Source organism: Astatotilapia calliptera, chromosome 22 (genome assembly GCF_900246225.1).
Source record: "Astatotilapia calliptera chromosome 22, fAstCal1.2, whole genome shotgun sequence".
NCBI lineage: Eukaryota > Metazoa > Chordata > Actinopteri > Cichliformes > Cichlidae > Astatotilapia > Astatotilapia calliptera.
Genome location: NC_039322.1, coordinates 4,968,612 through 5,070,828, shown reverse-complemented (window position 1 = coordinate 5,070,828; position 102,217 = coordinate 4,968,612). Strand labels below are relative to the sequence as shown.

General features: G+C 41.6%; 3 protein-coding genes and 1 long non-coding RNA gene across 17 annotated transcripts; 1 reads left to right on the top strand and 3 right to left on the bottom strand.

Annotated features, from left to right (window-relative positions):
* Positions 1-700: 700 nt before the first annotated feature.
* Positions 701-4,771, top strand: hsd17b8 (hydroxysteroid (17-beta) dehydrogenase 8). 2 transcript variants are annotated; one of them, XM_026157159.1, is made up of 9 exons: positions 701-785; positions 1,696-1,898; positions 1,975-2,091; positions 2,311-2,406; positions 3,179-3,264; positions 3,339-3,423; positions 3,691-3,733; positions 4,401-4,475; positions 4,569-4,771. In XM_026157159.1, the coding sequence occupies exons 1-9, from the start codon at positions 740-742 to the stop codon at positions 4,586-4,588; spliced, it is 771 nt and encodes a 256-aa protein (XP_026012944.1). In that variant the 5' UTR covers positions 701-739; the 3' UTR covers positions 4,589-4,771. The 2 variants fall into 2 exon arrangements, with proteins under 2 accessions (XP_026012944.1, XP_026012945.1); XM_026157160.1 differs by lacking the exon at positions 701-785 and adding an exon at positions 1,151-1,302.
* A 1,749-nt stretch (positions 4,772-6,520) lies between these two features.
* On the bottom strand, positions 6,521-60,008 carry col11a2 (collagen, type XI, alpha 2). Of its 9 annotated transcripts, none has more exons than XM_026157093.1 (66): positions 59,811-60,008; positions 47,485-47,633; positions 36,497-36,658; positions 34,278-34,488; positions 33,919-34,081; positions 33,660-33,782; positions 29,318-30,184; positions 27,966-28,085; positions 26,452-26,667; positions 25,531-25,584; positions 24,567-24,608; positions 24,402-24,464; positions 24,181-24,255; positions 23,744-23,830; positions 23,338-23,394; positions 23,181-23,234; positions 22,982-23,035; positions 22,689-22,742; positions 22,338-22,391; positions 22,180-22,233; positions 22,031-22,075; positions 21,480-21,533; positions 20,756-20,800; positions 20,519-20,572; positions 20,307-20,351; positions 19,464-19,517; positions 19,322-19,366; positions 19,110-19,163; positions 18,955-18,999; positions 18,736-18,789; positions 18,437-18,544; positions 17,987-18,040; positions 17,845-17,898; positions 17,674-17,718; positions 17,417-17,470; positions 17,087-17,131; positions 16,930-16,983; positions 16,734-16,787; positions 16,260-16,313; positions 15,898-16,095; positions 15,725-15,778; positions 15,330-15,437; positions 15,135-15,242; positions 14,940-14,993; positions 14,760-14,813; positions 14,429-14,536; positions 14,242-14,295; positions 14,087-14,140; positions 13,851-13,904; positions 13,714-13,767; positions 13,492-13,599; positions 13,333-13,386; positions 13,114-13,167; positions 12,844-12,897; positions 12,389-12,442; positions 12,041-12,148; positions 11,860-11,913; positions 11,551-11,712; positions 11,398-11,451; positions 11,254-11,289; positions 11,103-11,156; positions 10,736-11,021; positions 10,476-10,585; positions 10,100-10,168; positions 9,710-9,946; positions 6,521-8,218 (listed from the first exon to the last, which is right to left on the bottom strand). In XM_026157093.1, the coding sequence occupies exons 2-66, from the start codon at positions 47,600-47,602 to the stop codon at positions 8,072-8,074; spliced, it is 6,186 nt and encodes a 2,061-aa protein (XP_026012878.1). In that variant the 5' UTR covers positions 47,603-47,633; positions 59,811-60,008; the 3' UTR covers positions 6,521-8,071. The 9 variants fall into 9 exon arrangements, with proteins under 9 accessions (XP_026012878.1, XP_026012877.1, XP_026012882.1 ...); XM_026157092.1 differs by lacking the exon at positions 59,811-60,008 and adding an exon at positions 47,754-48,029; XM_026157097.1 differs by lacking the exons at positions 29,318-30,184; positions 59,811-60,008 and adding an exon at positions 31,852-31,965 and having other exon boundaries at positions 47,485-48,029.
* Positions 60,009-65,595: 5,587 nt separating this feature from the next.
* rxrba (retinoid x receptor, beta a) lies at positions 65,596-88,109 on the bottom strand. 5 transcript variants are annotated; one of them, XM_026157116.1, is made up of 13 exons: positions 87,842-88,109; positions 86,904-87,052; positions 84,317-84,552; positions 83,643-83,796; positions 83,370-83,549; positions 80,588-80,608; positions 78,625-78,785; positions 78,254-78,383; positions 77,135-77,267; positions 74,489-74,524; positions 72,605-72,696; positions 72,364-72,469; positions 65,596-71,553 (listed from the first exon to the last, which is right to left on the bottom strand). In XM_026157116.1, exons 2-13 carry the CDS (start codon positions 86,917-86,919, stop codon positions 71,406-71,408), a joined length of 1,413 nt encoding a protein of 470 aa, XP_026012901.1. In that variant the 5' UTR covers positions 86,920-87,052; positions 87,842-88,109; the 3' UTR covers positions 65,596-71,405. The 5 variants fall into 5 exon arrangements, with proteins under 5 accessions (XP_026012901.1, XP_026012902.1, XP_026012904.1 ...); XM_026157117.1 differs by lacking the exon at positions 80,588-80,608 and having other exon boundaries at positions 87,842-88,108; XM_026157119.1 differs by lacking the exon at positions 74,489-74,524 and having other exon boundaries at positions 87,842-88,107.
* Positions 88,110-90,119: 2,010 nt separating this feature from the next.
* Positions 90,120-93,899, bottom strand: LOC113015225 (uncharacterized). The gene is made up of 3 exons (XR_003271072.1): positions 93,676-93,899; positions 91,550-91,616; positions 90,120-90,502 (listed from the first exon to the last, which is right to left on the bottom strand). It is a non-coding gene; the product is annotated as an uncharacterized LOC113015225 (long non-coding RNA).
* Positions 93,900-102,217: the final 8,318 nt, after the last annotated feature.

The window sequence follows — 102,217 nt, the reverse complement described above, 5'->3', positions numbered from 1 at the left end:
AAGTACAGTAACAAAGTATTTGTACTTCGTTACTTTCCACCTCTGATGCCAACAATAAATCATATCCTAATGCAAAATGTGGTTTAAAGACTCCAGCTCTCTTACTTAAATATTCCCATGTTGTAACGCATGATCAGTGTAAGCGGACTTGTTGATTCCTACTAACGGTGAATGACTCTGTTCCAACCTTTACGATCCACTTGCGCGGTTTGCAAGTCACGTGTTTCTGCCTACTATGGTGGTGACGTGTTTCCGCTTACTGTGGCGCTCCACAGTGGCTGCGCTGGTATTTAAACAGCTGTAAATGACATGTTAGACTATAATCTGTGAAACATGTTATGAAGGAAATTTCTTTGTTAAGAGTGAAATAACAACAAATATAACATAAAAGTGGCCAAAAGTTTGGATTGATTATAATGTAGAAACAATAATCATACAGTCATAAAGTTGCCTAAAAACAGGGCATTTATTTGTTTTGTGTAAATCCTGTTCACTACAGTCTATTTGACATTGTAGGTAAAGACGTTACACATAAAAACATACACAACATTTTTGGTAGACGGTCACTTTTTGGCCCAACACCGGTATCGATTTCAAAATAAAATGCCTGTATTGGCTTTTATTCTTTTACTGATGATGTTGGGTTTTGGTCATTACATTAAACACTGTTTACCTTTTTTCACCGTTTTTTATCGCCGCCTGATGGACAAACCTGAAACTACAACAACAGCAAACTGTCATGGCGGCTGCCACAAGGCTCATCTCAAGGTTGACGCTGGTCACCGGTTAGTTTATGTTTTATTACGGATCCTTCACAGAGAAATAAACCCGACCGTTTCTTTTTGTCTCAGATGTTTTTGCTCCGTTAAACCGGGAGAGGTTTTCTCCGTTATCTCCGCAGCTGAAGGAAACTCGCGCTTCATTAAACTTCTCTGCGAGTTCAGAGGAGCTGTGAAGTTTCAGACTGACGTTCAGACTAAGGAGATTTATTTTGTATCATGTGAAGCTGTTCAAAGTATTCAGCAGCAGCTGATTCATATATAATTAGACGCATCTGTGCAGCTCGGTTATTGTTGCCGTGGAATAAACTGACGACAGGAAAGGTGAAAGGATCGTTCATATAGCCCACTCCTTCTTCCGGTCAGTTTCTCTAGCAAATATTCCCAAAGATAACAATACATTATTTTTAATGCACACTAATTAATTATTCAGAGTTTAGGCTGCTTTCAGGTTATAAAGAGATTAAAATTTAGGCTCCAGCTCAACATCTGATGCATAATAAATTTCACCTGTGGAGAAAATGTGAGTTCATATTGTGTTTTAGTGGAGATAATGTTTCTTATTGTAGCTCAGGTTAGTTTCCTGTCATTTGCTCCTCGTGTTTAAGTCATTTGTAGTAAATCGCAACCTTTCATTTTAAAACAGGAAACGCAAACATCAGAAACGTTCATTTCCAGGCAGGCAGCACATCAGCAGCTCCTAAACTATTAAATGTGGATGTTTAATCAGAGCAGGAAGCTTTGAGCGGACCTGAGAGCCCTGCAGTCGGGTTTTCACGACTAACTCTAGTCCAGATGTTTTTGTGGGGACTTTTGTTTTCATTTCAGAAACATCCTGAGCTCCTGACGCCTCAGACGCTGCTGTTTCCTCCTCTCTGCTCCTGCTCTGACTTCACGCTCCTCTCTTCCCACCCAGGTGGAGGCAGTGGGATCGGGCGGGCGGTGTGCCAGCGTTTGGCCTCTGAGGGCGCCTCCGTGGTGGTCGCTGACATCAGCGAGGAGTCGGCCAATGAGACGCTGGGGAGTCTGCAGAGCAACCTCAGGGGGCAGGTCCACACGGCGGCTGTAGTGGACGTGTCGTCTAAAGAGAGCATCAAGAAGCTGGTAACGAGCGTGCAGGTGAGAACAACGCTCCTGCTGTGCGTTCGTCTTTTCCTCCTCCTCATTCTTTAACGTAAGCTCGTTCCTCCTGCAGACTCGGTACTTCCAGCCTCCCTCGGTGTGCGTGAACGCAGCCGGCATCACTCAGGACGACTTCCTGCTCAACATGGAGGAGGAGCAGTTTGATAAAGTCATCCAGATCAACCTGAAGGTAGGCGGCGCTGACACCTGGCAGCTTCTCCTCCATCTCACACTGCAGGCCGAGAGACGACTGAACACAGTTTAAAATGATGCGAACAGCAGAACAGTGACGGGCTGTTTATTTGTTTCCTGTTAGTGATTAAATCCACTCGAGCTCACAGGTAAAAATATATTTGAATCTTGTGTTAGATCAGAGTGAAAGGATTCATTTTTCATTGTTCTCTCCCAGGGTTCATTCTTGATCACTCAGGCGGTCGCTCAGGCTCTGGTGGCCTGTGGAGCGCCCAAAGGATCCATCATTACTGTGGGCAGCATCGTGGGAAAGGTGAGATATGAGCAGGCGCGGTTTGGGTCACAGTTTTGTACAGAAACATAAAAAAATGAGTCAAAGTTGGAGATTTTTGTTCTTTAGTTTAATTTAAAGGGAGAAAATAAAATAACAAAAAGAATTAAAGACAGAAAAAAAATCTCATTGGTCATTATTCTGTTTACACACACAGAAGTAAAAAAACACCCGAACATAAACCTGTAGGCAGGCTTTGAGTTTACAGTCTGTATAAACTGCCCTGTTTATGTCTCTGGTTCCAAACCTGCACATTATTAATAAAACTCTGATTTTTTTACTCTGAGAATGAAGCTGAGCTGACAGCAGACTGAAGTCTCAGCAGTGACTCGTCCTGCAGCTCCACTCTAGTCGAGATGCAGTCAGTGTCCTGTGAGACGATCGAGTCACGACAGTTTCAGCGTCAGTTTATTTTCCTGCTTGACTTTTCTTTGAGTTTCTTCGCATCTGTTTAAAATTAATTGTATTTACATTTTATTTTTACATCTTAATTGATATATTTGTGTAAATAAAAGCTCCAACTCAGAATTGGATCTTGTGTTTGTGCTGGCTTCAGGTAAAAGTGCAGTGCATGATCCTGCAGATGATGTCTACTGAAGTTTTTGTTGCCTTGAAGTTTTCAAAGTAAAAGATGCATGAAAGATATTGTATTCCTGAAGCAGCTTTAAAAACCACTGCAGGTGTTCCTCTCTCTGCGGGTCCTTTATGGTTTATGTGGCCTTTATCTCATGTCTGTTGTGGTTGTTGTTTGCAGGTAGGAAACATCGGTCAGGCTAACTACGCTGCCTCTAAAGCTGGAGTCGAGGGTTTAACAAGGACCGCTGCCAAAGAGCTCAGCAGGTAAAACAAAGTGATGCAGCGACGCGCATGAGCTGACCGGAAACTCACCTGTGTCTCCGCCTCTGTCTCTCCAGGTTTGGGATTCGCTGTAACTGCGTGCTGCCAGGGTTCATTACGACTCCAATGACAGATAAAGTGCCAGAGAAGGTTATTAGCAAGGTACAACACGCACGCACGCACGCACGCACACACAGGTGCACACACGCACACAGACATCCACACAGACACACACAAACAGGTACCTGCTGAATGTGACGTGAATTTAGTTTTTTCCTTTTTTTAAAACTATTTCCTGGAGTCTGATCACTGCAGCGAGCTGTTAAACATCATAAAAACTCGTAAAAATATTGTGACTGAAACAAAGCTGCCAACATATTCATTTACTTCCTGCTCCTCAGTGAAGCTGCAGCCATGTTTGTGTTTCAGATCGAGTCCTTGGTGCCTCTGGGAAGGATGGGCGAGCCGGCGGGTCAGTTTCATATCACTGATGCTTTTCACTGTCACTCTTCATCCAGGACATCAGATTCATACATGTGTCGTTCTGCTCCGGCCACACCGACACCAGCTGCGTTTAAATGAACACAAAGCTGTTGGATGAGTGGGATTTGTCCAAACATATATGTGGAACATGAGAACATCAGTGTTTCTGCATTTAAGAGTCATCAGCCACTTTAACGAGTGTTAAAATAGGACTGTGCTAGAAAACAGGAGTCACACTGAAACTGTGTCACACGCGGTGAAACAACCGTTCAAAATACAGACAAAATGCACTTTTTTGCGTTTTTCTCAGAGAATCACGAGAAACAGATCAAACATCTGTTTCTGTTACACTGCTTCATTAGGATGATGCAGTTTCAGAGTTGACACTGTGACACTCACAGCCGGGAAACAATGATTGACGAGTTGAACTTTTTCAAACAAATGTGTTTTTCAATTCTGAAACAAAAGTTTAGAGGGCTCAAAAATGCTGAAACAAATAATGCATATTAAAAAATGCATAATTTCAGCCCAGCTCTCTGACAGCTGTAACTCAGAAAATGTTGGTGGCATGAAGGTGAACGTTTGCATGGCCTCATAAAACAAACTAAAGTTAATTCATTAAAGAGATCAGCTGATCGGCTCTTTGTGTCCTCCAGAGGTCGCTGATGTCTGCGCCTTCCTCGCCTCGGACGACTCTCAGTACATCACCGGAGCCAGCATCGAAGTGACAGGTGCAGTTTCTCTATAAACTTTTCATTTCACATGACAAATGTTTTCAGTTTAACGAGAATACCAACACATCAGGACTCGTCTTTCTTTGTCAGGCGGACTTTTCATGGGTTAAATCAGCCGTCCGGCGAGCGCGCGACTGAAGACTGTGAGACTAGTTTCTACGTAATTATTATTTTTTGACTTGATTTTGATTGCGGGAATGTTTTTGTAATTTTGATGTGAACCTGTCACACGTTGTCTTAATAAACACTAGAATGTAATGTTGAATCTGAATGAAGCTTTAAAAAAGTTTTAACATGTTTGTGTGTTTTTGGGGCACAGCTGGGATTTGAACCAGCTGCTTTTGAGTTACAGGCACGTTTTATATTTTAGTGTCTCCACACCATCATCACCACCAGAGCCTCCTCAGGCTTCCTGTCTTCTCTGAGAAGGTTTACATAATAACTCTGGCTTTAAAAACATTGTTGGAGGTCAAAGGTCAGCACACACAGTTTGAACCTGAAGGCTGAGCTTCCTCAGATGTTGCAGGTGTTTAACTCTGAGCTGTGAGCTGAGGTGCTGGCAGGCCTTTCAGGGCTGTTTGTTTCATAATCGGAAGAATCTTTGCTCCATCTGTGCTGCAGTTTTTCTGTCTTTTATTGTTGAAACCACAGCAGTTTCCACTTTGAGTCGTCTTCAGCAGATGCTGTTTCTCAGCTAAACATGTGAGTTTGGAAACAGGACCCATAATCTCAAAGACGACGTACCAGCACATTACGTCCCCCTCTGAGTGACACAGCTGGGCTTGACTTGGTTTTAGAAGTTTAAATACAGCTGCTGAGAGGAGGAGAAAACAATAACGATGCCAAAATCTGTCTGCAAAACACTCGAGCAAAGAAAAACTGAGGTTTCCGTTTTTGTCTTTATAAAAAGTGAAGCTAGCAGCTCTCCAACAACCTGTCTTTTACTCACAAACGCATAAAATGTCTGAAAGCATTTTGAAATAATTACTTGCAGAGAACAAAGTTACGCTAACGAGGTTAACGAGTTAATCCCAGTTCTTTAAAAGTCTGTGACTAGTGATGAAACCGAACTGATGCTGATCTAGAGGAAAACAGGGGCATAATTTCAGAATGGCCACAAGATGTCGCTGTTTCACCTTCTAGTAACAAATAGAAACAGCAATCACTAAAGTAGACCATAATAAATATTTAATGGAGAGCACATAAATAATTTGAAGTTAAGGATATTTTGTTATATTACCAAGAAATAAATTAATATTGTCACCAATGCAGATTATGCTACTAAGGATTTGGGGAAAATACATTAAAATAAGTCAAAAAACAAAACATGAAGCTGATCCAGAAGATAAATTAATTAAAAAACGCACAGAAATAAAAACATAATTACCAAGAAAACCTGTAGAGCTCTTTAAACTGCTAAATAATAAAGCATTTAAAATACATTATTAATAGACATCGTTCCCTATGTTGTTGCCTATGAACAAGTACTTTGACAAATAGCGACACCTTGTGGCCCTGTGTAGTAAAATCACGACAGCAGTTTGGAAGAAAAACAAGAGTCAAGCAGCTCTTTTTAAAAAGATTATATATTACAGAAACAAGAATTTAAAAAAATTACTTACAGACATTATAAAATACTTTTTTCTTTTTTCAGCACCATATTTTTATGTTGAAACGGCTTCAACACAATAAAAACAAACAAATAGTTGAGGTCATTCTCTCTGGAGGAGGGCAGATTTTTTTGGTTTTGGCTTTTTCGGTCATCCATCCTCCGGTTTCCTGCTATATATATTTAAAAAAGCACAAACAAATAAAACCAGAACCCCAGAATTAAATCGCCACATCATTTTTCACTTTCCATCCCACAGTGGCGGACGACCTTCGCCCCCCTGCCTCTCTCACAGCCTCTCTCTCCCCCGTGGTGGTTCAGTATCTTTACCATCACAGCTCAGATCGATGCAGACTTTAAGTAAAAAGTTGTTCCGCGATTGCAAACCTGCAAAAGCCAACAAGTGAAACAGCAGCAAGGACAGGGACGTGACAGAGGTGGAGAGTCACCGTTTAATCATTACAGTGGAAGCAGGATGTAACAGCACAGTACAGTCGATGCAAACACTAAGACGGGATCTTACAGTAACGTGTGGCCACAGATTCTTATTTTTATTCCGTACAAAAGGAGTTTGAACAGGGCGGAGCACCGCGGTGAGTTTGACCTTCAAGTGTCAGCTGCAGGAAATAAATACAAACCACATGTGACTGAAATATTGGTTGGTTCTTGTTTTTTTAATCTCAAAGCACCCTGTTAGTTTTAAATAAATACAATAGAATATCACTATTTCTGTACAAATGGTATGTAATGCACATCTTCCCCAGGTACAAGCTTCATGAATTAGAAGAGACTACAGGAAGGAGTCGGAGTGGACACTACACCTTTGACACGTTTGTGTAATTAGCACCTTACCACACAGGTCAGTAAAAGCGTGCATTTTTATTTGCTGCTGCAGGAAAAACAGGAGGAATCTCTGAAGCTCAGACATGTTTAAACACTGATGGAAAACAACAAAGAGTCCAGACTCAGCAAACACCGGAGCGGCGTGGTGTTAGCGGCCTCGGTGAGGAGTGATTTAAAGAATCGGGTCTTTAAAAAACAGGCACCAGCAGCATGCAAATACAACAGCACTGCATTTAGCACAGTTTACAAAATGAATGGCTTTGATTTCACTGGTCACACGTCTCTCCTGCCTCGTGCATGCATCACATCGGCTCAGCGCGGTCTCGCTCCTCTCGGGTGGAGGAGGGATTGTCCTGCACCTCGCCACACGTTAACCTCGGTGCTCAGTTCCCTGTGTTTCTGCCGGTGTCGTTAATTCTTTGGTTCCTTAAAGTGTAAAAAGATCTGAATGTTACTCTGTAAACAGCATGGCTGAAGAGTCGCCCCTGATGACCTCACAAAGAGCCTCATCTACAGCTCAGGGGAACGTTTCTGACCTCTGGCTGTTCTTTTATGGTCACGTTTGTCTCCTGTTTTGCTTTCATGTGATTTTAACTGCATCACAGATAAAGGCGGCTGCACGGGAGCCTCTCACAGCCTGAACGACCGTCAGTCATGCTGCCTGCAGAGTGAATGTAGATTAGAGAAGTGGGAATGAGTGTGACCCGTTTCTGGGAGGAGATGTTGGATGGGGAGGTAGAGGGGCATCAGACCTCAGGTTGCCGGCTCGCTCTCAGGTCGGTGACGTTAAAGAAAACACTGTTTTATGTTGAAGAACGCTCCCTCCTGGCTTTATCTTCGTCTCGCGCGGCGGGTCGAAGGTCTCCTCTCCGCGAGTTTTTCAGATTTCTCTCCTCTTTTTTTTTTGTTTTTGTGACGTCCATTAACTGTTGGGAGGATGTTGGTTTCCCCGGGCACGCACTTTACTGTGAGCGCGTGTTTGTCTCACAACAACTGCATGTATATGTAAGTGTGTGTGTGTGTGTGTGTTTTATATCATTTACAAATTAATTTACAAATTACTGGGCATGAATGTTTTTTTCATATATAAGTGTGTCTCTAAGTGTGTGTGTGTTTGCATGTATTGTGTGTGTTTGTGTTCTTAGGCTTGGAAACAAACAGGTCCCACTTCAAAACCAAACTGCTGGTTTTTCTCCCCAAAGTCTGACACCTTGATATCCCGCAGAGGAAGATGCTCCAGCTGTGGCGTGCTGATCTCCAGGACCGTCCTGTCGAAGCCCTTACGATACTGAGGAGAGACACAGAGACACGCACGTCAGGAAACCACAAAATGAAAAAGGTTTATAAAGTCTGTGTAAGTTGGCACATTAGGCTGAAGTTAGAGCAGACGTGGTTCTTCTCCTTATATAAAACAAACTCTCCCGTTGCACCCGCTCAAAAACAAACAGCTAAACACTTCATAAAATCCTCTAAATGTTCCTCTTGTGTTTTGCAGCTACATGTGAAACCGTTTGTCATCATAGTGTAATTAGTGATCGTTCTCAAATTTAAATCAACCCCAAAGATCCCATAAAATGAAAAACTGTCTGTTATTGATGAGGAACGTGACACAGTGTGCGGCTAAACTCTCGTGCTTTCTCCAACAGCTCAGTCACACGACATAAAACTCCAACCTCTTTGTGACAATAAGTAAAAAAGCGGCTGCTCTCAACTTATGAGTGAATGTTTTTGATCTCAAGGCGACCGCCTGGTGTAAGGCGAACTGTCTCCAACCAATCACAGTCCAACTTAGACTGACTGCAGTCACTCTCAGACAGATTGGTGAAGGTTTGCCAATAATTTCTGCTTCATCTACAAACACAATTTGCTCAGATGCTGCAATTAACCTGAGTCAGTCTGCATCGATGAGCACAGCTCGTCTGTTTTGTGTTTCTTTGCAAACAGCAGACTCGACTTATCTGGTTGCATTTCTGGTTTAAACTATGCAAAAGTCTCGAGTCTGCTCTTATTTCTTCATGTTTGTCTCGTTGGAGTCAGACTATCTTTACATTTTTTTAAGTGGTCAAAGTTTTTCTTTGCACATCGTCTACTTTTTCATTTACTTTCAGTTCATCCTTGTACCTGAGCATTTTCAGAGGGAACAGGTCAGAGTTCATAGATCGGTGTTAAACCAGTTAAACATTCAATCATTCAATCGAGAATAAAAAAGGCACCTGACTCAGCATGAATCAGTGTTCTGTCTACAGAAAACAGACAACTCTAAGCAGTTTGTTCCATTTCTTTGGCTGAATCTATGAAAAATTAAAAAAAATGACACACTTTAACAGACAGAAAATCGTATTTTGTGATTCCCAAAAAGCGACTAGTTGAAAACATATCTCAGCATGCTGTGCAGTGTGTCCTTAAAAAATCTGAGGAAACTGGACAAGATCAAAGTAGTGGTGCTAAAAAGTCCTAAAAAAACTATAGCAGCACCAAAGTTGCACAGAAGTTTTCAACTGACTGTGAGTTGTTGTAGACCTGCTCTCTGTCTGCAAAGCAACCATTTCCAAGGTAATGAGATCGCAATCATCTAAAAACACTGTTTTGTCTAATGTGACTGCAACATCACAGAAAAAGAGGCAGCTTAATTTACTAGGACTGGATGAGGGTCAGACTAACTCTGGTCCATCATACATGGTTACGATGGTCCAGAGGAAAGATGTGACAGCTCCCCGTCACCTTCAGTGACACGGAGCCTTTAACAGGTCTGGATGTAGTTTTATGTGTGTGAACTCACAGAGCAGCCATCGATCACGGCTTTGATGTACGGGTTGGTCTCATAGCTCAGCTCCTCGTCGTTGGCACCCAGGAAGTGCAGCGCCCTTTGGTAGTTGTTCTCGGCACTTTGGTCGGCCCAGGCCACGGAGCGGTGGCAGTGGTAGGTGAGGTTCTGACGGGCCTGGACGCTCAAGAGGCGCAGGAAGCCCAGCTGGACCACGCCCACGGGATCACCGTTGGAGTCGACGTAGGAGAACTGGGAGGAGGATGAGAAAGGAGAGGAGAGGATTTAATGATAAGACAACAAGCAGCAAAGAGGAAAAGTGTAAGATGAGTGTAAGGATGCAAACAAACGAGGGAAAGAAGGTTAAACAGGTCAAGAACTAAACTATTAAACTTAATTACTAACCTTACTACCAGTGGAAAACTGACTGTACCACGATCCTGGAGTCTCTTTGTCCCAGGAGCTCATCTCCACCTGTGACCACAATGATCCACGTCACACATTGTAGTTAAAGTTTCATTTAAACTCTGTTTTCACACAGACAGATAAAAACACCTTTTTTTAAACCTGGGTGGCAAATTTCCTCAACATTACTGCTCTGACATCTTAGTTTTGTTATAAATGTTAAATAAATTTTTTTTCTTACATAAAATGAGAAAATAGAAACCACCACAAACGCTTCGGGAACCCAAACATGTTGATTTAACCAAATTATTATGAGTTTAGTTAATAATAATGTTTTTTGACACAGTTGTTGTTTTTTCCAGATTGCTGGACTGACCGTGTTGACGTCCTTGCTCGGGTACAAACACGTCTCTCCAGCACTAAAGTTACAGAAGACCTTGAAGGAGTCTCTGGAGCAGCCCTGATTGGGGTCGATCCAGTACTCTCCTGCAGGGGGCGACAGAGAAAAGAGGTGGGAAAATGTAAAAGTCTGACTTTGACTCTTAAAGATGTTCATTCATCATCGTCCTGGTACTGATATAAGTGCCAGGATCAGCTGCCAGGTTTGTTTTGGGTTTTGTGGTTTGTTTCCGTTACCGTCTTTGAGGTCGGGCTGGCTGAGGTTCAGGTCCTGGCAGGTGCGCGCGGGGCTGTCCTGAGTGCCCATAGGGAAACGCATCGTCTCGATCTCTTGACGGAGGGAGTTGAGAGAGCCAAAGATCTCCTCCATGCCTTCGCTGCCCATCAGGAACTCTGTGCCGGCGGTGTCAGATGCCGGCATGTCAGGGTCAAACTCCGGCGCCAGCTGGCTGGCATCGATGGAGCGTTTGGACTTGGGACTCCTCTGGATGGGCAGCGGCTGAATGACCTCACCAGGTGGGCCCTGGGAAGCAAGTTTACATCATTAACTGCAGTTCAGAGAGCACATGGAGAAGATTTAAATGAAGAAAGGTGGAGTACTAACAGGAGGTCCAGGAGGTCCTTGTACTCCTTTTTCTCCCTTTGGTCCAGCTCCTCCCTAAATCCAGCAGGAAAAGGAAAGAAGCATTACATCATCACATCGATTCATCTTTGAATTTTACTGACACTGCACTCATGTTAGCGTGGTTACTCACAGATGAACCCTTAGCTCCTTTGATACCTTGAGGACCCTGGAAAAGATGTCAGACTTTAATAAAACGGCTTCAATGACAGGTTTCAGGAGCAGGAGGAGGAAGAATGACGTCATGTTCCTGAAATAAAACAGCACAAATACTTACAGGAAGACCAGGAGGACCAGCAGGGCCGAGGGGTCCGGTGCCTCCAGGAAGTCCCTGTGTTACAAGACATGAGAATCATTTCCATAAAAAAGAGTCAAATAAAATAAAGGTTTCACTGCCTGCTCTTCATCGTGTGACAGAGGTCAAACTTACGGTCTCTCCTTTGGGTCCAGAGGATCCCTGAGGCCCAGGAAGGCCTCGGTCTCCCTTCTCTCCCTGCTCTCCCGGAGGTCCGATGAGACCGATAAGACCTTGGTGACCCTTCTCTCCCTTGGCTCCGGGGTCTCCACGCAGGCCGGGCAAACCAGGCGGTCCCTGCAGGAGGAGAAGCAGAGAAAAGAAAAGAAGAGGACGAAAGCAGGAGGACAGACGAGAAGAGGAAAGATGGAGGATTAAAGAAGGCAGCAGGAGCAAAGTGCAGCGTGACGGAGCATCAAGTGCAAACTTTGTGTTTGCTCTTACCAAAGGTCCAGGCGGTCCTTTCTCTCCAGCAGCTCCTGGTAATCCTTGTCCACCCTGAAACACAATTATTAACACACTTAGTGAGTGAACAGCAACACATCAAACAACAAGTGTCACACACAGTGAATTTGTTTAGTTGCTGTTTGAATAAACCCAAAAATGACTGATACACTGAACTGACCACTGATCCTGGGAGTCCTCGAAGACCTTCGGTTCCTGGTTTTCCTGGTTGACCCTGAGGGCCGACAGGACCCGTCTTTCCTGGGGGACCGACTGCACCTGGATCTCCCTGTGAAGGGTGACGCCAAAGAAACGCGATTCAAAGATTCCTTCTTTGCATCAGTAAAAGTTATGCATCACAAAAATAAGATTGATAAGAATCTGAGAAAAACAGAGTTAATCATTTATTGTAGAATCATTATTAGAAATAAAGGGTCAGTAATCAGATGTAAACATAGTTTTGTCTTATCATCTGAGAGCTTATACTTACTGTGATCTGTGTAGATCATTTAGTAACTGAAGGACTCACCTTGGTTCCCTTCTCTCCCTGACGTCCCTCTGCTCCTCTTGCACCAGCAGGACCCTGACATGTAAATGAGGTAACAGTGCATCAGTGAACATAAGTGATAAAACACTGTATTCCTTCAAAGTTAATAAGCTTTCACTAAATCGTATAAATGAATTGTATTTTAAATAGAAGCCATTTAAATACGACTGCAGGAAAGAAACAGAATAAATGTTTGATGGTGTCCAGGATGCTGCGCTCAGGTTGGGTGTTTGGGTGATGATACTCTAAACATGACTGGTCAGTAAACACAACCTTATATGCTCAGGTAAATAAAAGGTCAAACTGCAAAACTCTGTGATTGTTTTCACCCTTTTTCAAAAGCTGGAAGCATTAAAAAAAATATTGGCTGCATGAAAAACTTGTTACTTAAGTGATCTTTCACAGCAGCAGGTTGCCATCAGACTGAGTGATCTTACCCTCTTTCCTGGGGGTCCAGGAGGTCCGTTCTCACCAGGAGGTCCGGGCGTGCCCTGCGATAGGAGGCAGAATGAAAAGATTGATCCCTTGAAAAATTATATAAATGAAACTTGTCTGTTTTGGATATTTACTAAAACAATATATGAAAGTAATGAGAAAGTGGCCACTTTCATGAGTATTTTATAAGTTTTTACTATTTCTTTTCCATATGGGTGAGGAGCTGGATCATTTCTAATCCTTCATTTCTGCATCTCTGCTTTTTTACTCACAGGTTCTCCTGCTTCTCCGTCCTCTCCTCTCTCTCCCTTGGCACCATCCTGGCCCTAAAAACAAAGACGATGATGTCAGAGGTTTTCTTTGGGTTGTTCGGTTCAGCACGAAGCTCAAACGTGCAGTGAAGAGGCTGAACTGAACTGTCGGCAGCTGTGGAGCCACATTTAACATCTCTGCAAATAAATAAACGTGAATCATTCAAAAACGACACTTACTCTGGGTCCAACCTCACCAGGGGGGCCGGGATCACCAGGGAAACCAACAGGACCCTGAAATTAATACAAAAAGATCAATGATTAAACACAGTAAAGAGATCGGTGCTCACTGATCTGTGCGGCAGTCTGTGTATGTTCTGGTGTGTCCGGTTCTCATACTGGGTTTCCTTTGGGCCCGTCGTCTCCTGGTCCTCCTCGTCCTCCGGCAGGTCCAGCAGTTCCAGGTTGGCCCGCCTCTCCCTTCTCTCCGCGCTCTCCACGAGGACCCTGTCCACAGAAGTACAGACCTCTTTGTTTGCTCATGGATGATATTTAGATATCAGCGACAGCATGACCTCCTGATGCATCGGCTCAAAAAAGCATTAAGATCACATCGCTCACCTTCTTTCCAGCCTCTCCTACGATTCCAGGTGGTCCGGCCTCACCGGGCTCTCCCTGTGGAACAAATATCACATATTTTAATCCAGTTTTTCTGTTTTTGGACACAAAGCTGTAAAAATATTCCTTCAGTACTGCACCTTCTCTCCAACAGCCCCAGGATTACCAATACCACCAGGAGGACCTTGAGGACCCTGAAAACAGACAAAAACTGATCAAATAATTTCCATCAACAGTTACTCGGAGGAAAAAGTATCAGATAATCTACTTTAATTAATGCTGAACATGAGTTTCATGAGAATTTAATCTGCTAAAATTAACTTGATAGAAAAGGAGCGAGTTTCACAGAGGTTCAGTAAAAGCTCCAAAAACTCACGTCAGCTCCGCTGGGTCCAGCAGGGCCACGGGGTCCTGGAGGGCCTGGAGGACCCTGGAAACATAAAGAGGATTTGGTTATTATCATCATGTTATTTATTTTGTTGCATACGTCATTACCAGTTATTACAATATTCATGTGTTTGTGAAACTCACCATAGGTCCAACATCTCCCGTCTCTCCTTTCTCCCCAGATGGTCCTGGCAGTCCCTGCAGAGCAAAGGTCAAAGTTCTGGATTAGGAGCTTTGCACAAGAGCGATGCTCGAACTGCACGAGTATTTACATCAAATCCAACGTAAAGAAAGGAAGTGTTGCTGTTTTTTGACATTTTCATGTTTTTACCTGGAGTCCGATGGGACCTGGGGCTCCTGGGAAGCCTCGGGTTCCCTCATCACCTTTAGCTCCGAAAGGACCCTGCTGCCCCCTCGGTCCAAGATCTCCATCAGCACCCTGCACCACAGAAGAAGAAGAACAAGGACAAAAGCAGGACATAAGGACAGTTAATGTGCTGTTCTCCTGACTGGATGGATCTAAACTAAAATCTGGAATAATCTTGTATATTCATCACATAACTACATTTTCATTTTAACAAGACCTTTATCAAATCTGTAAAGTAAAAACTGCAGCTATCATCAAATGCATGCACTTGAAATAAAAAAGAGTTTCTACTCACAGCTGGACCAGGCTGACCTACAGGACCGAGCGGCCCGGGTGGACCAGGAGGACCCTGCAAATAACCAGAAACAAGCACATGAACACAGAGAAACAACAATCATTAGGGGAGAAACAGCATTATTAGATCCTGATCGTTACCATCAGAGGTAAATATTAATCTCTGATTTAAGTCACTCACATGCTCTCCTTTGGCTCCTTTGGCACCCTTCTGCCCAGGCTCTCCAACCTCACCCTGAAACAATAAATAAAATTCATTTTATTTTACGCTCTGAGCTATTTTGACTCTTGACACCTTCTGAGGTGAAACATTCACCCTGCAGCTTTCCAAGAATCTTAAGCTAAGGTGTGATCTCTGTTACTTAGAGTTACTGGCCTTGTCTCCGTCCTCGCCAGGAACTCCAGCTGTTCCAGCAGGGCCGGGCAGACCCACAGGACCCTGCACTCCGTCCCGACCTGCTGGGCCAATGGGCCCTTTCTCACCCTGAGCAGGAGAAAGAGAGAAATCAATAATTGATTTTCATCATTAGCTGGACAGACTAAATTTGATTAACACATCCGGAAGACTCACAGGGACTCCCTTCTCTCCAGCTGGTCCAGGTGGGCCCTGAGGGCCTGGTCTGCCAGGAGGTCCGATGGGTCCAGCAGTACCAGCTGGTCCCCGCTCACCAGGAGACCCCTAAGAAATACATGAGGTCAGCACCAACCACAGCAGGTTTTCATTAAGTGAATAATTCATTCTTAAGTTGGAAGAATAAGTAACAGATTTTAAAAGTTTTTAAAAGATTTCTATCTCCTAGTGAGAGACTTGAAAAATTAAACAAATACAATGATGGTTAACATCCAAACTCAGAGTACGTTCTGTTCTCTCCTCACTTAACTGAAAGATCCAGACTTGCATCCATTATTTCTGAACTATGAACATTTCTTTAAATGAGTTGTTTTTTAATATGAACAGAAACCTACAGCAGGTCCAGGAGGTCCAGCAGGTCCTTCGCCTCCCTTCAGTCCTCCACCACCCTGGAAGAAATGACCATGCAGGAATAATCAGGACTCTTATTCTAATGACTGAGATAAGAAATGTTTCTTAAACACCTGGATCCTGGCTTGATGACATATGCTGGATCATTTATACTCACAGGGGTTCCAGGAAGTCCTCTCTCTCCTGGGAAGCCTCTCAGTCCTGGAGGACCATCTTTTCCAGGCCGTCCTGTGGGTCCAGGGTCCCCCTTGGTGCCCTCTTTCCCTGAGGGACCAGGAAGCCCCTGCTCACCAGGTGGACCTAGAGGTCCGGGATGGCCACGCTCGCCCATGGGGCCGGTCTCTCCTGATGGGCCCTGGAAGATGGACATGGAGAGGGTTGAGAGAAGAAGAAAGCAATGATGGAAGGAAGAATGCAAAGCAGCAGGGTGTGAATATGGAGAAGTGAAGTGTGTAAGTTGGCTCGTGATGTGATTTACTGTAGCAGTAACAGTATGTGCACCACGATGAATGAACTCACCTGAGGTCCAACAACTCCAGGAGGCCCAGGTGGACCCATTTTACCTTGGAAACCCTGCAAAACACAAACTCAGTTAACAGTTTATCTAGAAAACACAGACGCTCAGATCTGAAAGGCAAAGACGTGTCCACTCACAACCATCATCACAGTCTGTGACTGAGATGAAGAAAAATCTGCTGTGATGACTTTTTTTGTTTATTTGACACAAAACACAAATAATTCTTCTCCATAAATACAGATTCAAGCATCTCTGTGCATTAAATTTCACAGATCACTACTTAAATACTTCAGACAGACAGAAGACAGCAAAGCTGGGAGGAAGACATGCAGTCAGTGGTCTGGATTAAAACCCACATCTATGGATTAGCCTTAAGGCATATGGGCCACCTGCTCCACTCAGTGAGCTCAGGTGGAGGCACCTCTAAGAAAGAAAAATAAATTAATAAATTAATAAAAAATACAAATTTAACTTACAACTTCTCCTCTCTGTCCGGGATGTCCTGGCAGGCCATCCTTTCCTGGTGGTCCCTGTAATAAAACAATAAAGCAATTTTATCAAACTGTACAAAGTACCTCAGTTTTTTTATTAATAGCTCAGTGATATCACCCTGAATTTGTATCATTACTAAAATCAGTCTGTGAGGAACCGTAAATGAAAACGTTTACTTACAGGAGGTCCCTTTGGTCCGGGGAAACCATTGGCTCCCTGAGGTCCTGGCAAACCCTGAGAAATCACATGTGGTAAAGTAAGAACATTAAATATTTGACTCAAATTTAAAAGTAAGTTTTTCCAAGCAGGACACACTTCTGTGAACTTCAACACTCACCCTCTCTCCAAGAGGACCATGAGGTCCATCACTTCCTGAGGTTCCCTGACAAGAGCAATAAAAGAAGAATGAATTAAATACAAACTCTTCTTTTCTTTATTTAAATTATTTACAGGCAAAAATCAAAAGCAATAAATGTAAATGGCATCGAGGGTTTTTAGGCAAGTCTTGTTTAAAAAAAAAATCCAGCTCTGACTTTTTTGTTCAAATATTTATATAAAGATGAGATACGAGTAATTTCTTTCACACATTCATGTAAAATATGAAGTGAAAACAGGATTCATCAGTAAATCACAGTGTGGACAGTTTGTTTCAGGTGTGCAGACGAACCTTTGCTCCTGGTTTCCCCGTGGCCCCCCTCGGCCCTCTCTGCCCTCGGGGGCCCTGATGGTCAAAAACAGCACGTATAGTTAAGTTACTACGATGCACTCAAATCATATGAAGCAACAATTAAACAACTCTGAAAACTGTGTTTCTGCTGATCACCAGAGGTTACACTGATGATGGGTGATGTACTGATAGGTTATTCTTTAAGGCTGTGAGCAGAGCAGCTTCTAAACCCTGAGCATAATAAACAGAAAAAGTACCGTCGGGCCTCTCTGTCCTCTCGGACCTGGTTTGCCGGAAGTACCCTGAAGAGAATCAGACAGACAGTTAACAGTAAACATTAGTTAACATTAGAACTTTTGTTATAACCTGAGAAACTTTATCCTTGTTAGGTTTAAATGTCTGAGTCTTCCACAGAGACGTCGTCTTACCCTTGTTCCCTTCTCGCCGTTTGAACCAGGGAATCCTGGGAATCCAAGAGATCCCTAAAAATAAACCAACATGTCAGGATCAGCTGTTCCATCAGGATCAACCACTGATTCAGTGCTAATGAAAGGCTTGTGCTTCTCTTACCTTTGGTCCTTGTCTTCCAGGATATCCAGGAACTCCAGGTACACCGAGTTTACCCTGGAAACAAACGATGACGTCATCAATCACAGCAGGTGTGACTGCGTTTTCTAACCTGCTCCACTACAAACCAGCTGGTTATGACTGATTAATGCTGGCATGTAGGTGAGAAACCTGAGAAGCACTCAACATGATGCACAGGTGTAACAGTCACATTATCTTGTAATAAAGTTCATGTTATAAAGTTAAATGTCAGGTTTAATGGAGAAATTCACATCAATAAAACATAAAAAACTCCTCAAATATTTAGAAAAATTCAAATAAATACTTGTTTCAGATCCCAGGTACAGGTGAAATATAATTCTTACACAAGACTGCATAAAAGTATTAAATGATGGTCTGAATGATAAAAATAATTACTTTTATGCAGTCTTGCTGTAATGAAACAGTTCATACCTTCTCACCAATCAGTCCAATAGCTCCAACCTCACCGGGGGGTCCAACACGACCCTTGGGCCCCTCCGGGCCGTCCTCTCCTCTGGGCCCTGATACTCCAATCTCTCCCTGTAAGAGATCAGAGTGGAAACACAGCTGTGAGATTAAATCTGTGCTGTATACAAAGCAATAACTCAGAGCAAATATTAACATGGGTTAGATTAAAAATCTGGACCATCCAGTCCTTCATTCAGCCATCTAGTGTTACATTAAAGAACCCGCCAACTGACCAATCAGCTGCTTCATTATTCACACTTTACCCTCTCTCCCTTGACACCGAAATCTCCTTTAATTCCCGGGAAGCCGTCTTCTCCCTGGCAACAAAAACAAATAAAAACACAATGAATAGATGTACATGACACCAACCTTGTTTTTAATTATAAAATGCAGTCACATGATATCTCCGTTTTCCTTTTTTAATCACCAGATGTTCACATTAACACGATTTTATTGTGTAAACGTGATATTTATTCATTTACCTTCTCTCCTTTGTGGCCTTTCAGGCCGCGGATGCCTTGTTCTCCCTGTGATCACAACAATTTCATAATCAATACATTTGCATTCTAATAAATCACATTTAAAAAATGTCTTTGCTAATTTGTTTTACGACACATTAAAAATTAAGTGCAGTGACCTTGACGCCCCGAGGACCAGGATAGCCGATAGCTCCCTGAGGACCGTTAGGACCCTGCAGACCAAAGAAAGCAGGTTTACAGCACAACACACACACTGTGGTAACTACGACCACAAGGACAAACCTAACAGAGGTTACAGGTCTCCTGTTAGGATGGATAATAATAGTAATATGAATGAAGTAATATAAAGTGATGGAGTTATGGCACCCACATGGTTTCCCTTGGTGCCAGGAGGCCCCTCCTTTCCTGGGTGACCCTGTGACATGAAAACAGAGAGTTTAAGGCTTAGAAACGACATCACCCAGCTTTAGGTGGTTCAACTTAATAAACGATATAAAGAAAGACAAACATACAGGAGGCCCATCAGCTCCAGGCATTCCTGGGAGACCTGGTTTTCCTGTGGGACCCTGGAGAAGGAGACAAAGTGTATATAAGGTCAATAAATGCTCCTTATTTGAAACGTCTCATATCTGAATGAAGCGCGCTTTTCTGCTTCGTCGCTGACGAGCACGACAGACTCACATGGTTCAAGTGTGAGTGAGAGAAAAGTGCACTGATACAGAGAACGAGTGTTATTTTATAAGACTCAGAGTGCTGATTCCACTGCTCGGTGGGGAAAGTGTTGATGTGAATGAGGTAAGGCTGCATAATTTCACTTTGGTTTCAGAGATATTCATGCTGTCACTGTCACAGCTGCAGTGTCTGTGGGTCACAGCTGTATGTGGTTGTCGGGTTATATGAGAGTGACTGCAGTCTTCATGCAGGCAGCTGTGTGCTGTACTGTGTGTGCAAGAGGTAAACCCTGCACTTCATATCAAACTTAATTTAGAAGATTCATTTTTAAGTGGAATAGCATAAGATCATCATCTCTGACAATAACCATCATATTTTCACCTTTGTGAGATGTGTGAATTTGATTGGTTACTATAATTCTTAAACATCCCACAGACTCCTGCTGTAACAGGTGTTTAAAGATCTCTTCCTGACAACAGCACATCCGACTCCCTTTGTTTACTTTCTCAGTGTCTTCACTGCAGTATTTAAATGTCAGAGTTGGAGAATAGAGTTGAATAATGCAATGAATTAATAATATTCCAACTATTATATGACTGTTTATTGTTGAATACTTGTTTAGAGCCAACATTCATTATGTAAATGTACTTTAAATAGAGTATGATGAATATCTAAGGTCTTACTTTCTCTCCTGGGGGTCCGATGGCCCCCTGAGGTCCCGGCATTCCCTGCAAAAAACCCCAAAACACCGCGTGACCTTTAATCAGTTTATGTAATTATTACAATTTGAGCATTAATCTTTCCTTTTATCTTTGTGTGCATGTTCCTGCATAGCTATTCCCATACATTATCACGTATCAGGTACGTGATAATGACCAGGTGTTCTCTGTCTCACCTGAGTTCCTGGGGTTCCCTGCTGACCTGGAGGTCCTGGCTCACCTTGGGGACCCTGAGAGACAGAAACAGAAGAGGAGAGAATAACGATCAGCGCAGGGCAAAGTGAAGGAAAGAGGAGGAAGAGAGAATCTGTCAGAAACTAGCTAAAAGAAAAGTTTTGTGTTAACATTCTGAGTTCTGATCTTAAATGTTCAAATACACACGATAACAGGATAACATGGAAACTATTACTGACCAAGCTTCCTTTGGAACCGTGGGGTCCATCGTTTCCTCGAACACCCTGAGAGAAGATCGAGAGGAAGAAATTAAAAACGATTCCCCATAAATGTCTAAATGTCAGCTTCTAGTCAAAGCATCCAGGGAACAGGAACTGAAAACATCATCTCTGGTGCTTTGCTCAGCATCACTCATAGAAAACGAAACATCTTGATGTTGATGCAGGTTTGTCTTTGTGGGCATTTTCCTATTTAAAGTGCAGTCGGCTAATTTTACACAAGTCTTTGGAAAAAAGTGCACAAAGTATTTGTCTGAAAGCGCTGGTTTGTACTTAAACATGTTATAAAATTTCAAAACAAATGTGAGAGTGTAAGGTAATAAAAAGTGTTTACTGTGTTTAACATTACATATTTAAAATCTGTAAGAAAAATACATGGAACAAGAACACTGATGTTCCTGCTTCTGTCATATTAAACTGATGGAGTAAACTTCCCTTAAAGCTAAAACTTTACTTTAGCAGAACAAGCAGAAAGTTTAAATATATCATGCATTCATTTTTTTACATGTTGGTATGTTTTGAGGAGGCTGTGGGAACATCACATGTTCATTTTTAGATTTGGGATGAAACCAGGTTACTGGCTGTTGGTTCAGGTGGTGCTGTGGGTGCTCAGTGGTCAGAGTGGGGTAAAACAATGCAGCCAAAATAACAGCAGAAGGCTGGGCGTGAAATCGCTTCTACTCACAGGAGGTCCGGGGATTCCTGGAGGACCTTTGGGTCCAAGCAAACCACGAGGTCCCTGCAAACACACAAGGACACACAGGCGTCATGCAAACCAGGATCATTCACTCACACATACTATTGTTTTTAATGGAAATGAAAGGAAAAACATAAAGAAAGAGAACTTATAAATATATAAAGTATAAATACAGAATGAGCTATTTAAAGAGGTAATCTGCATTCTCCTTCTTTATCAAATCTAAAAGACTGACCCACAACTAGCTGCATAAAAAACACAACTCCCTATTTCAGTGATTCTAAAAGCACGTTGGCTCCTCCTCCGTCTTTGTGTTACTGCACTACATTATTAATTACAGTAAAGATCCCTAAAATATCATAAAGGTGTGATGATTATGAAACAACAGGTGCAAAGGTGACCTTGTTATGTGAGATATAAAAACAGAGGCATGTATTTTGGGAGACCATTTAAAACACAGACAATAAAAGCACGAGTAGAATATAAATAGAAAATAGTGGGAGGTGTAGAAACAGCTGGGCTGTGACTGAAACACTCACTGGTTCACCTGGGAGACCCCGAGGTCCAACGTCTCCATCATCTCCCTGCAAACACAGAAGAAGCACGTTATGGATGAAAAGATGCTGATCAGCAGTGACACAATATCTGGATGTAATATTAATATTATAATATTCGCAGATCTACGTACCCGCTCTCCGTCCTCTCCTGGGCCCCCTGGTGGTCCCAGTGGTCCAGAGTCACCCTAATAAAATATAAGGATGAAGCAGATGTAAATAAATGATTCTCCAGCGGTAATAAAGATTATAACTGAAAAACAATCATTGTTTTTGAGTTTGTTGGACGTACCCTGTGTCCTTTATCACCAGGCAGACCAGGAAGACCATCGAAACCACGGTCGCCCTGTGATAGACACAGACATGAACATTACTATTATCTCACTGTAGAAAGTAGAAATGCATCAGAAACGATCTCAATACAATAACAATGAGCACACAGCTGAGGCCTCAGGATCCATGAGAAAGACTTTGATACAGCTGAATAATCAGGGAGAACAAACTGACTGTGTCGAGGTTTTGGCACCAAAATGACACCAGTATTTAAATTTTAATATCAATTCTTATTGGACCAATAAAAAAGCTACAGAGACAGGGTGGAGGCTTCAGGCTGGTGGTGTTTAAATAAAGGCAGTGAGGGTACCTTAGTTCCAGGCTCTCCTGGCATTCCTCTGGCACCATCAGCTCCAGCACGGCCCTGCGAGGAGCAGAGGAAGAACATGTTTAAGTGAACCTACGTTTAAAGACAGCTTAAACAGGAGCTCAGGTGAGCGTCTGGATGGACAAAAACTGGCTTTTAGAGGTTTTAAAACTTTCTGGTGACAGCCTGAACTGCAGGCCTGAAACGACACCTACTCTCATAAAACTTAAAAAATAAAATTTACAACGACAAGTGATACACACATCTTGATAAAAATGTCAGCTGTTCATACTCACTCTTCTTCCTGCTTTGCCTGGAGGGCCCATCATACCGTGGGGTCCCCTTGGACCCTGAAAATAAACCAGCGGCCCGTCAGAAGTGTCAGTTATAACTGTGATCTCACAGACATGAGCTGAAAAGGTTCACTTAGAACACAATACAGGAGTAATAATAATAAAGTCATTAATAATTTTACACACAGCTGTTGTTATTTACCTGAGGACCGGGGTCTCCAAGCTCTCCCTTCAAACCAGTACTTCCTGGATTTCCCTGAAAGAGACTCAATCGTCTCAGTCTCATTTTACTAATGACGATGTCATATACACTTAAGAGAACAGACCGATTATTATGATCCAAATGAAAGGTAGCATACCAGGGGTCCAGGGCGTCCGGTGAATCCCATTGGTCCAGGAGGCCCCTTCAGAGCCATCTACAGAAAACACGACAGCTGCTTATAGCAGTGATTCAGGAAGAAACTCTGTTTGCATATTGATTTATGTTCCCTGGATAAGATCATCGTCTTAACGTTCACAGAATACCTGCTGTCCTGTTCACAGTGTTTTTATAACACATCATCTCTGTTCTGTGTTCTCTTACTGACCACATTAAAGTCTTATTTTGATTCTGAGTTTTCATAACATAAATAGAAAAACGAAATAATTAACAAAGTGCAGTTTTAATAAAATATTGGAGACAGTGTCATTTCACAAAAGGTGACAATACCAGGGCGAAACAAAGCATCATAGATAGAAAAGCTGAAATAAAAACTCATATCTGACCCTGGCTTGGGATAAGATGGCTGCAGCCTGAGCCTCCTGTGCAGAAACGACCGGCCCCTTGTCTCCTCCACTCTGCCCGAAGCGGAACTGCAAACACAGAACAAACATTCAGACTCAGACTTGATCTGTGACAGTGACGCAGGAATTACTCTAACATATATATAAAAAACAAGGAATAAACATTTGAATAAACAAACAACTCAACATCTGAGAGCATTCCTATAGACTGTAGCTGTGTTCAATGAGGAAAACCCGAAATAATCCAACTTTGAAAGACCCAAATCTCAATGCTTATAAAAAACCAACACCGACAATAAAGAGTTAAAACACATTCAGATCTGGTTTAAACAAAACATTTGCCCAAATATGACTCATATTTATAGCTATTCTGATAGTTTCCATAATCAGTAAAGGCTGAAAGGTTAAAGGTGACTTACAGGCAGCATGAGTGAAGTTCCAGGAGGTCCAGGAACCCCATCAGCTCCAGGAAGACCAGGCCTACCAGGAGTGCCCTGCAGGATATCAGAGGGGCAGCGGTGAGTCGGCCAGTATAAGAATTTAAAAACATAAACAATTCAGCTCCTTTTGTATAGCACATGTGTAACACACAGATTCAGATGCATGCCTACAAACCTTCAGATAAAGGAAAAATACTCACCCTCTCTCCGGGGTCACCGACAGAACCAGGAGGTCCAGAAGATCCAGGGGGTCCAGTGGGACCCTGCCAGACAAAAATTAAGAGTTTAAATATTTGTCGACAGAAAGTGAGGATTTATTTTTTAAGATGGAGAAAAAAACAGATTTGGAAATAATATTAACTTACAGCAGGTCCCTCAGGTCCTGGAGGTCCTTCAATCAGCATCCCCTGCAAAATCCAAAATAAAGTAAAAAGACAGACAGACAAACCCTCCACCATCAGGTGTCCTCTTAATGTCTACTCCATTAATCCTCTAATGAGCAACACTTCAGAACGTTTCTTAACTGGCCTCACAAGCTACAGCGCCACAAATATCTTTGTAAAGGTAAATGTGTATAACTACAAGGTTAACTGGCCACTTTGTTAGGTACACAGGTCCAGCTGCTTGTTAACACAAACATCAAATCAGTGGTCTGAAAAAGAGAAAATATCCAGCGAGCGCAGTTCTCTGGGAGAAGATGCCTCAATGATGTCAGAAGTCAGAGGATAAGGACTGCTTCAAACTGACAGCAGGCACAGAAAACCTAATTAATCACCAGTTACAACCAAAGCATCACTGAATGCAAACTGTGCTGAACCCTGAACAGATGAGCAGACCAGGCTGTGCTCCTGTGAGCTCAGAACAGGAAACTACAATCAAAACTGGACAAATGGAAAAATGTTGCCTGGTCTGATGACAATGCAGGAAGATGAAGCACAGAGCTCAGATTTCCTCAAACTGTTTTTTTTTTGGATAAGACAGTGAGTTTACTGTATTCACATGATCTCCACAGCCACCAGACCTCAGTCCAACAGAGCACAGAGGATGTGCATTACAGATGTGCAAATCTGCAGCAGCTGTGTGATGCTATCATCACCAGAGTCTCTGAGGAATGTTTCCAGCACCTTGCTGAATCTAAAGAATTAAGGAAGTCCAAACTGTCTGTAACAAGCAGCTCCTAACAAAATAATTGGTGAGTGTATTTCTTGGATTACTGTGAAGAACAGGATAGTAATGAGAAGGTTGCCAGTGCAATTCCCTGTAGCTTCTGGTAAAACACCCCCCCCCTCCCAAAACACCCGGTCAGGTAAAACTGTTGAATTGACTCACAGGCTCCAAGACAGCAGGCTCGCCCTTTTCTCCTTTCTGGCCTCTAACAGCAGCCTGAGGAAAACACACATGCAGTCAATACCAAGTACACACACACACACGACACAGAAAAAGTATGCACAAAGTCACTGAAAGCAGATTTCAGTGTTTTGACTGCATGCACATACACATGTATCAAAAATTATCGTACTAGAGTTGATAAAAGAGTAAAATAAAATGAAAACCTGCTCTGCTTGAATTAAAGTGTACGTTTGTATCCAAATACCATTGATTCAGCAGCTCTCCAAACTGTTGGTCCATGACTTACAGACGTATTTATGCACAGATACAGAATCCTCTGAGCTGGGCACCAAAATACAAAGACATATACTCAAAACGACATTCAGGGCAAAAGATCACCTCTGAATGCCTCTTTATGGAGCATATGTGACAGTATAAGTTACTGTAAGGCTCAATACACACACTGTAAATTAAAACCCATTTCAACCACTGCTGTGATAACTTTGCCTTGAAACGCATTCGCTGTCCGTTTCTCTGTGACTGACTGAGTTTGCAAGCTATAAACGGAGACTGTGAACAAATTTTACATGAATGTCGTCCACTCTGAATTCACGGTTTGGTGAATGATGGTTGATGCATCCAGTCTGGATAGCTGAGATTTCTAAACTCCTTAACTCCATGTTTGAGGATCATCTCTGTGCCAGTTCTCAAAGCAATGTTCAGTGTTTGAATTCAAATTAGCAAATTAGCTACCAAAACATCAGTAGCTGAATTAATGTAAGGCTTAATGTAAGATAATCTCTCTCTGCAGTGCAAACTCAAACAAGTCACGTGACGGGACACTGAATGCAATTTCACGATACTTTGTAGAGCTGGTTGAAATGTTTTTTGTGTTTTTGCCTCTGAAGCAAAGCGACTTACGCCTCCCTCGTCTGTCACAGCGGACAGGGCGGGGCCAATGTTGCCATCAACCTCTGCAGTCTCTGGTGATGGTTCATTGTAGTCTCTGTAGTTATAGTCGTACTCCTTAAGGCCCACGTCCCCAGTCTCATACTCCTCAGTGAAGAGCTCTTCTCCAGTACCGCCCGCCTTGGCGGCGTCTACCTCTTCTCCCACCAGTGCTGGCTCCACCTGAGGCTGCGACGAGTTTATCGTAGCCACAGCGGGATGGATGGAGGGGCACGAGAGAATGATTCAAGCAAAGGAAAAGAAAAGGTGCAGAAAGGACGAGGAGAATAGTCAAAGAGAGGGGGAGAGGTGTGCAGGACGGGGAAATGTTCAGGGTGGAATTGAAATAAAGAATGAGAGGAAAGCAGCGGTGGAAGAGGAGCATACAGAAAAAAGTGAGTCTTACCTTTTATAAATAAACAGTCACAGAGGGAGAGAACACAAACAGACATCTGGCAGACCGTACAGGCTACAGGCGATCGGGTTTATCCTGGAAACCCTAACTCTTCCATTAATCATCTGAAGTTTAGTTTATTCTGGAATAATTTCACCAAAGCTTTTTAACATCAGCCCTCGTGATGACCGGTGATCAAATACGCTCTCACAATTGTAAAAGTTTGAGAAGTAAAAACACTTTTAATGGTGATGTTTGCATCGTACGTGCACACACAGAACTGATGTTAAACACTTTGTGAAGACGAGCTGCTACGCAAAGCAAAAACTATGTTATTTCTTTTTTTTTTTTTTACTTACCATGTAAGTTTAATAACAAACAAGAATCCAGTGAATTTACTGCACAGTTTTCTAATATAAAAAAATCCACATTGCATTAATATATCTGACACACCCTCCCTGATAATTATGAATAATGTCGGTATTTGGTTTCTAAATCATATCCTGGTAAAAAACGCAGCAAAAATCGAAACTGGAAAACAAAACAAAATCAAAAATGTGATGAATTTGCAAATCATCTAGATCTTTAGTACAGTTAGATTTTCTCTCAAACAAGAATGCATTTAATTCATCTTTTTTTGCTGAGGTTCAAAGCACACATCAAATATTCTCATGTGGATCCTGTTTTCACAAGATTCTTGTTCTTATGTCGAGATAATGACAATGATGGATCTCGAGATGAGAACAAAACGGGACTCTTGCTGTTAGGAAAAACGGGAACCGCGTAAAAATATCTGACGGTACACTCGGATGATTGCGGTGCATTCTGTTTTGAAAGAGGTTTTTCTTATGGCTTGTCACGTGACATCGATGCCAACAAAACAGTGATGAGTGGTTAGAAAAGTAAACGGAGAAACAAAGAGCTTAAACTACTTTGTTACACTACAAAGACTGGGCTCACCACCACACAGGAATCACATCCTCCTCTCCCTCAGAGGTTTTATTAAAACACTCATATGTGAAGTTTAAGCTGTTCTGTGGACTCTAGCTTGACCTGATGTGTGTTTCTGATAAGTGTGTCATCTTCTTTTTACCTGTACAGCGTTTTCTTCTTGTCCAACCACCTCACCCTCTGGCTGTGTGAAGGTCTCCTCATAGTAATAATCGGTCTCTGTAGGGGTGTGGCCAGCCTCAGAATATTCAGTGTCTACATCCTAATTGGTCAAGTGGACAGGAAGTGGGGGAGCAGGGAGGAAGTAAGCAAATTCGATTGAGAGAGTGTGGTTAGTTCAAAGTCTGCTTCTGGTTCATGATGAGTTAAAAGAAGAAATGAGACATGAAACTGTGGTTGGCAAAGGCAAAGAGCTTTTTAGCTGCAACTCACATCTTTAAAGTTTAAAGAACCATTTTTGAAAAGAAATTTCAGGTCGTTTCAGAATCTCAGTGACTATAAATGTTGCCTTACGCAAGATTTAGAGAGTCATTGAGATAACTGTAGTGAGATTTCTTTTCGTTTCTTCGCTGAACCATTTTTGCTTTTTAAAGCTCACAAGCCAAGACTTAAGAAAGGGTGAAATATGATCGTATTGGTGGTAGAACTGAGAGCTTCTAGCCATCCCATCAGGTGAAAACATCATAACATGATGCTCTGGGATGAACTAGTTTCACCTCAGGATGAGACAACAGTGAAACAACCCCATTTAACAGCCTCACAGAACACAATTCAGTGAAGTCAATCACTGCTTTCCACAGCATGGAACATTTACTGAAATTCTGATTTTAAGCAAAGCATAATGGAAAGTTCTGTGAAGCTGCTTTACTCATATGAGATACAAAATATGACAGCAGACAGGGAGACAGAGATCAGGGAGAAAACACAGGTAAGCAAAAAACAACCAAAACATAGAGAGGACAGAGTGACAGGGAGGTCTGATGTGTTGCAAGTGTGTAAAATATGATAGTATGTGTTGCATTTATGTGCCATAGCAATCCATGCTCATTCATTAGACCCGTATGTTAAAGGTTTCCCCGGAAAGAAAGAAACAGAGGGCTGGAGTGCGTTTATGTTCTGACATCCAGTTTCAGCAGCTTGAAGGTAGGAGTGAAGTAAAGAACAGTGAAACCGTTCGATTAGCCATGCTTCCCTTTGCACCGCTGTACCATATCATATGTGGAAGCTGGTGTGATCATGGAGATCATATGATATATGAACAGACAGCTTGGTATGAACCAGCTTCCATTCTGAAGGCCAGATTTTGCATCATCGAGGATTTGCATCAAAATTACTGAAAGTTCAAAGAATTCACAAAAGAAAGCAGGAAAAAAAAGAGGTTTCATAAAACTTTTGCTGCAGATCCTGGATGATGGAAAGATCTGGAAAAGAGATTGGAAAGATGGGACATACGACCCGGGCTGTTCCAACCCAAACATCGGCCTCCTGCTGTACCTGCTGATAACGGTTGGTAACTTTCTTCGGTGGGACTCCAGTTCCGCTCAGCGCTGTGTTGCCAAACGGTGGGAAAGGTTTGTGCGATTTTATATCCGGCACTTTGTTGACTCTTGTGGGTCTGGCTGGAGTCAGTCGGACTGGGGCAGATGTTGCCACTGACTTCGTCGGGGGGGAATCCCTGACGAAGTTATTCCCCCGTTTGCTCACCGGGGGGACTTTGGTCACAGCTTTAACGTCTTTGACGTCTGCCTTGCTTTGGGTTTTTACTTTTGGAGCTTTGGTGGCTGCAGATTTTGTAGGTCCTGGTTTTGATGCTTTGGTGGGTTTAGGTGCCTTGGTGGCTTTGACCACAGTTGTTTGAATTTTTGTTGTAGTTTTGTGGTTGCCATTAGCCTTAGCCCCACCATTGCTGTTACCTTTTGCTTTAACATCGGTGGCCGTTTTGCCGTTTCCATTGGCTTTCTTCTCTGTTGTGACTTTTCCATTGCTGCTAGCCTTCGAGGTAACAGGAGCTTTCTTCTCAGCTACAACCTTACCATTGCCATTTCCATTTACTTTGACCTGAGGTGTTGGTTTGGCTCCAGTTGTAGCTTTTGCATTACCATTTGCTTTCTTCACAGCGCCAGTTTTGCCATTGCCATTCTTCGCTGGGGCAGCTGTGGGCTTAGATTTGGTTGGTTTGATTTTAGACAGGAGGACGTCTGCTGCAGTGGGCTTTGCTTTGGAGGACTTGGAAGCTTTGGTGGGCATAGGTGGCTTGATGACGAGTTTATATGATCCAGACTTGACGGGCTTAGCTGGAGTGGGCTTGGATTTTACAAGTGTGGGTTTAGCAGGTGCTGTTTTTTCAGTGACTGCCTTCTTCTAATAGCCGTGATTATTGTTTGGTTGAGATGTTATTTTGTATGTAAACGTGAATATGGACAAAGACAATGAAAGAGAGTAGAAGATGACAAAGATACACGGAGATGGGGAGGGGGATGAAAAGCACAAACAAGGGATGACAGAAGGAGAGAGAAAGACAAGAACGCATGTTTTGAGAAACAATGACATAAAGATGGCTAAGGCTCGGATGATTTACTGAGACTGTACAGGCATTACTGGATACAGCACAGAAGTACACTGACACCACTTAAGCATTAAAAATGGAATTTACACCAAGATGGCCAAACAATATGAAATATTTCATGTCTATGAACCAATTTATTTGAGTTTGTTTTTGCTGATCTCTCCAATAATGCCATTCCCAATACTAAATAACAAAGCAGCATCTTCGTGCTAATAAGAACTGAGGCTGTGGTTTGGCAGAGGCACTGAGAGCGTGATGGGGCAGGTAAAGCTGGCTGCAAAACACTCACACATACACACACAGGTACACGCAAACATACATAACGCTGATACCAAACCTGCTGTGTTGTGATTAATGCACCAAGCAAACTGTGAGAGAAGGCTGCTGCAGTTTAGTCATGCAAAAGAAGTTGCAGGGACGGCGGTCTGGCATGCAAATGCGTGTTAGTCACATAAAACCACAATGTGTAAAGTTGTGTAGATCAATGACTCTAACCACCATGCTGCTACAATAAAATACATGCAAATCAAAACTGTATTCACAAACAATCGCCTACAAAAATACGTTATGAAGAGAAAACAGAGGAATATACCCTCCTCACAAAGGTCAGGGGAACAACCATGAATGCATTTACTAACACAATCACGTGCACTGACATTCTTGTATTTACACAGACGTTGATGTAGAAACTTTTGGTGCAGAAGCACAGTAGGTGCATGCGGTAACATCCTCCCAGACAATGAAGTAATCATGCAAAACAGTAACAGGACATCAAAGACTGTGTGTGTCATTAAACCCCATGTAGTGAGCGATCACAGGAAAGCTTCTGTAAGTGAAATAAGCTGATTACCCAATGTATGACAAACCACACCTAGTATCTGGTAACATGACAAACATGAAATCCACTGCATCTGTAATCTAACATGTAATCACTGTAATCCAAGAATTTTAAATATCTTAACGCTCTCTTAAAGTCCAGTTTATATGATTATGAAATCATATAAATATCAACTTTATCTCACAGCAATTCATTCAAAAATCTCCCTTTGAAGGTGTTTGACATCATTTGTAACCTAAATAAAACAACACAGCTGCACCCTCACTGCCCCAGTGCCCCCACCTGGCCACATGTGAACACACAACATATATGACAACATGTAAATGACAAAAATAATCCTGTGTGATGGGGATGGAGGTAATCACATGTCTGCATTAACGAGAGAAGCTGATGTAATAAAACAAAAAGGGGGTGTGGAGTAATGAGCGCAGAGCGAGAGAGGCAAAAATAAAACAAATAATTTATCGTGTAAGAAAATTTCGATTACATCCCAGCACTTGTAAACCTAATAATACAGGATGGATTATGAGCCAGTTATGGTTTAAATGCCTCTCTCTCCCTCTCATTCTCCCTCCCTTCCACAAACCCTGCTCGTGTTTTCCTTCACTCTCGCTCCCTCTTTACCTGTTGGTTGGGGGCCCCAGGTTGGGGAGAGGGGGTCGCGGAGGAGGAGGCAATGCCTGTTGTTTCCTCATAATAATAAGGGTATTCATGGTCATCCTGCTCCTCATCAAAGTACTGAGACAGATGGAAGGAACGCGAAAGCGAGAGGAAGAACGCATGAAGAGGAGTTTAGATTTCCACAGGGAGGTTGAGAGAGGTTTTAGAGGCCATGTAGGGATAAATGAAGGTTAAGATGAAGAGTATGTGATGCAGCATTGGGGACGGGGGGAATAAACAACAGTAGGAGACAGAAACAGGATGATGAGAAAACACAAATCTTTGACTTTTTTCCCACTCATCAGAATCTGTGTCAAAAAGTGTTTACATATGTCGGTACACAAGAATCTGGATGAATGAGAAAATAGCAAAAACAAAGCAATAGTGGAAGCCAATGAATAAAATCACAGAGATTTCTATTCATCCAAAAAAGAAAAAGTCATCTCAACAGCATCAACATGACAGGGTTTGGGAGTGTCGGAGCTCTGAAGTGACCGATAATTTATCCTGATTTAACATCAGACAAACTTCTAAAACAAAGTCTGTGTACTTTGGATGGATGCAGACGATGCAGTCACTGCCAGCTCACAAATATCAGTTTGTTTTACAGTGAAATTAATGAATGTAAGCTTGCAAAGCCTATAGTACTTAATGTAACGTGCACAACCAGTCTCAGTAAGTAAAGAGGCTCCACCTTAAGCCATCGTGATGCCAAATTCTTATACTTGAAAACCAATCAGAATTTAACACAATTCTATGTTCTAACAGGTCCTTTTCTTTCAACTCATTATATATAAAAAAATGTCAAAAGACACTGATGTTTGCTTGTATCATCCTCATTCCCCTACCTTTCTGTGTTCCACTGCTCTAAAAAGTCAACAGCATAAAATCATAAAAGTGTAAAAAATGTAAAATCACAGCTCTGGGATGGGACGATGACAACGCCTCTGCTTTACGTCACCGAATGGGAGACACAGACTGTGGCGGTGAGGAGGAAAGCGGATGGATACAAACTGTTGCTGATGACGAGGATGCGAGAGAAAGACAGAAAGGGGGAGCAGCACTTTGATGACATCATCAGATGACCCAAACTGAACCCGAGGACTTCATTTTCAGACGAACTTTAGTAGATTTAGTTTGACAGCTAGACTTTTTAGAATCTTAAAAACTTTTTCCAGAAGGTTTAAAATATATTGTTTACTTTTTTTCTGATCTCAAGATGTTTTCAATATGTTGTGTTGTAACATAAATAAAAACAATAAAGAGTTAATAATCCTAATGATAGAACTTTAACAATGGCATAGGCAGTGGAACTGATGGATATAACAGAGATATATTTGCACTACTTTGCACTTAAGGTGGATGTTGCACAAGGATCAGCGATATTCACTGACTGCTTAAAGTTTATTGTAAGCATTCAGCAGGCCGGTCAGTTTTCGCTCCTGTTCCTGCTTTTTATCTTTCAATAGCTACAAAATACATTTTTATTTAAATTATTGGGATTCGGTGAAAAGTTTTCTTTCTACAGGAAGTGTCACAGAAATCCAAAACAAAGTCCGAGATTCTGTTTGGGCATCTTTTACCGGAGCTACAGACGAGCCCTCAGTTTTGTGAATGAGCTGTAACCTCCTCAGGACTTTATATTTACTTTGTGTTAACAAAGCACCACGAATGCGACTCTAACAAAGGTTACTGTGGGAAGATTTTTTGATATTAAATGACTAATGAATTGATGTCTGTTTCTGGACTTGTTCTGTTGTGGTGTTACTCACGTATGTGTTGGGGTCCTGAGCTTGGGTTTTGGGCAGAGGGGAGTCACAGTCAGGGCTGTAGTGTTCACAGAAGTCATAGGCAGCTTGAGGGTTGGAGGCAATCATCAGCTGCTGGATGTCTCCCTGTGGAGGAAAAAACAAACACACAATTAGAACTTGTTCCTGTGACCAAAACACGAACAAACGTGTGATTTTCCTGCTGAAACTTTGTTGCCACCCAGTCAGTAACATCACAGTTTATCTTGATCGAGCTCCTCACCTGGAACACCTCCTCGTCCAACAGGCGGGCTCCAAACACTGTGATGCCATTGGTGTCAACCACTGCCTTGTTGCCCCTGGGCAGAGGGCGGGTCATCTTCTTCTTGCAGTCCAGCAGCAGTGTCACATTCTTCTTGGAAACAGAGAAAGCAATGCGATGCCACCTACAGACGAGGAGGAGGAACCACAGGCAATTCAATGAGCAACGTGAGAACAGCCCTAAATAAACAGCCATCAGCAACCCCACAAAAAATAATATTGAGTTTCCACACAGCAAACACTGGTCCCATTCACACCTACACCACCACAATCATGTCATTTCAACTGGTCACAAACTGGTTGTTGTTGCTGGTTACTGACTTGCCATCAGCCAGGTTGACGCCTTTGAAGAGTGGGTAGTCCTCGGGAGCTGGCTTGCCGCTCTGGTCCTCATACAGGAAAACAGGTGAACGTCCCAGTTCGATACCCAGCTGCTGGACGCCCTGCTCGCTGTAGATGGAGAGGAGGAAGGCCTGGAGGCCAGCCTGGGCTTTAACCAGAGCCATGACGGAGAAATTCTCCGGGAAACGACCTGAGGATGAGAGCGAGGGAAGCATTAACCATATTTGTAGATGAGGAAAGATGACAAGAACGAAGCAGATGTGCAGACTGGAAAGAAACATAGAGGCAGAAAGTGGTAGAAATGTGAAAATAACACTAATGAAGAGCTTTAATTTATTAAATACACATGTCAGCATGAAGTGGTTACATAATGTCACGCTCTGATCCCATGTGGAGCTGGCATAGATGGTGTATCACATAATGACAGCTGGAGAAAGAAGGCTGAACATCAGCTTTGACTTTTGAGGATTTATTCACAGCCACATAAGTGCTACCGTCTCCTTTCTGCCCTCACTCCGGGGTGTCAGGCAGCTTCTAAAGTTAATTTGTTGTGGGTTTTCCACATACTTTAACTCTGCTCCTGCACTGAAAACACATAATTATACTTAATATCCACGAGCATCACGCAGAGGGCTCAGCTGCTCCACGCAGCTCAGTGCAAACAGATACCAACCAGTAAGGATAATTACAGGTTTCCTGTCTGGAATTCATGGTAAATATTAAATGCAAAGCTGTTTTTACACTGTGAGGTGGGACAGGTTTAAATAATACTACCTTAAATGTTAAATTCCTTTCCCCCAAACAATCTGAAATATTAAAATAAGATAAGATCTGCTATATGGCGGTAATACTGTGCAATATTGATACAGCTAGCAAAGATAATTATTACAACAGAAGCTGTTCTGACCTAACATTGGGTATAAGATGCAAAACTTCACGACATGGATGAATTACTTTCTACACGATCAGATTTATGGCACATTTATGAACGAAAGAAAAATACTTTTTTCTGTCTGCATGCAGACTGGGTTTGTTTCTTTGGATGGCACCTATGAGGAATTACAAAAAACAAACAGTCTCTTCACAACATTTAACTCTCGGCCTAAAATGTTTTTACACATATAATTATAATGTTCATACTTTAAAAGATTCCTTAAATGCTTTACAATAAAAGCTGTTGTTCTGCAGGACTGTGCAAAAATCTCCCTTCACTTCTTTAGATGTTGCCAAAGAGACATATTTGTTCAGTTTCTAGTCTCGAGTAAAAGTTCTGCACGATTTCAGGAAGGAAGTCATGCTTTTTATCTCCTTTTCTGTCCTTGTATCCGAACATTTTCACAGGAATGTTTTTGTTTGTTAAACCACTTTAAATTGACCTGTGAATCATTCAAGCGTATAAAAGGCACCAAACTCGTGGGATAAACTAGAATTGTGTTTAAAAATAACTCAGGCACTTTGTTACCACCAGACTGTCATCAAAACTCAATTTGTTCCCATTTGAAATAGTTGAAAAACATAACAGAGTTTGACTTAAAATTTTTGTACCTACAAGAGCTGCTTTCTAAAAATATATCACTGCATGATGTGAACCTTGATGTGAAAAAATAGGAAAGTAACCGGTCAAAAGAAAACTATCTGGAGCAGTGAAGCATTCCTGGGCAGAATAAACCCAGAACTCAACATTATCGAAGCAGCGTGGATGCACTTTAACGGAGAACAGCATCCGAAGGAGAGCTCTGAATGTCCTAAAGACTTCTTAAATTAAGAGTTCAGACTGTGTTGAAGAATAATGATAGTCATATCAAATATTCAAGCTGTTTTTGTGTCATATATTCATACATACTGTGCATGTAGGTTTGCACATTTAATAAATTGTTGCACCCATTTTGCATTTTTTAAGAAAAATACCGTGTAAACCGAATCGATGACATATCAGGTGTATTCACCCGTGAACGGCTGAACTCTGCAGCTTTACTTTAATCATCTTGAGAAAAGCGTGAGAGAATACCTCTGATAATGTCATTACGTTTTATTCTTACATCATATTATAGAAGTCAGTCACCTCAGTAAGTAAAGTAAAAACAACAACAACAAACAATTGGGTTGTGTATAAGGTTAAAAACAATTCTTGAGGCTCTTTACAAACCAGTCAGCCCAAAGACTCTAACACTTTGAGGCCCAGCCAGGTGGAGGCCTACCTGAGAAGAGCTGCTTGGTGGGTGCGGAGATCTGGGCCTTCTTGGTGATGCGGAAAGCATGATCGGGGCTGCTGGAGCGACGGGATGTGCAGAAGCCAGGGACCTTCTTCACACCCTCAGGGAGAGAGGGAACCTGCAGAGCCCGTAACACATCGACCGGGTCTAATGACAAAGAAACAAGCAAAGAAAACAGTCATTACGGTTATTTTTAAGACGTGACGTTCACTAAGTAAACAAGTAAAATCTTAAGGCTGATGGTTTAGTTGCTAGAAATACTGCAACATGACTCTAAATCAGCACCTTACACACAGTCATCATTAACACAAACTGGTCTGTGGAGCTTTCAGAACAATGGAAACTAAAGAGATAAAATCTGAATTACAGCTTTTTCTGCACAGAGTACTTAACTCTTTTTCTTGAGTGAGAAAAAAACAGCCTCACACCTTGAACGATTACTCCACAGCAGACCTAAATATTGTAAGTTCAGCTGTTTCCTCTAATAGCTTTCTGGAAGGCTGTCCACCCTGTAAGCTGTATAGAAATAACTGAAAAGACCTTTTTAATATTACCAAATATTTTACAAAAAAGGGCAGTTTTATTTTTCATTGCAGTCATTCTTTGCAATTTTCCCCAGAGAATCAAAAAGGTCGATCTCAAATGTTCTCGAATCACTAATGTGATATAGGATCAGGTCCAGCAGATGCCCACAATGGCCGCCACTGTACATTTAGGTTTAATGTAAGAAAGGAGGCCCTGTGTCAGAGCGAGCGGGCGGCGGTCCAAGCCGCATATATGAAGCAGTGCAGGGCAGGTACAGGAAAGCTCAGTTTAATGCAGAGCGCAGACAGTGGCGTCTATTCTGCTCGCGCTTATCGAGCAGCTGAAACAAGCGGCTGTTGACGTGATCGCGCTGAGTCAAACGAAGATTTGTCTGACACCACACAATCATTTCACAGTCCCCCCCTGACACGTACACGCAGGAATGCACGCGCTCGCTCGACAAATATTCAACACATACCTGAACATCGTACAATCACACACACACAGCCTCACATCCCGTCTCCACATCGGAGGTCAGTCAGTCTGTTTCTGCGGCTGACTTTCTCACATTGCTCAAAGGCACTGTGTCATTGAGGAACCTCTGGGGTTCAGGGTGTGAGTCCCTTTATGATCAATTTTAACAAACAGAACTGTAACAGCAGGTTGAAGCAGAAGTGCTGCTCCCTGTACATCAGGAATATTTCTGCTTAAAACCAGAATCTTTGAAGTATTGATTTGTATTATTGGCATGTTTTAAGGCTGGATAGTTTGATATTTATAATACTTGGTGTTGAATCCTAAAAAGGCTGCTTGTTGGCAGCATCAGGGAGACGTTATACTGTCACTGTAGCAGGTCCAGAAGTTTTTTATTATGTACAAATGTACATGATTCTCATTTGAAGACTTAAAAAAATAACAGTGAAGTTTGTTTCCTATGAAATGCTCAGAGCTGCTGGGTACTCTGCTGTCCACTTAGATAGAATAATAAATACACATGGCACAAGTGCTGCCAAGGCGTGAAAACAACTGGCCTGCATAAAAAACCCAGTGAAGTCTAATTATAAAGCATATCTCACAGAGGTTTTAAAGTGAGGCAGTTCCATCCTCCCTCAGTGTTGGCGAGCCTCTCTGTGTTTGAGCTTACTTTACTGTTAACAACCAATTAAACTCATTTACAGCCAGCCCTGCTGTGGCACCTCTCATAATAAACTCACAGCATCACTGACACGTTTCTCTGGTACAAAAAAATGACAGAAAAAAAAACTTTTTTGAGATGTATCATCTTCTACATGACAAGTTTCTTTTACTTTTTTCACCCTGCAGCCACATTAATAAACCGTCATTTCCACGTACTTCAAATAGCGTCCTATTTATAGACAACCTGTAATTATTCCACCCTCAGCATGTTTAAAAAGCACAGTGGACCATATAACAGCATGGCACTCACTCAGGGCCACTGTTGCCACTGTGGACATCACAGCCAAACATGTGAACAGCAGAGAAGTGAAAAATCACCGCACAGTGTGAGACATGTGTTTCCTAAACTAACGATCAGGCACAAAGTTCATCAGACTTCCGAAGACAGAATCAGGAGTAAAGTTTACATTCAAAGTGTGAATGAGAGAATCAGAAAAAAGAAACAGTTTGACTACATCAGCATCATAAATGACTTTAAGTTGGCACAGATCCTCAGTGTCACCTGTCTGCTGCTGTCAAACATAAAGATCCACAGTCGGCTCGTACTGTGACACTGTGAGGCTATTTATTGTGTTTATCAGCCATTTATGAGGTTTACACTGTGGTTTCCTCAAATCACACTCGTCCCATCAGAGGTGCATATGTTTAGGTGACACCCAGTTTATCAGGGGCACAGTTTATGAGATCGTGCCCACAAACTGTAATATTTATTCAGACAGAGCAAACGGTGCATTAATATTGGCTCCTCAACCACAGCCCATTAACGTCACTCTGCTTGAAGTTAGTGAAAGTGGAAACATGAGACAGGTTAAAACAGAAAATACATATGAAGAAGAGTCCTTCAATAATATAAAAAAATTCTAGCCTTTTCTAATTTTTCATTTCCAGACATAGGTGTCTCGACGGCACTAGCTGTACATGATATAATAAAGTAAAAAGAGGTAAAGAACGAACTGGAGAAAACTAGGCTCCATACTTTCCCTGACTTTCAATGGAGTTTCCTTAATTAAAAAACTTTCCAGGACCTGGAGGATGCTGATCTGTTTATCTGCATAACTTTGAAGTCTTTTGCAGATCTTTGCAGCAAAAAGACAGAGAAGAGGTTCAGGCAAAAGTGGTGTGTGTGTGTGTGTGTGTGACAGCAGACAGCTTGGTTCTGTGATGGCAGGATACTGGATCGGATTGCACCCCGAGCTCCCCCAGTACGCCCAGTACAATGTGCCGCTCTGTTCCCGACTCCCTGTCCAGCTCACATTTGCAGACGGGGCCCTTCCTGCCTAAAGGACCACAATCAGGACAAAAACGCACCCACAAAAATAACACGCTGGGCCACAGAGCTACACACAGAGAAAATTGCACCTATACGTGAGACGAGGAGTGGCAAAAATGAAATTAGACAAGGTAAGAAAACAGACGGCCGAGGGGCACAAGCTCTCCTTCTTCACTTCTCTCTCCTTCCTCTTCCCAGTTCCTTGCTCGTTCGTACCATAAGCGCTAACAGATGGCTGCAGCCTTTTGATGTAAATGTGGGCTAATTACTCTGCTGTCATTAAGACAGGAAACGGGGCTCCCAGCCACCTGAGAGCACATTACAGTAGCCTGTACAGGTATACCTACTGACAGCCTGAACATTTAGAGAACATCTATCTATCTATCTATCTATCTATCTATCTATCTATCTATCTATCTATCTTGAACACAGCAAGTGTAAACACTGAAAACATCTATTAAGTGAAACTGAAAACTGCCACAATATATTTTAAAAAGATTATCAGACTCGGTCTGTGTGTTTTATCCTTAAACCATCGAGTCTGGAATAATGGTTTGCTGTTCAGTGTATAATGAGCCTGGAGCATGGAGTAGATGTATTTTTGAACAGGTGCCCCACGACTGAAACAATCCTGTCCCTGTTACACTGGGAGCCACCCAGTTACACACAAACCACAACTGACCAAACACGCAGACCACAAGCTTCTTCCACTGTGATAGGAAACACATGTGATACTCAGGGTGGCGATCACACTGTAAAATGACTCGTGCAGCTAAAACTGCAATAAGCTCCTCCATGGTTTCAACTGCTGCAATTCCCCAGAGTCACCACTAGATGGAGCCGAAAGAGACTTAACTAACTGTGACATGAGCACAGTCAGGCCTGTTGAAGTCCCACATGCCACACCAGCACACATATGTGTTTACATGTACACACTCAGTGCAAACAGACACACTCACAGGAGTGTGAGATAAACTGCTAACAGGAGTCGGTACACTCTGCTAACGAGCAGCTTCATTGACTTAACAGAAAACACAAAGCAGCTGGACACGCAGATTAAACTCTGTCTGCACATAACGTCAGAAAGAGGATTACTGGGGAGGAAAGCATGCACAGAGAAGGAATTAAGCTCATTGTGTTCCTCATAAAGAGCACAAGACCTTAAAAAACTCCAAAAATATTAAACATTAGTAACAAGCGACTCATAGTGACACGCGTCCGATCCATCCACTCATTCTGTACAAGTGCTTCTTGGATTAGAGTTTATCGTGACGTACAATGACTCAAAGGACACTCTGGATACGTTTAAAAAGTTTAAAACATCAAAATAAAGAATAAAAGAAATAAAGACAAAATTATGGGTTAAATATTAAATATCAATATTAAATTAAATATCACAGTAGCTTTGTTTGTTGAAACTGGTTTACCAGGTGACTGAGTTCACTTGCTTCCCTCTCCACTGCTTTGTGCCTAAGATTATTTGTGTGTGTGCCTGTGTGTGTGCCTGTGTGTGTGCCTGTGTGTGTGCATGCCCTTTGTATTTCTGGTACAGCTGTGCCAAATACCAGACACACACTCCAGCTGACACTATGACCTCTCACCTCTCACCTTTACACAACTACAACGTTGTCGGACACAAAGAGCAAGAAAAGTGCTATATTGACAATGGACACACACACACACACACACACACACACACACACACACACACACACACACACACACACACACACGTACACAGATAAGCACTTTAGAGTCACTCATATAAGAAAATTCTTTAAAAAATTAAAAATTAAAACTACTTTCAAAAACTGTCTCATAAAATTTGTTCTGTGATCACCAGCTGTGTCTCCATCCAGCCTGCTGACCACGGAGGCTTGCAGCTCAGGCTCCAGGTTATAATTTCCAACATGCTGCTCTATAGTTATGATTTATTTATAATGCCTGTGTATACAGACAGAAAATCCATTATGAGAAGCCGTGCCGTAAAAAGGGAGTTATTTGAATTGACATGATTTATTTGGTGTAAGTCAGTGTGTGGCTGTTTGCAACATAAATGTTACACCATGTGACACAATCTGTAACTGAAAGAGAGAAAACCAAAGCAGGACTCGCCTTTGTACCACACGGATGTCAGTAAATCCTCCCTGAAAACCTGAAGGAGGCCAAAAAGAGAAGAAACTGAACAGACAGTAGCAGATAACTGCTGCTGTCTGTTCTGCTGTCAGCAACTAACACTGGAGGTAACACACATGGATTAAGAATATCATAATTCAATAAGAACAATTAATCCCCTTAAAACATACAAGTTATTGCCATTCATCCTACTCTGATCCAGAAAGCAAGTCGAGTTTGTGAAGTTATTTGAAGTAGAAGATGATAATGTTATTTTTAATATGAGTATCTGCCACTGTACCAGTACATATATGAAAGAAAATAAGAAAAACCTTTGTTGTTACGCCCCTCTGCAGCCCCTGATCTCCTCAATGTGTTCAGCTGGTAATAATTGGCCACGCCTACTCAGGTGTGAATAAAAGCATACCTGAGGCAAGCTTCCCAGGAGCTCACTAGTCTTTGTCTTGGTGGCACCAGCCAGTTCAGCCAGCCTGCTGTGCCATTTTAAGCTAAAACCTCTTCTCACTAACACTCTGGTATTCGTCTCCTTTTTTTATTTTGCAGCTTTTGAGCCGGGTCGTAACATTTCTACTAAACTTGGTCTTATTTTAAAGGGCGTCTCTTTTGCTTTCTTTGCTTATCCTGTCATCTATGATGGTCCTTTAAAGTCAGCGCTCAGTGAGTGTTAACTGTACTGTAAGTCCAATCATTCCTTTGAGAAAACAAACAAAGCATCTCTTTGTCTTTATACTTAAGCTCATATACTTTGTTTTCAGCTTTTAATACCTGCCTCTAAGTTTAGAGTATCTGCACTAATGAATCACAGTCTCCGTGTGGTTTATAAGTAACTGCAGGGCAGTGCCAACATTTACTGTACGGCAGCTCCCCGTGTGCCATTATGTGGTCTGTGCCAGTCTGCGTGTGCGTCCCCGATGATGCCAACGTGTATCATGCAGAGTCTTGTGTGGTTTCAAAGCTGCAGGCCGCAGTCTCAGTTTGGATCTGAGGGTGACTACTGACACCACAAGGCCTACCCGGGACCAGAAGGCCCCGGAGCAGGAGGCAGTCACGAGTGAGTCCCTGTAACTTACTATCACACAGAGCAGACAGAGAGAAAAGGCACAAATTAGACAGCAGTCTTAAGACTGTTGGTGCCCCTGTGCTGAATGAGAGGCCTTCACAGCTGAGCTCTGGATGTTCTTCACAAGTCTGAACAGCGCACATCACAATCTACACTTTTAACTGAAAAGCACTCGTTACACTGAACACTTTTATAACAGAGAAAGAAAAATGAGCATCAGTGCCAGTCCATGTGGGTTCACACAATTCTCTCGTTATAAAAGCTGTTTGTAGACTCCACACACATAAACTGGATCATTTCACAGAGAGACCTTCTGAAAACTGCTACTGCACATTACCCACAATCTATATTTTACCATTTAAATGCTGTAAACTAACACAGATCTGAAATTATCCACAGTAGAGATAATAAATTTACCATAAATCAAACACTTTAAGTAAGAATGAACCAGACAAAGAGGCGATAAGAAAGAGAGGAATGGGAGCAGTAAGCAGTTGGAAATCCCCTAACAAACACACACACACACACACACACACACACACACACACACACACACACACACACACACACACACACACACACACACACACACACCCTCATCGTGTGTTCTGTGGCAACAATTTAGCTGCAGGAACACATGTGAGGCGTCGGCGGGTAAAGACCACTTCAGGGGGAATGCGTGAGAACTTTGACTCGTTGTAAAGTTGTGTTGAGATTCTTACTTATGCGGGAAGATTATGCCTTCAGGACTGCAACATTTAAAGCATTCAACCCTCAGAACTCCAAGAAAGAAGGGGATAAAGTCTGAAGACACCTCTGTAAATCTGAAAACACCGACTCTGAATACTAGAAATTCTGTCGTTATTATAGAATTAAGATCTAACTCTGACTTTCCCTGTCTTCCACACAATACACGCTGGGATAAACTCCATAAATGCCACTCCACCTATGAGCTCAATAAAGACAAACAGATTTAGAGGCAGGATTAAGTGGGACAGCTGGTGGTTACTGCATTAAGAAAATGTAAAGCCCCAAAAACCTTCAAAGTGCTTTTCTGTCATCGTTCATGCTTCAGGGTAGCATTTTCCAGTGAAGTCTAAAAACATAACTGGTTAAAGCCACAATTTAAAACTATTTTCAAATGCATAGACAGCATTGATGTCTGGAAAAAAGATGTACATTAACATTACATGTAAAATCACACAGCTGCTCTCCATACCCTCCCACATCAACTTCCTTGAAGCAGCAAAATAACAGTGACTAGGAATAGCATCCTATACAGACAGCCTGTCATTATAAAGTTGGCACGCTCTCACGTCGTTCTTGCACATCTTCTGCTCAAACAGAATGTCTCCCAAGAACGACTATCCCCACGCACAAACCGCTAAATCATCACCTATAAAACTGTGGAAACGAGACCAACTATCTTCAGCTCGCTCCAGTCTGCAGTGCTAATGTGGTTTTGTCTGAGAAAGGATTTCAAATATTCACCGTCTGAGGGGATGTCGTGAGTTAGAAATGAGGCCTGAGAGTGTTTCAGCATATCTCAGCTTTGACGTATGCATGCTTTAATCTTGTCTAGACTGAGAGAGTAGGTCAGCGTGTCACACATTTTGTTACAATACTGGATTCAATAACGCATCAATCCAAGAGTGAGGACAACCTGTGGAGGCTCGAATCCAGGAAACACAGGAAGTGTTAAAGATGAAAAGGAAACCATGCACAGTGTAGGCTGCGCTGTGATATCTGTGTCACTGTTCAGCTTCCACTTTGTTAATAGTTTTTGAACTGCTGGCTATTAGATGGCATTCTGACAGGCATTAAGAACATGGGCTGTGTTTGCCCTGAACTGTGCATTTCAGGCAACCTGCTCTCACACGTCGTGTTCTACCACCAAAGACACTTTACATTACATATGGTTAGGTTTAGATTTAAGCACTGGTGGAGATTTATTCATCCCAAAAGTAGACATGGAATGAGAGGGTGCATGAGAACTGCCTGCAAGGCTCAACTTAGGGCACAAGTCAGCTGAAAGTTTACTGTTTTACAAAGTCTCTGAGAAAAAACGAAACCAGATATTGTAACTGCCAGTTTTTCCCCACTGTGGTTAGACAGAGCTCGTTATCTCATTTTTAAAGTGATGGCTGTTGGATGTAAAATGTAGATATTTGATGGGGGAAGGGTCCTGATGTCCAAGTGTAAAAACTCTGAGAAAAGTGTGCAAAAAAAGTACAACAGAGGAAAGAGGATAGATGTGTCACATCAGGGGCCCAGGGGAACATGATGACAGGGCAGGAGAAAACCAAGGGCACGGGGTTAATGCTGCTAAACTGAGTCACGTGCGGCTGAAATACCACACACTTCCATTCAATCACAAGAATGAGCTGTCAGGCTCCTGCTCCACCGCCACATAGAGTGGCTCTATTCACTGGCAGTGAGGGAAGGAGAGAGAGCAGAGTATGTTATGTTTAGCCTGAGTGAGACAGACTGCCCTTTGAGGAGCGGTCGCCTTTGAAATGGGGTTGAGGAACATCCATGTCAAGAAAATATTGGCCTCTGAATTTCTGCTTCTTTGAACAAAACTCTGCTTTCATGTGTTTCTGGGCGTGTTGCTCTCTGGGTGATGGCGACGTCTTCATTCTCTCAGGACACATCTGAGAGCAAACATCTGGGATTCAGACCATCTTCACCCCTCTGAATCTGCATTTCACCGCCGCAGTGTGGCGCTGTTACAGTTTACTCTGACATCTGCTGCTGAGCCACACCACGCACACAGAAACGCGCAACAGTCCGTGCACGGGGCCAGTGCGAGCAGGAACCCCCACACGCGCACGTAGCACAGACCTGAGAGGTCGCGTGAGTGTTTTACTTGCGTCACGCTGACATTATCACAGAGCAGGTGATTATAAAACTTTTTTCCTACCAGCAAACGAAACCCTGTGATTTGGTGTATAAGCGCTCACAGCCTACCCGGGCTGCTGCACACAGAGGCACATTCATGCAGATGAGGCATACGTTTCCACACCCTGAGCTGGACACAAACAGCCATAGCTTGCAGACGCACATACGTAAACACAAGTGCACAAAGCGCGCACACACGCGCAGATACTGCTCGCTTTCAATTCCGAACCCCGACGACCGAGCTGCTCCGCCGCATAACAACCTATTCATGAAAAGCAAAAATGTCTCAGGCTCCCGCCTCCAAAATACACACGGGACACGGCTGGAAGGTGCAATCGCCTCTCGCAATCTGAAATTGGAAACGCGGCCAAAGAATACAGTGGAGGAGGCGAGTTATACCACAGAAGCCCCCGCGGTCCGTAAACTGCTGCAACTGTGCCAACAGCCAACCTGTTAACGTCCAAAGCAACAACTGCTTCAAATTATAAAAGTTCATGAAAACGCAAATAGAAAGTGAAAAACTATTTTTTTATTATTATGAAAATAGTTGCAGTTTGCGCTAAAACAGCTTTTTTGTGCCACGCTTTAAAAAAAAAAGAGTTTATTTTCAGGTAAAACTAAAAAGCATCAAATGCACGATTTTTGGCTGAACTAATCCAGACTATAAACGCGGATAAATGGATTCTGTTAAAAATAACTTGAGACGACTAGCGGTCTATCAAGGAACAGCAGCGCATACGGATCATTCCTTCATGAAGTCCACAATTTAAAATCCCAAACTAAAATAATCCTGGAAAACCAGCCGGGTGTTGGCTGGGAATAAAGTTCACTTTGTCTTATTGAGATCCCTCAGAAATCCCTCCTCTTTGAACAACCAGAGGCAGTGATGGATGGACTGGTGCACAGGCTGAACTGGTAAACACATTCATATGGTTCCAGCTGGTAGCCCAGTGCACACTGAATCCAATATTTAGTCAGAATAAAAGAAAAAAACCCTAAAAATACTAGAATCCAACAAACCAAATGTTTTATTCGACAAAGCTCATCAGAAACTACCAAACAGGACTTTGTACCGTTTTATCTCATGCCCCACTCCGGGTAGGGGCACAGAAATGAGCACCATCCTGTCAGAACTATTCGGAACTCTAGATAACAAGGTCAGGTTAATACAGAGCACATAGAGTTCAGATCGGAGGAAAATCACAAAGAAACTGATCAGATTAAAACAAACAAATAAAAAAATATCTGTATGTTTCGTAACAGGAACAGATGATGACACCTGTCAGAAGTCTGAATGCAGAGAGGAAGACAGATTCCACGAATGGGAAATTAACAGCTTCTTTGAAGGCATTATTTTTTTTAAATTGATAAAGGCCGTTAATGGTCATAGAGAAAGACAGAATGCCCGAGAATATACGTTCTTTTTTTTCAGATTCAGAATCGGACACCTCTTTATCACCTGATCAATATTTTCCGACCAATATCAGTTCGATATCAGCAGTTAGTCGTTAGTATGGTTCAGATTCAGGCCCCAAAGAGAAACACAAGTCACAAAAGAGCGTTTTAGGAATAAGTCCTTTAAGTCCTCAAAATATAAACGTCTAAAGACGTAATTCTTGCATGCAGCAAATACCAAACAGATTTAGATATTTGGATACCGTGGGGCCCACTGATGGGGCACTACTGCCCTCATTCTTCTGGGAATAAGTAAAGAAGCACGTCAGGTGCGCAAACGTCCCATAACGGAGAGATACAGACTCATTACGGCCACAGTTTATTCAAACAGATGGCGTTTCAGACAGAAAAAAACAGGAAACCATATTTTAAATGTTATTTAAAGAATAAAAATAACATCACCAATAAAAAGTGGAAAATCTGTCTTACCTGCTTGAACCACAGTTGTTTGGCACAGGGCGAGCGCCACGGTTACCAAGGCGAAGGAGGAGAAGTCCATGCGCCATGGTCTCCGTTTCTTCCGGAAGGGACAAGCTCCAATATCCATAGTGTTGCAGTAGTTCTCCGGCCTGGGTCAGCTGTAAATGTGGGATATGGGGGAAGTTATCCTCTCACAGAAAGCCAGCCGACGAGAGGAGCCCGACTGACCCTTCTGTGAGGAAACAGACAAAAAAGCACGCCTCTGGAGACGTCTTTACCTTTCTCCGGAAACCTTCCTTAATGAGTTACCTATATTAATGCACCAAACCTAAAGACTAAAATGGGTTTGGGGTGAATAAATATATTTGATATTGAAGTTTAATCCCTAGCACTGAAGCCCCATTGACTCAGATTGGGTACGAGTACCCAAAGTGGAGAGAGCAGAGAGAGACCTGGAATCACGCTCTCTCTCCCTTCTCTCTCTTTCCCTCTCTCCTTCTTTACTTTCTCCCACGAAGAGTGAGAGCGGTTGTGTATGTGTGTGTGTGTGTGTGGAGAGAGAGACAGAGGGGGAGAGAGAGAGAGAGAATGGCAAAGGTGGAGAGGGAGGGAGAGGGCGTGCGTAATAGCGCGCCGGGCGCACGTAGAAGTACGTGTACGAGGAGAGTCTGGGAGTGGAAACTGGGTCTTTTCTTATGATCGAGCTGCAAAGATGTTTCAGCTTTTCTGTTAACTCTGAGTTATTAACTCAGTGTCAGTGAAACCTTTTTGTCTTCGTCTCGATTCCCTCTGAAAAGCCCAAATTACTGAGATGAGTATTTATCTTTGCCACTTCCTGCTTTCTGCGTCTGTACCTGCGACAGGTAAATGCAGGCTTTGTAGAGCAAGCAGGGCTGTTCAGGTAAACTGAGGATGAGACGGCTGCTGTGCAGAGTAACTGAATGAACGTTGAGTCAGCCAATCAAACGTCTGTCCGCGCTACTAGCCACGCCCCCTCGGCTAAATCCTCGAAGTTCTACCCTTATTCTGATTGGTCAGCCCCACGTGGCCTTGTTTTGCAGGTGTTGGATGGCGATGGGAAACTGAAGAGTATGATGAAGCCTGATGCTTAAAAGGAAAAAATGTTTGCATGCAAGAAAACATGCAGAGACTCCAAAGTCTCAAGGCATAAACCCAAAAAATGAATTTAGTACTGGAAGAATTCTGAGTTATGCTTCAGAGACACTTGAAGAACGTAAACCTGATGGTTTTACATTGTACTCATCCATTTATTTAACAGCACAAATGTCCAATGAGGATCACTCATTACTATCCATTAATTCCCATCCAGATTTCAGCCAGTCAGGACTCCACCTCTATCTGTCTGCCCTGCATGTGCATCTTGCAGTAGATGGCACCATGTGATGGCAGCCTTTCTTCCTCAGATTTGATTCAAGCTCAAGAATGATTCACTCTCCCTCCTTTCCTGCGCGGTCCAGACGAGGATGGAAAGAACTAATGTACATTTCCAGCCTTTTAATATTTGTAAATACTGTACATCTGATTATCGCAGATTTTGACCTTAACTGTGCAAAAAGCTGATGTGGTTTAGGATGATTTAAGAGTCACCACAGGACATTTAAATACCAAAGTTAACACAGTTTGAGTGAATCTTTAGTAGCTACCCTCCTTACTCTTGTACCTTACTAACAATATCATGCAAAGATGAAAATAACTGGCATGTTTTTAATGGCTAAGGAATGCTGCCTTAAGACATAATGAACTCTTTGCCAACAAAACCACAACCTGTCATCTCCAAAATTACCAGAGATGAGTCAAGAGCAACTGAACATCATAAATTTTAAAAAATTGTAGTACAAAGACACTGAAGTAGATATTTTACAGTATCTAACAGGTGTTTATGACGTCCCGTGCAGCTGTGTAAACTGCTCGAGCACTTCTCACATTTCAAATTAAAAACCTAAAGTAATAAATATGTGTTCAGACACCTCAGCTTCTTCTTCTTCTTCTTTTTTTTTTTTTTTACATGCACGGGGGTTGAAATCGTCTCTTTAACAAACACAAACCCTGTTAAGCAGTAATATCAAACACACATTCCTTTCATATAAAATCAAAGCTGCTTTCATTGGCCTACATGTGCTATACGTATATTTCAAAGCTGCCTGTGTGCCCTGCTGTAAACGCTCCACACAGCCATGCTTACTCACTTTCTTTGAATGCAGACTTCACATCCAAAAAGCAGTAATCAACTGTAATTATCTCTTGATGTTCCATACTGCTCGCTCTTTCTCACCACCTTTCATTTCTTCTCTCCTATTTCTGTGTGATTCTCTGAGGGCAAAACAGGGGTGTGTTTGCATTCTCTGCTAAATCCCAGATAACTGGCGTCACTACCAACTGTTCAAAGGGCCTGGTGGAAATGGCAGCACACAAAGGAAAAATAGGGTATAAGTTATTTACTTAACATGCAAACAAAACAATTTTTCATCACCACAATGTCTTAATTCTTTTTGATGTTCTGCTAATGTTAAACCTAAAATAGAAAAGAATGCTTTAGATCTGAGCAGCATCACAGCTCAGGTGACTTTCAGTCAGTTTGATATGATGTCACGTGTGTTGACAAATGAATGATAAAGGTTTTCCTTTATTAAATACTCGTACTTCCAATCACAAGGTGACCTACTGCCCGCTGTTTTAATATTGCACGTTTATATTTAAATGCAGAAAAAGAGGAAGTGTGAGCAGATCCATTCCTAAATTACAGGAAAATTATATCATGAAATCGTCACCAGGCATGTAGCAAAAGTCTGTTTTAGGACTCCACTTCCTAAACTGGAGCTAAATGGTGTGCAGACGTTTTCCCTTCCCCCTGAGTTTTTTACTAAAATACTTCAAATGCAGCAGCGAGCAGCATGGCCCAAACTGCATGACAATGTCTGCGTTATTCATTGAAAACACTGTAAGTCTGACCCAACTGAAGAAAAATGAGATTCAGGTATTTCTTACAGTGCAGATAAGAAGTGGACTATGGCAGCAGACTAAACATAAGCATGCTACGAGTGTATATTAAAAACGAAATATTTATGTCAGTGTGGCAACTTTGCTGAGTGTGAGGGTGATGTCTGGAAGCAAAGGCATTTCCCAGGAAGTATCTGTGGCCCTAACACCATAAACCATTACTGTAACATTAAAAGATGAATGCGGATCCGGGTCGTGAAAAACAAGTTGTAAAAAGGTTTGTTTTTACCACAACTTTTATAAATAAAGTTAGAATGTAAAAGCACAACCAATCACATTCCAGCAGCCTGTGAGCTGCATGAGAGCGCTGCAGAATATGAAAGTGTGTCATTGCAGTTTTCAGACTTTGTAGAGCCTCACTGGGGCTCAATGAGGCTCCACAAAGTTCTGTAAAGAGTTGCACAACTTTTTCTTAAATTTAATAAAGTCATTAAAAACGCTTTAGCTAACACAACGTGCACACGGTTCAAAATGTTAAGTTGACAAAACTTCTATCTTGTTTCCACTTTTTACTTCTATCAGGTCAAGTTGGTCCAACTTTTCTTCAAGTTGAAAAACTCCTCACATATTTTTACAGTTGGTGGGTAAACCTCATGCTTGTGTTTGGGGCACATTAATACTAGAAAGTGTCAGTTTATTCTTTTACATGTTTTACAATTTTATACTGATCATTTATAGAAGAGCAAACATCACCCAGAAAATGTGCTGAGCAGTCAAACCCTCCTCAAAACATCTCCCAACTCAGACTGACATCATTTACAGAAGAGCCTGAGCTTTCCACATACAGTACATTAAATATGTAGAATCAATAAGATGGAAAAACACGGGGCTCATGTTAACAGTCTGATATCCACATGTTGCTAAAGCACCTGAATTAATGTTAACATCATTTGACATTATAATCACTCAGCATCGAGAATACATTTTTAAGAACGCTTATTTCTAAAAGTCTAAGCTGAGTTCCAAGAGGTTTGTTGGACAATAAAAAATGCAGTTTAGCTTTAATCAAGTTTAAATTCACTGTTTATAGGTTTTATTCTTGATTTATAACTTTAAGGCAACCATACTTCAGGGTCATCACCAGTGACGGCTGACACTGCAGTACAGAAACTCTGAGGGTGGATGCTGCCACAGTAGCAGTGGTTATATATCATGGACAATGCTGGATTTGTCTTATTTATTTATTCTATTTATTATTTTTTAAATCATGGGTTTAAACAATGATTAACTCCACCATCTACATTTGAAAAACATGTATAGCAACGGGACTCTCCCTGGCTCAGATTAGGCCTTTGCTCTGCATTCAATGAATATTGGGCGACTTTATGTGACATAAATTTCTGCATCCTCTTGTTATTTCTGATCATTTAGTAATATTTATTACATTTGAGTTAAAGAACATAAAATAATTTAAAATCACAGTTCTGGTGATTTACTTTTGGCTCTGGCTTAAAATTCTTCTGAGGGCATCAAACTTGTTCAGTGATGAAAAAAACCCTGATACTAAATTTCACGTGAAGAGAAAAAGGACACGCTTTAAGTACCGTGTCCGTGTTTGAGCCTGTGTGCAGCAGTAATGACTGCTAAAAGAAGAAAGCGCACTGCCCTCTCATAAGAAACTGCAGGGGTGAGCTCTGATGAGAAGGGCCGGCCATTCTGTGATCACTCAGTGAAACCATCAATAAGCCTGCTGCATCCATCAATTATCCATCAAGAATCATGAGGAAAATGGGCCCGGGCACTTTTAGACCTAAATATTATTACATGAAAACCAAGGAAAATATAGCTTTCCATGTTCACAGATGCAGAAGAAGAACATGAAAGTTTTCTTTGTTGGAATAAAAGTGGAGGTCAGCAGAACAGCTGCAAGGCTGAAAAATCAGAAAGAGTTGAGCACAAAATATTAGTAAATTGAATGCATTTAAATGGCATCTAAATACCATACACTCAAAAGTTACTCTATCATCTACAGTCCAGCTTTACTGAGCTGTTATTTTCTCTGTAAGAGTATTTGTACTAAATCAGAAAGTCCAGGAAACGCTCCCTCAGTGCGGCCGCTCTGGGTTTTATTTTGGCTTTCTAGACACACTGGATCGAGTGTTTTTGAGGACAGACTGTTTGTTTCTGGCTTCCTTGTGCTCTGAAAGTAGATGCCACGGGCCGTAAAAAGAGACACCCCAAGAGACATCTGTGGTATGTGTTTGCTTTTAACTGTACATACAGCTTTGATTCACTTAACCTAAAGCATTCAAGTGGAGAGCTTTTGTTGTATTCATGGCTGAATCACAGACAGAAGTGGTGTTCTTGTTTGTTGCCCTTTGTTTTTCACTGAAGTGTTGCTTTTTGTTGCCAGTTTTCTCATCTTAAGAACAAAAGTTTCTATTCTCATCCACACAGGATATCATAACAAAGTTTACTTACAACAATAACTCGTCGGTTGGGTTAATGTTGAAGAATTAAACACAGATCCCAAATGTGGAAATTAGTAATACGACGAGGAACAGAAATTTAACAGATTAAAAACAGCAAAATATGGTCTTACATGTTAATTTGGAAAAAAACAAGCTATAATAGTTTTGTTAACCACTGAACATGTACGCTGTATTCTGACATCCAAACCACCGCATGTATCTGCAACTAAATGCAGGTGCTTGAGCAGGTGCTTAGGCTTACAGAGGCACTGTGCACCTCTGCAGGGCAGTTTTGGATTTAAAGAGTAAACTGGAGGAAACACTAAAACCAGGACAACAGCAGGAAATAAAAGAAAAGCAGTTCATTAAGTTGTTTAGTTACATTTCTTACACAGATCAGCATAATGTGGCTTTAGTTGTTAGCCGGTGTTGCCGTCACCTTGTGAGAGTTTGTCTGTATGTGTGTCAACATGGAAAAATGTTGTCCTGGAGACACCTGGAGTTGTGGAAACTACCACAAAGGTGGTTTTGAGTACTTTGGCCAGTGTCGGTGGATAGATTTTGTCATGGCAATAGAAACTGTCCAAATGGAGCTCTGAAATTTTCACAGGTGCGTCGCTGAGATACAATTGAAGTCGAGGTCAGTGGAAGGTGTGAGCAGACAACTTACTGAGTTTGCAGTTGGTCTGATATCATCACAAAGTTGTCTCTAGTTGTCTAGACTAACTACCCGTACAGTCAGAGCCTGGGCTGCTGGACATTTGAATCACTGGCCAGCACGACCACAGAGTTTGATGATGAAAGTAGTGTGATGTGAACTACAGGGTGACAGAAAGACTGATGGCCTCAGACATTCGGTCACCGCGGGTGGTGTTGCCCGGTCTTGTTATGTGGTGCACGAAGCAGCCAGTTTACCCGTGTAGGAGTAAATTTCTATTTACAAGGCAAAATAAATGTAATAATGTGCGTGTATATGTTTACAAGCAGACATTTGATTTGTGGGTTCACCATCAAAATTATAATCAACACATTTTATCTTTTACTTTCTTGTGGCAGCTCAATAACATCTCATTATTTTGCTGCTTTTAGAGCATGAAAAATTGCAAATTTGGGTTTTAAAACGTCTTGTTCAGCTTTAGTATACAGTGTGTTTTATCCAGTGTGACCACACCCTTTACCAAGTACAGCAGAAGCGAGCGTTCCCTGGCAGAAGCACAGTCCGCACAATCTGCTAAGCATCCATGTTATGGAATGACCACAAATTCCAAAGAACTAGGACTGCACGTATTCCTTCACTCGCAGCATGACTTCATCATCCTCAAACAGACTTATGGCAAATCCCTGTGACCACTTTAACAAGAGGTGAGGCTGCGAAAATACCCTGACATCCAAAGGCAGGTGCTTACAATGTTCTGTCCAGAAAAAGGAAATAACCTGTGAGGCAGGTCAGTGCAAACCCTGTAATTACTCAATTAAGCTTCAATGTCAGCTGAGCAGGGATTAATGAAGCCTTCTAATTTTCCAGACAGAAATTTAAGGGTTTTAAGAGCCCAGAGGCCACAAGGTTTCCCTGAGGGTGCGCTCCATCAGATGTGGCCACCCACTGAACAGATTTCTCACAATTCATCCAATCAGACAGCAGAAAAGTCTTTGCTGGCTGTAATGCTGGTATACAGCTGATAAAGCCACATGGTGTGGCAGCATCTGAGTCAAGACAAGCAAGGGAGACTTCAAGGATAAACGAAACCAAGACAGGGAAGTCTGCAGAGGGAGAGCAAGAGATGGCATTAGCTCAGGAGATGGACTCAGCAAGTGGCTGTGGGCAGCTCGCCCTCTCTCCGCTCTGCCATTTCCAAAAGGAGAACCTTGTAATTACAATAAAGCGACCATATTATATTGCTGACTTCCTTGAAAAGTCTGTATTTTACTGGGCAGGGCTGCAAATGCACACACACCCTGTTGGCCACAACACACTGAAATAGATCAGAGCAGGGGCTCGCTGGGAGGAAAGAGTAAGGGAGTGTACTGATACTCTCGGTACCAGCAGTGGCTCCAAAGAGTGAGTGTGTGTGTGTGTGTGTTGAATACACTCCACTCGTCTTACTAAAACAGTATGAAGGTGTGCTGAGTCAGGTCAGTAAAAAGGAAAAAAAGGAGGAAATTTCTTTGGAGAATGGCTCAGTGATTTTGAATCTGGCCACCAAACACACCCAGCTAACCGCATACCTCGAAATAGGCAGGGGAGGAGGAGGGAGGACAACGAGGGGTGACGGTGGGGCAGACGAGGGAGAAGGAGGTACAGCGAGGGTGCACACAAGTGGGTGTGTTTTTCTCTGTGGGGTGAGTGTTTGCGTGCCAGCTGATGTATAACAGAGCACATATGTGTGCAACACAGAGGGACGGTTTATATATGAGCACACTGTATATTTATAAAGTACACAAGTCCTTTGATGATATTCGATAAACTGAACAGTAAAGAAAATAAAAAATACAAAAGGCGTGTGTGTGCCTTTCTAAGCATTTCTATTCCATTACTTTCTTTCAACACTTAGCAATTCTTTTCTGGGAGTTTGAAGGCAGCTTCTTTAGTGTTTGACGTTAAATATAGCAATAGGAGAAATCCAGGATTTGGTCAATTTAGCACAATTACTCACTGTTAGAAGGTAATTTGCCCAGGTGGTGCATAATAGTTGTGCTAATAAAAGGCAACTGAAAGAACTGTGGCTATAGCATGAACAAGAAATAGAAGGTATGCTATACTGAGCCATAAAATTATATATATATATTTGAGCAGCCGGTTTCACCTAAGGAATATTAAATTGTCAGGAGCTGAAAGTCAGCCCACTACAAGCCTTACTGTGCTTCACAGGGGCCACAGATCCACATCTAACCAACACTGAAATGGCACAGAAAAACGTGCACATTAGTAGCAGCGATTCATTTTTTCTCTCATAAATGCCAATGAATATTGCCTAAGCCTCAAATAACCACATCTAGATTTGCATCTAAATACCAAAATCCCTAAAATGAAACAGAGCCAGAGATGGTGGCGAGCGATAGGACTCACATGAAGGCTGAGGAAACTAGTGCCTGGGAGGGGACGTTAGGGCCGTGGAAAGGTACAGGCAGGAAAGAAAGTCACAGCAATGAATAGAGTGGGAGAGCTGGTGGTGAGGGGCACACAGGCATGCACAGGGTGAGAGGCAATGAATGAGGGCCATTGATAAAGAGGGAAAGCGCGGACAAGGGTGAGGGGAGGGAGAAAGAGAGGGAGGGAGGAGGGATCAAAAGGTATTTACACATCGAGATTCCAGAATAAAACTGAGGGAGAGGGTGGCTGCAAGGATGGGCAGATGCATCTGACCTACTGACTAAAACACAGGGTGGAACCTCGGCGACTGTGACACAGCAACATTTTTGTGTCGCTAAAGCTGCACGTTTTTCCACAAATGAAGTCACCCCAGCAGCCGGCAGACAGAAGCCTTCAGTAAAGTTTAGAGAAGTTTCCCTCAGAATGAGAGCACAAAGGTGACCTCAGTCAGTCCTAAAGTGCTAGTTCCCATGAAAACACAAATAATCCTTCGGTGTGGTCATGGTTATACTGTTCGAGCACAAATACAATTACATATTTTATGAAGGTGGTGGATATGTAGTGCCTCTCCAGGAGACTTTCAGATGCCCCAAACTGCATTTTCTGTGTTTTTTCCCACTAAAGTAAAACCTGTTTGCAGAGAAAAGTTAGAGCTTTGTGCTGGATTTAAATATAATCATAATGCAACTTTAAAAATAAAAAAAAAGATAAACCTTTTAAATGTTAAAATGTAAGCGTTTTATGGTTATTTTGAGTTTGATGTTTAGGACAGATGCAGGTTTACCTCCATGTTTACCTCCTTTGGTAACTGAGGACAGCAGATGCTGTAGTTGTAAAGTTTCCCTGTTTTTCCACAATGAGCTAAATGTTCGTAAAGTATTTTACAAAGTGGAGAATCCTTTTCCATGTTTACTTTAAAGCTAAAAACAACATATTAACTGCATACATGTCTGAGTAATCAGGTTGGAATATTTTCCACTATTTTCCTTCTCACATGTGAAACAACAGGAAACAATCCACCTCAACATGTTTATACAGTTATAAATGTTCTGCTTCAAACATTGTTGGAATTGCTACTGAAAATAAAAACCTCAGGATGCTGGAAAAATGTAAATAAAATCAATGAAACAAAGTGAGAAAAATATTTTCTCATTTAAATTTTACATCTCACAGAATTTGGGATGGGAGCAACAAAAGGCTGGAAAAGTAAGTGGTACTAAGACACAGATGGAGAAAATGCAGGTTTATGATATTTACAAATCGTTGTGTTTATTTACATTCCTCACAGCATCCCAACAGCTGCGTAATTTGGTCACAAACTGTGTATAAAAAGAGCATCGTATAGAGGCAGAGTTTCTAAGAAGTGAAAATGGGAAAAATTTAATCAACCGGCAAAAAAAAAATCTGTCTACAAATCGTGGAACAATTTCAGAATAATTATCCTCAAAATGAAATAGTGAAGTCTTTGAATAACTTATCATCTCTAGAACATGATATCATCAAAAGGCTTAGAGAACCTATTTAGAAATGACTGAGGAAAAGTGAAAAATTGTTCTACAGTCAGACAAACTTAAACTTCAAATTCTTTTTGAAAAACGTGGACGCTGCATCCTCCAGACCAGGGGTCTCCAACTCCAGGCGTCAAGGGCCGGTGTCCTGCAGGTTTTAGATGTGTCCTTGATCCAACACAGCTGATTCAAATGGCTAAATGACTTTAACATGTCTTGAAGTTCTCCAGAGGCCTGGTAATGAACTAATCATGTGATTGAGGTGTGATCTAAAACCTGCAGGACACCGGCACTTGAGGCCTGGAGTTGGAGACCCCTGCTCCAGACTAAAGAGAAGGACCGATCAGGACTGTTGAGCAGCTATAATCCTCTCTCAGACAAGAATGGGATGCATTTCCCAGAAGTCCTGCAGCTGGACTCCTCTGTTCCCAGATGTTTAGAGACTGTTGTTAAAATGAGAGTGGTAGACACAAACTTCTCCAAACTTATTGGTGCCACCAAATTTCAAAATGAGTAAATAAGTATCAGTTTATGAATTTTCCAAATCATTGCACTCTGCGTTCACATTTTTCACAGTTTTCCAACTTCTTTGGGATTGGGGTTGAACTCGGGGTGGTTTGGTGAGGCGGCGCTGCCTGAAAAATGTTCTAAAAGCCAAGTCAAACCCATGTAGAACTCCCTAAAAAGAAAGAAAACTAAAATGACTGAATGAATATCATAAAAATTAACAGCAGTGCAAATAAACCTGTGTAGGAACCTGGTTGGTGAGGTATTACACTTCCAGCAGTACAAGCTGCAGCTCCCTGTGAAAGACGGAGCTGCTGACTGGCTCTACAAAGACAGGGGAGCACTTTAAAGATGAAAACAAGCTCGTCTTCTTCATTGTAAAGAATGAAAGAGGAGAAGCACCAAGAATGTGAGGCATTAGGAGTATTTGGTTGGTTGAAGGGACAGAGGGCAGTGAAGCCCAGCTGTAACCCCTGACTAGTCAGCTGGACTCTGCGAGGTGGAGGTGAAGGTCAGTTTGCCATTAGGTCGACACTTTGCTGTGCCTGACCCAGCTGAGCATTTCAAAGAACGATGGAGGAGCCGCAGCTGAAGCGCGGAGCTTAAAGGCTCCTTTCACACCAGCTGCTGAACTCAACTCCTCCACGAAATGCGTTAAAATTTCAAGATGGCAAATGAGAGAAACAGTCACCCTGAGTGAAAAATGGAGGAGACAATAAAATTTGGTTATATTAAGGGATTGGTTATATTGGTTATAATTTGGCATATTAAGGGATTTAGCTTCAGGTTTGGTAGCAATTACATAAAAACAACATAAACCAAGCACAGTTAGTTTGGAAAATTAGCATCATGCTGAGTCTTAGCAGGACAGCAGAGAGAAGTTTCTCACTGGTGCATCTGTCATTATTTAAATTGTAGATGAAAGATTGAAGATGAAAACCTCAGTGCATCATGGGAAGCCCCTGCAGCCAAGGCCTAGTGAAGCATAGCTATAGGAGGGCTCAGGGTCACCTCATCTTTAAGCCTGATCTTAGTAGAGTGAGTGTCTGTCTCCTGAATCCAATCAAAGACTCTGAGTAGACATTGAAAGATAAAGTTCATTTGTTTTTCTACAATGTGGGAAACCATCAGCTAGCCTCTGGGGGTCTAGCCTCTGGGGAAAAAGGCTAATTTTTCGGGGCCTCCAGACATCCGGGACGAGATTTTCCATTTCTGTTACAATCCTCAGTATGTAGATGATGCTAATCTTGTGCAGTTCTGGCCAATATAATCCCTTTTTTAATCTCCACATAAATTGTTTACCTGAATGTAATGAACAGACATTTAAGCATGAGTGGTCAATAGGACTTAGACTACAAGAGGAACCCAGAAAGCTTCGAGTGCCAGTTTCACCAGGATTTGACACATTAATAAACAGAATCAGTTTGTGGAGATTGCAGTTGATGCTGGATTGAACAGACAACTAACAGACTTGAGATGCACCCGTCGGTAAACCAGGTGAAGTCAGTACAGCAACCAGGTCGTGTTGTTATCTCGACACGAAGCTTCGATGTACTTGAACATTTGTGTGTTCAAGTAAAAATAAAACATTTCCATTAAGCTTTGATTTAAAGCAGACACACCTGCATATAATTTAACTTTTATTTTGACATGTTTGGCATATGATAATTAAGTATTATATTATAGTATTGTAAGTGTGATCATCGTGCTATCGGCCCATGTTTGCAACAACCTGTGTTGCAACAACAATAAAGATAACTCGGCTCACTTTTAAAGGCACGCTCTGCAGATTTACTTAACCTGAACTTAACAGCTGCTTCCACCGACGAGTGAAGGCTCAGTCCCACTCTCACAGAGCTCACTGACAGAGGGACTCCTCAGCCTGCCGAGGTCAACGAGGAATGCATCGAGGAGGGGGGAATGTACCACAGGGGTGTTGAAGAGTGGGTGGGGAGGCAGAGGAGGAAACCTAGAGGGGGGAAACAGAAGGGTCTTTTGTGAGACAGGAAGCTGCTGAGACCAGGGCCTTCTCTCTGGTACAGTAGACAAATCTGGGATATGAGAACGATGGCGAGAGCAAAGGTGAGGTGCAGCGAGGAAGGCAGATAAGATCGAGGACAGACGACAACAAAACGGCAGATTAAAACAGATCAAAGTGTAACAAGTGAGGCGGAAGACGAGAACACAGTGAGAACCTAAGGTGGTAGAAAACCTACATAGTGTGATTTATCATATTACTTCCTCTTGTGATACAATTATCGATACACTGACTTCAACAATAAATGTTTTTATTGCAACAGTCAGTTAATTTAATCCTACTTGTGTTGAGGACAAACTTAGATGGGAGAAAATAGAGGACAGAGGTGAGAGGTAAATCAGAAAGCTTACAAACTGATAATAGCAGCATCACTGCACCACAGTACTGTTGTTATGTATTATGAACCCACAGTTACAGTACTGTAGCAGTACTGTAACTATTACACTATGATTCCCGCCCCTGTGTGTTGGTGAGACTTGGCTGTCCTACAGACAAAAGATCAAAAAGAGGAAAACAAATTACTAACTTCCAAAACATGAGGCCGAGCATACAGATGCACAGTATTGGTGCACAGACACAGTTAATGAGGTCAGGGAAAACCTGCAATGAAAACAATCTGAGCTCATTCCGGTCTGTCTGTTCATCAAAGAGCTTTTCATCTTTGCCTGCAGCTCAGTCCCATCCGGGTCATTACTGTACGAGCAAAACAGCCGAGGATGCAGCATAAATGAAAAACGACCCTCCCTCTTCCTTCTTCTGTCTTCCAATCCACGTTTCCCTCCTTCCATCTACTGGTTCCCCCTCGCTGACACATCGCACCCCTCTCACGTTCAGGCAAACAGTCAGGAGCTCGTTAATCTTCCCACACACAGACTTCCCACTCTCTCATCATTACAGTGAAATTAAGAGGCGGAGCTTCGTGATGTTATTTCCATTAGAAATGCTTCAAATCTTCCATGCACACTGGAACCCATCAATCGAGGGTCCTCCTCGATTGATGGGTTGAAACGTGCAGCTCTACAGATTATTTTTATTATTAAATTTTAATATTTTAGAAAAAAATGATCAATTTCTAACTGAAATCAATAAGATGATGGAGTTTGTCCATGACTTTAATAGATTTACTACAGCTGATCCATACTTTGGTAGTATGAACATTACTTGCATTTGTTTGCCTTCACTGACCAATCATGTCGCACTTCTAGAAATGTAAAAAAAGGTAGGAAGAAAATCTTGTGTTATTGAAATTTTATATTTTCCCACTTTTTTGGTGTTTAGATGTCTTAATATAAAAATTTAAGGCTGAATGATTTTTATAAGACAGATTATTTTGGAAAGTGACACAAAAACCAGTAGAACCAGTTACTTGAACTGAGATGGACAAAACAGGCAGTCACTACGCTTAAAGGATTAGATTTGATTTTCTCTCCTGGTTTAGGTTTTTTACCTTTACTGTAAAATGGAGAATACACCACAAATTGCACGTAAAACGTAGCTGTTTAAAACGTTTGGGGCACATTTCTTGATTACGTACCCAGTTGGCACCACCACGATGTCTTCCTCTCAGCCTGACATATATTTATCTGCCATGTTCCTTTGATTTGAAAGCAAAACCAACTATCCTCAAAAATGTAGAATTATATACTTTGTGTGGGACCCGTTCTCAGTTTCACCCAGATTTAGCTCTGCTCAGGAGGCGCTCTCAGGCATCTAAGTGCACGCTGGCTCAGAGCTGGTCTGTGTATGCCCAAAACCTAGCATATCATTACGCCTGAAAGAACATGGGGACAGTGGCTGACCAGTAATTTGGCTTTTATAAATGTTGTCACCACTCATTCCAACGTTTCTCCCCGTCCCAAAAGTCTGAACTGTACAGACACAACATAAAAAAGACAGAAACGTGACTTTAAGCTTGAAACGAGACAGAAATAGTGTTTCCAAGAATCTAACATGTACCACCCGGTGCCCCCTAACAGAAAAGTTTAATTTAATCACAATAAACTGTGACGACTATATTCAGCGGATGGTTTAGCAAGATAAATGTTTTTGTTTTCATTTATTTTACTTTTTCAGAGTAGGTAGCTTACCAAATGTGACCGCCCTCTACAGCACCATAATGGACCCCAATGATCCACACCACCCGGTTTCCCTTCTGTCAGCAGGGAGGTGGTGCTGCAGGATCTGTGCGAGGACCACCAGTTTTGTAACAGCTTCATATGTGAGGATAATAAACACTCAGCACTCGTTCTCCCAGACTCCTTTGCAGATCCATACACATTCATCCTCTGTTTGTTCATTCACAGTTGGTGAATAAACAAGAGGACACAGTAAAATCCGCAAAATACGTTAGATGCCACTACCCACGTCTAATCATGTTCATTCTTTTATGTGCTGTCAATCACGCACATATTAAAAACTTCATCCTAAAGGCCACACGAGGTTGGCTCCAACAGTAACTACAGTTACAGACTTTTCTGTTAAAATGAACTTTAACAGGGAAAATAACCTGTTAACATCCAAGTAAAGGTGGAAGGTTTAAGTCCCTGTAAATACATTTCCTTCTCCTTGACACCTGTATGTATACAGATGCATTTCCAGGTTTGAAAAATGAAGCCATTTCTGTTTTAAGAGATGTCTTCTGCCCGATGAAGGCATCAGGGGCAACTTGGGGCTCAGCATCTTGCCCAAGGTTACCATGAGTAGGGGAGCCAGGGTTTCAAACCATCGACGTTATGATTAGTACACTACCCGCTCTCCCTCCCATTTATGGGCTCTCTCACTAATTCTGGGTCATAATGAATTAAAAATTAAGTATATTTTTCAAATTGCGGTCGCACCATGTTTCCAGATGACAGACTGTCTTGCGTATGAAACTACACACCTAATGAGGACACGGTTTGACAGTCAAAGCTGCCACATCTCGTCACATCCAAGTTTTTGCACGCAAAATCTTGATGGCGTAAACGCCTAAAGCTTCAGAAATCTTTAGGTGATCGTCTCGTATACCGTTTTGTTTCCTCTGCAAAGCTTCACCTCAGAGTTAACTGGAACTTTCTGGTTTGATTTGCCTCTTGGGGCTTTTTGAGGTCTCTGTCGTGCGATTATCTGACACGTGTGTTTTTCTGTTTTCATGAGTGAATATGATTCTGGGGCTTCAAGATGTGGAGTCAATCAAACAATGGACGTCACAGTGGTGATGTTATTTCTATATACAGTCTTTCCCACTAATACATGTTTACTTTAACTGGCTTCTAAAGTAGTTCATCCACTTCTAGTTTACTAGTGTTTGTACTTTGTCTTATAAATAGAGAGATGATGTCTTTAAATGATCTTTTCCTACTTGTGTTCTGTGGTGTAGGAAGAACAGGGTCATTGCTTTTGTGTGTATGCTGGTGCAAACCCCCAAAAACTACTAATTATTTGTCCCTGCAGTCACCAGTATTAGTAATGCTTAACAAATCTGCAGTAAACGGAGCTTTAGCATAAAATACACAGAGTTTAAGATGGATTTTAAGAAAACAACAAAAACCATGTAAAAAAGCTCAAAGGGGATTATAGTGTTTATTTTACTGTGTAGGCCGAACAGAAAATAACAGTGAGCAGAAAACACAACTGACATGTACTCCTCCTGCGTAATATTTGCCTCTCCAAAGAGTACACAGGCTCAATAAAGCTCTGTCCTCCTCAGGTGTGTGTGTGTGTGTGTGTGTGTGTGTGTGGACGATGTGTGGGGTATTCTACCACACGGGATCCACAAAAAGTGACTTCAAACACATCATGTTTATTCAGCACAGGGAAAAAACATTTACCCGGTGAAAAATCGACATTCGCTAAGCAGGAATTAGGAGGAATCTGACCCCTGGCATAAAGGTGTCTTTCTACAGCCCTCAGCCTCAAATAGAAGACAGGAGAGGGGAGGGGTGAGAGGGTGGGAGAGCCAGGAGGAGATTGGGGACAGAGCAGGAAAGAAAGTGAGACAAAATGCAGGCAGTCAATATTAGAGAGTGGACGAAAAGCAAGACAACAGACGCAAAACTGTGATGAGGAAGGAAACGTGAGGCAGGAAGTAAAGCAAACTCTGAAGATGCTAATGAGCCTTAGAAAAGGTTAAAGGCCCAGGCAACAGCATAGCTGCAAAACACTTAAACAGACCGCAACGCTAAAGGTCAGCTATAATTAAATGCTGTTATTTTAATTCACTAAAAGTGATGTTTCAGAAGTTTCAAAATACAACTTTACGGGAAAATAGTGACTCTAACCAGGTGGAAACCTTTTTTTGGAATCTAAATAAACATCATTTGACAAATATATTCCTGGATCAAACTGGGAAACTGACTGTCTACCACTCCAAGATGAGAGGTTATAGGGTCTTCTCTAAATAGAGGCTGCTGACTTGGCTGTACTGAGCTCCCAGAACAGACACCTTATTGTGCCTGCGCCCTCTGCTGGCAGCAGGTGGTACTTCAGGAGCCGCTCAGAGTGGCACACTTGGCTCAAACATCTGTAGCATTCAAAGTGACGCTCGGCATCCTTCTAATCTGTTTTAGTTTACTTATCCAAGTCAGGATAACCATGACCAGCTAGTGATTTGAAGCTTATTCACCACCTCTCTGCTCTGAAGTGATGCAAAGTGTTACAAACTCTGAAAATCTGACCCATATATTTCAGCTTTTAAAAACCTCCAGTCTAATCTGTAATCTTTGGCATAAACCAGATTGAAAAACACAGAAGCAGCTACAGTATTATTGTTATGCTTCTATGGTAATGTGTGGTTTCCCATGTTACAGATCCCTCAGAGGGAGAGTAGTTACAGGTATGAAAAGTGCCCATGAATAACTAGCGTTTCTGAACAGGCTTATAAAAAACAGGTGGTCTAAAATAGTTGATTTATCTGACTCCCTGCAAACTTCTGTTGATTATAAACATATTCAGGATTAAAGTTGTTGTGACCATGACCTAAAACAAATCCTGATGGTTCTGCATAGTGAGCTAAAGCTTCTCTTAGTCAGGAGGAAAAGGAGATTTTTTTTGATGGACTGTCAGACGAGGGAGGAGACAGAAAAAAGGAGGTGGCACAAAAGTGAAAGAGCATTCCCCTGGCTACATCTCTAAGAGACAAACTCACACCCACATTTTTCTTAACATTTAAATATGCAGCAGAGAGAACAGAGCCACCAGTGTCGGGTGAAACCTATCAGCAAAGCATGCTCTGATCTTAGGTCTGCTGCATCCTTATTGGTCAAGGTGTGCAAAGTAGGCCGGGAAAGAAATGCAAAGCAATTTTACCACGGTGGCAGAAAATTGGACAGGACAAAAAGGTCAGTGCTCCCTCTAGAGGTGGAAAGATGGGAGTGCGGTGCCAGTGGTCACTCGGGGCCCTGGGGTCCTGCTGGACTGAGGAGGATATCGTTTCCCGAGGCAGTCGGAGCGGAGGCGGCACGTTCCCTTACATCTGTGGTCAGTCGGTGTTTTAAAAGAAACTGAGTGCACTCTGGTAACTTTTATCATCTTATAGACTTAAAAAAAAAAAGACAAACACTATACTCGTACAGTATTAAAACCTTTACTCATGATACAACAAACAGAAACGAGATTCAGAATTAATGACTGAAAAAAAAAAAGTTTCATTTTTTTTTTCTTCTTTCAGTCCCCAAAGCACACAATAGTCAATCAGCTCCACATGTACGATGGAGTAAGATACAAACAGGACAACGAACAGACACAAGAGAAAGAGAGAAATTAATAACGAGTGACAGATTCTTCCATTCTGATTTTACACTTCTCGTATTTGTTTAATACTTTGTAATAAACAAAAGATGAATAGCATAGATTGAAAAGACTGATACAAGAAACGAGACAAAGAAACTGTGTGTGAAGTTTTTAAAGTGAAGAGTAAACAATTAAGGAAGATTCTAGATCTACTGGAAAATAGTTTTCCTGCTTTTCTTCTTGATCAACAACCGAACACCTGATCTGGGTTCTTTAAGTCCCTGCCCTTCTTCTCCTCCCTCCTCGGCTCTCTGACCTACTCTTCGCGGTTCCTCCAACCTCAAACACAACCACCTTCTCCTTCAGTGGAGAAATCCAGTTCAGCTGATCCTTCCTATCAAGTTAATGCAACCAGATCCTGCTCACCACACCTATGCATTTTAGTGGGCTATGCACTGTTTTCTCTAAAGTTAGAACCCTATTTTCTCCCTCATAATCTAAAACAGACTCTGAAAAGCTTTTCAAACGTCCACTTTTAGCCAGACAGGTAACACCCAGCAGCAAAAATACCAAACCAAACCCAGCTTAAGAGCAGGTGGAGGACTAGGCTAGGCTAGCCCTCTTAAATCGTTCCTTATCCTAATTTCACTCATCGATGCATTCCCCTCTCCTTTATAAACCAAAGCAGATCTTTTCAGGCTATTAAGCACCAATGCACAGCTTGAGCACCCAGAAGGGTCCACAACACTGATCCACTCTCTCCTGTGACCAGCACGTCCCCTCTCCACACGTGCTATCATTCAACTCTTAATAGGGCCCCCGTTAGTAAGCATCACAGACAGGCCGAGGTGGGCATCACAACATATGACATGACAGACAAGCGCTGGGGACTGAGTGGCCCTGCATTTAAAAATGGCTGCAAACAGCTTGGCAGTGATAAATAAACCAGTGAAGGTGGTGGCGGTTTTGAGGCTGCACAGCACACTCTTTAGCACTCACTGATCAAACAGGAGGGGCCTTGGCGCCTGGGTTAAAACGTCCAATCAGACACGGTGATCAAATCTTCAGTCACAGCCCGCAGGGGGGGAAAAAGCATATTTATAATCAACGTCTTTATTCTCAAAAGTGAGTCATTTCAAAATGTAACAAAGATGGCGACAACAATACTGCTACACAGTCAAAAGGTCACAGCATGCGTCTGCCTTGAGTGCACAAGGTTGCAACGACAAACATTTTTGGCGGTGCGGCGCAATCCCGAGGCCCCTCGGTGGAGACCACAGATCGCCGCAGCTCTGCCGTCAAGTAAAGTAAGCAAAGAGGACAACACACCACGGGATCCCTTCGCCATAGCTCTCCAACACTTTGTCCCACGATAAGCTTCACATCCTTTTCAAACGGTCCGAGTCCATTCAGATGGAAAGCCCAACAATTTTCAGCCCACGTGGGTGACTGAATGTTAAGTTAAAAAAAAAAAAAAAAGGCAGTGGAGATGGGGCAGTACAGGAAGGAAGGAGGCTGGGCTGTACTGACAGGGATCGGGCCAATGAGCGAGTTCATCACCCCTCCAGCCTGGCTCCCTTTCCTGCACCATTTTATTATTTCACGCAACTAATTTATTTAACAGCGCTCAGCAAGTCACAGCCAAAGCTACAGTTTCTGCCAGTCAAAAGGCGCAGCTGCAGAGGATTCCATACACATGTGCATAAAACCTTACACACATACCTTAAAACAAAAGCTGAAAAACAAAAACACCCAACCACCAGCTTTTGCCAAGACAGCCTGAAAGCTTGAAACGTCTTAGCACGTAAAACCTGCAACGACTGTATCGCCGTTTTACTGTTTCTGTTTATTGTCTTCTAAATGCTAAGCTCATAGCAAAAAGTAAAGTAAAAAAATAGCATAGCACAACTTAAATACATTGCTGTTATATGGAGGGATGGGAATACCTAAATGATTTTACTGCCAATTAATATTAAGTTATGTAACAGACTAAGCTAAAATGAACTAATGCCAGAAACACAACAGATATATTGCATGACAAGTTGAACCACAATGAGTATACAAGTTGCATATTTTGACTTTTGAAGAATCACCAACAGAAATCGGCGTCCGTTCAGTCAACTCTGCATGTGTGTCTAGTACTTAATGTCAGCTAGTGAACCCTGCAGCACTGTGACTGGCTGTATAATGATTCCCATCCCAAGGTATAAACACAGTGCAGTAGCAGCAGGCTTAAACATTCAACAGAGGAAGCTCCAAAGCTAAAATCCTGCAGAGAAAGTTTCAAGGATATCAACCAACCAGAAGAGGAGATTATTCACACCATCACACATCCTGAAGTCAGCATACTCTCTGAGCGGCACACTGAGGGAAAAAAAAGCTTGTTTAAGGTAAAACCTAATCCACAGCCCAACTGTCTCAGGATAACCAAACCTGTGTCCAGACCACAGATTTCAAAGCTCAATGGCTGCAGAATCACTCAAGTCTCTATTATTTCATCTGAACCACCTCAAGTCACTAAAGCACTGAGACCATACTACAGCTTATACAGTACAAGAATGCTGGTAGATGCTCGTGCATCTCACCTAAATCATGAGCTTATCACCATCCCGCTTTGCTTGCTAATACATAACACGAGTCAGCAATGGTGCATAAGAGAATGAGCTTTCTCTGCATGTAGGAAATTAATGGACATCTGGAGACTACTTTGTTGAGTTGATCGTTTGTATGCAAGGAAAAAGAAGAAGTGAAACAAAACCAAACTCTAAGGTTAGACCAACTTATATGTTAAACACAACACCTGTTTTACAGGTCAACTGCCAGCCTCTATGTCCACATCACATGGGGGAGGCCGCGGATCCTCTCTGAGAAGTAGTATTTGGACTATTTGCAGGGCGGGAAGCTCTTTGCTCATTCTGGTAGCTGGCAGACCCCAAAATTCAACAGCTACTTCCACTGCTTCCACCAGGCAAACTGCTTCCTACAATTACAAAACAAACTAACTCTGGCTGTGACTGGTAGAGCACAGAGCCTTATCAGCCACAGCCAACAAGTACAAGCACTTTGCTGGTATTCATTTTCCAAAGTAAGGAGACTAAAATAAAGGCCGGGGTCATAAAAAAAAAAAAATGAAAAAGAAAACTTCAAGTGGGAGATTCAGTTTTAAGCTAGAGTGGAGAACGGCTGTCTGATTTGTCTGTGTACTTGCATACTGTAATTGCATTGATGTAAATGTGCAAGTCTTAAATGAAAAGACCGTATTCGTTATTTAGCACCTGGTAGAGGACACTTGTGCCTCTTCCCTGTAGAATGATACTGCAAAATGTGTATCTAATTTCTATTCAATGTGGTGACTAAAAAGAAGGCTAAACATACTTCAGAATGTCAACACTCTTTTAAATACTAACAAAAATGGCAGAAAATCTTTATGTGTACCCCAGTATTGCTCGCCTTTGAGCACGTGTAGACGGTTTAATTCATAGTTTTAATATCTCCTGATCGTGTGGTAGCTGCATTTGACTTTTCACTGTAATTCTCAGATTCAGTTGCTCACAAATTTCAATCACAGTAAATGTCAAGTGCCATTGTCAACAAAATCCAGCCAACCAATTACCAAGAACTACAGGAAACATTGGCAGAAGTTGGTGCAAAAGCAGCATTGAGGTGTGGTTTGGCCCTGGGCTCCAAAAGGTTCAATGGTGAAGGTTTAATGGTTGTCACATGGGAATCCAGTCCAATGTTGATTCAACAGCTAAAAATAGAGCTTTATAATTTGTTTGGTGGAGCCACATCTCTGACGTTCTCAAGTGTGAACAGGCCTTTGTTTTCACATGACTCCATTTTTTCTATTATTTACATCTACTGTACAAAAGGTTGCAAGCACCGAGCCCATACACAGTGAATAAAGTTTTGAAAGAGTAGGTAGTAGGTGTAGGATTTCCATTACATATAATCACAAGTTAATTCCAGGAGAAACAAGACATACACGAGGATCTTTGTAAACATGGGGGCATCTTCACCGATCTCCATCCTCAACACGAGATCTATAACGAGCTGTGGGCTGCAAAATTATGCCAATGGACAAATTATGCAAATCTCAGCTGCTGCTTTTTGTATTGCACAAACCCTGCTTTAACAGAGAGTATGGGTGCAGCACAGCATGCCTCTCAAACTACAATAACTGCTGGGTTAATTTACTGAAGAGTCTCCCTGAGCTGCAGGCCACTCAGTTTAGACAGACCGTTCAGTTACATGCAGAACTGCTCAGGGAGAAATTCAAATCATCTTCCTCTTTTGTGTTCAACACACAATCGATTAAAAAAATATTTTTGCTTTTAAAAAAAAACAAAACAAAAAACCCATAACAAATGGAGATGTTCAGCTGTGCTGCGTGTCAAGACAGTAACGGTAATATAGTCAGTATATTAGAGGTTAGCATCCAATCCAACATCCAATCTGATTATTATTTGTTCAGGACGTGACCGAACTTTTATAACAAATCACCACATGGGATTTGAAAATAACACAACAATAAGAAAATCCTACACTTAGTACCTTCAAGTTCATCTTAGATGTCTGAGATGGTCATTTCTAGGAAACAGAAACATTTACACAGTTACAATTCACAAAAGTGCATAAAAATGACCACCAGCAAGAGGAGCCGTTAAATGAATGGGAAGTTAAATGAATACTCTTTTTTTTTTTTTTTGCATGAAGCTGTACTTCCTGTGAGCCTCAAGCTGTTTAAACCATCTGCCAAAGTAGAGAAAAGGATAAAATAAAACTTAAAAAGAAAAGAAATTCAAGTCATTCTTCTTACAAAGCCCGCTGTGCGCACCAGGGCGGGAAGGACCATGTTTGGCTGTTCAGAGTCCTCCCAGCCCCCTTTTTCCTGGATTTCAAAGCCTTGGAAAAAGCTCTCATTTCATGAGTACAGTACTTCAAAATAGAAACTTAAACAAGTTTCAGCATGAATAAAAAGCATTAAACATTTCAATTTTTATAAGATTGGATGAGCTTGTTGGGAGGGTGTTTCTGCCTGTCCATTACAGGGCACCTCCTGACAAAAAAAAAAAAACTTTTGATGATGGACAGTTGATTGAAATGCTATGCACCTGATTTCAAGCTAAAATCAAACATGAATAACTAACCGGCTAGTGATGGATATAATATGCAGAGGTGCAACTGGCAGTAACCCAAGTAAAAACGGGGGAGGTACACCAGTTACACAGAAGCAAAAACCCACTGCGAGTTGAAGATGGGAAAACGGAAGGCTAACTTAAAATTAAGACATTTACTGTATATATAAGATAAAAAGGGCGTGTATTCCTTGAGTCATAACCCCTATGGAGGAAAACTGGATATGGGAAAACAAGTGAAAATCTGTGTGTCTCAGTATTAGGAAACTTATTTTCACAGCCATATTATCTGTGTATTAGTTACATCATAGGTCAATCCATGGTTGCAATCTGCATGCGTGTGTGTGTGTAGACAATTAGCCAGGGTGAATGTGTGTTCTTGTGTGTCCACCAGCAGGTGCTGCAGTTAAGTGAGGAAGAACAAGAAGAGCCAATGACCCAACACAGAGGGGTCGTGTTGGTAATCCTGGTGTGCACTGGATCCTGACCGGAACAAAGCTGGCTCCTCCTCTAGGTGAGCTGGTGAGGCGCCTCTAGCATCTCCATCAGGAAGGTGTCAATGGGCGTATCACCAATCAGTTTAAAGAAGAACAAGTGCTCCAGGCACTTCAGACCGATGGAGCGCAGTGCCGGGAGCCGGAGGAGGAGCTTTGCAAACCTGTATAACAGAAGGAACGATGAGGGACAAAAATGGCCACTGACCTGGTAATGTCTTAAAATCAATTAAAATGCACGAAAAATTGTGAATAATTTTTCAGATTGCAGAACGAAAGCATCCTGGATAATCTGTTAATATAATGTATTTAAGCAGAACTAACAGTTTGTGAAAACAATGTAGCTTGCCATCACCAGTGTGTGAATGGGTGGATGACTGGATATGTAAAGCGCTTTGGGGTCCTTAGGGACTAGTAAAGCGCTATATAAATACAGGCCATTTACCATTTACCATTTAAAACACGAGTTGGAATACATAAAATATCTGTCCATAATCACAATATCTAACAGTGTACAGCTCAAGTTATGCTTATAGTACACAGAATCTGCCCCCACTCTTGCATTGAGTTTCAAGTAACAAGATCAGAATCAGAATACTTTATTGATCCCTGGGGGTATCAGCAATACGACTACTTTATGCCAATCCGAGTTATCTCATACAACTAAACTAAAAAAATGAATTATAAATTGTTGTTTCATTTTAACAAAGTCAGTGGATTTAAGAGGACTTGATTAAATGCTGCCCAGGATTCTTGGCTGTTTTATAACTTTTCTGTTTTCACACTATGAGCACAAGTAAATTTGATCAAGATACAACATTCAGTTTGTTTGGTAACAGCCCAGAGACTAATTCAGAAAGGCAGACTGTATCAGCTGCTCTGTGCAGCGGTGATGAGTGTACGTGGGTATGTGTAAACAGCAGAGCCCACAGTGACTTCACCTCTTGTCTGTAGTCACATGTGCAATATCTTACCTTCCCTGCTGATCGGGATATTTCTGTTTGCAGTAAGACTCCAGAGATGCGTACACCCTCTCTCTTAGGAGCTCCACCTCACTGGAGTTGGACAAACCCTTAGCATCTTCAGGTAAAAACAGAATATTTTCATTATTTCAACAGTTTAAAATTTCTTCAGTTTTCCAGACTTTAATGAGTCTGTTTTAGTTTTCCCAATGACACTTTCACATGATTTTCAACATTGCACCAGCCCATGTACCTGGATTGAAGAGAATGATTGCTCGAAGGCAGCCCAGCTCTGTCTTGTCCATTTGCATGTCTCTCATTTTACTAACAAGCTCTGTCAAAACCCTGAAGAGAGGACAAGAGATATGCAAAGAGAGAAGTCCCAAATGGAGACAGTAGGAAAAAGCCGGGAGAGAGAGGGGGAGAAAAAAGAAAGGATTGTGCCAGTGAAGAATAAAAAAAAAGAGGGGGAATCGATAAAAATAGGAGAAAATACATGAGAAAAAGACAATATTAAGTGAAACAGAGAGACCAGATGGCAAAACCACTGCTATTTATGGTTACTTATTAATATAATGACTGTAAGTTAGGCCATGGCTGAACACTGCTGGTTCTGCAGCTGCACCGGTGACTGAATCTGTCCTGTCATGAAAATGGCTGGCAAATGTCAAAATCTACAATGACTGGAGATAAAAATGTTTTTAGTAATTTCTTGTTTAGTTTAAAACTTTAATTTGTGTCTTTCCCTCAACTGCTCATGGAGCAGAGACACTCGGGTCAGAAAAATATTTTTCATTTACCAAACACAGACACATAATTTGGACCAAAGCTTTTGAGAATAAACCCAAAATGTATTTAGTGAAGGGAACATATCCGGTTGTTGTCTCTGTTAAACAGTTTTTTTTCTTTTTTTAACTCTTCATTTCAAGTACAAAGCTGTGGCTGTGGGGACAGCAGACCCACCCATCTGCTGTTAAAGCCTCCTGTTTGAAAGGCACAACCAGTGAGAGGAGGTAAAACGGCTCGCTTCAGGCAGTGGATGGACTGAGGAGCTGCACAGAGGCCGAGGTGGAAATAATCCCCTGTAATTCCTAACAGTAATCCTTTTAACATAATTTAAGGTAAAAAAAAAAAAACTACTTTTCTAGGACTGTCACCAGCATTTTGATGAAATGCTCACTTTTAAAATAATTTCTTAAAATTAAAAGTAGAATGGCTATTTTTAATTTTTCACAACTGCATGAATAAATGCAAACAACTAACAAAAACACCGCCTAAACATGAAAATGTCACAATAACAACATTTTCAAACATTTCATTCAATGCATTTATCAATCTTTAGTAGATGTTGCGTTTTGCAATCTAAACTATTAAGCGTTTCCCCTCCAGGCAAACGAACTGAGTGAAAGAGGAATGGGATACAATTATAGAGTAAGAGGAAGAAGTGATGACTGTTAGAGACTGCTTATTTGCTTCTCCATCGTCCTTGATCAGAAACGAACATCTGTTTTTAATGACAGGGTTGTTTTTGTTAAACAGACACCACCTTAACCAACATTACGATGCACTGCCAAATCAATTGTTTTATGCACGGCAGCGCTCTGGATAAATGCCTTTCCCCCCCCTTTTTACTTGAGAAAGTGGAGGAAATGAGGAGTAATTTATGGGGTACACCCAGAGTACGTGTCATTATTTTTATACTACGGGTATTTCCCATCTGATGACAGCCAACAACACCTCCACTATAAATTAGGGGCTCTAAACTTTAACCGAGGACTTCGGTAATACAGTATTTGCTGTTCACAAAGGCAGTCCACACATTTAGTTTCACTCTGCAGTCGTCTAACCTAAATATACTTTAAGTTCTAAGAAAATGAAGTGCCAAAGTGCAAAACATTCAGTGACAGGATGCATTCAAAGCCACAAACAACACATGGTGTCTGACAGTACGCCGATCATTTACAATTTTAGTAGGTGATGTTCAGACTTGTATCCTGTTGTAAGAACCTGGCTTGCAGCTGTAAGGCTGCAGGAAAGTCTGACAGCATCAACGTTTCCACGTCGTTTGTTTGTTTGTTTTAAGGTAGACTTAAAGAGGAGGGGTTCAAGGAAAGTGTTTGTGTAGTGGGGTAATTACCTGTCAAATATGGCCCCAACCTCGGCATTGTGCGCCCTGTGTATTCAATCACAATGTGTTATTACAATGTCATTACACAGTTACAGTACAGTACTTTCTGTTCTGAGCCCTTCAGCTGTACAGGTAGTGCACAGGTAGTCCACGCTTACATGTGATGTGACATGGTTGTATTAAATGCGATGTCTGGTTTAAGGTTTGCTTTATTTGAAAATTTATTGTGCATGTACTGTTACATGTTGCTAAATGTGGACCTCTGGTAGAAATGTGATGTGCTTTATTACATTATAGTGTGTATATAGTATTCAATGATTTGCACATGTATTAAAACAAGCACAGGCTGTAACAGATTTTATGAGCCAAATGCAGGACAGCAGAAAAACATCTTACAGAAAGGGCCCTTCAACGTTTAAATGATTTTTCTAGCTAAATGTTAACAGATCTGCAAAGTAACCTGAGTAAATGTCACTGAACTGTGTCTGTTGGATGAAGAACAGAGGCTTGACGAGCAGAATACAACATTTAGGACAACAAATTAACCACACACAAAAAAGGAAAATAAAACATCAGTAAACAGAAAACACATTTAAAACAGCACAAACACAACAACAAAGTAAAGCAGAGATGCTTTCTACCTTTGTCATCGATTTATTTTCACATAAATGTGGAGTGTATGTAGGCAAAAGGTCACTGTGTGCTTCTTTTCTGTGTGTGTGCTCATTGCGTCATCTTTCCTCTTGGCCATCTAGTCAGTAGCAGCATAATAATATACTAAATTTAACTGTTCAGTAGCTTCTTTGAATGAGGTCAGCAATGACCATAATTTAGTATTCAACTGAATGAAACACTGCTAGGCAAGGACTGGGTCTGCTTGCTCTAGGAAAGGGTCATTGACCAGGAAAGCAAACAGGAAAGGATGTGCAATAATCAATTTACTTTCTGCCTGTCCAAACTCAAAAGAAAGATGGTACCTTTCAAAATAAGACACCAGAGTCATGGTACTATTAAGACTTACATCTTTTAAACCTACATCGTATTAATCTGGACCTGCTCAGCTTTTGTGTTTGCTGAAATTTGTCCGTTAGTTCGTGTAGTTAAATGATGTGTTTTTCAGTTTGAGTTTTGTGTGGAGTTTCTTTCTTTTCTTTTTTTTTTAAAGAGCTTGTGGTATTTTACACTTCAGGGCCATTAAAGCAAAACGTCTACAGCGAGTAATGTGTTACAAAGAAATATCCACATCCTCTTTCATAAAATATGGTTCAGTAGACTCAAACAGATGCTGATGCCAAGCGGAAACAGAAGCCTGCTGCTAGTAGAGAGCAGTGCTATGAGAAAATGACCTTTGAGCCATTTGCAACAAGCCCAGCATGATTTGAACTAAACTGGATTTGAAGCCAGGATTAACCATTTGTAGCAAATTAGTAATCTATTAATGTGCAACTACTGTGAATTAAAACACTGTGATCAAGCCAAAACTTTAGATAAGATTAACCAAGAGCTGCAATACGCATACTGTTTTTTAAAATCGAGGCAAAAGCCGTCTGACATCCCATCATGACATGAAACACGTTATTTCACCTTACCTAAGTATTAAATGCATCAACTGCAAACAAACAGTGCACCATTTTGTTCTGGGTCCTCGTCCAGCAAACCTCTCGGCTATGAGGGGAAAACCCCCGCTCAGCGCAGCCACACATGCCTGGGGTGCGACTTGGCGGTCAGTCGGGGAAATATACCTCCTTCATGAAGCTGGCAACTTTTCAATCTTTGGCCTGCGGTCATAAACGCTACGTGGATTGTGATCTGATGGTTTCTTGTAGACACACTGGAGTTTGCACCAGAACTTTAATCATTTATAAATGTGCCAGAAGGGTCCGTTTGTATATCTGCATCCATATTAAAGCCCGATAATTCAAAGAACATAAAGTTTGACATCTTTAACTTATAATTAAATCTGTTTATGCATGTTAAGCCAGTCGTACTGAAATTGTGTGTGTGGGGGGGGGGATAATAAAAAGGGAAGATTTAACACCTTTTAACATACTTACGGCCTCTAAAACATTCTGCACAGTAATTAAATTATAGTCACATATTTTTAAAGACATTTCCATTTCATATTTGCACATAAGATTGTACATTTGCCAGCCATTACCACATTACCAGATTATACAATGAGTGATATGCCACTGAGTGTGCAGGAGTTTGCATGCATGCCTATTGCTAAGTATTAGTCACCAGCCTCCCTGGCATGCGCTGTGATCCTACAGGCAGCACTACAGAAGCAAAGTCTCTCAGCCAATTACAGCCAATGCAGAACACAGCAGCTGCAGCCAGCCAAAGATGAACACTGTAACCTCGATTCTTGTTCACTATCCAGAGAAACCAAAAGGGATTTCATTTTGGCTTTCCAGGATCTGCTTATTTTACTATGTAGTACATGATTTTATACTGCATACATGTAGACGTAGTACACTTGAGATTCAAAGTAGAACGGCTTCTGAAAATGCACTTATATAACAAAGCTAAAACCCTCTAGTGAACACAATGTTTTGGTTTCATGCCTTCTTCTCCTTAAAGCTGCAGAGAGTCCCAAATGTTGTTTGTGTATCAGAGTTGCACCATTTGTGTTTCCATACATTGTGGCATTACCTGTCAAAGATAGCTCCAACACCTGCACTGTGGGCACTGTTCCTGTGGACATGCAGGCCTGTGGCAAGTAAAATCCCGTCCTTCACCGAGATGGAGCGATGGGAGAACGATGCAATCAGGAGCTCATTCCAGCCTGTTGAAAAGTTGGTGTCTCAGTATCTTTAATGAGGTTTATTTCATGTTTAAAAAACAAATACATTAAACTGCAGTGGCTAATACATGAGACAGATCCCCAGTTCAAGACTAAGACACACAAACCCAGCCTCAGTGGGTCACAAGCTACTGTGCTCCTGCAAAGCCCAGAAAAATGGGAGCGATCAGGCAGAACACTCATCATTAAATGTGTGCAAAATCAAAGACACGGATCCATTCAATGTGACAACACATCAGAAACAAGAGATTACCCAAATTTACTGTACTTCACAAAGCACAAAAAGCAGAAAATGCCAAATACCCTTGCAAAAATAGTGTGCAAGTTTATGATTAGCTTTTCTTGGCTGTAGTGGCTGCTGTTGTAATAACTGCATCAAATATACTGCTCAATAAATAGATAAGTAAATAAATATGGGAACACTTAAATGAAACATGATTGATGAAATAATTATTCAAGTTGAAAATCTTTACTGACACAGTGTGAAATTTATTGAGAACAAGACGTAACAATGGATCTTGAAAACCAAAATAATGAAATCAAAATAACATCAAAGAGTTAAACTTAACATTGTTAAATTGTTTCCTGAATTTCTTTAATAAGCAAAAGTGATGTTTGCATTCTTCTTTGATGCACAAGTGAGGCTAAAAGCTGCACTGGAAGTTTTAAGATCGGGTTACAGGACAATATAGAAAATCCTGAGAACTAAAGATTATGTAAGATTAAAATGTTTACATTTTGATGGATAGACCATATGGTGTACTTTATATCAATCCATGCATGGTGAAGATCAAACTGTAATGCCATTGTTACAAAGAACCACAAAAAATGTTCATTGTTTGCAACAACCGCCCTGTTATTTGTGCATTTTTAAAACTGTTGGAGTATATCATGATAGTTTTAACTAAGAGTAAAACCAGTAGAATCTCATCTGAGTTATTAAACCGGATCAAATCAGTCTGACTTACCTGCACGTAGCAAGATGACCTGGTCATCCAGGGGCAGCTCTGAGAAATGAGGGATCCTCTTGGCCCACTCCACCAGCGTGAAGAGCTGCTTGTCTGCTGCCTGGCAGATGTTGGTGACTGGATCGTTGGGCTGAAATAAGCAGATTTACAGTATTAGTGGTAGTGATTTCATTGCAGCTTTAATGCATTACTATGTGCCTGTGAATAATATTAAAACTAATCTGACATCTAACAGTAACTGTATCACGCAAAGCTCAAGAAACACAAACGTGTAACTGCTATAGAGTTTGTTTAAACTCAGACTTCCTTTGATAATTATTTCTATTGTTAAAAACATCTAAAGGGTTTATTTCCACCCCCAGGCTACTCACAGAGCTGCCGCCTGAACTTCCATCTGCATGCAGCTCTGTCTTCTGCTCTACGGCCATCTCTGCTTCCAAAATCTTCTCTACTGGCATCTCCTCGTTGACTGCACTGGTCGACTCCACGTCACCATCTCTATCCTTGTTCCTCTGCCGCTCCTCTTGGACAGCTGCAGGACAAGGGAGAGAGGAACACAGGGGAAAACAATAAAAGGGAAGAAGGTTGGAAGGGAGGAAAAAGTAGGAAGAGCAGAAAGGAGAAAAAAATGCAGGTGGGTAAAATGAGTGAATGTATGTTATTATGAGAGGAGGAAAAGTACACAAGCAGAGGAATGGCCGAGAAAGCAAATGATTTGGGTAGGCAGGCAAATGTGGAGAACAAGAATAAACAAAGAATGAGCCAAGGTAAATAAAGTGAGAGATGCAGAAAAGGAGATTAACAGATAATGTGTGAACAATGAGGGATAAAGATTGGTGTAGGAAGAGGTGAGCATACAAAAGGAAAGAAGCAGAAAGATTCAAATGAATTTGGAAATATGAAAAGAAACAAACAGCAGGGAGAGAGAGGCACATGTATACACAGTTCATAAAAAGTCTCTCATACTGTCTTTCATACTTCTTTCAGGTCCACAACTAAGGCAGAAATAGACCAATTAAGACATACCACATAAATTATTAACAAACCATTTTATAGACAATAAGGAAGAAATTACAGTGAAATCAAACTCAGAGTGTAAGCGCTTTTTCCTAGATTGAATTCCAATTCCAGGCAATTAACAGTTAATGGCTGGAACAAAGTTTTTGGAACTATTAAATCCCTGCTGTAATAAAACTAGGTTTCTATTTTCATAAAATTCAAGCAATCTAGTTATTGCAGACAGTGCCCATGTAAATACAATCAATATAATTCCATGAACTCTACTTTCCCTTTTCATGAGGTATTAAAAAGCTGTGTTTAATAAAAAATATGGTTTTATATTCACTTTAGATGACCCATTTCTGTGGGAGTTTTTTAATATACACAGTAACCAGATTTTTTTTAAAAGAAATAAATGCACAGTTACGTTAAAATAATCAAATTCATAGTCCGTTACAAATGATTTGCAGTCAAATGTTTTGACAGTCTGATATCCTACAGACATCAGCAGATGCAGATTATGTGACTTGGCCGCTTTGGTTTGTTTAAAGTACCAGATTTATGCCATTGACCTGAATTTTGTAATATGATTTTTTTTAAATAAAGCCTGTTTCATAAGTGTACAAGCTGACAACCAGTTGCTGTTGTGGCAGTCCTAAAGCCATTCAGCTGCCACTCCAGTGATTCTCTTGTCCACCATCCTGGACTAAAGCTGGCGACAGTAGTTCTGGTTCTGCTTGCTGGGAGATCTGCTGTGAGCTGGAAGGCTACTGAAACCAGAAACCGCAGCAGGTGGAGGACTGGTTATCTGCCACTACGGCTAGCTCACTAAGGCGGCAGAGCAGAACAGAACCGGGACTACCAGTGCCAGCTCCAGTATGAGACAGTGAAGTGGCGTCTGTCTGCAGTGCAAGACAACAGCTGGTTGGCTAATTAAAAGAATCTGGATACGTATCCTCACAGTATTCTTACTACGGTACTACCAAGCATCAGTTTATTCTTAAATAAATGTTTCCACACGGTTGAGGACCTCTTCTGTAAGTGTGACTCTACTGGGCTGCACCTGGTTAAGAGCAAAGAATAGGTAACTTAAACTAGTGTAACGATGACTGAACGAGTGGGCATACTCAGCAAACTTTCCCTGTAACCATGAAGGTTAAAAACACATGGGGAAGTAATTCAAGGCTGGCACTGGTCCTCCTCTCAGCACTGGCAAGAAACAGTGGAAAAATATTTTAAACTAGCTGCTCCTAATTGATAGGCAATGTAATATCTCTGCTTCCTGCTCACTCATACAGGCACAGACACACACCCCTCCCTCCCTCTTCTCCTTACATCTGTCGTTCATCTTGGCCACTACAGAAGGAGGGTGGGGGAGAGAGATCGAGAGGAAACAAAAAGAGGAAGAGAGGGGGAAAGGGGTTAGTGTTTACAAGGCTTACCCACCCCCATCTCCCTCTCTACCACTCTTTACTCGCTCTTTCTATCCTCCATCGTACACATATTAAAGCCTTTCCAGTCATGGAATATGTAGCATTGCTGCTTTATCAAGCTCATCAATTAGATTTGGATGATTTGTGACATTTAACAGGCAAGAATAGAAAGCAGAGGAAGTTGCATATAATTTAAGAGATCATTACAGTCCCTTTAAGATACAAGTCTTTTCCATAATCAGCACGATTTGAGATTAGCTCTCTAATCTGAGTGTCAGGCAGAGATTACACTCCCTTGCAGAAGTACATGCAAACAGCTGCAGACAGAGGAAGAATAGTTACTTCTATTCAAATTAGAAGGAGCGCTGACAGCTACACAAAGCTTTGCGTATAACTTCTAATGTTGAAATTTGTGTCACGCGGACAATCATGCTGCAGCAGATAGAAATACAACATTTGCGTCAGCAACATTTCCAGCAGCTTTACTCAAATTTGCAGCGACCGAATGATGCCTGGAATCACATGGAAGCTTGTTAAGAATAATTTATTTTGTTTTTATGACTGGTGAGGAAAATATACAATAAAGTTATCTCATATGAATTGGTTCTGATTTTTTGCATGCCTTCCATTTTGATTGCTCTGATTGGACAGATCTAGTGGGGTTGCCATCGTGTCTGTTACTGTTAACTGACCTGCGTTCTTATACAGGCACGAGACCAATTTGTTAAACCGTCATCAGATTAAGACAGAAGTGTGTTTTTAAATAGTTTTTACACATGTATTGCAGCCCTCAACTTCTCTATATTGTTATTTCACAGCACAAACCACAAACACAGTGAGTGTGACTCACTGTCGTTAGCTTGCCACTTCCCTTGTAAAAAGGTGGACTGTGGTGATGTGCAAATAACTCTGGTACATAGTCCAGAAGATTTACCTCTACTGAAATGATGTCATTAGTGCTGCCTACTGAACACACTAAGCAGCTTTCTCACCCTAAACCACATGGAGTAGCGCTAACGTGTGAAAACAGCTTTAATTAAAGGAAGAATATTTGAAAGCAGATGTGTTTAATTGTATTTTTATGGTATATCATCTCTCGGCTGGCCTGGGAACGCCTTGGTGTTCCCCCGGATAAGCTGGAGGAGGTGGCTGGGGAGAGGGAGGTCTGGGCCTCTCTGCTTAGGCCGCGACCCGGCCTCGGATAAAGCGGATGAAGACGGATGGATGGTATATCATAGCTCTTAAAATGTTGGGTAAAGTTAAAAAATTAGGCTCAGAGTTAGGCTGCAGAAACTGCAGATTATGCAGACATTAGGTCCCACAGAAAGCATGCTGCCTCGAATATTCCTAAATCTGTGCCGTCTTAATACTCCACAACCACAGTGACAATATCAGCAACAACAGTGGTGACATACCTTACATTTAACTTGCATTAAGTCATTATCAATGTTCATAAAATTTGCATTGTACAACGCTAAGGAATTCAGTGCTAATCTAATAATAGGACACGAGAAAGCACAGGGTGCAATATGGTTAGCTTACTTACACTGCTCAACTCTAAGACGCTTAGCAGCAGATAATCTCAGATGGGCCGGCTTGAAATGGATATAACGTAACTTTCAGTGTTAAGACACTTGTACAAGGCAAGATACAGATTAGTAGATGTTTGTAAAGGTTTCATAAGGACAGCAGTGAGAATTCTGAATGGCGTTTGATGTTTCGTGCTAATTGCCATGTCATCCATTTTAACATTGTTATTGTTTAATAACTGTTAACAAGGCATGAAGTCTGAGGTAGTGTTCAGGCTGTGTCAGACTGAACTACAATGCACACAAAAACACAGCAGAGCAACCACAATGGAAGAAATGCGCACTTTGATAACTTCACACAAAATCTGGCAAAGCACCAGTTTTGAGCAGGGTTGTACCGAGATGTGAGCTTATTTATTTGTATTTCAGAAAAATGTTTATTTCCTCTTTTCACTTCTTTGTTTTCACTCTCCGTTCCTTCACTCGTGCTTCGGCTCACTGAAGCTGCTCTCCATTTCTCTCTCTCACCCTTTGAATGGGGACATTAGGGGCCAAGATTCAATGCTGTGTTTACAAACAGTAACCAAAGATTTCTGTGGCATACTTTAAAGTAACCAAACTGATTTTTACAAACTATTGCGCAGTGTGACTGTGAGGGGCTGGCTCAATTGCTTCATGTTGGCTACTCCACCAGTCAGAAATGATCACTGCTGCAAACCCCACCCATTACATTTTCACAAGTACAAGGCAGGGACTTTTTTGGAAGTTTAAAATGGAACTTAATTTAGATGCTGGTTCCTGCAGCAAAGGCACCAAGGCCGAAACACAACACTGGGCCAATTGAAAGCGCCTTTGAGGACATTACTCTTGGCCTTTTGTTATACAAGAATAGATTGCAAAGCTAAATCAGCAACACTCTTGTTCAACTATTAACAGTAAAAAACCTTTTAAACCTTTAAAAAAAAAAGAAAGAAAAGAAATTGGTGATTTTATAATGGATTTTAGGACACTGCAAGTTGTAAAGGATGCAGAAAGTATGTTGTGTGTGAATATTTGGCTCTTTGTGTATTTAACCTAAACTTGTTTGGATAAACAGGAATAACACAGAGAAGATTAAGAACAAGCCGATTACAAGGCCTTTTCCTGCTGGCTCACCTTCTCTCTTCATGCCCATGGCCAGGCACTTCTGATAGCGGCAGTACTGGCAGCGATTCCTCTGTCTCTTATCCACAATACAGTCTTTATTGTCCCGACAGGTGTAGGTCAAGTCTTTTCGCACAGTTCTTTTGAAGAAACCTTTGCAGCCCTCACAGCTGTAGACTCCATAATGCTTACCTAAGAGAAAGGGGAAAAATTGCTTTTAATCATAGATGAAACTAACTCAGAGGCAACACAAAGAAAGTAGCTGTATTTTAGACGTCTACTCACCAGAGGATCTATCTCCACAGATGGAACAAAGACGTTTCTGGGAAAGCATCGGCCCAGGGCTGTGAGATGACAGCTGTTTCAAGCCCAGTGGAGGTTTCACATCATCGGAGCTGCTCACTGCATGAAGCCCCGACATCGACACTGTTGAGTTGATCTGAGAAAGCAACAGAAAAGATGCAGAATGCAATGACAACCAGGCTTTTTATGATACATTATTCACTATTCCCTTTTCATCTCTGTAAGAATCCAAAGACTGTGTTTAATATTACGATCTAGACTGCACTATAAACTTTAGAGGACACTGAAAATGAAACATGGGCCCTTTGCAACTAATTTTTTAACCTACTTACTCTTCTCTCTCTGCCATATGGTTGAAAACAGACAGCTATTAGAATCTTCCATGTAAATAACAAAAAACAGAAAACAATATAAATGGGCTCATAACAAAGAACAAACATTCCTGATATCAAAGACAAACACTAAAGCAAAAACAGCATTTTTTAAATACTTTGTGTTTAATGTTGAGCATATACAACGTGAAATATTTTGAATGACACTGATTTACAGAGTAAAGTTGGTTTAGCCATCACTTTAGCTGGAGCAAGCTCTAAATCCTACAAAATGACGGATACATCCACATGTACTGAACCATACTAAACAAAGCAAAATGTCACCTGGGGGCTGCTAATTGGGCCGTAACCCACTGACGGTGTGCCAGGTAGGCAGGGAGACCCCAGCGAAGAGCTGATAACAGAAAAGGGGGAACCAATGCTGCTGATGGGGCTATTGACCCCGGCAGTGGTGATGGGGGGCAGGGAGGTCATGGAAGCTGCAGCTGAGGGAACCAGCGGAGGGGAGCGCTGGCCCGAAGGTGGGGAGGACACAGACGAACTGTCTGGGCTGTGGGAATCTGATAAGAGACAGCAAGATGAACAACACAGTAAATTTCATTATTCATAATAACAGCACACAGCAAAAATGCCTAAGTCTATGGATGGCTTTCTCTGTGATGTTTCATCAGTTAGATGTGTGTGAAAAGTATGGAAAACAAACTGCATTACGTGAGAGCTTACACTAAGAAAATATAAAACAACTGCTTAACACTTTAGTTCAACAATACCTAAAGTAACTTAAGCCTTTAAGTCATCAGGAGCTCCACAATATTGTCACATGACAAAACTAAAAACATTATTTCTACAAGGGATGTTGCAACGTGGATCAAGCTTTTTTATAAGCTGCTTTACAACCATGCAACCCCATCAGTAATGTCCATCCACCGTTTGCTCTTCCTGTCATATGGAGTGCAAGGATCAGTTCCCCAGCAAAGCTCAGTTGAGTCACTTGTTTACATTTGGGTCACATGTCACCAGCAGGTAGGATCGACTCCTTCACAGCTTGGTTGTAGTCAACAGTTTGTTTCGGCCTCAAGTGGTTTCCACCGTTATCAGGAACAGCTTCCCTGCATAATTTGCAAAGCACTGTGCTTTGTTGGAGCTTGCTGAAGACGCTCCTTTTTTGAGCGGTAAATTATCATTGGATGCAGACACGGGGCTCCTACTCGTACAACAGATGTGCCCAGGCTCATCTCATTTAATTATATCATGATGTCCTCCTGAGACCCAGCCTATTCATTTATGTCCTCTGTAATGGAAATTTGTTTTTGGTCTATATCTTTTGACTTATTACTAAAGCTACCCTACTAAGTCCTGATGTGCTCAATTTAGGACATCCTTACCTTTCCAGTGATATCTCGTGTGACTGGGTGGCCTCTTTTAGCTCCATAGAGGCAGGAAATTATAAAAAAAAAAAAACGTTAAACTGAAAGATACTTTTTTTCTTTGGTTCTCGGGAGGATATGCCATTTCTATATACGTAAAGATACCTGTGTTATCATGGATGAGGTGATATAAATTTCCCTTTGCTTTTAACATTGACTTTAGGGCGAAATTAAGTCAAATCGAACTCAGTAGTTATTCCTTACATTTCTAAAGGAAATAAAAATTCTTACTACAGCAATTTGCATGAGTTTTAGCAGAAATGTGTGTTTGTTCTATGTTATTGGTGCAATATGTGAAAAATATGAATATTAATATGAATAAATGTACCTCATTTGTCTGAAGACCCTATTTGACTATGTAAATTGTGTTCTTCCCCATCATCATTCCTTAAACTAGTCTGTCCCTTCTACAGCTGGCTGTGCTGCATTCTTGCTGCTGTGGGCGATGTACTGGCTGCCGTCTGATGTAATCACTCCCCCCCCCCCCCCTTTCCCCCCCCCAGGAACAAAAATCAGGGAATCACGTTGTCTCATAAATCATCTACTGCAGGCCAGGAAGAAAACAGTTATTTCAAAAACAAATCAACAAAGTCAACGAATTGTGCCTTACATTACTCAGATTTGTGTGTGTGTTTAATTTTAAGTGGTGCATACTTTCTCAGCTGTTCATGTATTTCAGGGGAAAATAAATAAATAAATCCCCATCACTGGCACGAGTTGTTATTACTTTCCTGGCTTGGGAATAAAGGTTCAAAGTGCTGATAGTCTGAAACGTTTTGGATCGAGGTTAATGAAAAACAGAATCAAAGAGTGAAGAGTGCCTTCTTTTTAGCACAGTAACAACTTTATGATTGCCTCACAGTGAATTATATACATAATTTATTTTTTAGCTTTGACATGTTTTTATAGTACATTGGTTAATTCTATTCCTACATTAGAACCGGCAAGTTGAACACCGATTCAATCAAATGGGAGATTTTATTTTTAACAGTAAAACAATTATTAAAACCTACTTACTTTTAGAAGAATGGCAGATGATATTTTGGACACCACACACTGATTTATTTAAAAAAACAAAAAACAAAACACTTCTACCTGGTCAGCTGTGTCAGATGTAACACATAAATGGTAAACGGCTGTATTTGTATAGGGCTTTACTAGTCCCTGAGGACCCCAAAGCGCTTCACACATCCAGTCATCCACCCACACACACACACACACACACACACACACACACACACACACACACACACACACACACACACATCTGTTTAAGCTTTAGCACTGTGATGTTTAAGCAAGTCTTGTTTTAGTTTCTGTTCCTTCATACCACATATCTTTCATAGCTACGATTTTACAACAGATAATAATGTAACATTGATCTATTATTAACACTAGTTTCCAGATGCAAGTCATCTAGACAATAATCCTGTCTGCAGTGCTGAAAGATTAATCTTTGCACATTAGTTCTTCCTTTTGCTTACCTCTGCTGTCTCCCATGATGGTGGTTGGGGCACAGGGGCTGACTGACAGCTACAAGCCGACGTGCTTCCGTCTCTAACAGCCCGATATCAAACTCTAGACCGCGGACTGAGGCCCGGGCCGGAGTTTTTTTGGGAACCCAAAAACGGCTCTGAAATTCCAACAGGAGAAATAGCACCGTATAAAACAGGAGTGTGACACAGAGGGTCCATTTTGGCATAAAGATGCAAAACAAAACTATCGTGGCTCCTATCTTTACACGGCTGTGAATTCTACCTGTGCTTAGCATTAGAAATATTTGCGTATTTGATGCATTTTAGGTGATTTTACGTAACGTTACAGCTGGACGTTTTAAAGCAGCCAGCTGCTCAGCTGATGCCAAGATTGTCTTTTACAGTACAGATCGAAACACCCGTGTTATATTCCGCAAATAAGCAGCATGCTGATCCCAAAACACTGCTCATCTTATCTGGGTTCAACGAGGTGAATAAAACACCCCAAACCAAATGAGATGGAGCCCAGACAGATGGCAACAACCCATCGTTTCTCCACGCTAGCCAACGTTAGCCAAAGCTCGTAAACTAACCTAGCTAACTTGCAATGTCTGTGACTACCGAGAAGCAGAGTGGCTTGTATTACATCAAAATCAAGTGGCATTAGACCGATTAACACTTCCGTTAAAGCTAACAAGCTCTGGTAATAAATTGCGTGAAAAGCATAGTTTAAGTTGGCAAAACAAGCCTATCGCTAAAGCTAACTACACTTAGCTACGTAACTTGGCTAGCATGCTAGTTACCACGAAAGCTTCGAAGGAGAGCGAAACTACCGAGAACAAGCCACCCCATCACCCAGTCCTTCTTCCCCTAACTATGCAATCTTTTTAAAAACATGCTGAATATTTTAAGTAAATATTTCGTGCAAATAAATGGAAGTTACTAACGGTTTAGCGGCTCAGCTTCTCCGCATGAAAAGATGTGGCGACTAGGCCTCGTGTGTGTCTGTCTCTCCCCCCCACTTTGCCTCGTAGTCAACCCTCCCTCCCCCTGCAAGGATGAAAACATGATGATGATGGTGGAGGATTTGGCTTAGTGCTCTCTCACAGCTCAACGCTGGCTTCCCTTGCTTCTTAAAGCAGGACGTGGACTGTGCGGAGTGTTGTGCCCCACATGTCACTGAGTGAGGGAGACAACATCCAGCGAGAGGGTCAAGAGGTCAAGACTAGTTCAGCTCAGTATGTCAGCTGCATAGATGAAAAGGTTACTGGCAGACACTGAGAAATCAATGCTAATCATAATAATCCTTTATAGCCTTTGTGGTCAGATTCAGTATTCAAAACACTTAACTACCTAATTATTCAAAAATATTCTTTTGTTATTGCAGGAGGTGCAGATATGTAAGGCATACAGAAGAGACTGATGGTTGAAAAAGAAACATGTTAGTGGCTGCTTTGCACCTGCAAAGGTAAAAAAGAAACGATTTTTCTTTGTGTTATCAAGAAAAAGCTATGCATGTCCCAATACAATGCAAATTCAGCTGTGTTTACCACAAATGTACTTTTTATTCATTGTAAATATATCAGCTGTGAAAGTTATTAATAGTTTATATTCTCAACAGCTGCATTGGCAACAACAGAGAATGTTCAAGCAGATTTGTTTTCTGTTATTGATGATCTTTTTTCCCATTTTCCTTTTCAAAAGGGGTGTTGGAAAAGTCTGTTGCTTTATGTAAAAGGGAAATAATTTAGAACTTGATGAAGCATCTACAATCAGTTTATATAAACATAAAAGAAACAGCAATGAGATCTGAGGAGAAGTCACATAATTTGTAATGATTTCACAGTGCTAAGGTGACTCAAGCGTAGATGCCTCTATTCATACATTAACACTAGTTAAATGCAAGATTTCTTCTTGATGGAAGAAATCCATCAGTGAAGAAATGCTGGCACTCACAATTGTCACAGTTTTTGTTGCTTTTGCCAAAATTAATGTTTATATATCTGTCATACATTAGTCTTTTGGGAATGTTTATCAAGGTAACAGCTTAGTTTAGTTAGCTTACTCAGCTTTTAGTGTTTGTGTCTGAGATGTATCGACATTACTAGCTGGCTGAACTGGCTGAGTTCAGATTTATTAGTTTAGAATGAGTGAAAAACGTTCCCTGTCATGCTTTTCTTGCTTTCATGTGGTCTGCCAGCCTGTGCATTTTACCTAGATTAATTAATTATACCATCAATGAACTGCAGTTTTGACATTGCTTACATTTTGACATAAAATATAAGAAATAATCCGTTACATTTTGAAATATTAGAGCCAGAATGTGTGTGAATGTTACAAATTTACAAACCCTAGTGCAAAATAGTTGGAACATTATGTACTTAATGTAAATAAAATCAGAATGCAATGATTGCAATGGGTGAGAACAGGCATCAAACTGGAATAGTATTTAATGCATGACTAACGAGGATTATAAAAGTAGTCAGCAAATTTGATAAAGTCTGTTTAGCATGAAGGGATATAAAGTACACACTCTTAATTCACCTTTCACGTCATCGGTTTAACCTGATGTCAGTGGGGATTGTACATTTATATGGAAATTTACTGAGAATCAGTCCCTGTTTAAACTGGCTTAAACTGTGTGATCCGAATGTTTTGCCTCCATTTTTACAATTTCCGTTTTTATTAATGCAGAAATCAGCAGTGAGATCAAACCCAGTGTTATACAGCAGTGTTATACAAAAGCCTGCTCCTGTGTTCACAAACTGTGTTTCAAAAACAACTAATGGAAAACCCATGATTCCCAATTTAGCAGGTTCTTCCTTCCATCTGCTGTGGCTGAATTCTTTAAGTTTGTTGGTGCTTTGTCACCCTCAAGGGGACTAAAATGGTATGACACGACAACAAAAAAGCATGATGTGATAAATATGCTCCAGATTTTATTGCAACACTGACAGATACTGTTTTCCAGTTGAATACTTTTAAGAGAATAATGTGTTTTGCCACATTATCTCATAAACTTTGTGGAACTTTTCTACTGTCTGTAAGTTAAATTAACTTCATAAACATTATAAATAATTTTAGTGATTTAAATAATGAGACAAAACCAACAACCAGCAAAACCTGTTATCCTTACTTATGTGTGAAAATAAATTGTAACATATTTGTCAGTTTTCAACAGGAAAAATAACTTAATTGGTTGATACAATAACATGTAGACTTAACTCAAGAGTTTACCACATAACTCCAGAAGAAGAAACACATCGAAACACAAAGACAAATTTTTAAATTGTAGTTTTATTATTGGTGCTCTTAATACAATTACACACATGGCAGTGATATCAAAGATAAAACACAGACGAGACACATAAGAGCAACAGCTGCATTTCAGTGGTTCAGGAGATTTCCTTTTTTGTCTGCTAACACAGTGACACAATATGTTTTGAGTATATCTCTGTAATCTGAAATTTAATACTGATAGTATGAAATTAAATCACGTCAATCTACTTACAACACCAGCTGGAAAACATCTGCACTCAGTTGCTTCGTCTACGTCCCACAGTCCTCTTCACATTCATCAGTTTTTGTGTTTGGACTGTGCATTCAGTCTGCAATAAAAGAAATCCATTTCCAGTTTAAATGCAGTCAGAATTTCGTGTTTTGTCACTGAGCATTCAACCTGGTAGAAAAGATCCTGAAATTACTCATAAAAGCCTGAACTTTGACCTCACGCTCAGTCTTTCAAACCTGTGACAAATCACTGCAAACGAACTGTCCCAGTATTTTAACCTGCACTGTACAGTACATCTGCATGAGCAACTGCATGCGTGTGACCACATGTGTGTAAGTGCTGCATGAGGGATTAGCCTCAGTGTGTGTCCACCAGTGATTAGCCTGGTCAGTGGGCCTGTTGTGTATTCACTCAGGCCATTAGCATATTAATGCAGCCTCGCTCTTGATCTCCCTCCCGCCCTCTCTCTCTCCCGCTCAGCCTCTCCCTCTCTCTTTCTCTTTCTCCGTACATATTTCCAGACCGAGTTGTTGCTTCCTGCAGCTTCAATCTATAAATCTTACCAATTTACGCCACTCGTGCTGTGAAGCAGCGAGCAAACTCGCCACAGAGATTTCAAGGTGCTTGCTCTTCTTTTCCCTCCAAAAACTGTCCTCTTGTCCTTCTCTCCCTCCCTCTCTCCGTCAGATCCCTGCCTTCTTTTTTCATCCCACTCCCCAGCTTGCTCCCTCTCTCCCTCCACCTCATTCAAATCCTTTACTTTCACTCATTTTCCCTCTTCTTTCTCCAAGCCTGGCCCCTCGAACTTTGTCAAACAGAGGGAAACACACAGAAGCAAACTCACAGGGGCAAACACAGAGGAGGAGACTACACACACACACACACACACACACACACACACACACACACACACACACACACACACACACACACACACACACACACACATATGCGCACACAGAGTAACACACACAAACTCCCTCCCCTCATTCATTCTACTTTTCTGTCACTCTCACCCCTTCCAGTGCAAATTTAGCAGGACCCTCTCTAGACTCTGGTGCTGAAGTGCGAACCGGACACATTCAACTGTACTTAACGCGGTGAGAGCTATTCAGTCTTTTCTGCTCCACAGACAGACTCTTACCTCCTTTCCAAAATGGGACCCTCCTGATCTGCACTGCCAGGCATCTCCAAGCATTTAGACTTTGCACCTGTGCGGAAAGAAAAATACATATTAGTGAAACCAAATGTCACCAGCAGCCAACTGGCATTGATTTAATCACATCTCCGAGAAAGTTTGCATTATTTAGCAATTGTGCACATTATTTGCGTTTTGTAAATGGCCAGATTAATTCAAGATGAAGTTCTTTCTCTTTACTATTCCTTTGGCTGCTTTCCACCTGCTGCCTCTGTTTGGTGCCAGTGCTTTTCAAATCAGTGATGATATTAATTATTCACCAGCTTCTCTTCACTGCACACCTAGATTGACTGAAATATTTACAATTTAAGAGCTTGTCATTTGTCACAAGTGAAACCTTTGAGCAGTTTTCTAAATAATGCTCCCGTGGGGGGGAAAAAGTTAAGCTGACCTCCAAAAAATGTCAAGAGAGGTTCTTACGGGCTTTACATTTACATAAACACACACTCTGCTCCTTTCTCTGTTTGTCTTTCAGTGTCTTTCACTCGTCCACCCGCAAAGCCGCCGGGTTAGAGCCCATCAAAGGTGGTTTCTCCCTCGCTGATTTTCAGAGGTCAGGGGCGTGATGTCCATCCACAACTCCTGGTTTCACAAAAGCACATGCAAGAATTGCGTTTGGACAATCAGCTCCGGACCTCCATCCTTTTCTTGGTCATCCGTAAGTGTGCACACTTGGACACTCGGGTGCATAGCCTACTTAAAGTAGGCTTCAGTCCACTAAGGCCAGAGACTGATTGGTGTTGGTCCACCCAAAAAATCTTTTCTCCACTTGTTGAGCTTTACTTTCATAATGGAGGATGAACAAAAAAAACTAAAAGGATTGTGAGCCCATCACACAGGAATGAGCGGGAAGGCGAAGAGAAAAAAAAAGAAGAGAAAAGAAACAGAAAGCTTTAACTCATGCTTGTCCTCTGTGCCGGTGACACCATGATGAACGAAGGGGTCACCACCCGGGGGCAGGCCCGTCCAAAGGGAGCCAGCGATGTGACCTTGTACAAAAGAAGAAGTGAATCCCCCAACGGTCACACGGATCAAAGAAGACAAAAGCCTGAGATGATAACTCAGCACAGCAGTGGAGCACATTATTATCAGACACATGAGCAGAAGCAGTAGTAAATTTCACAGAGTTCGATGCAGGCGGGTGGACGTGGGAGGGCCTGCAAACGAAAAACTAAAGCTCTGACCCGCTCTAATCTGATTTGCCGTACGCAACATTTTCTCTTTATCTGATTCGCTCCGTGAGGCGTTTTCTCTTTCTGTGGGACCCCATCTTTATCCAAATGATGTGGTCTTTGGTGAGGCCTGGTCTATTCATGAGAACCCCATGTGCTGTGTGCCCACCATTGAGGTGCAGAGTAGCATGGCCACAAAGGATGGCAGCGTTTCAGAAGGTCCTCTCCTTACAGTTGAAGTCTCTGTTCAGGATAAAGTTTGTGGTTAAACCACAAAACCAGAAAATCCAACAAATGTAGTAAAATTATAAAAAAGTGAAAAAAAGGTGTTAATTATGGTCTAAACTGCTGAAATAAAGAGGAAGAGAGTTTTATATTGCAATATTTAACTTAAAAACATTTGATGTTGGTCTTGTTTGTAAAGTAAATGATTTGTGTCACGAATTAACATCAGACTGAGCGCCTGAAACTTTTTCCATGAAACTGACTTTGCAATAAAGTTTATCTTCCTTGACTAATACCTACATTTAAAATATTTGTCCTACACTTTTAAATAAAATACTGTGCTTCAAATCTCCATGAAGTGCTGGTATTAAAACAGGCCTGAAGGCCCAAACTTTGCTCTTCAGCTCCTGTTAGCACACAGGCTACTTACAGGTGTAAATTTAAAACAGTTTAAATCTGCTGGAAGAAAAAAAAAGAGAACGAAACAGCAAAAAACCCAAATAAACAAAGAAGGAAAAATACAAAAACTCAACAACAAAACGCACACAAAATCAAGAAGACAACAGTGCAGTAGCACCCAGTGTTTGAACCCTTCGTGGCCTAAAATCTGGACGACCAATTACAGCAAAAAGCATATGATGAAGTCCCTCACAGCCACAGAGCGTTCATCCTTACATGTGCGATGGACATCTCCGCCAGTCAGTCTTCCTCCCTCGGCTCTGGGCCGAATTTCAGCGGCGTCGCTGTCGACGTCTGACCGCACTTGTTCCACTTCTCCATCTTTCACTCTCTCTGCCTCTGCCTCCTCTGATCCGGCGTCCTTCTTCCTCTCCTTCTTCAACCCTTTCTGTCCGGCCCTCCCTCCGCCTTTACATTTCCTTCGCCCCTGTCTTTCTCAATTTCCCCGCCCTCTCTCTCTCTCTTTCTGTTTCTCTCATTCTCTGTCTCTCGCTCTCTCCCTCTCCTCATTTCATGCAGCGCTGGGGTTACCTAAGAGACTGGGCCTCAATGGAGAAAATCTCCTTTGGTACAATGAAATGGGTGAGAGGCAGAGAGGAGGGGAGGGGAGAGAAATGAAGGGTCTGGGGGGACTGGGTAGAATGAGGGGGTGCTGGACACAGGAGGGGAGGGAGAGTTGGGGGTGTGAGAGTAGAGGGACAGTGGGATGCAGATCTATGCAGGGATGTAAGGGGGATACGAAATCCCAAAAACTGAATAAGTGGCTTTGCTTGATTTCGCCTCAATGGTCAGTGCTTTGCTGGTTGCCTGTGATGCCCCCCCCCCCCCACCTGCTCTCCACTCAGCCTAGTTTGTCTAACCACAAAAAAAACAAAACAAACTACACTCATTTGAAAAGTTTGAAGCTAAATTTCCACCAAAAAACATTAAAAATGAACCTAACATGATATAATGCTCTTTTTTTTAAAAGGGAAATTAAAGTTTGACCTCACTTAAATGTTTTTTTTTTTTTTTTTGCAAAGCCACCATTGCCACAGATGAATACCATTTTGATAACCATGAGATTGGAGACCTCGGTGTCAGTAGTCTCCGTTTTGTTTGTTTATTTGTGTCTTTGCTGGGATCAGAGCTCTCTTTACAAAGAGTGTTTCAGCAGCATAAACTCTCTGTTCTCCAGCACAGTGCAGGCCCCATTCAGCACGAGTAATTACACTGTTCCTCTTACATCTATTCAGTGTCTCTCTCCAAGAGATGTTCCTCCCCAAAATAAAAGAAGTCACAACACATGCAACCTTGTTTAGAGGTTAGTTACTGATTAGCACAGAAACTGTTGCAGTTCATTTTCCCGGTGCACCTTATTGAGCTCTTCAGCGATTCTTTTCAGTTTGTCACTTGTCTCTGGGTTGGCAAACAGATCCCCCGCTGCTCAGCTCTGTGTCTTTACAACTCTCCCCGAGCCCCTTTTCTCATCGAAGGATGTGAGAAAACAATGGGGCTAATAAAAGAAGCAGAGATAATTACAGCACGGCAAAGAAGTTTGCGCTCCTACGCCCCAAAACCATAAATACCGCCGGTGTAAAATCGGATATGTGGGTGACTTTAGGATGTCTTTTTACACGCTTTTCTGTGCCAACAGCGGAAACTTATTCTTATTCTCATGTATGTCCTGTGTGCATGCCAGGGTGAATCTGGGATCTCTGTGTTAATGACTCTATCAGGCCCTGATACCCAGAGGCCCCTGCTGAGGGAATGGATCCAAAGGGATTGGGGTGTTAGAATGTGGCACAGAGGGTGGCAGAGTTGGGTTGGGGCGCGCTGTGTGTGTGTGTGTGTGTGTGTGTGTGTGCGAGAGAGAGTGAGTGTGTGTGTGTGTGTGAGTGAGTGTGTCTGAGGATGTGTATGTGTTTCAGACATGGGAGGGAGGGGAGGAAGGGGGTGCGGGCAGATTGTCCATGGTACTCACCCCTCCGGGCGGGGCTGAATGAAGTTATTTCCAGGCCCCTGTCCATCTGTTACCGTGGCAGCAGTGGTGACCAAGGTGTTGCCATGGCGAGGTGGACACAAAAAGGCGTGGCGTGGGAACGAGTCCAGGGGTCAGGAGTAAGGGTCAGGAGGTCAAGGGTCACAGCCAGCTGGACAGCACACAAGAGGAGGCCAGGGTGAGAAAAGAAGGAGCGAAGGTTTGATTTTCGTTTTCTTTTTCATCCTTTCTTCTCTCATTTTTTTTCACTCTAGAAGGAGACATCCGAAGAGTGGACACCAGTGGACATTAACATTGAACTGGGGTGGTGAGATAAAAAGGTGGAGGCGGAGGGGTGGGGGGTCGCTGTGGATGAAGGGAGTGAGAGGGGCTGTGGGGTTCACAGAGCAGGGCTCCCACAGCGTCCAGGCTCTGGGAGGCAGCGCTGCATTCGGCCTTACTGGTGTCTAATCGCACATTGCATTTGACAGGCAATTGACTCTGGTCAATGTACACGCAAATGCGACTATTGAGAGGATGTGGCCGGCTGCATGTGAGTGCGTGTCTGTCTGTGTGGCCGCAGTCTGCACTTTACCCGGATAAGTGATACCTCAAAAAAGACAAAAGGCCCTTTGGACAACATTTCATTCCTTTCGTTTTAGGCCTCAAAACTGCTCGCAGACAATGAGACAAACTGAAGGGAGGTAATGAATCAAACTTTCACTCAGCATGGGAAAACCATTTTCTACATGTTTTTCCCATCTCATATCATTACCTAGAACTTTTCTTTCATGCACAAATTGCTGCCCATGTACTGCAGCGAGCGACCAGCAGCACCTTTAAAAGTTAAAAAAATGGATTAAAGCTTATCAAAATCGAATGAGGAGGCTTCTTTGCAGTGAAGGACTATCTGTTAAAGACTGTTTGCACAGTTGGAGCCTCATTTTACTGGCATCAACTGTGAGAAAGTAAATATGTGTGTGAGAGAATAATACTGAAGGAAGGCATACATGAAAAGCACAACCTGAGACCAGAGAATTTGGTTTGTTAGCAAATGTCATGTGTTTCTAATAAAATCTGCTCAGTCAGAAGTTTTTGTATTTCCTTTGGTAATGTTCAAATATGAGCTTGTGTTGGCGGAAAACTCAAAATTTAAAATGTAAAATGAAAGTGCTGAAGATAATTTGACCTTCAGTTGTTCATAGACACTGCACACAGTTCACCTTTAACTTCACCCCATGTTTTTCTTTCTGTAACAGGCAGGTATCCAAATATCCGACTCATTAAAAAGGACATGAAGTTGTTTCTAACTTGGCAGCTCACTCTGTCCAGGCAGCTCCCTCACCTGCACCAAATGCCGTACTTCAACAGTCAGAAAACTTTTCAGCTGGAGCCTCTCCTGCTGCCTGCATGACAGAAAGGACAATACTTTGATGATGTCTGACGTTCACGTGTGAAAATACCTTAAACAATATATTTTTCCCCATTTTCTCATTAAAAAGATTTTAAAATGAAAGGCTGGAGTGTGAAAAATATCAAAGTTCAATGTTTGATTTCATAGATTAAAGTCACAGTTAACACATTTTAAGTAACACCTAAAAACACCCTTGTGAGACTGAGGCCTTTATCATAGTATTTATTACTATTTATCTTGTAAAAGTGAGACTGTATCACAACAAAAGGTGTCTGATAATAAAGCTGGTAATGATGAAATGAGAGCTACACCAAGATGGATACACTAATACTGTTATTAAAACTGAATCATGTTCATAACCAGGGACAAATAAGGCATTAGACTGGTTTTAGTGCAGACACGAAGCAAAAAGGTTTGCATGTGTTGAGATGCTTTTGCAGTTGCAGCTCTTTTAAAAACACACTGTTACTCCCCTGGCCTTCAACCCAGTGTGAGCTGTCTGTGATCTTATGTTACTTTTATGAACTCGTTTATTGTTTAGCTTCTACAAATAAAACATTGTACTAGCTAACTAGCTAACTAATCAGCTGTTCTTGCAAAATATACCCACTCACATACCTGCCAGACTGAAAGATGTGAACATACAGTCTACAGGTCAGAACTGGCCCACCAAAGGCTCCAGTCTGGTTCACTCGATGGGTCACACAAGTCATTAAAAACTCCAATTTTTCAATAAAATGCACTGCTATTCCTGGCGTTCGTGTTGCTAACATGATTAACACAGGAGCAGTATCTTTACTGCTCCACATGAAGATGTAAAAACTGTTTAGTTTAGATTACACATATTCTACATGTCATGTGAAGGTGTGTGTGACACTCTTAGCTCAAAATTATTGAAGCAGACTGTAGAAAACCTGAGGTCCAAGTTGGAATTGCTCTTTCTTTTTCTTTTTTTCCTTAGAATTCCCAGTTTGTAAATTCATGAAACATGGTATTTTCAGGATGTATCTGTAATTTTTATAGGTCATTGTGAAGTGTTTTAAATAGATGGGCCTACGTGAGGTCAAATTGGACTGCATGAACTGGACTCTCATAAGCTTTCAACTATGGCAGCAGCAAAGAGCGAGAGATTGAAATGTCCATCTGCCCCGTAGCGAACGAAATCGACGGCCAACCTCGAGCCGCATCAGTGGATAACACATTATGACAACGTGGATAAGAAGACGCTTACAATGCAATTACACACACAAGAACACACACACAGACACACAAATACATAGAATAAACACATAGGGCCCCTTTAGACTTTAATAGTTGCCGGGATGAAAGGAGTGCGGGATCCATACTCCTCTGCAGCCCACATTAATAGGATTAGGAGCAGGCTCGGGAGGACGTGGCAGGCCAAGTCCACTGCTCCGTTTGACACCTTTTGTCCACAAGCCCTGAGACGCAGATCACAGCAATAGGATGAGAGACAAAAGCTTTTGAACATTGTGTTGTAGCTACAAATATATCCTGATGGGAGAACGCTGAGCCTCGAGGTCCACAGCAGATAAAACGAACAGACGGCGATTTTGACAACTCAATCAATTTTCAAAATGGAGAAAACACATTTTCACAATTTAAATCCATACAATGCCTTCACCGGCAAAGGCCTGATTCTGATAGTGATGTTTATACATTATTAAGTATTGGAAAGTTTCTGAGATGTGAGTTCTTTACTTAAAAGTGAGAGCAGATCCTTTGGTAGGAACATGTACTTCTCTTGTCTTGCGGCTTCTACTCCATTGACTTATTTCAACCAAACCATTAGAAGAACCACTTCCTGTGCACCACAGGAAAGACATCATATACTGGATCACAATGACAGCATGCATGATGCCTGGTAAACAGTATAAAATAGTAAGTTCTGTCATAAATGTGTAATTTCAGATGTGACGTTTTTCTCTCTCACATGATACATAGTTGTGTTTAAAAGCTCATTAAAAACACAGAATTTAATTTTTGGATATTTTGGCATGTATGGTCTGAGTTCATCATTCTCCTTAAATGTTTGCTTTAAAAATTCAGGAGTGATGAGTAAATATCCTGCAGCAGACCACAGGTGGAAGCTGAGGCAGTGACTGTCACAGTCCTGGTGACTCAGGGTTTGTGTGTTTTTGAGTTTGGGTAATATTTCTTGGTTTTGTATCAGGTTCGGTTTTTGTGCTTGTGTTACTTTCTTGCTCTTGGTGATTATCTTCTACTTCACTGTCCAGTGTTTTCTTGTTTGTTGTGAGTCTTGTCTCTGTTTCATTCCCCCAGTCACAGTTTCAAGCTCACGTGTGTTGTCTGCGTCTACCTATTTGTCATGCTTCTTGTTTCATTTTGATAGTCCTTGTCCAGTGTGCTTTTGCTTCCCCTTTGTCTCGTTGTGTCAGATTTGTCCCAGTTGTGTTCCCATCTGTTCCCCATCCTCTGTTTGTTGTTATGTTTTCCATTTTTGCTGTGCGTTCCTGGTAAGCTTCATGTTCTCAAACTACATCATGTAATGTCAAGTCTCATCTAGTTGTTAGTAGTCAAGTGCAAGATTTTTAGTTCTCGTTCATCTTTTGTTTGTTTCTATCATCAGTCATTTACTTAGTTTTAGTTTTTATTTTCCAGCAATAAAGCTGCTGCCTTTAGCTAAGCTTTCTGTCTCCGAGTGCTGCGTTTGGGTCCTACCCCAGCCTGCCACACAGCTTACAATGACACTGACATGTCTGATGGTTAAATTTTGCTATTTAAATTATAAAGGTGTGATCTGTATATGAGGCGAGGAAAGAGGTATACTGTGTAGTCACCATATGGTTTTGCTCCATTTATAGTTGCATGCCCAGGGGAGTAAATATGTGCAGATAGACTCAGCCACAGTCTCAGAATCAACCTTAATGTGTTAAAAAGCTCCACAGTGAGTGGAGCAACATAAATACACAGTGTTCAGTTAGGGAAGGACAGCAGATATTGGTGTGAATGTGCTGGTCGGTGGAGAGATGGCACGTTCTTGTGTGCTTTCACATCCATTTTAGGTTTTCTGTTTTCCTAAACTTGCTGCAGGTCTCTGTTAATCCAGTGACAAACTGGTGACCTGTCCAGGGTTTACACCACCGTTTACCCAGCGTCAGCTCGTCTAACCAAGTCCAACCATGACCCTGGTTGGATAAATGGATGGGCACAATGGTTACATGATTGTAACACAATGTTTCATGTTTATCAATATGAAAAAAGTCACTATTTGTCATATCACAAATTCAATAAAGGAATGCAAGCACATTGACTGTGAGAGTACATTGAAGTTTAAGAAAGAATGCAATGGTGCCATCAACCCTTAAATATGAATGCAGATCTCTGGTGGATCTTCCTCAGGTGCAGGGGTGGGCAACTCCAGGCCTCAAGTACTGGTGTCCTGCAGGTTTTAGATGTGTCCTTGATCAAACACAGCTGAGTCAAATTGCTAAATTACCTCCTCAACATGTCTTAAAGTTCTCCAGAGGCCTGGTAATGAACTAATCATTTGATTCAGGTGTGTTGACCCAGGGTGAGATCTAAAACCTGCAGGACACCGGCCCTCGAGGCCTGGAGTTGCCCTCCCCTGCTCTAGTGTCATGTATGAATAAATCTGGGGCACGTGACTCACCTTTACAGGATTTATCAACTTATTTTGAAATGTTTTGTTTTAATTTCTCTCATATTGATATTCAGGTCGTTGTGTTGCACTGAGAGCAGGCAGCAGCTCGTCCTCGGTTTGAGCGATTATTGACATTCCCGGCGATCTCCTCACATCCCGTGCCACAGCGAGGTGACACAGAGATTCTCTGTCCTCTCTCCTGCCACTGCGCTCTGGGAGAGCGACCAAAAGCAGTTTTACAACCAAGAGCTGCTGACGCTCACTTCCTGCCAAGAATAAGAAAGAGGAGGTTCAAAGTCATCTGAGGCACACATACCAACAGACATGCAATGACGCACACGTACAAACTTGTTTCATGTGTTTATAGTTTAGTGATGGATGTGTTCATGCTACACGACCTCTTCATTCTTGTTTTTCCTACAGCCTAAACTTCCATAATTCCTACAATAAATGTTTGGAGAAATTTCACTGAAGTACAGGTGGATGAAACAAGTCCATGCCTGCTCTTTGGTCCTATAGAAGCGAGTCCCGAGTCTTCAAAAGCCCATCAGTCACAGGGACACATTCATTGATTAAGGAATAAATCATTTATAATGAGTAGAGTAGGTTAAAAACAGCAGCAGTGATGTCTCTAACCTATGGCTAAAGTCCTAAAACCAGTTTGCCAATCATTCCAATCCATCTGCTGGATGGATGTGCAAAGTGTGAAAGTTGCAGAAAGTCATTAATATTCAGTTATTTTAAAAAATAAAATACATTGTTATACCTTATATGGTGATACCAGTGCCTTTAAATATCCATTGGGATCTGTATTCAATTCATTTAACTTTGAATTCTGCATGATAAATTCAAGTGTTTGTTTCATTAGTGGTGTTTAATGCTTCTATGACCAAAACTAAACACGTTTTCAGAGTGACTTTCCTGTTCTCATTTGTTGCTGGCTGTGGAGTTCCTCTCTGCTGACTTGGAGCGCTGTTGTCAGCATAAATGTTTCACACTACATTTCTTCTTTGTAAAAAGTAAATTAAAACACAGGAACAAATGTTTCTGTTACAAAACCCAAGTTTTTGAGCTTATTCAACCTTTACTTCCACTTTTTAAGAAGAAAGGCTGAAGTTTTCCTCTCCTTTGAGTCTTTGTATTGATCAAAGCTTAACACGTCTGAGACCTAATGAACAGTCAGAGAAATAAAAACTAATTTTGCGCAGATACAAAGAAAGTAACTCTACTGTCCTGATTCTGGTCGAGGCAAAAGGTAAATTTACTATCATTATCTTAAATATATTTTTAAACACCAGAGTCAGTCCTCTCAGATGTCTCTGTCTGTTTGGACTGGCTGTTAGACTGAGTTAATAAAGACTTTATCTTATATACCCACAGAGACTGCTGTGGTTGCTGGGAGAGTTACGATGCACCTGCAAACATTTGTCTGTCTCTGGTAGGTTACATAAGAGTCACTGCCTGTGGTGTCAAGTTCCAGCTTCAGTTTTAAAATGTAATGTCAAAATCACAAGACACACATACAGGTCAGCACTGACCCCAGCATCCATATCAGAGACACAAAGGAGGGGAAGGAATATCTGAACTGAACAACTGTCTGCTGCACGTGGCTCACACCATACATCTCTTCCCCTCTACAACAACAGCATCCTACAGCACTGCAGAATAAAAGACTCAAAGATGGAATAAAACTTTCATCAGTAAAAAATTCAAAAGATCTAAACCTAAACATCCCTGT

Excerpts from the sequence above, each read along its gene's own strand:
- hsd17b8 (XM_026157159.1), top strand. The coding sequence starts at position 740 with ATGGCGGCTGCCACAAGGCTCATCTCAAGGTTGACGCTGGTCACCG. Across the intron at positions 786-1,695 it reads AAGGTTGACGCTGGTCACCG|GTGGAGGCAGTGGGATCGGG; the intron begins GTTAGTTTATGT and ends CTTCCCACCCAG. Across the intron at positions 2,092-2,310 it reads TCATCCAGATCAACCTGAAG|GGTTCATTCTTGATCACTCA; the intron begins GTAGGCGGCGCT and ends GTTCTCTCCCAG.
- col11a2 (XM_026157093.1), bottom strand. The coding sequence starts at position 47,602 with ATGGATATTGGAGCTTGTCCCTTCCGGAAGAAACGGAGACCATGGCGC. Across the intron at positions 33,783-33,918 it reads TGGACGAGGAGGTGTTCCAG|GGAGACATCCAGCAGCTGAT; the intron begins GTGAGGAGCTCG and ends TTTCCTCCACAG. Across the intron at positions 8,219-9,709 it reads CCGTGATCGATGGCTGCTCT|TATCGTAAGGGCTTCGACAG; the intron begins GTGAGTTCACAC and ends GTCTCTCCTCAG.
- rxrba (XM_026157116.1), bottom strand. Across the intron at positions 78,384-78,624 it reads GAAGTTCAGGCGGCAGCTCT|CCCAACGATCCAGTCACCAA; the intron begins GTGAGTAGCCTG and ends TGCTTATTTCAG. Across the intron at positions 74,525-77,134 it reads GTTGGAGCTATCTTTGACAG|GGCGCACAATGCCGAGGTTG; the intron begins GTAATGCCACAA and ends TTGAATACACAG.